This window comes from Argiope bruennichi, chromosome 5 (genome assembly GCF_947563725.1).
Source record: "Argiope bruennichi chromosome 5, qqArgBrue1.1, whole genome shotgun sequence".
NCBI classification, from domain to species: domain Eukaryota; kingdom Metazoa; phylum Arthropoda; class Arachnida; order Araneae; family Araneidae; genus Argiope; species Argiope bruennichi.
The window spans coordinates 28,206,363-28,350,541 of NC_079155.1; positions in this window are offsets into that span (position 1 = coordinate 28,206,363).

Here is a 144,179-nt window from a genome sequence, read left to right on the forward strand (position 1 = left end):
AGCATATATTTGCTTAACAACTATCAGCTAAGTAGAGATCACTGTTGTATAATAACCTCTTAAGAACACAGGGCTATCAATGAGGTTTTTGAGGGTTGGATGGGAATTTTGCTCATTTTTGAAAGAGAATTTTCGGCGAAACAGTATTTTGTGGTACTGAAGTAAAATGATCTTAAGAAGGAAAAAGTTAAATTTGTTTTTTATGAATTTTTATGGCTCTAGCTTTTGTTATATCAATTTCTCGTTTAAAAATTAGATCAGTTGAACTTAATGTTTTTAAGCTTTATTCAAATCATCAGATTTAAGACAGAAATCATTTCCCAAACTTTTACGCCACCAGAATGTGAAGTAATTCGATGAATAAAAGTATATTTGCATGTGCCAGGCATTAATAAAACAGTATATTATCGGACAAATTAGATCTCAAGCCACGATCTAAAAACCAGAAGTTGAACACCGTTGCAAAATCTAATATCAAAACGAGAACTTCACTATCACATATTGCATTCGAATAAAATCGATGAAAATCGTTTTAAACGTTTAATCGTTAAACGTTTAATTAATCGTTTAATTATTAAACATATTCTCCCCTCAGGGATATCATAAAGTATGATTTAACTAGTACTAGCAGTACTTGCACAGTATTGTCAGTGGCATAACATCCAAAAGGAAAAAATTAGCTTTAAATTTAAGTCTAGTATGACATGGGCATATTTAAGTCTAGTATGACTAAATATGACATGGGCATATCACGCAACATCAAACAAACATTAAAGTATATTTAGAAATTATCAAAATTAATGAATTTTGAGTCGCTGTTTAAAATCAGATGTAAGCAAAGAAATGTATCGCATATGCATACCACAGCTCTTGCCATTTCCGCATGCGCAATTTGAGGGTTTCGCACATGCACGGATAAGTGCAAAGCACAGATACTGCTATTTTACGAATGCGCGAATCATAGTAGAAAAATAATTAAAATCGCAATTATAAAACTGTTTTTTTATTTTGATATTACTTTAATATATTAAATCCCCCCCCCCAATAGACGCCCTACAAAATCGTTCAAATATCTCCAATATCAGTTAAGTATTTCTAGAGTTTTTTTTTTCTTTTAAACATACAGACGCTTTCAGGAGACTTCATTTTATACTATGTATAGATGACAAATAACTTCGTTATCAATATCAATGGAAGAACTGAATGACATTCGAATTAAAACAGAGAACAAAGATCAATTATTTTTTTCCAGTTTGAAAAAGAGTATTGCGCTAATTATCTTAATTTGACAAAGGTTGGAATACTGTCCTTTTCCCGCCATTCCGATTGACAGCGTGGAATATATCATCCTCTTTGTCTTTATTCTCAATTAGATTTGCTGCTGAATGCAGGATCGAATCTTAATCAAATGACAGCATTTAGGGGAAACTTTTTTTGGCAACGAATTTTCAGAACAACTTTTCGAACGCACTCGGACCTTTAATTCGATGCTTTTCCTCCAAAAATTCGGGAAAAAAAAGATAGATAAATGGAATAAAGCAATTTGGATGAAGATAGTGGTTTCTTTTATTGTTTTGATCGAAATGGAACATCAAATAAGTAATTATTTGAACCTTTTTTATAAACAGTTTTGTGAATTATTTAGAAGCCGAAAGGCACCGAAAAATTGAGTCCACAAATAAAATTAACTGTTTTGATGCAAAGGCATTAATTATTATCGTAATGACGAATGTTCTGATGCTGTTCATCATATTAGAATTGAATATTGTTGTGGAACATATTTGCAAAAAAAATTGTCTTTTACTTCCTATTGCAACACCATTTTTCTACTTGCTAAATCCAATTTTAACTAATTCAATTATAATATAACTAGCTGTCTTTGGGGACCAGTTTGTTCCCCTAGATTTTTGACATTTTAGGCTGTTAAATGATTTATGAAATGTATATATATTTTAATTAGAAAAAAAAATTTAAACATTTTACCTTTCTATTTGATACGACTAAAAACAAGAATTCAATTGAATCAGTTTACTGCAGATTAAACAGTGTCCTACATTAAGTCATATATTAAGAAATAAAAACAGAAATGAAAATCCCACTACGGAATTAATGATTAGATAAAAAAAAAGCGATTGAATGTTTTGACATATAAGTTTGAATTCTATAATAGTATTTAAAAACATTATTACAGATAGTGTTGCAAATTGAGTATCTTATTCAAAGCAAGAGGAAAATTCAACGGAAATGGAGTTAGTTTGGGCTAGTTTAGTTATATTAACGATTCATTTTTAAAGGCAACATTAAGGCTATTTTGGGACGAACCTCGTAATTTTGAACCACGGTCAGATGACAAGGACGACATCTAAGCTGGCACCCTCCTCTCCAAATTTCCACGCCCCTGTGGAAAAGACGTTTGGCCTCGAAGGATTTAACGTGCACCAGACCCGCTTACATGGCAGTTCTTCGTTGGAATCAGGTCTCTAACCTGAAGTCCTCCGGTTCCGAAGCTGAGACCTTACTACCAGGCCACCGTGGCCCGCTCACCGGAGATGGAATTCACATCATTAAAAAAGTATTCATAACTATTACCCATCTGAATACAGTGAAGTTTATTTTTCCGCTCGATTAAACTGTCTGTTTGGAGTCTATTTCTTGATTTCATTTGTATCTTTCTTCCCCTGATCGAATACACTTTTTGGCGACACAGCGAGCCATTTCCAGAACATTTCTAAAAATATTTTGCAGCTCCATTAATTAGCTATGCGAAACTTTGAATTCACTGCAACTGTAAAAACGTTCAAGGAAGCAGTATGAAATTCGTAACATGGTTTATTTACATTTGACAATTGCCATTCTATAATAAATAAGAAGAGCTATTTCAGTTCAACGTTTATATACATAAACATATTTTAAAAGTGCGTGGTCCAAAAGATGAAATTGTTTCAATTTTAATTTCGATTCATTTCATCATGGGAGTCATCATTTGTTCAGAGAAAAAGCGATAAGAGATACGTCAGCCTACATTGCGACTTAAGAGCAAAACAGACCGAAATTTTCCCTTCTGTGATTTTACTATGAGATTTTGATGGAAATTTTTTTACACGTAGTTTTAGGAAAGAGAATCTTAGGTATCTTTAAAAGAATGTTGTAAGCATTAGGGATTTTATCCCTTCGCTCGGAGCCTGAAAAAAATGCTAAAAGTTATCAGCTTTCTTGAACGCGTGTTAAAAATAATTAAATAAAAATTGAGAATAGGATCAGGAAATAAGAAAATTTTAGAACGAAGTTAACGTGGGTGAATTTAAAATAAAAATTAGGAAATTAATCAGTATTTAAATTAGATTAAGAGATATCATTATGCATATATATGTAAAGAGATTGAAGTATCTCTAAGGGAATTTCTAGAAAAATAAAAAGAAAGATAATATTTTTTTTCAAATAAAATTAGCAATGTGAGCACTAGTTGATCAAATGCTTTAAATTTTTCTGACTGACAAGCTGACATTGTAAATGTTCTAAATTTTTCTATCACGCAATTCATAAAAAGAATGCCAGCCAAAAACATCATTGTATTATTGAAAGAGAAAAAATATTTCTGCTTTGAAATTATACATTTTTCTAACGTTAATATTTAGGAAAAGTATGTGTTGGAATAACTATAAAGTTGATTTAAATTTCATTACAACAACAAAAAGGATTGTTACAAATTGTTCAAAATCAAATAAATAACTGTACGAAAAATATTTTTAAGGTAGTGATTACGCTAAAAAGTCAATTTTTTGCGAAATTATGAATTTTTTTTATCTAATATTCTTAATGTTTAAAAAATTTTCTTTATAAATGCCTTAGAATGTTGTTTTTAAGTCTATGTTTTGGGGGAAATTATGTTGTTTTTAATATTTTAATTTACATGTGCTTTAATGCTATTTTACATCTTACAATGCGATTTTCTGAAATTCTAATCTTTGATAGAATTTTTTTACGGAACACCACATAAATTAAAATCTAATGCATATATTTTTGTAAAAGTTTGGTAAATAATTTTTTTATACATGCTGCTTTTCCTGAAATAAATAATAAGCAATGTATTCATTTAGAAATATTTTATAGTTATTTTGATGCTTCACAATGTGAAAAAATAAAAATAAAAATCCTGTTACTTATCAGTCGAATTCCGATATTTAAACAATGGATATAATAAATGTAGTTGAATTTTTAATTCAGGAAATAGATAATATATTTCTTAAGCTATCTGCAAAATTTTAAACAAATTATTTGATAAAACTAAGATTTTTGTTTTACACCACTTTTTAGCTAAAAAAGAATATTTTTCTCTATTTTTAGAAACTTTTTGTCATTTCACTGGTAAATTTTGGTTTCATATATGAAATAAATTACACTCATGAATCAATAATTTTTATGCAAATATTTAAAAATATAAACAATTTCCAAACATTTTTCAAAAACACACCGAACGTAGTCACAAACCTTAAAAAGAAATGTTTAATTAAAAATAATCATAGTAATATTTATCATAATGACAATAAATTATTTTTTGTGCCATAATATGTTTCGAGGTTATCGATGGAAAGCACTAAAATTTGTGTTAATATTAAGTTAGTTTAAAATTTAGCAAAAGTCTTTGGTTACTCTCATTGTGAGCACAAACTACAACACACAAAGTAAACACGCTCCAAATACGTTAGTTCTAAGCCGAATTGAGATTCCATTTTGCATAATGATTTTAGCAACATGCAGAATCTAGATAGTTCTAGTTTTCTACCAGACAGAAAGTTATATCACAAAAAAATCCTTACTTGCAATACTTCCTTATAATTATTATATCATAACATATTTGTAATGAAGAATACTGGACTTCGTTTGGAGAATTAATTAAATATTTCTCTATCATGATAATACATTAAAACCGCAAGCTATAGACAAATATAGTAATTCTTTTTACAGAAAGAGATAACCATTATTTCGTTAGATATAACATTATTTAAATATTCCTTTCAAAATTGCATTAATTAAATGAATTAGATTTGCATTATTTAAATTAAACAGAATCTTTTTATAAAATTGTTTCATTTGTAAACATGTTTGACAATTTGTAATATTAAAAATCCTAGCATTCTAATTATTTGGAGATGATAACATGATTTTAAATCGAATTAAAGAAGACTCAATTCATTTCTTATAGAAAAACTATCATTTTAATGTAGTATGAAATTAACGTTAATTTTTAATAAATAGTACAAAAGCTATTTGATTGTATTTGGAAACTTCAACAAATATTGACACTAAGAGGCAATTATATCACAACATACTTATTTTTCGAGACATAATTTGAAGTCAACATTTAATAACTAAGTAACATTAGTGTTTGTCGAAATGTAATTAACTTCGCCGTCAAGCATAAGCACTTTAATTGATACTTTAACTTTGTATTCTTTTAAAATGTCTTCAACTGTAATACAGAATCTGCATTATCACTTCATTTTCGAATGTTGAAAAATGTTAGAGTAATTACGCATCTACTGAATTAACTTGAACGTCGTTGAAACTGGTTCCTTTAATCGAGAATTTTTATATCTTCATTTTACTGTTTGCATATAACATAAAGCTGTTTAAAGAGTTCAAATTTTCAAAATTAAAAAATAATTGTATTAAAAATTAGATAATTAAAAAAATAAATACTAAAAGAATTAATACTTGAATAATTTTAAATATAATAAAGTAAGATGTAAACATTTAAAATACAGGTTTGGTGATTTTATTGGCAAAGGAAATAATCTGAACAAATATAAAGAAATATACAAGTATTTCCACTGCATAAATTAAAATACATGTTATGTACATATTTAATCCAATTAAGTAATAACAAAATATTATTAGCCATTATATTATATTCCCATTTTCTATTATTACCAACCGTATTCGACAATAAACCAATTTTTCTCACTTTATAACAGTGATGAAATAAGGTAACGTAAAGGTTGACGAATAAAAAGAAAGAAAGAATAAACGGAAACGTTGATGTTTAATTAAAAAAAATAGTAATAAATTTGTATTCCCAAGTTATTTCTAGCTGTAAATACCAAGTTTAAAAATTTGGAGGATAAATTCTTAAGTATTTACCAAAAATTATTTTCAAAAAAGATGATGAATTCTTAATTGTAATAAAAATAAAAAAAATGGAAAAATGGAAAACATTTTAAAATAAAAACTGGAGAAAAATTTCAATGAAATCTACGATAGCAAATTTCAAGCTATCATGTGAGAACAATATTATTTTTAAGTCATTATTTGCCTTAATTAATTTAAGTCATTAACCAGTTTAAACCTGTTTGAAATACTCACGAGACTTCTGTATCGGTCTCTATCCCCCCCTCTCTATATATATATAATTTTTTTAAACTTTCATTTTCAATTTTTCTAGCTATTAAACAAAGTTTTCGAGCTGAGCTTGACCGATTTAGAGTTAACAGCTATGATGTCATAGTTCTACTTCAACCTTTTCAAAACACATCTGCTGTCAAAGAAGCATACGTAATAGTAAAGCAATACCGGTAAAAGCAGGTCAACCTTTTAAAAACGTATCTGCTTTCAAAGAAGCATACATAATATTAATAATGCAATGCTGGTAAAAGCAGGTAAAAAAATATATGCGATTAAAAGATGATGATGAAAAATTGCCATTTATGCTTTATTCTCTGCCTACGCGATTTTCGAACTTCAAAACCCTCTAACCAAAACAATATGCTCTCACATGATAAAAAATAAACAGACATGAAGTCTTAATTGTAATGTAATTTAAAAATCATGTGATAAATTCTTTATTTTTATGTTTAACATTCTTTTGCAATTAATTGAAATAATCACTAAATGCCATATAGATAAATGACAGGACTTTAATAAAATCTAAAATATTTTAGAATCGAAATTCAAGTTAATAAATAATGGATATTTAGGAAATCACATCGAAATAAATTTGATTAAAGCAGAGATTCAATTATGAAGCTGTGTAACATTTTTTTTATTAAAAAAAATTAATGCGCAGCTTCTTAGTTAATGCCGAAATACTGTCTTATCACTGCCACACAATTTAATGAAAGCTATTACAATATGTAAATTATTATAGCATTTCATTTAAAAAGAAATTCTCGTCACTACAAAACAATCTGACTTACATACAAATATTGTATAAAAATAGGTTAAAAATAACCTGTTATTTCAGGCAGTAAAAAGCCGATCAGCAGCTGCTGAAGTTGACTGACAGAGCAGCTGGCGCAAGTTTAAACACTTTTGTCATGAATATTAATTCATTTTAAATAAACAAATCAATCCGATGTAAAAAGACTGTCACCTCATACAATATACCACCTTTGTCCATTGAATTTCAAATTCAGTTTTTGCACCATGCTGAACAACAGAAAGATAACAATTAATATTAAAGTAAATATTACTTAGTAGAATTTTAACACATCATGCAGAATGAAAACAGTAGCATTTATTAGCAAATATTAGCACCCTCCTTAATAATAATAATGATGGATTTTTTTTATTGTTGGATACCAGATGCAATCCATTTTTCAATTTTGCGTTAAACCTGATTGTTAAACACTAAATTAGACACTGGTTTATGAGCATGATAATAAGACCATATAACAAAAGAATCAATTTAGAGTTCATTAGATAATAATTTAATACAAACAATAAATTAAAATAAACATTTCCACAAATAAAACAGAAATTCCAATGCATTTAAAATATCGACAAAACTGTGACAACATTATTGTCGAATTTAGATTAAATGTTGAATGAAATTAGGAATAGAATGTTGGCTCTTATTTCAAATTTTTATATGAACAAACTTTGAAACATGCAAATCAAAACATTTCTTTGCTCTCGATGATTGTCTTCAATTATTTTCCAGTAATATTTGAACTTGCTCATGCCATTGTGCGCTTTTTGCTTCAGAAAAAATAACCACATTTGTAACTTTACTTTCATAAGTGATTGTTCTTAAGATTGCTGTATTATTTCTATCTGAGAAAAGTAATAATCAACATAAATTTCTTTTGTTAAATTATAATTATAATATCTAGCATTCTATATTTGCGTTTTAAGCTAGAAATCAATATAATGCCCTGGACAACTTTTATAATAAAACACGAATTATATGCAGATTCCAAAGATAGAACAGTATAGATGTGCTTTGTTCAAATTTAACAAAAAGGAAACAAGAAATTAAAAAAAAGTTTTGGAAATAACATTTTTATTGATATACAAGAAAACAAATTTCTTTTTATTTCAATTATTTTTTATTTATTTAGTCTTTAATTTGGGATTCCTCATTATAAACATTATAAAACCTAAAAGCTTTCAAAAATTTACTAACAAATAGCGCCACGCACATGTAATCAAATTTTAATAAAATTAATCAATATTTTTATAATTAATTTCTAAAACTACTACAGTAATGCTTTGTCATCGAGAACAAACGTCTATAAAATTTTTAAACTTTACCAAAACTAAAAATTAGTGAAAAATTCATTGTAAAATTCCATATTTGCAAACATGAAAAGAAACAAGTTAAATAAAGGTAACATTTTTTTTTTTTTGATTTAGATTATAATCTACAATGAAAGATATTAAACCTTCACACTCCTATGTCAAGCCGGACTTACATTTTGATGAATGCATTATTTTCGCATACTTGCTACCTAATGATTACCTAATGATAAAGGCTATATAAGAGCAAAAGAAAAAATATCTGAACAATTATCTTTAGGAATTATAACAAACACATAACTATTTTAGAATTTCCTAAGCGCTAAAAAGATAATGCACACTCCATAGTATCCATAGTATGTATTTTATCACTTTTTTGGCAAAGGTTGAAGAGAAATATATAGCAATATAAATATCCTAATAATGTAGTAAAATATAAAATGAATTATAGCTAGGGATTGCAATACCGGTATACCGAATACCGGTATTTTGAGTCCTTTGCACAATTTTGTAATACCGGTATTCACAAGTTTAAATACCGTTTTCTCGATATTTACTAGAAATTTTTTAAATTCTCTCCACTATATGTTCAGCGTGCATATAATGCATACATTCCATTATATATTGATGCATTATGTTTTTTAGGATCACATTTCAAAAATTTATAATAGTACCACAGACTGATTAGTGATATTTTTTTGTGATTTAAATAAATAAGAAGTTCCTTTATTTTTTCGCGATTCTTTATATACTGTTATAATTTATAAGTTACAAATTATTTTTTTTGTGATATTTTACACTCTCTAATAAAACTGGGAAATAAAACAAAGAAACACCTGTGTTTCCTTTCTTTTTCTAAAATTTCTAATACCAGTATTAAAATCTAAAAACTACCGAATACCGGTATTGAACTTTTGGTCCGATATTGCAATCCCTAATTATAGCGCAGAAATAAAAATGGAGTACAAATATAAGTTTAAAAATAAAAAATAAATTGAATTCAGATTTTGAAACACGTTCATAATTCATAACGAAGTAAAAGAATTGAATAATTTGTATTAAAAAACAAGACATTTTATAATCCAGCTGTTTTACCAAAATGAGAATAATTTTTTTCCTTCTAAACTTTTGTTATATAACTATTACAAAGCAATGAGCTCATTTTAAAATAAAAGATGATATATCAGAAAAATAATTAAGTAAAAATGATGTGAAAAATAAGCATCCGAGAAGAATTAAAAAAGTAATAAGTAAAGTTATATTAACATATAATAAGTGTTTTTCCAATATATATATTAATATAAATTTTCGAGCTATAGCAAATTGCTCCGTTACTTGCAAATATACATTTCAGAGCAATTCTAAATTGTTCAATTATTTATTTATCTTGCTTCCGAAAACTGTGTCGTAGTATTTAAAGTTAAAGAGGGGTGAAGTATTCATATATATATTTTTTCTCACTCTCCACCTTTACATTGTAAATAGATTCTGAAAATATATTTATGAGTTATTGAAAGCAAAAATCGAAAGAAATGCGGTTAAACAATCACTTCAAATATGCCCTTGTTCCAATAGTTGTCATTGCTTTCAATTATAATATGTAAAAATAAGCGTGCGCACGACAGTTTTTCAATATATATGAATTATGGATCTTAATGTTTTATTCATATGTTAAAAACCTTTGAATCTACCAACTTCAGCAACTTATTCATGCTGCATCTAGTTAAATGACGAGAGAGAAGAAATATTTTTCCACTGTTAAAATACGCTGCTGTTCTATTGTAAATGGGTAAGTAAAAACTGCAGTTCAACGTTGATATAATGCATGCTTTCAACGTTTAGGGACAGACATTTTTCTATTTCAGATATATTTTTTCGGTAAACTTGAAAGCATTTCACTTCTTTTTGTCATTTAAAATGGAGTTAAATAAAGTCTTCTTAAATAAATCTTGTGATTCTGAAGCCACAAAAACGAGCTAGTGAGATAAAGATATTTATTTTCTATCTTGCCTATAGTTTGAAATCAATAATTAGTAGTTATGAAATAACAGCATATAAAGGGCCAAAATTATAAAGGACCCACGCAAGATTTGAATTTGCCATAATTCGTGCAATAAAGTGTTAACAACATCGTTAAAAAAAACATTTGACAGCTGATAGTTTAGGATTAGTAAAAATGGAGCATTACACGATAGAACAATGCTCAGATAGAACAACAGATTTGAATGACAAGACAATGATAGAACAACAGATTTAAATTAAATAAAACAGTTTTTTTTTAAATTGTTGTATTTTTTATTGAATTTTAAAGTAGCAGGATTGGCTTATGAATGAAATAACACACAGGAAAAATGGTCTCCACAGCTTTGATGGTACATACGCACTCTTTTGTCGAAAATGACCTTGAATATTTTGCATAAATGCGGCCGAATTTCGTTGATGCAGCGTTGAATTTCCTCTTTCAATACAAGCGTGCTTGTTGGGTTGTTGACATAGACTTTCGACTTCAAATAATCCCATATAAAGAAATCCAATGGTGTTAAATTGCACAATCTAAGGGGCCAATTCTCAAATTTCCAAACTGTGGCCACCAGATTTTCATCATTTTTTAAATATTGTTCAGCAATGAAAACACGCTATTCTATCGTGTAATACCGTATTTCCATTTTTACTAACGCTAAACTATCAGTTGTCAAATGGTTTTCTTAATAGTGTTGCCAATGGAGGCAAATTTAAATCTTAATTTATTAATTTATTTTTAGGACGTTCATTTTGGGACTTCCTTTGTATAGAACTTTAATAAAATCATTGTGGATTTTGAAATAATTTTAGTCTAATACCCTTAGTCTAGGGTAGCTGTTTTCCTAGTGGGAAATAAATATAGTATGCATTCTCTATTTCTCATGATTTGATGCATAATTTCAAATTTTGTCAGAAGACCATATATTAAATTTAATTGATGTAGCATATAATCACAAACACGAATAGATAGAACAATAAACATAGAATGTTTTCGACCAAAATGGCCCAAAAATGCTATGCAGATCTGCAATTAAAAAAGAAGATAAGCCAAATTTAATGAATCTTACTAGTTGTGCTTTTGAATTGTGTTTACATGCAAAAATCCGAACACACTTCGTGTTAAGTTTTGCGGACACACTTCGTGAACTTCGTTCAAAATTCAAATAAACCTTCAAATGTGGGTATAAAGCATGCATACTAATTTCAATAAATTATCGGTTTCACATACAAAAAGACCGACATATATATGTAACAATTTTGCAGATGCACGGTCGTAAAGAAGGCAAATGTGGAATGAACTTAAATTATTTATTATGAAGGCCTGCTTTATATCCGGAGACAACAAATGAAATGAGTCTGTTTACATCGCGACACAAGCGCAAAATGCGGGAAATTTTTCCCTTTCAGCTTTTACTAAAAGATTCTTTTAAGGATTTCTTTGAGGAGCGTCGATTAAGGAAAGGAAATCTTGGGCACTTTTGGCAAGAATGCGTGGATGTTAGAGATTTTTAATCCTTTGTTTGAAGCATGAGAAATGTGAAGGTCATCAATTTTTAGAACGAGTAGCGAGTACAGAAATATAAAGTAGGATTTGGATCAGGAAATAAGAAAAATTCTAGATCGAAATAACATGGGCTAATTTAAGATAAAAATAGGAAATTAATTAAGATATAAAGGAGATTAAGAGATCACACACACATGTAATATAGCAACATGTTTTAGAAAATGCGTGGCAGAATAGAAGAAACTTTTGAAATTTTAGAACTTCAATTTTATTTCACTATGGGTGACATTTTATGTACAAGAAGCAATGATAACACTGACGTCCGTTTACTTTGTGATACAAGTGCAAGAAAGAGCAGAATGTTTCCCCTTCAGTAATTTTACTATGAGATTTAATAAGGATTTCTTTGACACGTGTAGTCTTATAAAAGGGAAATATAGGTATCTTTAAAAGAATTAGAGATTTTTATCTGTTCACTCGGAGTGTGAGAGAATTCTGAGATCAGTTTTCTACAGCGCGTGTAGAATTAATTAAATAAAAAGTGAAAATTGGATTAGGAAATAAGTGAACATTTTAGAACGAAATTAATATTTGATAATTTCAAATAAAAATTAGGAAATTAATTCAGATTTTAAAATATCATATATGGAAATTATATATATTTCCATTCATTCCCTGATTATATAATTAAGAAAGGATTGACAGATCGAATATTGTGAAAACTGTAATATTTTGTCTTTCAAAAAGAAAAAAAAAATGTGAAAGAGGAAAATAAGAGTGACTTCAGAAAACTCCGTAATGAATAGTAACTGGATATGTAGAAAATTACATAGAAGATATACTTATATTTTGACATTTAATTTACTTCAAAAGTTGTCTTTGTAACGAAAGGCAACTTAATTTTTAATTTCAAATCATGAAAAGAACCAAATATGTGTTATATCGAAATTTAGCTATTTGCTGAAACAGAGATTCTCTGAAGTACTGACTGAATGAAATCCCACTTGTATAAAACAACCAGAATCAAAAGACAAGAATTTTAATATTTCATGATAAATTTGATATAGTTTAAACCTCTTCACTTCTATTGCAAAATATTGAGTAAAATATAACATTTCATCAACCATACTTCAATAGAAAGTTACGAATAGTTATTTAGTTCCCAAAGTCGAACTCGGACCTAAAAAGGAATCAATATAAAGTCTAGACGTAGTTACTATTCTAAACTAGACATAACCTAGAAAGAATTATAACACTCTTTATCCAATCAGTTTAAGCTCATGAAAACTTTCAGCAGCTAATATAAAAGCTAAGAAAGCGATCAAACGAAATCTCAAGAATTCTAATTCAAATAATTCAGGTATGTAAAGGTAACAATAAAATCAAAGATTTCAACTATTTACAATATCTCTTATCCCAACTGGTTGATGCTCAAGTTAAAAGTAAAAAATATGAAGATTAAACAGTTCAACTAACAAACAACATTCTTTATTTTACAAACTTATGCATATAAAGTCATTTCAAAGCAGAAGACCAAGAAAGTTTAACATTAAACGTATTATTATTTATTCACATTAAGTAATCTTTATCTCAACTACTTAGTGAAAATAATAAATATGGTTTAGTAAAATATAAATAGGTTTTCATATTTAATAAATATGAAAACCTATGTGTTTATGAGCCTTAATTAAATGAAATTATTTGGATTCTGACAGTATTTATTCAAATGATTTCCGACACATGATGATACAACTTCTAAGTTTTATAAAATAATTCAATGGTATTAATGAAAGTAAAGAAGCTCGCATTAAGACAGAACAATTCTTATACGAAATATTTAGATAAAGAACATGACAAAACAAAATATTATGGAATTCAATCTTATTTTAAATACTTGAAATCATTAGGATGTAATATGAAAGATAAGATTACAAGATCTCTTATCCTAATTATTTCAAGCACATAATGCTATTCAATAATAAAATAAAAGTCAGAGTCCAATTAATAGGATAAGAATGTATCCTACTAATTATTATTAATTCGGCTCTTCTTATCCTGTTAATTTGGACTCTTATACTTTCATTTTATTGTTGAATAGCATTATGCATCTCAAATTGTTAGGATAAGAATAATGAAAGTAATCCTTATTTTAATTATGTATAAAAGATAAAAGATTCAATTAGATTACAAGAACACTTATACTAACTGTTGGTTCACTTATACTAAATGTGTAAAAGATTCAATTAAATTACAAGAACACTTATAGTAACTGTTAATTCTTGTAATCTAATTGAACATTTTATCTTTTATGCATAATTAAAATGAGCATTACTTTCGTTACTCTTATCCTAACAATTTCAGATACATAATGCCATTAAACAATAAAATTAAAATATAAGAGTCCAATTAATAGGATAAGGATTTATCCTATTTATTGGACTATTCTTATCCTACTAATTGGACTCATACTTTTTTTTATTGTTGAACAGAATTATGTATCCGAAATTGTTAGGACAAGAGTAATGTAAGTAATCCTTGAAACCACAAATTGAAAGTATAAGAGCCCAATTAATAGGATAAGAATCGACTCTTAATATAATTTACGCCATTTATTAAAGCCAAGCTTCCAGCCAACCAGATTAAACCAATCCTTATCCTCAATCTGCGACAAACCATTGCATCCAAACGATTGGTAGTAGGTCATAAGATCTTCCCATCCCATCTCAAGGAAGGACTAGCAATACCTTATTCAACAATGCATAATTTCCCACATGTGGGGGAGGGCCTGCACTTGCCCCCCTCCTCCGATCACGTCATACATGCATCATCGCAAGTGAACTCAATTCTGAAGCGAAGACTTCTCTGGAGTTTCCGGTCCAGTTTATAAAGCTGCATGTTAGCAGCAGGAGTGACTAATCACTCATTTGCAGAGGAATAATCCACGCACGCAGTCCAGATCCAAGCATGCGAGAGAGAGTTTAAAATGAGGAGGATATCGCCGCCCAAGGAATTATCCCAACTGCAGTTATTCCGCGGTACTTCAAATAGTAATTGTTGTGCTAGCAGGCCGCGATCATCGGATGGGTTGGGAAAATAAACGGATCGTTGCTCAGACCATGGAGGAGGATGAATGGATCGGCATGGTGTGTGGGTGGAAAGCACAGGTGAAGGGAAATGAGCATTTCCAATGAACCGACCATCTGAGTTTGTTTCTTCAGTGCAAGTTTTAAAAGGTGTAGAATTGTAATTAAACTTTGTTTTAAAGGAATCTAAAGAGTAATTAGAATTGAAGCATATTTATTCAGAGTATTGGAAGAAAGAACTCAATGTTATTATGAACGCCAAATATTGGTGGCATATCAAATTATGGAAAAATAAACGCAAAATAAAAAAAAAATCGACAATAAATGACAAGGGAAGGGTAGGCAAAAAATTTCTAGTAAAAACATAATATAAACAGTACTGGTTAATACTTTTTTTCCAGTAGCAATGCATACCATCAATGAATTTTAAATACCACAAAAATGAAGCAGACTTTGGCATTCGTCATAACAACGATTATTTTATTAATGAATATAAAGTAAGGAGATATAAAGTGAAGAAGTTAATTTTTGTACATTTTTTATTCCTTTCTGATTCTTTTTTTTTTCTTTCCTTTCTCATTTGTGAATTATATAAAGCTCAGTTTGAATATGTGTGATTCATTTAGAAGAAATATGAGGATTATTTAGGGACGACCTCGTGATTTCGAATAGCGGTCAGATGACAAGCAAGCCATTTGAGCCGGCACCCACATATCGAAACTTTCACACTTCATCAAATGGAGGACGTTTGTCCCATGAAATGAAATTTATTGTGCACCAGAAATACAAATAAGATATGCCTTAAATAGAATCAAAATTCAATCCGAGATTCTTCCTGCTCCTACCACTAGCCCGTCTGGAAGCAATGAAGAAACATATTGTAATCGTCGAAATATTGACTACCAGATATTTGATGAATTTTTGCATTTAGACCTTTCTTAATCCTAAAGTAGCATTCTTGGAATCGTGTCTGTCTGCCTATCTGTCACCAAGACACCACGCATACACGAGATAGAGAAAATATCAATATTGTAGATGTATGTATAATATTTTGAACGAAGCCCTTGGAAAGTTGATTTGTCAATCCTTCTGTGTTCCCCTGAACAATATACTCAAAAATAAAATGAACTTTATTCAAAAAATTAGCATATGGTTTATTACCAGAATTGTAGATTTATTTCAAATTTAGGACAAAAACATCTACAGATTTTATTTTTTGTGTATATGAATCAAATCTCGCGGTATCAGATTAAGTTTGGCAAATGAAATATAATAAGTAATCTTCTTACTATAATTATTATTACTTACATTATTGTTTTGTATTAAATAGTGAATTTAATCATTTGTAAGGAATAAGTTCACGATCCTTGTATGATTATAGTCACGGAACACAAGCCATATTGTGTTAGTATAAGTTTTAAGTTTGATATTTATGTTATTTTATTTTATTGGTTATGTTGGTTTGGTTATGTTATTTTATTTTATTTTTATATTCTTCTACATTAACATAAAAAAATTGTAATCATCAAAAAGTTCGAACTGGGGATTTTGATGAATCTGTGGCGGATTGTGATGAGCGAGGATAGAACCTGGGACCTTGTGGTTCGCAGCCGAGTAACATGACCACAATACAAAAGCAATTGCTCGTGTAATGTAGCTGTTAACTGGCTTATAAGCTTTTCACCACAAATCAGTCACATGTTTCGGACCACCCTGAGTACGAAAAACTACATTATATCTGTCCATCTGTCGGTCTGTAAAAGTGATAATTCAAAAACTGTTTGATTAACGGATGAAATTTGGTATGTGCTGGTATTTATAGATTTCTGTCAATGGGACAAAATTCGATCAGAAAAAGTTGTCTTTCTTGCTGTCCGAATATAAATGAACAAATTAACAACAAAACCCGAATAGCTAGATAAATAAAATTTGGTAAACGATTTAAGAGTCATATTATATTATATATAATTTACAAAATTGTAAACGAAAAATATCAGAGAATTGATTATCTGTCAAATTTCGCAGGCATCCAAATGTAATCAATCACAGATACATTTAGGTAAGTGAAATTCGGTATGTAACCGTAGTTCTGTTTATAATTTTGATTTAAATCTAACGAAAAAAAAATCAAAAAGGCACATTTATTTTTCTATATTAAGCTACGGAACGCATATTGAGACACTAAAAATAACCAGCAGGAGTGGTCTTTTCAAAACTTTCTCGTAGAATCCCAACAAAGATCTTATCCACAGCATTATTTGGTAGACCTTGGTAAGACCATGGTACAGACGTCTATCGTTCATCCTTGGAATGGCACTGGTGAACGGTATTTGCAAAATACAGATTTTTGGCTTGAAGATACTTGAATTTTTAATGAATCTATAGCGAGATCATGTATTTTCGAGTTAATTTTTGCATAATATCAAAAAAATAATTGATACCGAAATCTGATATAAACCACGGTTGTAGTCATAAAGAGGTAGATTGAATTTCATTAAGTCATTTCGTTTATGAGTTATTGAATTTACATACATGTGAAAATATAGACCGACAAACTGTTAGCCGTTTGACGACTTTGTTTTAAGATTAAATAATTAGTTATGTTTTAGATGCTAAAACTATGTACTAAATTTTATCTACGTAGGCCTTTGCCTTTTTTGTACTAATCAAGGTCACTTGTACAATTAGACAGACATACTTCCTGTGAATGGAGTTCGTCTAAAGAAAGTCGTTCTTCGAAATGTACAAATTTGGTCAAAATTCCATGTACCAAATGTCGATCTTCTAGTTCAAAGCGTATTTGAGTTATCTTGTTAAGATGCATACATACATAATGCTGAAAAATTTTCTTGGGGGTGGGGGCGGGATTTAGGAATGTCTGAAACATGGAGATTTGGAAATCTCGAGTTCGAATTTGTTAACGATTACAATACTTTTTTTATATACGAGAAATAGGAGAAAGTAAAAATGTGTACTTTCAAGGTATAAAAATCAAATTCAAAAATCTGTACTTTCATATCCAAACTTTATGTTATAGGCTGGTGATAGAGGTTGAAACACTTGTTAGATTTTACATTTTTATTCCCTTAGGCCAGAAATGTGCATCATCGAGATTTGGTATGTTTTTGATTCTATACAGCAAAAGAAAGCAATCCGTAAAGCCATATAAATGAAAATTGCAGAGGAGTTTAAAATTTTCTGGATTTCTTAACACAAAATACTTGGTACTCAATGTTACGTTTGATTAATGGCTTGGACAATATTCCCCTTTAGAAATGAATTCCAGAAACTCCAAACTTAAAAATGTTCTCCTTTTTTCCCCTTTATCTTTATTTCTATTTTTGTCGAAAAGTGCAACAAAATTTCTCAGCCAGATAACTCATTTCAGTTTAACGAGTTTTTAACAGTAATAACCGAGGAGACTTTTCATTAAAACATTAGTCAAGTGATTTTTAGCAATTCCAGATATGAGCGCAATAATACCAATCTTTTAAAAATAATCTCCTCCGACAGAGCGCAACCCCCAAGAAGGCTTTTTAAACATCAATCTTGTCAAGATGAGACAGTTTTTTTACAAATGTAATTAACGCCAATAAAAAAGACATGGCTACAAACAAAGTCCATTAAAGTTGTCTAACAAACTTCATGTTTGGAATGAATTACACATTAGTTTCGGTTTACGCTTCTTAATTAACTGCGTCTCCAGAATGAAGTGAGGAAAAATTGTGATCTCTACTTGGCAGGCGCCGCTGTTGGGTCTTTTCCAAGGGCTGGCCCATTCTTTTTTCCACCCTTCTGCGGATACAAATTACTCAAAAGTTACGAAAAATGATGTCCAGCAAAACTTTTCCCGATATGGAGATTATTTTTCATTTCTCTATGACTTTATCTCCTACGAGCTAATATTTCAGCGAAAACAGACGAGAGGGTTGTTTGCATTCAAAGGGGATGGGGTCTGCCCCTAAAAAATGGTCTAGGACAAGCAGTCACGAGAGGTTGCAACGAAAGAAAAGTGAAGTCGCTTGGCTTTTCTGGGTTTAAGTAGATTCTTTGGAGGTTCCAGATTTCTGAATAGATGATTTTGCATAAAGTGCATAGATGGATGTACGTGGGTTGTGTTGACGTTTTCCACTACGTTTATTTTTGAGGTCTTACATAAACCAGAGAAGCAGTGTCGCTCAATGAAAGTAAAATATTTCTTCGAAAAAATTGTCGCATTTGATATACTTTTTTTGAAAGGATGATGTTTTAGTGGTACGATCTTATACTAGAAATATAAATTTTGCTAGCGACCCAGTATTAAATAATACAAGTTTACAAAGTTTCTGAAAGAAATTATTAAAGAACTATAATGTTAAATATATACACGGTGAATATCCACAATCTTTTTATATCCTATCAACTCAAGTAGGGCGACAACAATTGCCACAAACTTGGAGTCTAGATAAAGTGACCTTGCGCTATATGTTGAGATTGGTTGCAGCGTCACCTGGCGGTAAACATCAAAGTTACCTTTCCTATGTCGAAAAAGGCACAAGATAAGGGGACAAAATAGTTACAAAAGTGCAAATCGTCTTCAGTTTAGAACGAAAAGATCCTTGAGTTTAATAATGCTAAGTACAAAATTAGTAAAATGTACATTTGTACCAAAATAATAACGGTATGAAACGTGTCAAAAAGCCCCTCCCCCCGCAAAAAAACCTCCTTGTTATTACATCTTTATTTTTGGCCTTTAAACTGATGCTCGTCGTTCACAATGTCAATTTGGGCCCTTGCTTGGTTCTAAATCACTCACCTTTTATATCTGTTGGTGCGCTATCTGCGCTTTGTCTAAATTATAATAAAACAGATTAGTTAAATCACAACCACACAAGATTCGAGATCCAATTCCTTTGTTTATTCACACTGCTGCCATTCATATAAAAGCATAAATCTTCTTTTTCGTTACAAAAATACAAAATTGAGTTGTTTCATTCAATATTATAAACTTTTTCGAACTTTTAAATTATTTTAGTTTAAATATATATTAATTACGTCTCGTGGTAATGATATGAATATTTATTAAAGTCGCGACAATCTGTTTTATGTCTGTTGGTCACTAGTATAACAAAAATAATTAAAGGAGGCTATGAAGACCAATACTGCTGACGGAAACTTGATGTTCAAATTATTCCAACAGAGAAAAATATATTGCGTTGCTTTTTATCGTCCGGTAAATAATATTTTCTTCTTTAGCTCATGTCTTGTGATGTCACGTATGAAGGAAATGCAAATAAATAGTGCGAATTTTATGTGTTCTATTCTTAGAATTAATGTGTACAGTGTTGCTCTATAATTTTGTAATCATTTATTTTGAAGCTCTTTTAAAGAATGTTAACAGCATAGTTTTCCCGTCTCCGAACTCATCGTGCAACGCATAGTAGCTTTACTGTATTCAAGCACCAAATTTGGGGAAATAATTATCGCAATCTTCAAGTTAATTTGGAATAGAAGAACTTTAGTGGATACTATTTATATTAAATAAAAACTCTAGAGGTAAAAAATCGTAGATATGAAAAAAACTAAAAAAAAAATGAAATTTAAATATGCTTATAAAAAATGTGCATAATAATTATAATCATACAACTGAGCTCAAAAACATTAGCAAGTGAATAGAGAATCGATTACCAAATTTCATCTCTTCAAATATAAAAAAAATGAAATTCAACAAAGAATTTATTAATTAGAATTAGAAGAATAATTTATTAATTAGATTTATTAATTAGAATTATTAATATGAATGTAATAATTTAAATCAAGATTATTTTTTTAACAATTTTCATATATAATAGTGAATTTCTTTTTTAAAAAATGGAGCTGCGCATACTGAGTAGAATAGTTTCTGCAATTTTGCATCATGTGGTTTTGTTAAGGATTGTGATCTGAAATTCAAGATGGCGTACTTTGGCGTATCTCCAAATACAAATAAATATATGATTGAGTGTACGCGGGTTAAATGTAATATAAAAATAAGTTCCACTTTCTTTTAACCTTTTGAACTAAGAAAAGTAATTCGATGAAAAATTATTTACCTAATGCAAAGAATGCGTGTGATTACTATATAATTGTTTTAAATTGAATTAATACCTAAATTGTACCTTAATAATTAATACCTTAGGTATTAATTAAATAACTAACGCTCGTGTGTAATTTAACAATTAAAATTTAAAAAAGTAAATCAAACATCATAATGATGCACCGTCTTGAAAGGTGTCTGGAGCTATCCGAATGTAAAAGGACAAAATATAATAATTCTTAATAATGTCACTTAAGTACTCTAGTGTGGAACTCAGTGACACACACAAGAAGTAGAGCTAAATCAATTTATTAACTCAACTCTGAACTCAGAACACTTATCTGGTAAACTAAGGAAAGGTCCAGAATCTTCTGGAACATGAATGAAAGGAAAACATAAAATCTAGGAATTAAATATCTACACAGATTGTGAATCGCATTGTCTCTAGCGGGATTCGAACTTTCGATCTCTTGATTATGAGATCAGTGCTATGACCATTCGGTCGTGGTGAGTCGACTGCCTCTTTTCAATGCGGCAATAATATAAAATAAGAATGTTTTAATTTGAAGCATTTAATTCAAGATTTTTCATTAATGTATTTAATTTGATTTATATCAGTTTACCTTTTATTCAGGATTCATTTGGTTATTTTATAATTCATTGGGCACATTTAATTATTAGAGTAGAACTGTATTCATAAACACAATATTTTTTTAAATAAAAAAATAGGGTAGTTTATGTAAAAGCTGGGTAGTTGTTTTACATGAACTATTTCATTATGAGTAGTTATGTAAAACATCTATTGTATGTAGTTAATGCAAAATATTCGTCTTCCGTTCAAAGGGGTTTATATATAAGTCTCCAAAAATTTCCTGTATGTAGTGGAAGTAGTGGAATATTTTGTAGCATAAATGTTTGAATCTCAACTGTATAGTGAAAATTTTTAAATATTTTTAGCGCATCATATGTCATATAAGTTTCTATTTTCACCTCTTTTGTGTTTGGATAATTTTAATTATGAAAACGTTGATACTGTTTATTTTATCTAAATTTGTATAAAAATTAACTTTTCTTGAAAATTAATATCACATACATAAGATTTTATATTTATTTTGAGAAAAATAATATTTTCATTTTTAACCGCTTAACTGTTTTACCCGAGAGTGCCATACGTGCATCGATTTATCGAATTTTGATAATTGTAAGCAAAAAATAAACCATTCACAACGATTATAATACAATATTAAAATTACTTCGAATGCATAGATAAGTCAAGTATTCAATAGATTTTCATTTGAATAAAATATAGAAAATATTCCCAAAATAGAAGGTCTTGTAAGATAGAAAAGAAAATAAAACAGTTAAGTGGTTAATAAATCAACAAAGATAGTTTTCTAATGTATCTATACAGAAAGCCGATTGAATTTCAAAACTTTTAGTCATAAAACGATTTATAATGGTAATTTTTTCTATAATAATTGAAAGAAAAAATTGTCTTTGAAAACCAAGAAAAGATACAAAAGATTTTACACTGACATAAAGATAAATAAGGAATGTTCTTATATTTTGAAATTCACCAATAGAGAAAGTACTTTAATGATAAGTAACAAAAAAAATTAACGGTTTCTTTTAATCCAATTGATATCATGAAAAGCGATTTAATAAATTTAACTTCCATAGACAAATCCAGAAACGGGAAAAAAAGACCCACGTCGGCCACGAAATGAAACATGGATACACACGCACAAAATAAAAGAATCCTTTTGAAAAACCAATTTTTTAATCTCATTTTCCTCGTATCAATTTAGAAAAATCGGAAGAAAGAAAGAAAAAAAAAGTTGGAAAAAATCCATCTTTTCAAAGAGTGTGTTTTCTCCTTCTCCAAAAATCAAAGAAAACGGACTTTGGAAGGCAAGTAAATTTTTTATCGCTTCTTTAAATATTTTATTTCAATATCCATTGGACAAATCGAAACTCGATATCAAAAGTTCAATTTCCTCTGTGCAATCCCAGAAAGCTTATTTTGCACACGCGACGTCGCAGTTATTGTATTTCAAACCAAAATAACAGCAGCGGAGAAAGCTTTTACTCTCTTCTTCGCATTTCGTGATTAAAATCCCCCGGAGGCTGATCATTTTCAAAAACAATTTCGCTCACTCAATATCCAGTTAGATTCCGAGCTCCACTTTGCTGAGCTTTCGGAAATAAAATCAATGCAAGAATTTCTCACAGCATTCGGATTTTTTTGTACTATTTAACTTAGAACAATATAATTTCTTGTACAGGAAACAATAGTGGATTTAGGCTTTTTATGTCCTTTTGCAATTCACTTTTTAAAGCCACTATACTAATGATTGACGATTCCGAGCTTTCGTTTGCGATGTCATAAGATCAATGCAAACATTCTTTTCGACATTCAGTTTCTTTGTATTTTATAAAGCAGAACAATATAATTCCCTGTATAGGAAACAGTGATACATTTAGGTATTTCGTGGCCTTTAGGAATTCACATTTGAATCAAATATATTAATGATAGACGATTCTGAGCTTTACTTTCCGATATTATAAAAATAAGATGGATGCAAGATTACTTCTCAGCTTTCAGATTTTTTTTTTTGTACTTTTTAACGTAGAACAATTTGCTGTTGTTGTAGAAATTTTTACAGAATTCAGATTTTTGTACTTTTCAACGTTGAACAATATAATTTCACGTACAGAAAATAATGGAAAATAATAATTTAGACATTTTATGTACTCTTCGCACCTTTCTGAGCTCTAAAGAACTATTTTTAGGATTATACCTGGTGATATAGCTCTCTATAAACTCGATGACTAAAAAAAAAAAGCTAGATGGGTGAAATTCGGTATATGATTATATTATTAGAAGTGCAAATTTGTAGAAAGTTTGAACATAATCCTTCAATGGAAATTCTGCCGTCTATCTATGAGTATGAATGAATATGAACAAAAAATACAATGCGCTTGATGGGTGAAATTTAGAATATAGTTTGATTACTAAACTCAGAATGGATTACAATATCTTCAACCAAATTCATCGCTAAGTTGAATGCTTGTCTGCGTAAGTCTGCCTGTCTATCGTTATTCGTGTGTACGCAACTCATCACCGAAGTAAGCTAGATAAATGAAATTCGGAATGTGGTCGTAAAATATGCAGACGTGTATTAAATCTTGAATTTAGTAGATTAACTGGAAAAATTCTTAATTTGCATTCTACTTGATACAGCGAATCAACAAATCAATGGATACAACAAATCTAAAAAAATAAATAAAAAATGAATCATATTGTCAAAGCATATGAAAAATTGAAATAGATAACGCTTCCGGTGATTTAATTCGTGACTCTTACTTCTCATTCCTTAACTGAAGAAATAAATAAGAAAATCCAGTATTATTTAATGATAAATGCAACAAAATTTAGTTTAAAACAATATTGTTACCGAAATTTCTGTTATGTGTATACGATGCAAGTCCAACAGAATAACGAATAATGCTTTACTCTACTAAAAAACACGGAACACAAGAAACAAAATGCAGTCGAGCGAAAGCGTACAGAAGTACAATACTTGCAGAAATCTACATCTCATAATTAGCAAATTGTTAATTGAACAAGCTCTCACTACACCTGATTATTGCGGATAACTTACGAACAGGCGTGCGAGCGCTTTTCCCTTTTATAATATCACAATAGCATACGAAACTTTTAGAGTGTGCTCCATATCTTGGCTCCTACTAAAGCCATCTCCATAATTCTCGTAGTTTCCTGCTAAATAGTAAAGTGTTACACACACACAGCTGAATAATAAATTGTTAATAGAACAACAATATAATATAATAACATTGCAATGAGATAACACTGCGAATTCATTGTCGTGACAGCGCTTTGTTTTTTACAGTCTCCTTACAGTATATGAAATTTATAAACGGTACTCCATATCTCGGTTCCTATTACAGGTATCGTAATAATTTTCAGAATTTTCATTTTTATCATCAAATAATTACCTGTTTAATGCCAATGCCAGAGGCTTTTGATCCGGAATATTTTCATCATTTATTGAGAATCCGCTTGCATTTCTCCTTCCAGCGATGACAGTAACGATTGTCATCGCTAGAAGAGAATCCACGATGACATCGCTGGAATGTCATGATGACAAGGAAGTAATAATACAGATTATATGTACAGTAATATTACAATATTACTAACCAGTATTCAACATATTTAATCCAAATGCTGTTTGCCATAATAGGTTTATTGTTATTTCGTTCAAAATTATAAAATAAATAGAAATGATAAAAAAGAAATTGAAAATTTTTCACGAATCCTTGTATTTATTTTCCTTGTATTGCCTTAAAACATTATAAATTTAACAAACATTAATGCATTATGCTATTTCAAAATATTTTTTTTAGAAAATATTAACTGTTTCGCAATTGAAACAAAATATCGTATATTAATCAGACGGAATAATGCTATTACTGACGAAATATGCAAAATATTTATTTCAACATTCACTTAAATATCCATTAAGTTAGTATAATTTATAAAATTTATGTTTTCAGATATAAAATATCATGAATAAAATAATCAATAGAAATATATAATGGAAAAATATATGTTTATGGAATAAACATTCCATTAAAAGGGTTGCTGTTAAATCGTAGGAAAAAAATATATTGCTGATTAGATGAAAATAATTCATAGTTTCGAGAAATTCCATTCAAATAAAACAACATTCTAAAAAGCGGAAATTAATTAAAATCTATTTTAACATCAAAGCATATCTCATGATAAATTTATTCAATGAAAACAGTTTCAGAGGAAGGAGTACAATACATTAAAATAGAACTTTGAATGTACAATGCATTAAAATAGAACTTTCTGTTCCAAGAATTTTTCTAAAATTCAATATGAGTAAACTATTGACAAAAAGATGTTTACTTCGAGTTAGACTGTTTAAGTTTTTAAGCTCTTAAAATGATTATCTTTACAAAAATTATAATTAATTCTTTGAAATATTTCTGAAAATAATGTACACCAGATTCATTTTCGGTATATATTCTCTAGGAACAGAAGACATGCAAATAAAAAAAATATTTTGTTGATACATTCGATTATACTATAATGGATGCAAATAGACTTAACGGATGGTTGACATAGCATGACTGGGATGAGTTGGCGGCTGACTTTTTACCTCAGACAGACGAATGCATTTGCTGAGAAAGGAAAAGTAAGAAACAGGGAAAGGGGTGGGGGAAAGATAATAGGATTGTAAATAATAACATTTTGTTGTAGCATTTTTTCCCTACTTCTCTAGGGAGTATTGTTGGTGGAATTAGTAAATTTGAGTTTGGTTTATTAGTTTAGTTATATTAACGTCCCGTTTTTTAAGCAAAACTAGGGCTATTTCGGAACGGACCTCGTGATTTTGAACCGCTATGAGATGATGAGAACGACACCTGAGCTGGTACTTTCTCTTCAAACTTTCGCACCACCCCAAAGGGAGGATGTTTGGCCCAGACGGATTTAGAGTGCACCAGACCCGCTTACACGATGGTTCTTCTGTGGAATAGAGTCTCGAACCTGAAATGGTTCCAGAGTTGAGACTTTACCACCTGGCCAAATCCAACAAGAAGTTGGCCAGCTGTCGGTCTAGACTATCCAAAACATATAAATTTGTGCCGGCGTCCTGGCATAGGGGTAGCGCGTCTTCCCCGTGATCTGGGCGTCCCGGGTTCGAGTCCCGGTTTGGGCATGGTTGTTCTTCTGTTGTTCTATCTGTGAGATGTGTGAATGTGCCCTCCTGTAAAAAGGGGTTGTGCAAGCGAATGAGTGATGCGTGAGTGGCAAAGTCGTACTCTTGGCCCTAGTTGGCGCTGCTATAAAAAATAAGAGACGTTCCCCCTCAGGCTTAAATCGCTGTCTTCGTAACAGTGGGCTTGTCAGTGGCAAGTGCCATAAGAAACAAACAAACAAACAATAAATTTGTTTACTCAATAACGGAATGATTTAAATATATAAAATATGGAATGTGATTTTGTGACTACAAGTGCAGTTTCGTGTAAAATTTTTGTTTTAAGCGTTAGGAAAAAACGTGTTCTAAAACACAAATTCGATTTTCAGATTAATCGCTCTAACCGCATGCCAGAGATTAATCGCCAAACAGTTCGTCATGGATCACACCACAGATGAAATAAAAATGTTAAAATTATGCAAAAGGTTAGAATTTTGTAACGCAAATTTTTATAAAAATCACTATCTACATAATCTAAGCAATTCACAAAAAATATTAATCGACGACTTTAATGTATAATCATAAAAAAAATGATGTATTTTTTAATGTGAAAGAAATTCAAACTGCCCAAGCTGCATCTCATCATTAAATAAGCACATATCTATCTCATTCATCAGATTTTAAGACAAGAATTAAAGTTATTTGACAGAAAAAAAAAACTGAAGAAAGTCGAGTTTACTCCAATACGAATATAACAGAGATTAAAAATCGGTAAATCACTCGAAACATAATCTGTTAATGACACTTTTCATGTTCTTTTTATGACAGAAATCCTGCCATCATAATTAGGTTTATTACAATAACAGCCGCCCGTTAAAGCTCATCGAAAACATATAAAGCCAAGATATCCGACGTTCGGTTATGGATCATTAAGCAATTTTCGCTCATAATTATCTAAAATTTAAGATGGGGCGGAAGTTGATAGCCTTTTCTGGACATTGCTTTAAGATGCGCATGTTGATTAAGAGACGTTCATTATATTAATAGAATTATATTAAAATTATACACACACGAGAGTCTTTAATCAGAACTTCAATTATCCGAAATTATAGTCTTCTTTGAGTAGGGTATTAGAAGCATTAAAAAAAAATTCCTTGGATATTCTCCAACAAAAGTGCTACCTTCCCCCCATAAAATTGTGAACCTTAGACAAGGCTGAGAATGCCTAAAGTGCTCAGAGTTTTATTTTCAGAGTCGCGCACATGAGAATTTTGTATTTCGCAATGTATTATGGATAGAAGAATTCACATACCTTTTGTCAAATTGATTGTAATCAAAATTCGATGTGGAAATATAATTAGGAAAACAATAAAAAAGCAACTTAAGAAAAACTGGAGAAAAATTAAAATGAAATCTACGATCGCAAATTTCAAGTTATTATATGAGAACATTAATATTTTTATGTCATTATTTGTCTTAATTTAAGTCATTCACTAGTTTAAACCGGTTTGAAACAATCAAGAGACATCTCTATCGGTCTCTATCCCTCCATATTATATAATTTTTTTTAAACTTTCATTTTTAATTTTTCTAGCAGGCAAGCAAAGTTTTGGAGCTTAACCGATTTTGAGTTGAAATAACAGCTATAATGTCATAATTCTACGTCAACCTTTTAAAAACGCATCTGCTGTCAAAGAAGCATACGTAATAATAAAGCAATACTGACAAAAGCAGGTCAACCTTTTAAAAATGCATCTGCTGTCAAAGAAGCATACGTAATAATAATGCAATACTGATAAAAGTAGGTCAACCTTTTAAAAGACGCATCTGCTTTCAAAGAAACATACGTAATAATAATGCAATATTGGTAAAAGTAGGTAAAAAATAGATGCGATTAAAGATGATGAGGAAAATTACCACTTACGCTTTATTCATTGCCTACTACTACCTTCTAAACCCTCTAACCAAAACAACATCATGTTCTCATATGATAATAACAAATTTTGCTGAGTTTTTGCGTTATCGTGTTTGCATGCTTATGAAAGCGCGGACTCTCAACTGCAAACCGTTTGAATGATTTGGTTGAAAATTTGACGCAAATCTGCACTTTTTAGATGATAAAATTATTTACTATATCATTATATTTCGTAGTTATTGCGTTCAACATAATGGATAGGCGAGCAGATAGGTTTCCTATGAATGTATTTCATTCAAAATTTGATAAAAATATGCAAATTTGGCGTAAAATTCATTTACCGCATTTCATCCGTCTAGATTAAATTATTTTTGAATAATTGTGCTCATAGACAATTAAGAGTTTTTCAAAAATGAGTGTGTTGTTTTTCGGACTCATGAAAGTTATGAAACATGAAGATTCGTCAAAATCTAGAGACTGAGGCATTTTTATTTACTGGACTATTTTGATAATATTACAATACTTCCCATTTGCACACTTTTTCGTATAATTTGTTTACGAGAAACTAAAATGAAAAGGAGAAATAAAAAGTCAAAATGCTTTTTCTGGATCTTTATGTAACTCCAACATACAGAATATAGTTGATGACACATTCCTTTTCAATGATTATTACAAACAAAAAAGACAAAGGCATGAAATTTCAATAAAAAAATGGAGCTAAAGATTTCTTAATAGATATTTGAAATACTCTTTGGAAACTTATTTTAATTAGATAGATTTTGTAACAGTTTTCTCTCATTAAAAGTTTATTCAAGTATTAGTTTGGGATATTTTGAAGCACCCAATATACAGCCCGAACTTGGCACCTTCAAATTTTCATTTTTGTTTGGACTCATAAAAAGGTTCCAGGAAAATCAGAATCTGGATAAGGATTACAACATCATTCGAAACCACGGTGTTCCGTGAGATAAAGATTTTCAAATTGATCCAGCGTTCGGACAAATGCTTCAAATGTTATATCAAAAAGTAATAAACTGATAATGCTTTCATTTATGCTTCATATTATCAAGCATTTATTTTTTTATTATTATTGTATACCAAATTATGTGCATTACTTATTGATACCATATATTCATAAAAATGTTTTCTATTTATTTAGTTTTTGAAAGTGCATAATTTTTGATCAAGAATTATAAGTAATATATTGCATTATCTTACTGTTATTAAAAGTAGAAGCTCTATATTCTATTATTTATAATATTGAGTCAAGATACTATCTTGACTTTCATGTAAGAAAGCTGCTGCATCCATTTCTGAGTCACCATGACTTAAAACAGTAAAATGACATAAAATTCAAAGGAAATTTCAACATCAAAATCCAATAGTAGAATATATTACTTGTTTGGAATGTATTTGTATCCAGTTATAGAAATATAAAGGAAAGATAGAAGTCAAGGATATCAAAATCCTTCTTTTTTCTTAGCGTGGATTTGTGAGCAAAATGTTTTCAAGTAAAAGAGTTAAGGATTCGATGAAAAAATTGTATTTTAAAATCCGGAACATAACTTTACTCCCCTTGGCTATTTATTCCGTAGCTATATGATGTCTACTGCAAAGGCCACAGTCAGCAAATCTGTCTTTCAGTTTATGTATCTTTATTATCTCGTTGAATAGAAATTTGTCATTTCAAGACATTTTTTGAAGTTTTCTTGCTGTTTTGGAATATACTGACGAAAATTATTTATTTGGTTTCCTTTCCAGATTTTCTGTGTATAATTTTTTATTTACCATACGATAAATAGATTTCTCATAGCAATTGATCCGACAATTAAAATTTCACTTGATAAAAAAATTAACAAAATTGCGATTTTATATACGTTAAATGAATAATCGAGGAATATAATGGGAAAAGAAGCAGCTGAGCTTAAAGTCTTAAAAAGCTGATTTGATTTCTATTGATATGCTTTCAGTATTAATAACAAAAATTACACCTCAGGATAATTTGTTGCATTTACAAAAAAATTATTTAAGTCAGAATTTGAATTGAAAATGAAATATCTAAATTGCTCACTAAATGGTGCTCACTAAAGTCTTTCTACCCATTATTAATACAAGAACGGCGACAACTATTGCCAGAAACTTGGTGTCTAAGTATAATTAAATGACCATGCGCTACTAAGTGAAATCAATCCCGGCGTCACCTGAAGATAAACAATGATAATGTTATTTCTATCTGAAAAGCGGTATGAAATAAGTAAAAATGTGGATTCCGAAATTGTAGATAGGTCTCTTTATTATGAGATGACATCTTTAGCGAATAATGCCAAGAATGAATAAGCGTATTGTCTGGTCGCGATTTCTGAGTTTTTGTTTGTTTGTTTAGTTATATTAACGTCCCGTTGTAAAGCAACACTAGGGCTATTTTGGGACGGACCTCGTAATTTTGAACCATGGTCAGATGGCGAGGACGACACCTCAGCTGGCACCCCTCCCCCCTCCACAACACACCACACCAGCGGGAAGACGTTTGGCATGACGGATTTAACGTGCAACAGACCCCCTTACATGACTATTCTTCTTGTGAAATCGGGTCTCGAACCTGAAACTGTACGGCTCCAAGCCAAGACCTGACCACCAGGCCAGCCCCGGCCTTCGCGATTTCCGAGATCGTGGCATTATAAAATGTATTAAAGGGATTTAAAAAAAACCGCTAGTCATCACAAGATACTTACTTTTAGCTATTCAAAGTACTCTCTGCCGTCTACAATGCAGTTCTGGTTCCTTATTGGAAATTCACCAATCTCACTTTTCATTATATTAGTTAGTGCGCCTGCACAAAATAATAATCATACGATATACGGAGGTCCAAAACGTTGACGGAAATCTACTGTTTGAGTTATTCCCACAGGCAAAAGAATTTTTTAGGTCATTTTTTCCCCCTTAAAATAATATTTCTCTTTCTGTTCATGTCTTGTGACGTCACCATTTCTTAAAATGTGAACAAACAAATATGCATTTTAAGAATTCCGTTAGTATTATCATGCACATGTTGTCTTCATGTATTAAATCGACAATTTTAAAACTAACTGTTTATTTTACTATGTAACGTTTTGAAGATAGAAATGCTAATTCGTTGTTTTCCGCCAGGGAGGGGGGGGGGGGCTGTAACTGATCAGAGTAAGTAGTGCATTTACTATATGAGTTTGTGGCAATAGTTGTCGCAGTTCACATGTCAATCAGGGTAAGAAGTAATTTAATGGACATTCTATAATTCTCCTACTAAAAAAGCTGAATCAAACATATTAATACATTTATTCAGTAAATGCTGTTTCAAGCAAATTAAAAAAAAAGCTTTCCTAAAGAAATTACTTCTTATTTATTAGAAAGTAATATGAGAAAACTAATTTCAAAAACTTTATATTAATTTTTATTTTATTTATCGTTTGAAAGAATAATACAATTCAAAATTATTTTAAGACAAATTATGTATTATTATGCATGTTATTCAATGAAATTTAATATTATCTCCGCAGGAATTTAAAACTAATTAAGTTTCAATAAAATAGATGCATTCTTTCTAACATTTGATTGCAATAAACTTATTTGATAAATATACCGAAGATTTTATAATTGTATATCGAATGGTTTTATTATTTAATTAATAGATAATAAAATTTATGTAATCATATGCTACAATTATCATCATTTTAAGATAACAAAATAATCTACATTTTTTTTCTTTAAAATTCTGTAAAGGTCATAAAAATTCAATCGTTTAAAAGTTAAAAATTTCAAAAACAGAATTTTTGTAGATTAACGATCATAAATTGAAAAATATCGTCATTTTGAACGGAGGCAAAATAATGAGAAAGGCATCTGAGTCGTTACCATTTATACATTCTTTATAAATTTTAAAGATTCACACCAATTTAAAATATCTATGATATAGATATTTTCATGCAGCCTTAATGGAAGACTTAGTAAATGAATATTTAATTTCTTGTTATTTAAAATATAATGCATATGCTTATATATCATCTTCTAGTTTTCTGCAAATATTACTTTATTTCATGAAAATGGAATATCCAGATTCAAATTTATACGCCCGCATAAAGCAGTTATGTAAATCCTCAATTACGTATATGCGTGCCTATGTTACCATGAAACGCCGAAATCAGAGAATATCAATATCTTCCAGTGATTGTCGGCATATGCGGCATATGAAATAGAATATTTGGATATGTTCTTGTATATTCGAACCGACTTTGTTTTATTAGGTTCCCTTGGCACAAGAGCCATTTTGTTGGTTATTTGCCAGACTAAATGGCAAATTTACATTTGAAACCAGAGGCATTGGTTTTCCCAAAATTTTCTCTCTTATTATCTAATAAATGTCTTATCTGTCTTCTTCAACCTAAAATTGACCTTGGGTAAGGTCACGAATATCTAGCATACCATTGATGAAAGATAGTTATCAAATATAGAACTTTGGCACTAAATATAGCATTTTTACTGAATTTATCGCAAAATATACATTTTGGAAGCCTTTTTTTTAGCCTTTTGACATCAAAACGACATTAACCCTTTAAAGGGCCATTTTTTCTAGTCATATTATGTTAAAATATATTTAGGCTTGAAATTAGAATAAGAAAAGGGATTAATTTAGTTATTAGATAAATTTAATTTGATTTGATTCATTAATTTGGTTAATTAATAATTAAGTAACAAATCAAGACGCATCATTTTGTGTGAGATAAAGAACCGAAGCATCTAAGTTTCTGATTTACAGAAAAGATGTGTCAGAACTGATGCCAACCTACATAATTTCATACAAAGATTGATAAATTTTGGTGGAAAGTATATTTCCCACGGCCTTAGAAAGGGTTAAATACATTTGTAGTCTCAAAGTATCATACCGAATAACAGGGATTTAAGTCATTGCGTTTACATGTGAGCGAAAGTACTAATTGAAAGTACACATATCAACCGTCTAATGGATTTGATTCAAAAATTGATGTGCCTACATTTTAGATGCTAAAACTGCGCTTCAAATTTTATTTTATATATGATATTTAATCTTTAGTTAACGAGTTCATTTTTACTTGAACAGTTAGATAGACAAACTTCTTTTGAATGGATTTCGTTCAAAATTGGAAACAAGTCTAACTTTTTACATAATTCCATGTACCAAATGTTAGCTGTTTAGCCCCAAAGCGTTTTTCAGATAAAGTATTCACTAGCAGACAAATATAATGCCAAGGAGGTATGAAACATGACGAGTCGTCAAAATCACGAGTTTGAATTTTTTTATGATTACAGTATCTTATTTATAGATCGTATATGGGAGAGTAACACCGCCAGTGTATGCCAAAAAACAAATATAAGTTACTATGAGAGGTGAAACGATATGTCGTGAAGAATCAATCAGAAATATGAAGTGAAGAGTTTAAATGGTTGAAATGAATAAAATCGCATAACTTTAATCACGCATTTTACGAATAAGTTTATTATTGGTATTATTTTCTTTTCTCATTTAGTTCGTTTAATTTTTTTGTTTAGTTCGTTCGTTCACTATTCGTTTTATCTTCAAGGGTTTATTTACTTGTTCCATTAGTTGAACTTCTTCCAATTTTGATATATATTATAATATATTTTAATAATAAAATATGATTTAAAGGTTGTTATTTTATCTTAAAGTAACAAAGATGTTATTCGATTTTTACCATTTGTGCGTACTGAATGTCGACATTTGCTGATGTAAATGGGAAATAATAATATTTCGAAAACACTTTAGGCATACACCAATAGATTGCAAGAATGATAACATTTCTAAGAGAATGTCAAAATTAGCCGGATATGGTTTTTCATAATAATACCTATGCGTTATTATATAATTAATAATATTGAATTAATTATCTATTAGTAATATATTTGTAATTTATATAAGTAATAAATAAGTTAGCCATAATTATAAATTAGTTAAATAAGTATGATGATGATGTCGTGTCCGCGTTACCACGGAAAGGGGTTGCAGTAGCTTCTGAGGGTAAAGACCCCTGAGCACTCAAGGGCAGAAGTCTGACTTCTAGCTCATATGAAGGTAAAACTCACACATTCGCTTGCACAACCCTTTTTTACAGAGGGGCACATTCACACACCTCACAGATAGAACACAGAACCCGGGACTCGAACCCGGGAGGCTTCAGATCACGAGGAAGACGCGCAACCCCCCTATGCCAGGACGCCGTTAAACAAGTATAAATGTTAGAAAAAATTAAAAAAAAATTGTTTGAGTGTTGGTAGATAAGATTCGAGTGGATCTTGATGCGGTGATTAGTCTGTTGTAAAGGATGCCTGGGCATGTGTTACGACAAATAATATTTTATAATTTCTATCACACTTAGTGCTGTTTAAGAGGACGCCCAGGCATTGCAGCCATTTATAAAATAGTTAAACTCTAAACACACCATCCTAATTTGATCACAGTACGAAAGGTGATGAATTAGTTTTCAAATAATTTCATTCTCGGAGTTAGAAGCAAAGGAAAGGAAGAAAATTGGGATATATTAGTTTGACATCAGGTTTTAAAGATATTAAGCAATATTTTGTACATTTTCTATCAATCAATCAATCAAAAGTGATTTAAAAATATCGTGTATACTTTTTTGTACTTCCGCAAAGGCCGAAATCTAATTCCCAAACCTTTAAACAAGTATATACTTTCAGTGGAGAAATGTCCTGATTTACGTAAAGAACATAAAACGCACTTCTTTAAGTGAATAATTTTAAATTAAAGGGCTCTCGGGTACTATTATCCCATTTTAGCAAAATATTTTTGATGCATTAAAGTGTTACACAAAAAGTTCTAATTTTCTTTGATGAAACTTGACTGAGTTATGAAATCTTGACTTTCGTCACTTTCAGTCAATCAACGGTCGGACATTACTTGAAATAGCCGTTTAAATGGTCTAAAATAATGATATTTAAATCTTCATAACTTGGTGAATTTTAGTCATTGAAGAAGGGAGCTTATTTCGTCTAACATGTTAATATATTAAAAAGTTTTTTCTGAATATCGAATAAGACAGGCGCGATGTATTGAAATTTCTATTTCGTAATCTGGTCAATATTCTGTTGATTGACTCAACAAAATTATTTTACTTTCGGTCATTCAATGCATTTTTCAAATTGACTGTTTATTCCTAATGCAAACGATTTAAAAATTGAATATTATGCCACGATTAAAGTGCATATCATTATATTCTGCGGGAAAAAATGGATATGAAAAATAAACTAATTGGAACAAAAATAAAAGAACAGAAAAAATAAAAATTAAAAAAAAAAGCAATTTTTTTAAGAAGTTTGGAAGACGTATAATTTTTCTTTAAGTTGTAATTTCAATAATTAGGATTTAAAAAAAACCCTTATAAATAGTAAAAAAATAGTGAAAAACTTTAAAAGTACCCAATAATTTATTATCTTATTATTTACGAATATTGCACTTAATTTTTTCGTTTTTCATTCCAGTTTTCTTTTTGAAAATATGTTTTTCTTTTCTTTATTATTTATAACTTTTTATTTAAAAAAAAAACGTTAAAAATGGTTGTTAGAAATCTCAAATACTGTTTCACAACTGACTGCATGTTCACTCTTATTTGAATGGTTTACGATTCTCATATTTTTTGTAACGAATTTTTTGAGTAAACAAGTTTATCTTCTTAATTCCACGCAATTTTTTTATGCTTTTTATTGTTAAGTGAATTGTTTTGATGTTTGGTTCTGTTATTTTTTTTTCATGTTTTCATTCTTTCAAAGTCAGATTAAACAGAATGGAAATGAATTCGAAACAGAATCGAAAGATTTTTTTGTCCTTTAAGCATGAATAATTCATCAAAACTTAAAAAACTACATGTTCCCTAGATATTTGCTTCAAATTTCGGAATTGCAGATTTCTAACCCTTGTTTTAGTAATTGAAATATCCATTTTTTTCAACCTTACAAGCGATTTTTGAACGTCATCAGTCTTAAAAGAATTCATAAAATATCTATTAAGCTTTTATTATTTTCAGATTTCCTTACATTTGAGAAATATAAAATAAAAGTTTCTGATTTCACAAGCGTAAAAAACATAAAAAAATTGTTGAATAATGTAAAACTTTAAACTAAGTGACATTTTATAAGAACATTGTCAATGTTGCCAAACGATTTTTCAAAATTATAAAATAACATTCGAGTGCGAGTTAAGCAAAAATAAATAAATAAAATGCATAGTACAACTGCAAGAACTGTTTTTAATGCTTTTTAATACAAAACTTTTTTTAGTCTTTTATTGTAACTGCATTTATATAATTTATGTATTTAGATTATTAAAAATTATTAATTAATCATTACAAAATCATATTCTTGAACTTAAGTCTAGTGAATTCTAACAACTTCCAACTAGCGTCCAAACAAACAATTAAAAAAAAGTTGAGGAAATTTATGATTTTATAACTAATTTATGACTGTTTTGATTTGATTTTATAACTGATTTAATATGTCTAATAATACATTAAAATTGTATTAATAATACATTACAATATAAATTAAAATATTTGACACATTTTTTTTCAGGATTAATTATTACACCATTTTTTTTCTTGAGACTTGATTTCGTGCATAAGATTTGGAATTAATTTCATCAGATTTTTTAATTCATAGCTTTAATATTAAAAAAAAGTACAACACAGAGATTATTTTTTTTCTTTTACAAAATCTATAATTTATATACATAGAATTTCCAGAAAAACATAATTGCTGTGATGATTTGTTTTAGATTAATAGCAAATGAAATTACTTTGAGATGACACGTTATGATGCAAGTAATTAATTAGTATACAGGCGTAAAAATTAGGATTAACGCCTCCATAATTCAAGTATGTGTTCTTAAAATATTATAAGCCAAGAATTCATCTACGAAACTTTTTATTTCTGCTATGTACTCCTAGAATTGTATAATCCAAGTACATATCTACGATATTTTATAATCCAAGTACATGTCTACGAAATTTTATAATCCAAGTACATATCTACGTAATTTTGTGATCCAAGTACATATCTACGTAATTTTATGATCCAAGAGCGTATCTACACAATTTTATAATCCAGGTAATTATTTATGAAATTTCAAATTCAATATACGTATAAATATACGTACATACTTTCTCTTAGCCTAGGGTACTTTGAAATTTCCTGTGTATATTTTCATGTGCATCTCTTCTCACTAGATATATTTATAAATAGATAATTTTATTAATATATATCAAATATTTATTATTTATTGTTTTGGGAATTGACGAAGAAGATTTACTTAATGATGTGAATATAATATTAAGTTTCTTTGTATCCATAAAAATACATGACAATTAGGTATCCACGAAATTTTCTAATTTATAAACAGATCCACAAATCTTTGTACTTTATGTAAGTGTGAGAACTATCAATCCAAGCAGATCAAATTACTTTTGTATTTCTATCTTTGACTAAATTATCTTTATTACTTAACAAAATGGTAATCACGTAGCAAATATATATAATTTATGTACGAGAAAGGGAAAACAAAAAATGCTAAGATAAAGACGTGCTAAGATTTTATAATTATAGTAGGTTTCTATAAAATGTCCTCTAATCACATGATAGCCCTGAGATTCGACATGCCTATTTTAAATTTCCATGCACATTTGTTTTGTATATGCACATGCGTAGATATCAGAAATATACATTATCCGCCTATATATTTACATGCTATGCCATATTTCTATGAATAAAATAATTTTTTTACGTTTTTATTGCTCCGTTTTATTACTGCAAGATATAAAGATATAAATATAATAGTAGGTTGATTTGTGTCCATGAAAACTCAGATACTAGTTATATCCACAAGATTTCATTATTGAAGAATGTATCTAGGAGATTTTATAATTCAAATAGACATCTACGGAACTTTATAATTCAAGTATCCATAAAATATCATAATTCATCTCAAAAACGTTTTAATTGAAGAGCGTATTCACAAAACAATTCAAGTATTTATCTACTTATTTGAAATTCGCATCAGTAAATTTTAATTTTCACAATTATTTCTTACCTCTCTCTTCCCAGACAGTAAATAAAATTATATATAAATGCTCCAAGATTAAGTGATTAGTCAAAAGATATAAATACAAAAATAGCATGATCTGCCAGAATTATCTTGAAGTCATGATATATCAAACAAAATTAATTACTATTAATTTGTCATAAACACCAATACATGGAGATAGGATTATTAAAATAGTAATTCAGCCACATGAAAACGAGTGAGCTGTAGAAAAAAGTACTAAAGCACTTTTAATTAAATCATTATAAAAACTAGTATTTTTTTGTAGTGAATCGACGGACATTATAAAAGAAATAAATTGTTATTTATGGAAGATTATTTTAATATAAATATTTTTTAAAAATAAAATTTTCTAAAATATATCACCTCAAATATTTATTCTTTAATATAATTAGCATTATAAAGCTTCAAATCAACCAGTCAGTAACTGATAACAGAGTATTTAAAATCGTTTGTCAATTAAATGTTAACGAAAATATTACAGCTGTTTCTTTTATCCATATATTTTTTTTTATCCATTGAATTTGAATACTTAATATTTAAATTGTCCAAACGATAAATTTCATCCAGATTTTTCGTTTTACAAATAACGCAAACGGAAATTCGAAACTGCATAAATGTAAATACGTTCAGATAACTAAATGTCTTTATATGCGTTCGAAACAAGAAATGTGAGAAAAAGAGGATGACATTTCAACCCTGATATGTCAGAGTAATCTGCAGTGAAATTTCTCAATCGAGTTAAAAACAAAGAAGAATCGCCCTCCAAAGAAATTCCACCCAGTGCCTCCCTTTTCAAAAAGATGAAATTTATTTTTGTCTCTTAGAATGTTCACCGTCTTGACAAATTACTTAGGCATACAGCAAAGCAAGTGTGACTCTCAGCTTCCAGACAGCGACGTCTGGAAACGGAATCAGATGTATGAATCTCCGAAGCTTCAACATTTGTATTTGTCGCTTTGGCAACAGCATGAATCAAATAAAAAAAAGAACTTTTCCTGTTCTATAGAACGCGGGAAAAAAGTTTTATGGGGAGTGAAAATTCTTTCAAAGAAACCTTCGAATCCTGTTCCATTCCTTGTGGATTCGCAATAGAATTTTTAGCACGCATGAAAGAATGCCAACTAGGGTTTTGTATGATATTTAGGTAAATAAATAAATAAAATTTAGTCGGTAAAGAGATAGACGGTAAAAAAAGATGTAAGTGCATGATTAATAAAAACTGCAATCTGAAAAGCTTGGAAATTTGAAACTTTTTATCATTTGTTTGAAACCAGGGCATTACAAAAAAAAAAAAAAAAAAAAAACGAATGCATATGGTTTTACACATAAAATATAATGTTTAAAATATTAATTTGAAAAATAATATCTTTTTTTTAATGCATTAAAGAATACCAGTAACACTTATATGACGTTATATATAGATAAATAAAATTTGCATAAATAGAGCCAAAGAAAGTTTTCCATCTCTAATTTAAAAAAATGGAACTTGCAAAGTTCTAAAGCATTTTTTTATATCTTAAAGTTTTTATTATTATTAAGATACAGATATCACATAAATAAAAAAACGTCTGCACTAGAATTTCGTTCATAAAAATAATTAAAAATGTAAATTCAAAAATAAAAACTTTAAAAATTATGTTTCGTGCTTACATTTTTTTAAATTACATTTATTAAGTACGGTTTTAAAGTATGCTGTATGTTTTAATGCAAATAAAAAATAAATTTTTCTTACACAGAATATAAAAATTACATGTTTATCACTTATAAGAGAAACACTGAAAGATCTTGCAACTTATCTGTGAAAAACGTATGATTAAAATAAGAAACATCTGAAAACTGAATAATATAAGCATGCATTTAAAAATATTAAAATTTTACAGAACTCTAAGAAATTTAAATAGGAATATAATTTTTAATAATTTTGAAAATATATATTGCCGACCCAAAATGAGTCTATTTATGCTCATAAATTTAGGACAAAAATCTTATAAAAAATCTACAAAAAATATCTGATTTTTTAAATTTTATAACGCATTTGATAAAAACATCAAATAACTTTAAAAAATGGTTTTGGAAAATTAAACCATACTTTTCATTCTGAGAATACTGATGTGACACAGAAAATTAATATTGTAAGTTCATTTATTTATTACACATGGAAATAGGTAATTATTACACAGAAGCAAAATTATTTGGAATTTAGTTGAAGAATAAACTAGTTCTATATTAATAGCAGAATCCAAATGATCTAATGATACAATAACTGCACTCAGAGGCATAAGTGATTTATTTCTGTTTTACAAGAATTTTGATATCAGACGGATTAATATTTCATCAAAAAAAACAATCGTCAAGTTGCTGCTTTAAATACAATTTCAAAATAATAAAACAAATAAAAAATAATTGCAAATTTAAAACATTTACAATTTATTCTATTTTTTTTAAATAACTTTTCATCATATAATTATTTTATATCCCTTCAATTATTTAAGATAGCTACAGGACTTTTAAGACTTTTGTAATAGTCAGACTTTTGAGAAAAAAGCTGCTTTTTAAGCTTATATTTTTAATTTATAATATGTATATTGCAACCATTACTTTTTAATTCATATGTCTAAAAAGAAGAAAGTCTAAATTAACAATTACGATAATTTTTTTTATAATATAAACATAATAATTTAAAAAATTCGAGGTAATTGACGATTTGTAACAAAATAAATGCAACATTTCTATTAACTATCCTTAACTTGCTCTATAATTATTCGAAAAATAATATATTTAGCTTGTACAGTAATTTACATTTGAGAAAAATTAATAGAATCAAGAACATCATTTGGAAAAATATATTAAATTATCATTTAGGAAAAATATTATTTTTTCTTGAACCTAAATCATTATTTTAGGACAAAAATTATTATTATTGTTGTTGTTTCTCCATGTTTACCTCGTTAAAAAATAAAATTAAAAGAACCTACAATTAAAGGGTACATTTAAGAAAAATAACGTTTAATTAAAAGTTCTATGAAAAAACATCATCCCAATGAAATCTAGCTAATGATGTTTAAATGATTAAAATTCGCAGTAATTATAAACAGAATATTTGAATCATATTTGAAAAAACTTCAATTAATCAAATGATAAGTATGGTTACTGCTCATTAAAAATATCATTAAAATGGTACGGAAATAATTCTGTAACTATAATTAGAGGTATTAAAATCTATCAAAGTTTCTAATAGTTTCAAGTATAATTTAAACTAACGCTATTAATAGTCGAATTTCATTTTACAAATCGTTGCCAATTAATTACAAAAAAAAAAAAACTGAAAAGAAAACGATTTAAAGATCGGAATTATTTTCAAATCACTAACAGAGTAACGATATCTGTTTCATTGCAAACGATTTTAAATAATGGGATACAAAAAGATAGATACAGAATATGGGAATAAATTAAAAAGTGTCGTCAGGTGTACATGGTAAAAAAAGGAAATAAATATAAAAATTAGTAATTGAACCTTTTTTTCGAAGAAGAATTTTAATAATTTTATTTAGAAAAATTATGATAATTCATACATTATCAAAAATTATTTGAAATAATAAACATTTTTTTGAAATAATAAGCATTTAAAATTAAATTTATAATTATTATTTAATTATTAATTTGTAATGCAAAAACTATGCAATTAAAGTAATTATCTGAATTAAAATAAATTATATATTCTGTACATATATCATACGCCAATCTATTTATGGAAAAAATCGGCATTTCCAATTTAAGAATCTTTAAATCCGAATTTAGGATCTTCACTTAAAATTATTGGAAATGCAGAAAATAGCAAAGGGAGATCTCATCTTGAAGCTTTAAGTAGGTTTTAACAGTGTAATTATAACTAATTACAATTTATTTTACTGAATCGAGAAAATGTATTAAGTTCGCAAAAGTTTGAATTGTTCGTCAAAAATATGTTTTCAAAATAGCATAATTTAGTTCATTCTTATTGTTGCATTGAGTAGTTTTGTAATTAAAAAAATGAAAAAGTATAATAGTTCCTTTAAAAATAAAATGACCAGAACCCAAAAGAAATGAATTTTTTTTCATTGATCTTTATTTATCTCTGTCAGTCATTCTGCTATATAAAGTATTTTTTTTTATCTAGGGCGGTAATTTTTTTTTTCCAGAATTTTACAATCATGGTATAAAATTTTTCTTTGAATTTTATAAATAATATCTGACTTATATCTGAGTAATTCAACTTCAAAATCAAGACAATTTGAAACCTGTCCAATTTTAATTCAAGCAAATTGTACCATACATACTCCCTTTGGATTTTACTTTGACGTATATGAAATATAAAGACAATATTGAAAAGTCAAAAAATTAAAGTTCGAGTTTTGACTGATAACTACTTTTCAGACTTCTATTTTCAGTTCGAAAAACATTTGTGACATTAGATCGGTTTTATCGACATTGAAGAGGTCCCAAATGCCCATGCAACAAAGTTACTGCTGGCGTGCAGGACGCCTGGATATCATCGCGAAAATTCCTATCTTCATTATGTGCTATTGATTTAATACACGATGTGCGTACTTTGTTTGTGAAAGCTGCTCGCGCAAATGATTTTATGGGACCTGGGTTTTCTTAGAACTCTCCAAGAATGGCTAAACATATATTTATTTAATATGCATCAGCTAAGCGGGGTCTTTGTTCCATATATCAGTTCACTAAAAACATGGATTATCATGCGGCTTTTGAATTTTTTTTTTTTTTTTTAAATTTTTGAAAGAGAAACAGATACATTCCAGTAAATTGCATTCGAATGTTTTTTTTTTTTTTGGAATGGGAACTATTATATTAAATGAGCTGTAAGAATCATAGAGGAAGGTTTTATTCAACAGCAGGAAAACGGAAACAAAAAATCCTACGGTTCAATTTCATTAACATTTGAAAATGATTGGAATGTTTTTTAAATGAAGAAGTTATTATGATATTCAAAAAATTAATAACGTAAATATTTAAATAAGATTAGAAAATAATGTCTGTCAAATTAAATCAAAGTTAGTAATTTCAAGGAAACTATAATCAAATTTTCCCAAACTCTTTTATATATTATTGAATTTTGAGATAAGAAATTCCAATTTCCCTGTAACTTTGCAAAATTTGTAGTTTGTTCTCAAAAATGCCAAGAATTATTACGATATCAATTATTAGATTAAAGTATCTCTATACCAGCAAAGTACATTTATTTAGGATTTGTAGGGATTTATGAATTTTATATTATTTATGTATTATTTATTTTCTTCTATATGTAGTACTTGAAACAGAGTTTCGCCTTTTGTTGCTCTTTTGAAATCCGCTTTTTGAATAATATGGGAATGTTTTCTTCAGGTTCGAAAGCAAAAATCTTATATTTTAGGTTTCTAAAATATTTCAAAATAAATCTAATATTTTTCGATGCAAGAATTTCAGCTATATTCAGATCTTTGACATTTTTGTAAAATAAATAATGAAAAGAATGATATACGATTATGATTATTTTTTAATCTGACGATAAAATTTATGACTTTGTTCAATGAGATCCAGGAAAATGCAAAATATATTATTACATTTTTAAATTCTTTGCATTAAAAAAAACTGAAGAAAAAACGTTTATTGCTTATTATTGTATCAATAATTTCTTTAATATTTTTTTGTATTTTAAATGCTACATATTTTATAAAATATTCATAGAAAACCCATTACTATATTTTAAGAAAAGCCTCTTAAACATCTTTAAGCAAGTAAAATACTATACTATTACTATTAATAATATATTATTAATAATTTAATAATATAAATATTATTAATTAAAAAATAAATAGTACTTATATATTTTTAGAATACATAATAAATAGTATTTATATATTTTTAGAAGTAAACTTGTTCTAAAAATATATAAATACTGTTGTAAAAATAAATAGTATTTATATAATTTTAGAAAATGATAGGAAGAATAAAAACTATAAAGATATCAATATGGTCCATTTTTTCCCATCATTTTTGTCAAAAAAAAAAATGTTAATTTTGTATTTGATTATATTTTTCTTTTGGTTCATATTTGAATTATATATTTCTCTTTTCGTTTAATGAAATTTTTTAGAAGTGTTAGATTATCAACATATGTTTCAAAATAATGATTCAAAATTATTTAAAACTTTTAAATTGCATCCTATTTGTACTTACAATTAAGCGCGATTTTAAAAACAACGAAATATATTCAATAACAGATAATAAATCATGAAAATTTATTTTGGGTGCAATCGGAACCAATTCCTATCTTAATTCTATTTATCATTTAATAGAAGAAAACATGTTCTAGTTTGACATACTAGGAAATTCTTTCAAAGTTTACATTTTTATACCACCATTGCAAAATTTTCGGAGAAATAATCGGTTTCTGTAACTATTATTTTTAAGTACATTTGTTATCATTCGCATCCATTTTTGGTATGCTTCTACGCTTTTTGTACTAATAACATATTTTATTACTCTGTAATAAAATACTCATTTTATATTTATTTTTACTGCAAAAGCAAAAGTATGTAGGAAAAAAATTGGCTTCATATAAAAAGACTATTAAACGGAGGAGTTCAGCTTTGATGCGGTAATAAATAACATTTCCGTAACAATCACCAATTCAGATGTTAACAAGATATGTGAATCACAGTGGCAGTTATGAGTGCAAGTAGTTTTTTTTTTCTCCTTCTTTGAAATCTCCAAAGAAGCGGGAAGTGGTTCATTACTAGAGTAGGGGAAATGCATAAGGGTATTTAGTGACTTCAGTGATGGACTCATAATAGGTCTGGTTATTAAATTGTAGACAAAAAAAAAATACTGCGAACACTTAGAATTATCGGTAGCATTAAAATTACTGCATCTAATTATTCATTTATTAAATAAAATACTTTTGTTAAAAAAATTGAATTGTTGCATATTTTATGCTTTGAAACTTCGTATATTTTATGTTGCAAATTTTTAATTTAATTATTTTATTTAACATTATTAACTATTGGAATATTCGATTCTAAAAAGTCTTCATTGATTTTGAAGTTTGTTTAAAGATATACAATCAATGTTTTTAATTATCACATTTAGTTTATATAATAATGATTGTGATTTTTTTATTGTAAATTTATTTGCATTAAAAAAATAATGGGTGACAAAATACGATTTTTTTAAATAAAACTTCATAGGAAAATATTTTAAAAGTTGGACAGCAGAAGAGTTTGGGAAATATATAAAAAACGAAAGGTAAATAGATGAAATACAGTAACAGCATTTATGTTGCGTATATTATTTTCAAAATAAAATTATAGAGCATAACCATAAATTACCGAATTTTAAAATTTTGTTTATTATTTTGTGGTTTTAAAAGCATTTTCTGGTAATTTTTTTCTTCTAAATGACGTTTAGTAATGAAACTGATATTATGTCCCGCTTGATAAGAAAAAAAAAAAAACTTAACTGAATTTTTCAATCAATATAATATTTGTAAAGTAAGATACTTCACAATCCGTATTTGTTCTCGAGCAACAAATATATTTTTTAAATGTTATCATTTTGAAAATATTTTGTAGCGAAAAAAATATGAAAAGGGAATTCATCATGTAATGAGAAAATATATACGAGTTTTAATCTAGTTTTATAATTCTAGAAATATCTTTCTCTAGAACTATAATTCTCTATAACTTTCTCTTTTGAACTTTTGTGATAATAAAATATTCCACAGTTCAGTTGCAATTTTTGCTTTTTGACAGTTTAAAATTGAAAAGAAAACATAATAGAATGTAATGCGTTCGGTTTTAAAACTGAAATCTTAGTAATACTGAATTATGCTATATGCTGAGTAACGAAAAATTTCGTTATTGTCGTAAAATAAAAATTCTTAGCAAATATTTTTTATTCACTTGTTAATTATTCTTAAATAATTTGTTATTATTTAAGAATTTATAAAAATAGAAACAAATAATATTTATTTATAAATATTTAAAATAAGTATTCAAATAGTTGTAAAATTTAATATGATATTAACAATGAGCAAATTCTATTTATATAGATAAAAATAATAAATTTGTTCAAGTTACTTCAAAACTTTAAAATTCTCTAAGGAATATTATCATTTTCATTTACTGATAAGAATTTCATCTATAATATTTAACGGCTGAAAAAAATAAATGTATAATTAATAGCTTTCATGAGGTTGAGAATCAGACAGAAAACATTTAATAGTTTAAATTTAAAAAAAAAATAATTATATCATATATCGATTTTAGTTCTTCAAATTATGATTTATTTTAAATAAATATCTCACATTTTGGATTCGTAATTTTATCTTTATGATTTTATAAGAAATTCCATCTGAAGGATAACAGTCAAACATCATATCTTTAAAAAAATAATTTTACTTAGAAAATCTGATTTGAAAACCATTTGATAATTTACAATCCTTCTCAAAGGCATATATATTTTTTTTCAAAGAAAAATGTTATAAAAACGATTTTTTTTTTCTGAATTTCATACTTAGAATATGGATTGGATTCCGTCTTAATATTGATATTTGTTCTTTAAAAATATGTACTAATTCTGTAAATTATCAGATATATATCCTGCTAATAAAAAAAAAATACTATAATCTCAAAAATATAAAACAAATACTCGTCCATAATTTTTAATATGCGAGTAAGTTCAACATCAATATCCTCTTTTATAAAAATGTATATTAAATAAATGCAAGAGAATACAAAATGAAAATTTTTTACACCTCTTTTTAATGAATTAGTTAGCTGATAAAAAGTTGCAGAGGTACCAAATTATTTAAATCAATTCTATATTGATATACATATAAGGCAATATTTTATTTTTCATAGTGTACACCTCTTAAAAACTCGGCAACTACGAGGGGTACATGTATCCCCAGGAGAAAAAGGAGCATCTCATTTCAGTCACTAGTGTAACAGCAAACTGAATATTAAATTATAATTTACTGGATAAAGTTTGAAACAAAAGGGGCGTGTCCAGCGAGCAGGAAAATTAAAAACTTGTGTTAACTAAACAATTTTTAATGTTTTTATTATTAAGGTTTTCAATTGTTTTAAATAATGACATTGTTTATCAATATATTGTGCAATGCGTTTGAGTGCGCCTTTCTAATTTAACATCAAAACACAACACTACGGACTGAGAGAAAACAAACTCTCACCTGTATAGATGAGGACGATTGCTAGCTGAAGTCCACAGAATTGCAATCTTCGTCGTGAATCCATGCTCGAAAACGGAAACATTATCATCGAATTATTTTTTCCACCTTCTCAACTTCAAGCGAAATAATCAAATAACAAAAAGGCAGATCAGATCAAAGTTAAACGTCGATTTGCGTGTCGTAAATTCTCTCTGATTTTGCAGCGGATGTCTTTTAATAACTTTTTTACGCCAAAAATTCCAGCCAAATATTATAAAAAAAATGTTATTGCGTAGAAAAAAAACAATAATTTAACCAAAAGAATCACACCACACACTACGGAGCTTTGTAGTCCACAACACGAAAGTAGTGCTGGGCAGCGCTCTTCAGTAGCATGTCAGAGGGGGAAAAAAATCTGGATTTTTTTTATCTCTCTTTTTGTGATTTTTTTTTATTTTTCAGCTAGGCGGCAGTCGCACAATGCACATGGTAGAATGATGCACCCGTTCACAGTAGCTGACTAGCGGCGAAGAACTGATAAACAATCGGCGACGATCGCGCGGTCAGTCGGCGTCGGACTTGGCGCGTTTCCGCCAAGTGCCGAAAGAGGTAGCAAAAGTTAGGAAAAGTGGGTAAAATAAAGTTCGCCAAGTGAGTTGTGGATCGATTTTTATACATATCATGAGAGAAGTTTATATTCCATAGGGAAATGAAAAGACGGACTTGTGATCATAAGTAGAATAAAAAAAAGAAAAGAAAAAAAGGGGAATTTGTGGAAATAGAGTGAAAAAAACAGGAATGTGGGATTTAAACTTAAGTCTATGAAGTTAATCTGGCCATTTTAGAGATAAAAAAATCTATCTGAATTCCAGCACTAGATAATAAGTATTGATCAAATCTGATTAATGTAAAAATAAATAATTATTGATTCGATCTAAGAGTATAAGTTTTTTTAATAAGTTAATCTAAGGTATTAGTGTAAGTTTACTGCTCTATTTTTTATTTATTTTATTCAATTAATATTATTTATTAATGCTTTTTCAGCAAATTATATTATATTTTCATAAAAGTCTTATGAAGACATCTAAATCGAAAGACGAAAAATTTGATACTAAATGTCATTAGAAATTTTTTTCATTTAAATAAGTAATATATTAACATTAGAAATTTAATAAAAATTTCTGTGTAAAAAAACTATTTCTTCAAGACAGACCATGAAGGAAAGTTTTTACTTGGTTATTTTTCTTTTTTAAAAAAAAGAAATGTGTATTTAGTAAAATTTGAATTCTAATTTTTTAAAGTTATTAGAGAAAAGGGGAAAAATACTAAAAACTGATACTAAATTTATACTATTTATACTAAAAATATAGTAACAACAATATAGTCAGTAAATCAATAAAACAATAAAAAAAAGTCAGTTTTATCTTTTTGAATGAAAGTTCCATTATATTTCATAAATAGGGAAAAAAATTGTTACAATTTTTAAAATCATATTTCTATGTCAGAAAGATTCATACAATTCATGCAGTCTTTTTTGAAAATTTTTCGATTGAAGCACTTTAAATAATAGCTGAAAATTATTATTTATTTTCAAATTATCAAATACTTAAATTCCTGTAACCTATAAAATAAAATACGAGTAAAATAACTTTTATGGTATGAGATTGGAAAAAAGATAAAATTAATAGATAAAGTTTTACGATAAAATTTCTCAAAATGTGTACAGAGTCTGAAATTATAGCATATTACTTTTTCCTAACCAAAGTAAACAAAGAGGAAATATTGCAATCGAAAGAAAAAACTGAATTCGATATTTTGATGTATCTCCAATTTTCAGATCTACCTGGGTCCGAAAAACACATTTTTGAAACTATATATATTATTTATCTGTCTGTCAGTGAGTGCGTACTCTCAAAAACACTAACTCTAGACGAATGAAATTTGATATATGATATTTAAACTCAACTTGCAACTCTTTTAACAAATTTTGAACTAAATGCATTCAGAGGAAGTATTTCTTTCAGGCTGCCTAAATAAAATGTAATTATCAAACGAAAAAAGCTGGATGGATCAAATTTGATATATAGATTCAGTTACCTAAAGTAAATATGTGTCGAATTCGGATTCCAACCCGACAAGAGGTTGAAAATATGTCGGACTGTGCATCTGGATGCATGTATATGATAACTCAAAAATCATCTAAATGAATGAAGTCTGATATGCGATCTTTTGACTACAATACAAGATGTGTGCAAAAATTTGGCTTCTATAGCTGAAAAAAAAAAAACGTATCCAAAATGCATATTCAGTGTTCTAGTGATTGTGTATGAACCGCATTAATTACCAAAAAACCAGCGATTAATTACCAAAAAAAATTCAAAGCTTGTATGCTAATAGTAATTCTTGTAACTACTTTTCACCAATGACATGTGATTAATAATACCTAAAAGAGTATACTAGAAATTTAGAGTTCCTAAAAATTATTCGAGTACTACGTTGTAAGAGAGTAAGTATACAAGAAATTTAGAGTTACTAAAAATTATTCAAGTACTACGTTATAAGAGAGTAAGTATGCTAGAAATTTAGAGTTCCTAAAAATTATTCGAGTGCTACGTTATAAGAGAGTAAGTATACTAGAAATTTACAAGGAAATCACTCCCGCTGAGTAATCCTAAAAAGTAATTTTTACTTTTTATTTCTACTTATGTCTGTAATTGATAGATTGATAAATTAAATTTTCCCTAAAATTTTTATTTATTTATTTTTCAAGAAATATCTGGATTTATTTAGGAATTTTTTATTCAAAATCATTGTCAAATTACAAATGGATATAGCATATATGGAATATCAACTACAAGAAGTCTTATGATATTCTTCGATGCCCTAAACTTTCAATTTTTAGAGATGATTTAAGTATTCTAAACTTAGTATAGCACGGTGTATTGGTTATGCATAATGCGATCTCAAATTAATTGAAAACATTTAGAAAAAATCATATAATTTTTTGAGCTCGGCTCTTTGATTCAATAATTCGGGGAATTAATGATGGTTCCATGTAAGATCTTGAAATAATGATCATATGTTAAAATTTTCTCATTTGTCTAGGAGAATATTAGTATTATTTGATTTGTTTAGGAGAATATTATGGTTATTTGATTTGTTTAGGAGAATATTATGGTTATTTGATTTGTTTACAGGAGAATATTATGAGTATTTGATTTGATTAGAAGAATATTTTGCTTCATCTACTTCGAAAAATTCTGAATTAATTTAGAAAATCGAATATAATATTACCCTTTGCTTACATTCTCGTCTTTAAAATTTTCTCTTCGTTTACAAAATGTTTTATGACTCTTGATTAGAATGTTAGCAGGTGAGATATATAGCAATAAAGACTGTTGCCCCATGAATATTGAAGTCCAAGTATTCAAAAGTTTGAATAAAATTGATTAGATTATTTTTTGTTGGCAAGGATTTGAGGCAAAATAAAGGAAAATAAAATGCTGCACTGAATAATTAAAAAAAGCAATTTTCTGAGTATTTTGTGCATTTTTACAGAATATAGGAAATATCATTGGCTTCATTGAAAAAAGATATACAAAGATGTTGTCAGAAAGGCTAAATTTATGCCGAAGCCCTAATATTATGATCATTTTATTAATTACAAATTCAAGTCTGTCCTGTATTCTATTTCGAATCTAATTAGCGGTGGTAATAATGTCTGGGAAGTTTTCAATCGAAGTATGATATTTTTTCCCATCGCAATTGTCTGAGTTAAGTTGGGGTGAATCCCTTTCCAAGCTGAAATTCATATCATCCGGGAAAACCCAATTTATTATAGAAGAGAATCCATTTCCAAGAAAATATGCTCTTTTGTTCTATAAGATTTCCAAATGACAGGAACCCAGAAAAATGAAATTTTTTGTTTCAGAGCCTTTTCCTTTATATGGATTTTTGAAGTGAGATTACGCGAATTGAAGGTGCTATTTTTAGATGAAATAAGGGCCAAATAACTGTACGAAAATATTTAATATTCTTATAAAATTTCTTTATTACTGTTAACTAATCTATATCTTGATATTTCAGTATTTTAGTGTATCACGAAGATGATAAAAATAGTATCAAAAGTGGCATTGCACCTGTAAAGAGCTCACAATTAAAATTTAAGAAATTTAGAATTTAAATAGAAATCAAAGGAATATCTAACTAGGACGCGAGTAGGGGTTATCTTCCCCAAACTTTCTGGCATACTATCTAGTAAAAGTGTTATATCGGTAATTACATTGCTTGACATGCCGTACAACAGAAATACGAATCTTAGGCTGGAATTTAGCATTTTTATAGAATCTATCATGTAATCCTTGGAGATTTATCACTGGAATGTGGATAATAGTATCCGAAAATCAAATTTGTGTTTTGGACGCGTGTTTGTTTGTTTGCTTAGTTATATTAACGTCCCGTTTTAAAGCAACACTAGGACTTCGTAATTTTGAATCTGTGATTAGATGACGAGGACGACATCTGAGCTGGCACCCACTCTCCAAACTTAAACACCACACCAACGGAAGGACGTTTGGCCTCGACGGATTTAGCGCGCACCAGACCTGCTTACACGACGGTTCTTGCGTGGAATTGGGTTACGAACCTGAAACCCTCCGGTTCCGAAACCGAGATCTTACCACCGCGGTCTTCTGCTCTTGTAGTGAAAAAATTACATACAGAATTTGGTATGTTAAAGCCATTTCATTTTTATGTTATCGCGTTTAAATGTTTCTGAAAGTTCAGACCAACAGACTGCCAACCCCTTGTTGGATTTGGCTCAAATTTCGATAGGTGTCTAGACTAAAAATGGTAATTCTACGAACCAAAATTTATTTATCTAGCTCTTTCAGTTTTGCAGTTATCATGTTAACTTATAATCAAATATCAGGGCGGAGAGACTTTCTCTCAATAGAAATGAAAGAAATCTACAAACTCGGTGTAAGGACCGCATACTAAATTTTATCTGTCTTGCTCAAAGCCTTTGTGAGATATCTTTATCACAAACAGACTGACAGACATTTTCGAAAAATGTGTTTTTTTTTTTTTTTTTTTTTTTTTTAATAACTCAAGGAGGTCTAAAACGTCTAGATTCGTCAAAATCTCGAGTTTCAATTTTTTGACGATTACAATATTTTCTTTATACCACGTATACCAGATGATATATATATATATATATATATATATATATATATATATATATATATATATATATATATATATATACTTTCGTATTCATATGGGCTGATACGTCAGCTTTGAATACCTGAACACAGAATTTAATGTCTGGATAAGATTTTGGGATGCAAAATAGACCAGTAACTGAAATGAAGCAGCGCAATTTCGAACCACCAATAATGATGATGAAGTCATTTAAAAATGCACTGAAGTTGTATTTAGGGAAATCAGATGCAATGGTAGAAACTGGAGTTTCTTTGATTTTAAATTTGAATTCTTCCTTTTCGAACATTTTGGAATTTGAATTGAGATAAACTCCTAAGTTGCTAAGGAAAACTACTTTGATATGAGAACAGGTAAGATTTTGAAATGTGGTTAAGAATTTCCTCATCTTTTTCAGTCATCTGAATATTTAACTTATTGGTATAATTGCACAACGAAGAAAAGAAATGGTTAGCAATTAGTTTGATGAAAATTTTAACAGCTAATCGTTAAATAGTTTTCTCTAAAAATATTTCATGCCTTGATAGTGTTAGTGACACGGTATTTGAATCCAGATGGGTACTCTAAGGGTTATCCTTATGGTCATTATTTGAATTGTGTATCAGGATTTAAAATGTGTTTCAGAGCACTTGTTAATAAGATGTTATTGTAATAAAACAGTGTCACCTCAAAACTTTCTCGCATTATCTCTATTAAAGATAAAATCGTGTTTTAGATGCATTTTTCTCCAACTGACTGAAACTAAAATTGGACGCAGAACTTCAACTGCGATCATAAAATTGAATCAAGTACCAAATTTGATATATTTAAGTCATCGAGTCTTTGAATTATCGCTATTAAAGGCTTATGAATGCTTATTATGCTTAAGATCGTCAGAAGTTCAAGCCTTTACCGGATTTGGCTCAAAACTTCATAGTACTACATAAGTGAAATATAGGTACCGTATTTCATCCGTCTGTCTATCTTCATTTAAGAGTTATTGAGTTAGCTTATACTCGTATAGCCGGACAGAATTCCTGTAAATAGATTTTTTTTATCTAAATTTTATAGAATAAAATTTTGATCTAATGACCCTATACAAGATTTCATTCGTTCAGCTCAGAAAGTTTTTGAATTATTTTTGTCACAGATAGATACAGAGATGTAGCGGCTTGCTATGAGCGAGGATAGAACCTGGGACCTTGTGGTTCGCAGCCGAGTAACAAGACCACAAGACAAAAGTAATTACTCGAGTCCTGTAGCTGTTATCTGGCTTATAAGTAGGGATTGCAATACCGGGATACCGAATACCGGTATTTTGAGCCATTTGTACAATTTTGTAATACCGGTATTCACAAGTTTAAACACCTGTTTTTCGGTATTTACTAGAAATTTTTAAAATTGTTTCCACTATATGTTCAGGTATCGCGAACATAGTAATATAGTATACGTTTTTGTTTTTATGTCTCCCTAACAGGCGAAATTAATTGCTTAAATATAAATTAGCGAAACATGGATTATCCCCGAAAAAAGATATTGTATCCATAACGACTGATGGAGCTACAATTATGAAAAAGTTGGAAAGTTGATTGCTGCAAATCAGCAATTGTGCTATGCACATGGAATTCAATTAGGAGTAAAGGATGTATTATACCTAAAATATAAAGAACAGAAGAATCCAAATAATGTGGATATAGAAACTTCGGATTCCAACTTTGAAAAGAGTGAGAGTGATATTGACAATGTAATTGTGGAAGAAGATATTGATAAAGAGGATGAAATATTAACCTATCAAGAATTGCTTTTTATAATTTATACAGTTCGAAAAATTGCTAAAATATTTAAACGATCCCCTATAAAAAGGATATTTTACTAAAATATATACTAACTGAAAATAAAACAGAATATATGTTAATATTAGATTCTAAAACACGTTGGAACAGTTTACTCCTAATGATGGAACGATTTTTGAAAATGAGAAATCCAATCCAAAAAGCAATAATCGACTTAAACCTGTAAATTAATTTTTCAGATAGTGAATTCGACTTAATATCCAGAACTATATCAGCTCTACTTCCAATAAAACTGACTACTGAGGCATTATGTCGGAGAGATTCTAATTCATCAAAAGCTAATGCAACAATAAATTTCATGTTGCAGTCACTGAAAGAACAGCACACATTAGTATCTGAAGAATTATATATTACCTTGAAAAATCGCACAGAAGAAAGGCATACTGAAATAGAAAATGTCTTATGGTATTTACATAATTCTAATGATTTTAAAAATGAAAATGAAAAGAAGAAAAGAAAATAACCAATTCAAATCGATAGTGAAAAGGAATTGTCTCTTGAACAAAAATTAGAATTAGCGATAAATAAAAAAAATTCAACGAACCAAAATACAATGCAGAAATCAGCTATATCCAAAAGCATCCGACGAGAAATTGATTTATTTGAAGATGAGGGATTTACAGGTAAGTACTTGGAAAAAGTATATCGCACATTGCTAACAGTACCACCAACTAACATAGATGCCGAAAGAGCGTTTTCGACAGCTGGTAATTTTTACACAAAATTACTTTTCAGGCTTAATGACAGTACAATTGATGCATTATGTTTTTTAAGATCACATTTCAAAAATGTGTAATAGTACCACAGACTGAATAGTGATATTTACACTTTTTTTGTGGTTTAAATAAATAAGTTGTTCCTTTACTTTTTTGTGATACTGTTTATATACTGTTATAAGTTATAAGTTACATATTATTTTTTGTGATATTTACACTCTCTAACAAAAGTGGCAAATAAAAAAAGAAACACCTGTGTTTTCTTTCTTTTTCCAAAATTTCTAATACCGGTATTAAAAGCGGTATCCCGGTATTAAGATTTAAAAAATACCGAATACCGGTATTGAAATTTTGGTCCGGTATTGCAATCCCTACTTATAAGCTTTCACCACACAGACATTTTCCAAAAATGAGTTTTCCGAATTCTGGGAAATTTGAAACGTGGAGAATTTATCAAAATCTAGAGTTCTAGTTCGAATATTCATAAATCTAGAGTTCGAATATGCACGAGAAAGTTAAAAAAACATCCTCAGTCTGGATGCTGTTGTTCGAAATTAGGATGACATTTTTTTCGTTCTGGATTGTCTTTTTTTTAATCCTAAAATTTTAAATCCTAAAAATTAAAATAAAAAATTTAAAAAAAATTTAAATTTTATTCTTTGTTAGGCTTTTTTAATTCTTCCATTTTGGTTCATTTTTGCTAACGGAATTACAAAATTTTTAAATATTCATTTCATGGAAGTGAAATTCCGGAATTTTTAATCATTCTCTTAAGATTTCTGCAGCAATGTTACCAATGTAAGTGTCCCTAATTTTCCGATATAAATTGTATACCGGCGTTTTACGTTTTTTTCCAATTTACACTTCTATTCCTCTGTTATCTTGAGAAGAGGGAAAATTTAATAATACTGTATTAAAAACAAATCAATTCACATTTACATGATACAGACCAGTTGAGTCACGCTAATTTACTTTTAAAATGCATGGGTGAACTTGACGTCACAACAGTAGATATGAAAATTTGCAAGTAGATAACAGAATTTGTCTTGCGACTGTGACATTTATATTTTTTACAGGACTTTGATGTTACAATTTCGCTTATCCTCCTAAATAGATATTTGTACTAATGCTATCTGAAATTCATTTAATTTTCTAATTGAAAGAGCGAAATGAATTCTCATATTTTTACACTCAGTATTACGATTTTTCTAAAATTTGATGTAAAATTTTACTAACAAAAGCAAGTACAGGCCGACAAAATACTTTATATAAAATGTTTTAACTTTCTTTTATACATATAACATAAAGTATTGTAGATGTCAAAGAATTCGAACTCGAGATTTGAACGAATCTTCGCTTTTTAGAACTTCCTGAATTTGTAAAACGCATTTTCGAATTTATGTCTGTCTGCCTTTGAACAAGATAATTAAAAAACATTTTGAGTTATATCGATGGAATTTGTTATATGCTTTTACACCAAATATGGAGATTTCCGTCAAATTTTGAATGAAATCCTTTCAGTGGAGGTCCAAGTGACCACAATAACTAGAAAATATAGAAATCTAAATAAATAAAATTTGGCCAACAAGTTTTAACTTCCAGAGTATAGACGTATCACATTTGGAACCAAATCCATAAATCATTCATCGTCTATCGATTTGTACTTCTGTATATATTTAAACGGGAAAATTAACAAAAGAGACAAGGCAAATGATAGCTTAGGTCACAAATTAAGCGATTCTTACAAAATTTTGAAGCAAATCTGTCAAATGTGGACCTTTCTGTTGTCTGTACTTTCATATGCATATAAATGAGATGATTCAAAAACACAATGATTTAAATAAATGAAATTAAAATGTTATTTTATTTACTAAAATTGTAGTATTTTTTTAAAAAAATTATTTTAAATTGTTCCGAAAACGGCATATTCAACGCGGTTTCTTTTCTTTTGTACGTATGTCCTAACTGCATGTCATCAATTAATCGCGAAACTAAAGTCTCCAATCATCTCAGGTTATTAGGCTCTTTTGTAACTATTTCTTGTCAATTTCTAACGATTAATAATATACAAGTACTTGATGATTCAAAAATCTTTTTACATTTGAAATTTCAATATTTCATGGAATAATGCAGAGAGAGAGGAAAAATTTACACACATGCTGGAAATGATATGGTATTTTATTGGAACACCCCCAAAAAAATTACATAATCGCATCATCCCTAACCTGGATGATAAACACCTGCTGATTTTTATTTAGGACTAGCCGCTTTTGGCGACAGCTGGTTCGCCAATCTTAATGCACGTTAAAATTTTAATAATTAAATATTTTATGGAACTCTTATTTTAATTGCTTCTTCATTAAAATATTTTAAAACTTCAAATTTTAATAGTCATATAATTCACTCATAATATTATAAAGGCCTTCAGCCATAACGCAGTATGCATCTTTCTAATTTTCTGTTAGCTCCCGTAGAATTTATGCTTTAAATTAAAGTGGAAAGGATGAATCTGCAATTAATATTATAATATTTTTTACTGAAACGAAGCATTTTTTTAAAATATGAGTACTGAAAACAAGAGTCGCTGAGTATTTAAACCTTTTGGGCCCTAAAGAATATTTTTCTTAATTTATATAATATCACAAGAAGTTTTCAACAAAATTTTCTCAGATTCATCATGAACAGATAGATTCATTAACAATGTTTAGTTTTAAATGCATAAAACACTAAAAAAGTAAACGGAATCGTTTGAAATAATCTGTGAACACATATTAAACCTTCAAAACCAAGTCCGTATCCGTTGTCAACAATCAGAACACAATGCGCATGCGTGAATTTTGTACTCCAGTTGAGGTAACGTTATGCAGATTAGAATTTTTAATTACCGTTTATTCTGTTTCTGTATTTAAATTCAAAAGTACTTCAGAATGAATCTGAAAGATCGACTCATTAACAATGTTTAATTTTAAATGCATCAAACATTAAGAAAATAAACAGAATCCTTTGAAATAATCTGCCGAAAATTTCTTAAGCCTATCCTCTTCAGCGTGAAAAACAAACAAACCTAAAGCCTTACTGATTTGGCGGTGGGGAAATGAAAAGATTTTTTGGCGGGAAAGTTAGTTTTTAATTAATAATTAAAATTCTAATTAAAAATTCTAAAAAGGGACCCCAGGTGCACATTCCCGACCTCCAAGGTATGCATGTGCCAAATTTGGTAGCTGTAGGTCGAACGGTCTGGCCTGTAGAGAGCCAACACACACACACACACACACACACACACACACACACACACACACACACACACACACACACACACACACACACACACACACACACACACACACACACACACACACACGCGCGCACACACACACACATTGAACTTTATACAAGTATAGATAGATGGCGCTCCACTCTATATTGCTACACGTATGAAAGATTTTTTGTATCATCTTTTGATGAGGTTCGAGCACTGAGCCACTGCTTCCGTCATGCTTGCCCCGTCCCAGTCAACTTGAAGTCGCTAATCTACAGTAATCGTTGGATTTCATTAAGGCTGATGAAAGACAGCATCCAGCGACAATTTCTTTCCACATCTACAGATATGCTATACAGTGTGTTTATAACATTGTCCCTCGACTACAGATATTGCTGGCAAATGACGACTGACATGTTGAGCATTTGTTATAAAGAAAATAGTCTTTACTAAGATTCACTTGTTATACTAATTATTGCTTTTGTCATTATATAAAGCGCCATCTGCTGGGGATTTCTTACACTTTTTGATTTTATACAACCCCATGTTATTTCAAACATGTGAGTAAATTTTTATTTCTGTACCTACATTATTCCGTAAATTATTGAACTTTCAAATGTTAATGAACTTTTGAATCACCCTGCACATTTATCAGAGAATGCCCGAGAAAGTTTCGCAGAAAATCTGGTTTCATTTTAATTATTGTAATATGTTGTTGCTATTATATGTACTTTTTTCCCCATCCCATTTAAACAAAATCTAATTAATTTTTTTCCGTAGGAGGCTACATTTTCGAGGCTTGATGTCATCATGAGTGCTTGATATTAACTAGGCAAACTCTCCCTTATGGAGGGATTTACTGTGGCTTCATTCAGATTGCAGGAAAAAGAATAATTCTGCTTTGACACTCCATGGGAAGGCTTATAAAATTTTAAAGCAATATACTTTGAAAATTAATTTTTAATATTAGATTTACAAGAAAAATAGAACATTCGCTTTTTTAATGCATTTTTAGTGACTCAATTAGTGATAATAAATGACGTTTTTTAGAATATTTTTATACAATAAAATAATTATAAGTGGCTCTAATTAATGCTTTTATTTGTTTTATACTTTTTTCTAATTTCTTTATTGTTTGTCAATTTCGATTTTCGTAATCGAATTTTTATTCGTTTGCTGAAATGTTGCGGTTACGAAATTCTGTACAGCTGTGAGTTCTCAAAGACAATACAATATTCCAATGCTTTGATAGTTTGATTATCATCAACCTATTAATTTTCATTAAATTTTTGTTACATATACATATACATATTTTGTCCCTAAGAATTCTATACTTCTAGTGGATTATTAAATTACTATGGTAGATTACGGAATATTAAAGACAAAAAAATGGAGAATAATTAATAATAAATGATTTAAAAAGTGTTTTATTTCATCAGTTTTATAACATAATAATTTTTAAAGCCAAAATTTGAGAAATTCTTTTAAAAAAAGCTGAAAGCAATAAAAAAAAGATAAGGCGTAATATATCAAAATAAAGGAGATTTCTAATTATTTATAAAAGACTGAAATGTGTTTAAAATTCAAGATGATGACTGATTAGAGCGTTTCTTTCAGCCCGTAGTGGTTTTTATTTTTACGATTCTTTTTTTGTCAATAATCATGATCTGATTTTTTTTTTTTTTTTTTTTTTTGCCTTTTTAATTTTTTAAGGAGTAATTTCCTTGTTTTTTATTAAAAATCATTTAAGGAATATTTATTTTCAAGTTTGTCAATCGGTAGGATTCACTTTTATTGTCCAATCACTTTAGGATAACAAAATGATTACTCCAATCCACCCTTAGGTATACGGAAAAAAAAACTGAGTGACCAGACCACTGCAACAGCAACACTGGCAGGAACTGTAATTGAATCCTAAGGGCCATCACCGGCCACAATACAACCCTGCCCTAGGGAAGTACGTCCTGTAGTCGGAGAGAGGGAACCAACCCCCACCTTTTCCTGTACCAACCATGGTGGGATGAACCACCACTATTCCAGAAGCTTCTCATGTACATTTTTGAGGTGTCCTCCGGTGGGATGTATCACTTTATTATGACAAAACGTTAATAGCATTTGCTTTTTTTTTTCTCAAAGAAAAAATGAAACATGAATTTAGAATAATATATTTGAATTTTTGAAATCAAGTGATACCGACAATTCTGAAAATGTCTCATTTCAAAATACAGATGACATGAAAAAAGATTAGTTATCTCAAGCTACACACGATCAAATCGTGCCAACTTTCCAAAAATTTCTCTGCAAATATGCTATCTTGGATAGACATAATAAATAATAACAAGTAGACTTTTAGGTTTGCAATAAAAAATTTTCATCACTACACTTGGCGAAACTCGCCCCTCGCCAAAAAAATCATCATTGGCGAGCGGACATTATTCTTACATCGAGCTAAACATTTTGATTAGTGGCGAAAAATTCGAAGGCAGAAACAACAATAACAAACCGAAACAAATAATAAACCGATCTCACAATTAAATAAAAAAAGAACTCTGATTTCTTTGAAGAAAAAACTCTTTATTTTGCAACCGTCTGGCTGAAGGATAATAGTCCTTTTTATTTATTTATATGCACTTGCCCTCTACCATCTCATCCTTATGATCATAACGAAAGTATTTTAACCTAAGAAAATTAGTTAAATTACAGAATAAAATCCATTTTCCTCCTAATTCCGAATGTTGTGACAACTCATCTGTGTTGCCATGGTAACAAAATGAAAATCGTTTTCTTTCTACTTTCTATCTGCATTATGATTTCAGTCAACAGACAAACGAGCCAAACAAGTTTTTAAACCTCAAGACCAAAGCCGATATTGCCATTGAAACAACCAATATCGGCAATCATATTCGAAGACTAGAAAAGTCCCACGAGTACAATGAATTTCATTTTGCATATTAGGCTTAAATGATCAGATTATTCCACGATATTGGATAAAATGTGTCCAGCCTGAAACCAAAGACCAGCTGCTTAATCAGCATCACATGCTTAGACGCAGCAGAAATTCCTTTCGCGTATTAGAGACTTTCATTAATTTCTCGAGATGGTTATGGTCATTTGATCATCCAATTATAGAACTCATAATAATTCCAGTGACATTTTCTCTGAGTGGAATTTTCTGGAGTTGTTGCAATTTTCTGTCTTCCGTTAAGCTTCTACTCTTTCATTAGATTTCCTCCGTTGGTTTCCTTTATCGATCGAATAACTTTGGATAATTCTGATGTGATATTGGAATTGTAAGGTCTTCTCTATATAAAACAAAGGAAGTAAAATATTTATTCTTTATGAATTTATTAATTACCTATTTATTAGGAGTAAAATCTGGAGAGTTAATCTTTTTTAATGTGAAATCGTGTTTTTGGAGAAAATATTTTAATATGAATCACATGCCGATTACATATAAATAATTCTTAATCTTACCTACATATGAACTGGTCATTTAAATAAAAAAAATCAGTATAGCACTTAGTTTAACAGGTTATTCGAAACAATATGCTGTATTACAATATTCATTTTACAGTTTATCTATCATTTCTTATACTTTTGAACTTACACTCAGTTCTACCATGGTGAAATCGGGTCCGAGATAGCGCTATATGACATTGTCAGTATAAGAGCAGATAGAAAAAGGCTATAATAGTTAATTATTAAAAAAAATGTTTTTTTAATGTAAAATAGCATTTTTTAGAAAATACACCTATATAGATAAACTTTAAAAAAAATTAAATATAAATATATAATTAAAAAATAAAGCGAAATGCTCTACTCGAACCGAGGACTCGCAACACACGCTTCATTCATGTTGTTCTGACCTTTGTACTGCACATCCCACACTTCGAAGTTGAATATACTTATTCTAATAGTTAGTTTAAAAAATACAGTGGCTCAAAAAATTGAGAGTACACCTCACTTTTACTTGATAAATCTGACTTTCAATGTAAATAACTTATTAAACGGGAAGTGCAAACTTGTTTTCATTTTTACACATAACAAATGGTTTAATTTAGAGTAAAAATCAAAGAATGTGTCAGTATTTAGTTGCATGTCTTTTGTCTTTTATAATGACCTCTAAACATCGTGGCATCGATTCGACCCATTTTGGTGGTATCTGAAGATATTTTATCCCATTCTTCTTGCGCCACTTTTTTTAAATGGGTTTTGTTTCTAATTTTGTGTTTTTGGACCACTGCTTCGAGTGTGGTACTGATACGTTCTTTCTATGCGAGATATTACAAGAACTTTATTGGCGTATTCTCAATTTTTTGAGGCAAAATTCTGAGTATGTTTATTTAAAATGCTTCTAAAACTTTTCAATTTAGAAATTTTTCTTTATTTTTACTCTAAATGAAACCATTTGTTATGTGCAAAAATAAAAACATGTTTGCACCTCCCGGTAATATGTTATTTATATTAAAAGTTAGATTTATCAAGTAAAAGTAAGGTGTACTCTCAATTTTTTGAGCCACTGTATTTCTTTTTTGTGTATGGAAAATTTTTTTATTTCAGGAAAGACACCTATATAGAAAATTTTTAAAAAAACAAAGCCTTATCTAAATATAATATTTGATACAAATCGTTAGGGTTTCTGAGATACACGAGATAAATTTTTAATATATACAAAAAAGTGTTCTTTTAAAGTTATAAGATTTGCTTCGTTTGGAAAATTAGTTGTATTTAACTTACTTTAGCATAATTTGATAATCATGATTCCTTCAACAAATTAATTTTGAGCATGAAATTGGGATTGGCATTTAACCCGAGTTGTTTAAAAAGCCTCAAACCTCCTTTTGTTATTGTGTACCTGAGTCTCCAAAATGGACATCTAATCCCACGATACCATAATGCCATTAAATCTTAATCTTCTAATTTATCGTTGTCTTTGATTTTATCGCAACATCAGTTTTTAATTCTTCCTATAAAAGCTCAAATACTAAATAGAATGCTATTTCTTCCTATCTTCAACATTAAAAGAAAATCAATCATACGATTAAATGTTCTGTGATAACGGAAAAGTTTTTGAATTTCATTGCGAAGAGTAAAATTATCGAAGAATAACTAAAGAATAGTTTTTATTATATGTCAAAATTCAGGAAAAGATAATCAGTAGTGTGATTGATACCACTAAACAGACGATATTTTTTAAATTTTAAAACAATGTAAATATCTTTTTTTTTCTGCAATAATATTTTTTGAAGTTTTTATAAAAGATGACAAAATCTCGCTTAATTTTCGATTAATAAAATTATAATTAATTAAATAACATTCCGAAATATGGACTCCTACGCTTCAAAGCTTATTGGTATTAAATTTAGTATAAAAGGTTTGACTTTTGGAACACGAACACCCACTTGTACAAATGGGAGAGACCAGAATACGTAATCTCATTATTTCCCTAGTGGGCGAAAAAAGAGAAAAAGCGTCACGTATCTTTTAAAATTGTAAAAATACATAACATTTTCTTATAACTTTCCAAGAATTTTGTCTGAGAAAGATATTTTTAAACTAACATCTTTTGAAATACTTAATATATTGTTTTCTAAATTCTTTGTAAGAATTTTTTTTAAAAAAAGAATAGAATAGGAATAGAATAGAATTGTAGTTTTTAAAGCTGAACCTATAAAAGATCCACTACATACTGAGATATGAAGAAAAATTTTATTACACTTATGTTCTAAGTAAAAACTCATAAAAACATTTTAGCTACAAATTACCAGTGTTATTTTTATTGCAGTGCAATAAAAGTACAATGAAGAGAAATTAACTTAAAAAATATATTTTGTTAGTAGTTCCAGCTCTAGTAAGATTTTTGTTTCTTTTTATTTCGTTAATTCACGACTGTTTTATGCGGCGTAATTACAATTTTCCTGGCCAAAATAATTGATGTGTTTTTAAGTGATATTTATTTCGTTATTTTATAACAGCAGTATGTGATATTACTTTTTATGCATTTCTGTGTACATAACCGGGGAGTTCATACATATTTCACGGTATCTCCCCACATTTGATAATGCCGAAATCCACCTCAAAGCATATTATTTTGAAATAGAAAGTTAATAGTAACTTTCGTACCATGCTGTTTCCTTTAAGTTTAGTTAAGTTACTTATATTAACGTCCCATTTTAAAGCAACACTGGGGCTGTTTTGGGATGGACCTCCTAATTTTGAATCGTGGTTGGATGACAAGAGCGACACCTGAGCTGATACTCCCTGTTCAAACTTCCGCACCATACCACGTATCATGCTGGGCATGACTTTAATAGATTATTTTTATATAAATATATGTATTTATTTATTAGCCGTATATTGAATCTTTTTCAGTCATCTCAGAGCTGTTTTAAAATGCATTTCATACCATTCATTGGTGACAAAGTCTCTTTTTAAAACGTTTTCTTAAATATTTGTATGGATAGTCAAAGGAAGCAGTGTAACATTTTATTCTCCATTGATTTAAAAAAATGAGGGAATGGAGTTATTATTATTATGACGGTTTGAATTGGTTCGTGAGATTTAGAGCTGGCAATTTTGAATTGAAAGATGAAGATCGCAGTGGCTGTCCAGCAGCGATGGATACGGCTTTTATCAAAGCCATACTAGCTAAAACTCCAAGAGATTATATGTACAAGATATCGAATTCTATTAACATTCTCAGGACGGCAATTTTCAATTATTTGATCAGTATGGTATAAATCAATTACACCAATTGACAGAGACCCGTGTTAAGAATTCAGTTACCCACATGATCTTCCTAGGCGGAGCTAGATGCTTGTCATGTATCACGTGGTCTCCCTGTTGTTGTTTAGTATATTTTTTTCCAGTAGAAGCGAACTTTACTCCTGTACTAGGGGGAGTGTGATCTCGGCTCTCTCTCTCTCTCCCGAGAAATTTTATGTGTAGTTCTCTAGGCCTACTACACTATGGCGTCATATGCCTTTTGTTGTTGATGTTACCAATAAACCACATAAAAGACAACATGTGCTTTCAAGTCATTTCACTCAGACTACAATCTTCACTATCAAATAAACTATTATGTAATCAAGAAAAGCAACGATAATTAATTTACAACCCGCTCTGATGAACTGTATCTCTACAAGCGATTTGTTTCTCAAACAAAATGAAAGAGATCCATTTTTATAAATGCTTGTCACTGAAGAGGAGACTTGGATTTTGCATTGAAATGCTACAGCAGAAGCGCTTTTGGTCTAAGGACGATTGACCATCAAATACCGTGAAACCTGAATTTAGCTGAGGTGAAATCTTTTATTAATTTTGATGGGATTGAGAAGTGTAAGATCCTTCTACAAGATAAAATAATCAACGCTGGCAAATACTGCAACGAAATTGAAACAGTAAAAGTCACTATAGCATGGGAACGGAAAGTATTAGGAAACGACGAGGCATCATTTCTTATCCTGACAATGCAAAACCGTATATTGCATTAGCTGTAACAAAATAATTATTACAGTTTCATTGGGATATTCTATGACATTTTCTGCATTCCTCAGATCTTCATCCATCCGACTATTACTTGTTATTTAAATTTCACTCCATGATAAATAATTTCAAACTGTAAGCGAAATGTAAAGGCACTTCCAGGAATATTTTGTAACCATAACCACTTATTCAGACACCCCCGAAGGTAAAAATCTGAATGACAGGACCGTCGCGAGAGTAACACGGGAATTATGGTTGAATTCTAAGAGCCATCACCAGCCACGGTACAACCCTACCAATGGGAAGCAAGTTCCGTCATCAATAGGAAATAGTCGACCCCCAACATTTCTGTATCTACCAGGGTGGGCGAGAACCAAACACCATACCGGAAGCTTCTCATCACTAAATTTCAGGTGCCCCCAGGTGGGAGAAGAATATTTTGTCAGCCTCGGCAATTTCTGCAAGAGAAGGAGAGTGAGGTGTTTCGAGAAATAAAAAATAACTGAAACGAAAATTACATATATAACACTACAATTTAACAGAAACACAACAGATATCGTATATTCATTTCCTATTAAAATAGAAATGAATTAATGTAACATTATAATATAATTAAAAACACTATAATCAGCAAATATGAATTTATAATACTGCCGCAAATCGCACATTCTGCATTATATTTATGATTTCCATTCTAACTGCATTATTTCTATTTTACAATGATCTAATTTACCAATCTCTTGTTATAGAAGGGAGAGAGGAACTATTTCCTCTTATAAATTCGTTGTGCCCACAGAAGTAGCCAATTAATGTCCATATCAAATAATTCAGCAGCAATATCTAGGCCAGTATCCTCTGAAGCATGTATATCTGCAACTTATCAATCGCTTCCTGTCATTGTACACATTACCTGCTACATTAGAATAAAATTAGTATGCCCGACTGATGCCCCTGTCATTTAGGAAACTAACTACACACACACACCTTGAATCTCATTTCGGACTCCTTCCCTGCAAACATCTATTAGTTTGCAGACGGCTATGTACTCACATAGCATCATGCACTGTAGATATACATGTAGTTTGAATGTTAAAATACTATTTATGCAATGTTATAAACTAAGGATACAATTCACAGTAAACTTGTATAACTCTCTGATGTGTATCGAATGGCCAAAGATTACGTGATCTGCGTACAGTCATTGTTTATTTATTTTCTCATATACGAAATAAATAAAGAGAAAGTACAATAATCGTCAAAAGTTTATACATAGAGATATTGACAACTCTTCTAATTTCAGACTTCCTTGAGTCTGGAAAAGACATATTTTTAAAATTATATTTGTCTGAAAACAATATAATTCCAAAACGCTTTGAACTAGATACTAGATGAAATCAATTTTGTGAACATTTCGCCAAATATACAGATTTCGATTAAATTTTGAAAGAAATCCATGCGCAGAAAGTATGTCTATTCGAACACGAATGAATATTATAAATAGAAACTTTAAAGAGCTGTATAGATGAAATTTGGTAAATCCAAGAACGAGTGATCAAATTGTATTTTCGCATGTACATAATCCATCAAGGAATGAACAAATCGTTCTTTCGCATGAACATAAATGGAATTACACAAACATATAACACTTTCGATAAAAATAAATTCAGTGCCTAGTTTTAGAATCTAAAATGCCTTATCAAATTTTGAACCAAATCTGTTTAAGGGCTGATAGTTTACCGGTATATACTTTCGCTGCCTGTAAACGAGATTACTCAAAAATATAACATTTTTCTAAAAAAAAAAGTGGTGCGTAGTTTTAGTACCTAAAATGCCTTATCAAATTCTGTGCCAAATCTGTTTAAGGACTGAGAATCTATCTATAATGATTTATGTCAGTGGATGAATTTAATATGCGATATTTTTACTGAATCTGTAGATGAGTGTCAAATCTTGATTTTAATCTGAAGAAATAAGTTGTATCAAATTCATATTTTTTTCTATGCTATCTAAGAGCGACAAACTCTTAAATGTGGATTATGAAAATAAAAATATGGGCATTTGTAGCGCTCACGATCTTGACCACAATCTATAATTTTGTATTGGAAGAGAGAACGAGCGAGCGATAGCAGCTTCGAGAAAATTTCGAGAAAATCACTTCCCCTGGCTTCATAAATAAATTTTTACATACGAATGATATGATTCTTGTATTTGTATAAAGTGCAGTATGAATATATGCATATTTAATCTTGTATTTTTAATATAAAGTGTATTGAATATATGATTCTTGTATTCGTATAAGGTGCAATATGAATATATGTATATTTAATCTTGTATTTGTGTATTGAATATATGATTCTTGTATTTGTATAAGGTGCAGTATGAATATATACATATTTAATCTTGTATTTTTAATATAAGGTGTATTGAATATATATTCTTGTATTCGTATAAGGTGCAATATGAATATATGTATATTTAATCTTGTATTTGTGTATTGAATATATGATTCTTGTATTTGTATAAGGTGCAGTATGAATATATACATATTTAATCTTGTATTTTTAATATAAAGTATATTGAATATATGATTCTTGTATTTGTAAAGGTTTATATATGAATGATATGATTCTTGTATTTGTAAAAGTTTATATATGAATGATATGATTCTTGATTTTGTAAAAGTTTATATATGAAAGATATGATTCTTGATTTTGTAAAAGTTTATATATGAAAGATATGATTCTTGTATTTGTAAAAGTTTATATATGAATGATATGATTCTTGTATTTGTAAAGGTTTATATGTGAAAGATATGATTCTTGTATAACTTACGAGTTAGCATTTATAGATAGCTTTTTAGACCATTTTAAAGTCTTTAGAATCAAGTGATTTATTTCATCGCTCTTAAATTAAATGGGACATAGGGAGTGAAAAGTATAGGTTCAAGATCTAATTCTGTGGACGATCCAATGCAGTTATATATTCGGGTCTAATGGGTGTTTAATTCATTCAAAAATCAACATTTTTTTTTTTTTTTTTTTTTTTTGCTAGTCGGGAGAGATGGTTTAGAGAGACATGTACCGGGCTCATGTATCTTTATTGTCTTCTGATCATAGATCAAAATTGCGAGATTTTTCCCAAAATTGCTCCGGCGTAGTTTTAAATATAACGAGGTATAACTAGATCTGAGACAAACTAAACTTAGATTTGCATATGTTTAGAATTATAATTAAACAGAAAAAACAAAGAAATATTTCTAAAATTTCAACTCAATTAAAACTTTAATTTATTCTTAAAACATCACAGAAAATTTCTATTTCTTAAGAATACCTGCTTATTTTCCGGAATTAAGTTATTTGCACAGAATCCAGTGAAATACGTGGGAAATAATATTTGTATGAATTTCTTCAGAAAAGAACTAAATAAAATCCTTCCACATAAAAACTCCAGAACGTCAAGATATGAAATTAATTGCTTGTTTTCCCCTCTAAGTTCATATCCTGCTTTTGGCAAAAATCGTAAACTGCAGTTTTTCAGAGATAAAAGTCTAAGGCTTATTTTCTTTTCTTTTCTTCTTGTTTTCAGAACTCGAGCTGTCTTCCTGAAGAACAATATTATTTTCTCTTAATTTGATTTTTTTCTTCTTTTAGTCGATTTAACGCCCCTTCACCTCCAGATGATGACGGTTTATATCCCTCATAACGATATGCATTTTATTTTTATTTACTGGCGTGTGTTTGAAATGTGCTGGAAGATGTTCAAGATTTTTCTTTTCCGCATTGTAACTCTGATGTACTTGTCTGCTTAAGAAAATTTTAATCATTTTGTTTGTTTATCCGATAACCGTACTATTCTGAAACTTCATCACCTCTATTTTTAGATAGTTCATGTAACTGATTATAACTTAGACGAAAAGAACTGTAATTTAGCTGACCATTTCTAATAGAAGTCACTCCCACTTTAATAGACAAACACTTTATTAGAAATTTAATAGTATAAATCTCAATAATCTCCAATTCATCAATAGTACTTAGAGCACGCGATATACTATTGAGGAAATGGATCTCGAACAAGGAATCCTCTAGTTTTAAAAAATGAGCCTATGCCCATCAAGGGCATAATTGGACATATCAAGGACAAAGCTAAATCTTTCAGTAATAATACGAAGACATGAGCTGGTTTTAATCGATTTAGCATTTATTAGTCAATACGTCATTCAGTATTACTTAATAGTGTCATAAGTGTGGTCCAGATATTGGATTGGACTATACTGGAAGTCCGATGAAACCCAGACCAAACATTGAAATTGCCCTACAATTGGATAATTTAAAGAATAAAAACTGGGTCTTGAAGAAGCAATCCTTAAGTCCCGCATTTGAGTTTTAGCCTATCAAGGGCATAAAGTCTTATAAAGGTAACTCTTCAAGTAATAATAGGAACACATGTGGCCTCTTAAAAAAATAGAATCAAGTAATCAATATATATAATCCAATATTACTTAATGGTGTTGTTTAGATTGGTCCGAAACATTGGATTGGACTACACTGGCAGCCAAATGGAATCTTCACGAACTATTGAAAGTGCTCCACAAGTGGATACTTTTTAAACATTATTGAGGAACTTAGTCTTCAAAAAGGAATCCTCTAGTCATGAAGTATAGCCTGGGCCTATCAAGGTCATAAGTGCTCACAAAGCTAATTCTTCCATTAATGATGTGAAGATATGAGGTGGCTTCTGTCGAATCCCCATTTATTAATCAACACATAATAAATAATTGGTTAATGGCGTTTTTCAGATTAGTCCAGACACGGGATTACTATACTATGAGCCCAATGGAACTTTCCTCTCTCAACGAAAACTTCCCATAAGAGGATAATTTAGAAACACTATTAAAAGTCCAGGTCCCGAGCAAACGTTTTATAAGGTTATTTCTTCAAGTAACAGTACGAAGATATGCAGTGGCTTAAATCTATTTAGAATTAATTAATTAATATAGAATCCAGTATTGCTTAATGTCTTTGTTTAGATTGGTCCAGACACTGAATTGGACGACACTAGAAGACAAAGGGAATCCTCATGAACCATTAGATTGGACTACACTGAAAGCCCAATGGAACTCTCACCAACAAATGAAATGTTCTATAAGTGGATAATTTAAAAACACTATTAAAAGTCCAGGTCCCGAGCAAACGTTTTATAAGGTTATTTCTTCAAGTAACAGTACGAAGATATGCAGTGGCTTAAATCTATTTAGAATTAATTAATTAATATAGAATCCAGTATTGCTTAATGTCTTTGTTTAGATTGGTCCAGACACTGAATTGGACGACACTAGAAGACAAAGGGAATCCTCATGAACCATTAGATTGGACTACACCCAAAGCCCAATGGAACTCTCACCAACAAATAAAATGTTCTATAAGTGGATAATTTAAAAATACTATTAAAGAATAGGGTCTCGAAGCCCTCAAGCGAGGAGGTCGAGCTTAGGCTTATCAAGGAGACAACGGCTTACAAAGTTAACTCTTCAATTAATAATCCGAACATAAGAGGCGTCCTAAGTCTATCCAGAATTTATTAGCCAACACATGATCCAGTACTGTTTAATGGCGCTGCTCATATTGGCCCAGACATTGAATTGGAATACATTGGAAGCCAAAAAGAACTCTCATATTCCAATGAAAATGTTATACAAGTGGATAATTTAGAAACACAACTGTTGTTTTCGGTACATCAAAGATAAATAAAAGTTTGAGACTTTTACATTTTTAACAATTTATTTTTTAAATCTTTTTAAAAGTATCACAATTTTATTTCTACGATGACTAGAAGTGTTCTAGTTTTAAATTGTAATCGACGTTTTGCAAAGAATGTGACGCTCATTAGGCATGCACATTTTGCGAAATAAATTGGGAAAATAATTGCTCAATTTATAAAAATAATTGTTTATTGTTATGGAATGTTTTGCTTGTATTTGTTTATTGTTATGGAATGTATAAAATCCCATTATATACGTTCATTTAATTCAGGTTAATTGAAAAAATTCCTAATAATAATAACCTATAATCTAGGACATTAATAATAAGCTAAAAATCACATATAATAAGAACACATTTGTACAAGAATGCATCTTTCTTAGAAACATGTAACTCCACATGATCATTTAAAAAAGGCAATGGGGAAAAAAATTGAGAATTTTTAGGTTAACAAGGGGTCAATAGGGAATCAAATTTGCTATGAAATCTATTATAATATTAATATAAAGCTTTAAATAATAAAGTATTAAAACGCAATAGCCAGCCATCCTGTGATAATAGAATAGACTTTTGGAGTTAGTATACCAGTAACTTGTCTACCATCCGCCGAAGCCTAATGGCGAATTTGTCAATCGTTTCGTAAGTAAGAAGTCAGGATCAAGGGTGCGTTTTTTTCCACTTTTAATTTTTTTTAAATTATTCAAAATTTATTTATTAATATTAATTGATTCTTAATAAAAAATAGTTTTAACTTATGTTTTTCATTTTTGTTGCAAAAATATATGATTATTCTTCTAATACATGAATTTATAATTAATTTTTAAAAGAAAAATAATGATAAATATGATATCTTTTTTAACAAAACGTTTCAGATTTACTTAAAATATATCAACAATTTATAGTTAGCTTTAATTAATATGTAGTCATTTACTTTGCAAAAATAAATGTTTATCCTTCTAATACTTGAATTATAATTTAATACTTAAAAGAAAAATAATTGTAAATGTAACTTTAAGGGATATAAATATTTTAAGTAATTATTATCATCTTAATATCATCAAAGGTTTTAAATTACTGTATTTTAATAATAATTAATTATTTGTTTTAACTCAATGAAACTGTATTTACATCTGAAACTAAAAAGAACAGCTGTTAACTTATTAAATATGAAAGCAAACCTTTCTGATTTTAATAATCGAAAAGAAATAGTAAAATAGTGGAGGCGTTAAGGTATTGAATGCGTAGGCAGATAGTTTTAAATTTTAATGATCTTTCAAGTACCAACGAAAGCTACAGCAGTAAAGCTTTTCTAGTATAAGTAAAGGAGTATCGAAGATTTCCCTTTAATTAATAAAACATTATATATATATAAAATATTCTGAAGTCTCCCTGAGAATATGGATACTGCAAATTTATCGGAAGTTGAAGAAGAAATCGCGCTAGAATCCTTATCAGTAAAGTTTAAAAGATGAGATAATATACAGTTGCTTATTGTCAAGGATTGCAAGCTCAGCAGAATTTGAGTGCATCAGAATCATTACCTTCAATTTTTCGCAGGCAATCTAGATGAGCGAAAAGTTTATCAACGTAGAATAAATTTCTAAAACTGACGAATAAAAAGTTTATTATGCGAGTGTATTAACCAGTGCCCTCTCTTTATAAAAGTAGAACTTACAGTTTATAAGAAAATTCACTATTTAGCTCAATTTAAGTTATATTTATAATTATTTTTCTGTTTAAATATAAAATTTTATGTAATGTAAATTTTATGTAAGTATTAAGTGAATAGTTTAGTAATAAATTTTACTCAAAAATGATTAAAATAATAATTAAAATTAAATTGCTAATTAAATTTAAATGATTCTGATTTTTTTTAAAAAATAACTTGCATATTTATAATTTTTTCTTTCAAAAAATCAATTATATTTCCAGTATAAGGTAACTTATCCGCATACGAATCGATTTCTCTGATAGCCTTGTCGTTGGATTTACTCTAATTCAACTTTGATTATAATTCAATTATTAAGGATATATTTATATAAAAGATGAGTAACATATTAATGAAAAACATCTGCAGATTGTTAATTCAATTTAAATAATTATAATTTTTCTATAAAAAATGCATGCAAATTTATAATTTATCTTCAAAAAATTAAATTGTAATTGAAGTATATGATAAATAAACATTCATTTTTGCATAAAAACGTAACACTAATTCATTTGAATTATTATTTTTTTAAGTTAAAGAAAAAGAAGGACAAAGGAAAAAAAAAAAAAAATCCCACCCAGGACAGAATTTTGAACTTCCGCTTACGAAGCAATTTCCTTGACAACCTCGCCGTTTAGCTGCTGAACGCACGAGACAAGTTACCAGTATATAAGCTACAACCAAAAGTTTCAAGGCTTTTTTCCGAAATTATTACGCTATAATATTTTAATGAAACACAATCTTAAAGTCATATTAACATTATACTGAGCTTCATCTCAATTTTCTAACCAGTGCCCTCTCTTTATAAAAGTAAAACTTAATTCTAAGAAAAATGCAAAAAAAAAAAAAAAAAAAAAAATGTAGATAAAAAGACAATATTAATATTAATAATTATATTTGTAATTCACCAATAACAAAATAGATAAGGAAAAAAAAGAGATTTAAAAGGAAGATAACTGATGCTATTTTCTGAAAATGTTTCTCCGTGATATGTCTTTTCTCCGTAAATATTATATATCCATATATATAATATATGTAAATATTATATATGCTAATATAGGCATTTTTTACGTGATATTCATTATGCCTCTTAATTCATAAAAATGATCGTTTTCCTAAAAAAATAAATATTATAATTTTAAAAACAATTTCAGTGATAAAAGTCGAAATTCACTACAATTACTTTTTTAAAGAATATTTCAGAAAATCAAATAATAGAAAGTTATTTAAATATCGATAAAAAGGTGTACTTTATTTAAGTAATCCATTTCCTCATCGTATTTATAGTAAATTTAGAAAAAAGGTGCACCAGAAATGGCTAATTTAACTTGAGCCATTTCTAGTACGGGAACGTGACTCTTCTTAACGTAATGATTCAATATAGAATAAGTTTTATATTTGAAATGACTAAGGCATCTTTCAACCATTCAATCTTAAAACAGGATATAATGGTGTTTCCATGATAATTAGCAATCGAGAATAGGATTCACTTTTGAGGATAGCTTCTTTTACTATTTACAATATGAAGTATGAAGAAAATATTTTTGACGTCAAAAAATTCGAGATCCTGAGAGATCTCCATATTTCAATTTTCCTGAATTCAAAAAAGAAAAAAAAACACATTCGTGGCATTATGTCTGTATGTGTATTTTGAATAAGGCAATTCAGAAAAGATTGAAGCTGTACTGATGAAACTGTACCGGGAACAGGGTCTTAAAATTAAACTAAAAGATTTCGATCAAATTTTGAACAATTCATTCAGAGAAAGTCTGTCTGTCTAGTTGTTCGAGTACAAGTGAATTCGATATATACAAAACATAGACACAGATAGGTATATTTTTATGCATAAATGTGTATAGATAATTTTAGTATAATGTAAAATGTAGATTCTTTGAATCAAACTGTTCTAACTACTGTTCGCCAATGTTATGGAATGCATTTGTTACCTTATCAAAGTTCCGCAATTTTATGGTATGGGACAGCGGTAAAGTCTTTATGGGAGTTTATGTAACTTTACTACATATATGTGATAGGTAAGAAAAGCTAATATGTTAAGAATTAATATGGAAATTAGAAATTCAGTAGTGCCACCCATATAACTATTGGTAATATAGTATAGGTTACTTGTTTGAAACGTTTACATTTCTTCTATATAGTCACCAGAGTTATATAAAGCTTGTCCCTAATGACGTGGAAGCCTTAGAGTACATGAACTCTGTTGATATACCGGATGATGCAATATATCGCTTTACGAATCTCTGGAACATTTCTATGGAGAATGACACCAAATGGATCCTTCATCTTTGGAATCAAATCATTTCGGCATTTCGGTTAACTGGAGTGGCATCCATTGCGATTCACTTTTCCTCATATCCAAGCATTCCTTCAACATGCACCGGTATATTGGTATGGTGCATCATTATTTCACAGCATTAGACCGCTGACTAATGTACGATGTTCCATAACTTATCATAGCACCTGCGCTTGGATTTGGATGGAAGAGCTCATTTATTGGGAGGTAGGTTAGGTTTAGAACTAACATATGGTATAATATGGTAACATATGTTCTATATAAGTCATACTTTCGACTAAGCAGCTGCAATGAATTTTTAAACTTTTATAAACAAATTCTCGAAGAAATCAGGAGAAGATATAAATGCTATAAGTATATTCTCGCATTCAGAATATATTTTTATTCTTATAATAATGAATGACAGTATTTTTTTTTTTTTTTGCTTCTTGTGATATTTATTGTGGTATTAAATTCTTTCCTATTGTTTACTGCATCTAATGTTAGAAATTTTTCTTTTGTTTTGATTTCCAGATTTTTCATAAAATTATTACTTTTCCTTTCAATTAAACTGATAAAAATGTTTTTAAAGACTTTTTCAATATTTTTTTTCTAAGTTTCAATCGTTATTTCTAATAATATACGTTGTGTGGAGAAAAAAAAATAATAAATAAAAACAGCTGTTTATCCAGAAATCGAATCTGGTTGCGCTGACTGAGCTGTATCGCATATAAACTATTTTACCAAAATTGGTTTAAATAACTTAATTTTAATTAGAAATAAATATATTTAAAGTTTCTAACTAAATTCTAATATAAAATTACTTCATGAAGAAAGTTATCGATTGTTATTAATCTAAATTTCTAAAAAAAACATTTTAATTCAATCACAATTTATACATGTAATATTCCTCTACGAATAGTTAAATATTTTGTTCGCTTTAATATATTCGTATTCTAAAAATAATTCACCTTTTTTCATTCTTATCTTTTTGTAATGATTTTAATTTCTAATTTTAATCTTAATTAAAAATATTAATATCAGAAGGAAACCATAAGAGCGTGAGATTCTGATTGAAATTTTCTATGCATAATCAAGAATGTAATCACAATTTTCCATTATATTTTAAATTTTCAGCAAACATTCAAGAGTTTGCATTTTTGGGAATAAATTGTCTTCTAGTTTCATTTAAAATATTTCTTTATTTTCTATAAAGAATATTATTTATTGTTTTTTTACTACGTTGATAAGCATTATTTTCTGTTTCTTCGCCTTTAATACTTTTCATCAATGATAGTTATTTATCTAAAAAGTAATATATATCAAGTAATATTTTAGTAGGCACCAATCTTCAGAAATAAATTTTTAGCTTATTAAAATATTAATTTTTAACTCTAAAACCACGTAAACATTCTAGAAATATCGAAAGCCGATAACTGTACAGAATTTCAGAAATCCAGTAAAATCAGTTAATGAGTAAATTTCAATTAAAATGTTTTATATCTACACTCCCTAAGCATGCAAGTTTGCATAAAAGATTTAGAAACGACTTCAAAAGAATATTTTTTAAATTCTACTTTCTATTTTACTTTTGTAATAATTATTTTCAAGCACATGAGGGATTGTTTCTCATCAAAATTAATAGACTGTAAATGAATTGCATGTGTTATTTTAATGCAAAAATGCAGCAATAATAATCTTGCTATAAGATGATTCCATTTGAATAATCTCGCCTTTAATTGAGCCATTCTGATTTCAGAGAAACAAATCTTAATTGAATGTCATAAGAATTGCGCAGATACTATGTTGCTAACTGTTATTCTTTGCTGAGAATAATGCTATACTACTCTGTTTGTCCGGCAGGCACACTGCAGTTATATTAATCCGCTTTCTTTTCATATAACCTTGCTTCTTGTAATTACAACAGTACGCCATTACAGGCATTCAAAACTTCCCGTCTCAAGGGTGGTGAGGCGATGGGTGCACCATCAAGTTAAGCGGTTCTTCACAGGTCGCTCCTGGTGTCAAAGTACTTTCCAAAACATCATTTGTATCGCTGCAATAACAAGCTAAATACACTGGTTTTATCTCATATAACATTTTTCATAGGAAGAAAAATTTATATAAGAAGCAACGATTCCCAAGTTCGAGAGAAGTGCAGCGGTGAAGGCATTTTAGGCGACGGCGAAAGGGCGGGGTGCAATCGTCTTGCATCATTTTTCAATTTTGCCTTTAGAACGCAGAAAAAATTTCAAATTTATGCAGGTATGATACTTTAAAGTAAAGATCAAATAAACTGATAATGTTTGCATTTTCTTCGTCCATAAAAAAAGAAATTTCTGAATTTTTCTTCTTTATATTATATATTTTATATTATAATTTTAGTTTAGAATCATGGGAAATCCATTAGGACAAAAATTTTGACGATTACATTTGCTTTTTATAGTGTATTGCAAGTGAAAAAATATAAAAAAAAAATCCCTAGTACAAAGAAACTTGTCTGTTGTGCATTGTCGCACATTCTTCACTTTATTTTCTTGCTTTGGAATTTTTTCTACAACTACAAGAGTTCATTTTTATATTTTTAAGTCAAGTAGATCACAAAAGATTGGTTGAGAAAAATCGCTCTCTGAAAGAGCGTTTTTTATGCCCTTGCAGAAAAATTTCTGAAATTAAAAAAAAAAAAAAAAATGAAAAACGAGGAATTGTCGGAATTCTTTTTCGTTTCGACGAGCTTAAAATATTTTTATCATAGCCTTCGAAAAAGAATTAAAATATTTTCCCTTGGTTTTCTGACATATACAAAAGACATAAAATTAGAAAAGATAAATCAAATTTTTCTTTGAATTATAATATATAATGCGAAGTTTAATCAGACCATTTTTTTAGAGATACATGCATTTTCAAAAGCATCAGGGTTCTAATTGTAAGTTAATATGATTTATCTACACTCATGTCCAAAATTAAGGTCACAAACATAAAATCTGCGAAAAAGGAAAAAAAAAAACTATTAACTGTGTTGCCACGAAATTTGGCACAGAGGTACACTACAATGGAAAAAAGTACATAGACACATAACAACATGGAAAAGATTTTAATTGGGAATTAAGAAACAGGGTACATTAAAAAGTGTTATAGTATGAATCAGAGATAAAGCATTTATCTCGGGGAAAGCCTGTCTAATATGACCACCGTGCACTGCTATACAGGCTTCACAACGAGCTTTCAAACTGTTTATGAGGGTGTCAATAAATCCTTGGGGCAACAAGGTCCATTCTTCCAAAAGAGCGGCTTTTAACTCTTGGAGGGTATTAGGAGGGGGGTTACGCTGTGCAATGGCTCTTCCGAGACAATCCCAAACATGTTCAATAGGATTGAGCACCGCAGACCTCGACGGCCAGTCCATACGTCGAATATCCTCTTCCGCAAGAAAATCATCAACGATCTGGGCTCTGTGTGGATGCGGGTTATCGTCCATAAACATGAAGTCTGGGCCAAAAGCACCCCGGAATAACCTCACATAGGCTTCAAGGATCTCCTCCCTATAGCGATGTGCATTAACAGTACCCTTATCGAAGACGTGCAATGGTGTACGACTGCCCAACATTATGCCATTCCCGACAAGGATTCCTCTGCCATCAAATGTGTCGATTTCTTTTTCGTAGAAGGGATGATAGCGAGGTCCTTGCTCTCTCCAGATGAAGATTCGACGAGTGTCAGTCTGTGTGGTAAATCTCGACTCATCACTGAAAAGAACACCCTCCTCCCCATTCTTGCTGTGCCCAAGACTGATGTGTTCGGCATCACAACGACCTGGTTTTTCTGTTGGATGCAGTCAAATGAACACACTCAACTGGTCGCTGGGCATAAAGGGCCCTCTGTGCGAGACGTCTGTATACTGTTTGTCTGGAGATTCTTATTCCAGATTCACCAGTAAGGTCACGAGCAAGTTGAGGAGCCGTTATCAGGCTATGCCTTCGTGCGCTTATGGCCAAATAGCGATCTTGTGCAGGTGTCGTTGCTCTGTGACGGCTTTAGCCAGCCTTCCTGGTTACAGTACCACTTGTTTGGAATTGATTCCACAACCTGGATACTACCTTCGGTGCGACTTGTAACCATCGAGGCACCACCGCTTGAGACTGCCCAGCTTCAAGCCTGCCAACGGCTCTCCATCTCAGGGAATCGTCTAAACAATTATGAGAACTCATTCTCACTGGAAACAGGTTAAAATTTTTGTTTTAATGCAATATTCAGAAAATTGCAGGCAAAAATCTCAGATGATTAAACGGTCTAATTTCAGTAGTTCCTGAAAAACTAATGCTAAACTACAACAAAGATTTTCCCACAACAAAGATGAATATCATGTTACCGGTCCTTCACAATATATAAAATATAATTTGTTTAAATTTTACTGGTAGCCATTTAGAATTACTTTGAAAAACACTTTTGTGACCTTAATTTTGGATATGACTGTAATGAGAGACCATTGTTGAAAGTAAGCATGCCATATAAGCAGACATAGATAAATCAGTTTACACTATCATTACATACTAAGTCCTTAGAGAATACTTATTATTTATTGTGAGATAAGTCCTTTGCTTGATATATAACCTTAACAAGGCGCTCCTACCTGCCTGAAAGCACATGGAAATATCGGACCGCTTTAACAGAAACATTGGTGGTAACGGCGGTTGAGTCCTAAGGACCATGACCGGCCAGTGGAAAACACGTCTCGTCACCGATAGGAGGCAGCTGACCCCCACCATTTTTGTCCTACCAGAGGTCGAGAACCAACCACCGTACAGAAAGTTTCTCATCCTCAGTTCTTCTGATGACTGACCATATATAGTATAATTAGACGCATCTAGCTGAACGATTTGATGTCATTATTTCTTTCTTGACCATATATGTCTGTTTCTAAATTCACTTCAATCATGGATGATTGGCGATGCAATGATCTGGGGCATTATGCTGGATGATTTGATATTATAGATTACTTATTGCTCGATCAGATTCATCTATTTCCAAAGACAAGAGTTGGACGGCATGGATGTCGGCAAATCATTGCAGGCTGATGGTAGATGAAACTTCCACGAAGAAACGCATATCACACTGGAAATGATGATGAATGCGTAGTCGATATAATGAATTATATTTCTGACATTGAACTTCAAAACACATCACACTGGACTAGTGATGCATAGTAGATCTGATGAATCATGCTTCTGTCGATAATTGCAATTACGGGCTACTAAATTACAAGGGATGGGCAGTCCAGCGTCGCCATCTAGTAACGGGTGTGACGTACTACCAAGATGAGCATATCCAGACATTAGAAGTATTAAGTGATATCATTTTGATATTTGAGAGCTGTACTTTGACTACTGGCGGTATGCCAAAGGTCAAATCTTCACTGACTAAAGCAATATTAGGATTTATCACCATCTGAAAGACAGCGTATCTTACGTCAGTCATCATATGGGAATAGTTTATAATCGAGCTTGCCTACCGAAATATCACATTGACTGCTCGTGTTAAATCGGAGGTGCAATTCAACACCGAAATGTAATTTGTTAGCATTTATCCTTATACTAGATGACATAATAACTTAAGTCGACTGTCTGCGTGATGAGAGCTTATTATCAAACGTTTCTATTAAAATGTTAACTTTACTATACTAAGTTGTACTGTACTGTATTTAGGGAGAACGTATATTACAATAATTTGTACAGCACATTTATTGACAATATGTACTTTGGGGTGAACTGCCAATAACAGTCAGTGCCAAAATTAACGATTATATTTATGGCTGAATAGGAGCAAAAGCCCGTAAATGCCATCTTGCATCATGCTAGCAGAATTATGATCAAAACATATGACAATGAAAACAAATATTGCTTCTATAAGATCTACTTTTTTTACGGATTCTTAATTTTAAATATAACCATGCATTTTTAAGAAAATGATGCTAAAATGAGGTGCATATTTATATATATTGTTAACTTTCTTCCCATAATGTTCGTTCTACTCTGTGAAATTCATACTACTTTGGTTCTTTGACTTGTTATTTTTTTAAAGTATGTTTTGTTTTAAGTATTCGTATATGTATCATATCACTAATTTGCATGCATATCTCACTGGTCGGAAGTATGTTCTGTTTTAAGTGTTCATATCTGATATCTTATCACTAATTTGTATGCATATCTCACGGGTACTTTTGCTCTTAATGTGTCTTTAAATTCATGATTTACCTTACTGAATATTTTAACTTAAAAATTTGCTGAAATGTTCATTTTATTTTTCATTGTGTTAAGGCATTATTACCTATGTAATTGATTTTTTTCTATTATAAATACTTATTAGGTTTGGCATGTATTTGCATTCGGTGAGTCATTGTTAGCATACTTTTCTTTTTAAGATTTTAACACTTATCCTACATTAGCATTTGTTGCAAAATTTTATGTGGTTTTTAATAAATGCTGTCCAGATATTTCGTGTTATGATTTTTACGAAGAGGACTTATTTTGACACATTTAAGAATGGATGAATCTCAGGGTGTTGCATGTATTCTTTTTGAAAGACATAAGAAGAAAGCTGAAGTCGCGTGTATTAATACATATATGGTACAAATATATGGTACCTGGTATCAACATCAAAAATTTAGCGTATTTTAAAGAAAATGGTCGAAAGATTTGTGCCTAAAGTTATGAATGTGGTTTTATAATTAATGAAACAAAACAAAATATTGGTATTAATGCAGTTGTACTGCTGTGCTATTGTAATGCAGTTGTACTGTTGTGCTATTGTAATGCATTTATATTGTTGTGCTATTGTAAATCTGTATTTCATTAAGGTTTTGTTGTAAAATTTACAAAGTCGATCATATTCATTTATTTAATTCATTACAAAAAAGCTTTTGCGTTTGCTTTATTGCATTTCTTCTCATTTCTGTGTTCTTTATCTACAAATAAACTTTTGTAAAAACACTTTGAGACATCCTGTTTATGAATTTACTAAATCTAACAGAGCAGAGCAGTTTTTAAGCAGAATTTATGATGCAAATTATATTTCAAAATCAATGGACAAAATTTTTTTTTTTAGATATTAAACTGAATTAAAAAAAAAATTATATGTTATAGATTTTGAAAAAAAAAATTAAAACACGTTTAAAATTTCAAATACCATTCAAATTGCTTAGCTTCCAGTGATGTAATAAATCTTTGATATCATTGTTTACAGTGATAAATCTTTGTCTAACATATTTCGACACATTTAACAGGATTCAATACCGAAAAGATTTAATACAATGCCAGATAATTTAATATCTTTCACAAATTCATACGTACCACTAGCAAATATTAAAGTTGATAAGCTCCAGAATCGAATTAGAGTTTAATAGCATTAGACAATTCTCAGACATTATAAAATGTTGAGGACATTTACCAGACTTAAAAGCTTTAATAACGTCACCGACGCACTCTTTACAGAGAAGGATTTCCCTTAAACAATCTCATTATCCGAACAATTTATGAAAATGAGTTTTAATCTCTTTTAACATTAATGACAGTAGGAAATAGACTGAACATTATGAAGTATTTGGCGGTAAAGGTAGAATGCTGAAAATATTTAATTGAGTTTATAACAAGAGACTCGAAATATAATAATACTGTTTTGGAAATGGGACATAAATATTATACAGGAAATGAGTGGAAATAGTATTGTTACAATTCATAGTCGGATGTTGTAATAGACTTAAGGCAAAAGGGATTAACTCTGTACTGTATGAACTGTTTAGAGAAAACTTTTAACATACTAATATTTAAAACCAGAATATCATGAGTTATTGGTAAATGTTAAAGCAATGTAAGAATCGCTTTCAAAGATTTGCATAAAGCAAATCTCTTTCAAAATGACTACACAGATCAAATTGTAGGAGCTACCGAATTTCGAATATAACATACAAGATTGAATTAGACCGTTATTTCTTGCAAAATCAAAGAGTTCTTTTTTCCGTTCTTGCTACTACGTTTAATTCGGCTTTTATAATAATATTATTCGTCTTTAAAATAATATGTTTAAAAAACAGAATATTTATCGAATGTCACAGAATATTCTGGTAATCGCGGAATAAAAGAGAATTTATTCACACACTTTCTACAGAGCATCACCTCTACGCCTCTTTCAAGAGATTCGTGTTTTTATCAGACAAATTTCAATGATTTTTGCAACTCTTAGTGCAACAATTAGTGATGCAACTATTCAACAATGAGTGATGCAACTATTTAACAATGAGTGATGTAATTATGCAACAATGAGTGATGTAATTATGCAACAATGAGGAATGCAACTATGCAACAATGAGGAATGCAACTATGCAACAATGAGTGATGTAATTATGCAACAATGAGGAATGCAACTATGCAACAATGAGGAATGCAACTATGTAACAATGAGTGATGTAACTATTCAACAATGAGTGATGCAACTGTGAAACAATGAGTGATGCATCTATTCAACAATGAGTGATGCATCTATTCAACAATGAGTGATGCATCTATTCAACAATGAGTGATGCAACTATGCAACAATGAATGAGGCCAATAATTGTAATTAGTTATGCATACAAGAGTGATGCATTGTTGATGTCAAAGAATTAATTGAAAGATGCCTAAGTAATTGATAGATGGCAAATAAGCTATTCGCGAGGCTACACCATCTGATCTAATGTTTTCTGCACATAAAGTAATGAAAGTAAAATGCAAAAAGTTGTGCAGTGACGTGAGCTTCATATGATGCATTTTGCAGAGTGAATTTTGCTTACATTGCCAATATTATATACTGTTTATGAATACTGTGATTATTGTTTGAAATAATTCTTTATAATTACTTGAGTGATGTTTATATTTATTGTTTGTAAGATTAAACGATAAAAGATACTTTTTTTAGTTCATTGTCATCTGGATGATGATTATGTTCTTTTATATCCTTTATAAAACAAAATCCTTCACTTGTAGTAATATCATTTATTTATCAGCGACGCCTGTTTAATCAAAGTTCTTTTTCATTAAATGAATAATTTTAGGAGAATAGCATAGCCTGAATTATAACAAAATGCTTAATCTATTTAAATAATAATGCCATTCATAACAAAACACATAGGATATTTATGAACAAATATAAAACATCAATGACATATTGAGCTAAAGCACCTTCATATATAATCAAAACGTGTTTTTTTTCTGGATCTGATACTAATTATTAGATTTGGTACTAATTTGAAAACATATTCATAATATAATGAATACAACAATTTCAGAACGCCGGCTGTAAAAGTCTTCAATCAAACTAATTGCCAGTTCTTCAAATTTACTTCTAGATGCTCATTTAACTGTTTTTTTATGAAGATATACGTTAAAAAATTTTCATGTCAAATCAAGATAAATAAATCAATATTGAGTGTTCGAAAAATTAATAAATTTGAATAACAATATTTTAAATATTCAAAATATTTACTGGCGCGCATTGTTTCAAAGCAAATTCAAAATCTTCTCTAATTTTGAACTAAATAACGTAATTATTAACAGAAGAACAACAGCAAAAAAGAATTTAAAAAATTAAAATTTCTTGTAACACAATTTCAAAAGTCTTTTTTATTCTTGAACAAAGAATGCTCACGAACATTACGGAAAAAATAATCTGATTATTTTTAGCATCGAAATGAATAAAAACAATATGCAATACCGGGACGGAACTTATTATTTATAAGGCAATAAAAATGTTTCTTCTCCAAGTAAGATGATAAACAGTAAATTTCTAATTAGTGCACACATAAAACTTGTTTTTAATTCGTCGTCATTCGTCTATCTTCATGAACATTACAGGCGGACAAATTAGTCCCAGAAATAATTGAGTATTACCGTCTTCCAGGACTGGTTTCCGTTACAGTTTCAAAGAGAAGTCAATTTAGAACCTTGCATTAAACTGCAAAGATCTCATTTGAATATTAGCTTTCGATTGCTTTCAAATCTTGAAACCTAATTATTTACGTAATGCAAAAGATACATTTGAAATAATTTTTTTAAATGCATTCTGATTCGAAATAATTCTTTTAAATGCAACTTCTTATTTCACTAATGAAATTAAGAACGTGTAGTTTTTAATGAATGCAAATGAAATTTCTGAAGCCTTTTATGGAAACACCTGCTGTTTGAGAAAAAAAAATTATTTGATATTTTCCCATCTTTAAAACGGAAAAATAAAATATGAATATGTATATTTAGGTGGGAGTTGGGTTAGAAAAAGTAGCTTAGTAGATGACTGACTTTCTGGTACAATCGATCTGACTACTGTTAGAATTAGTAGTAAAAGAGACAGGAAACGCATTTGCAGAAGTAGCAATTGGTCAGAAGGAAGAGAAAAACAAAGCGGACAGCAGGAAGAATGTATTTAATAAAAAATTATATTCGGAATTAGAAGTATTATTTTGCAATTTTTAGTTTCGTCTTCAAAATTTTCTTCTAACTTTAAACGAGCAATTCTTGTTTATATATATATATTTCGTGTATCTCGGAAACGGCTCTAACGATTTGGATCAAACTTTATATTCAGATAACGTTTTACTTTTTAAATTTATCTATGCAGGTGTCTTTCCTGAAAAGAAAAATACGATTTTGCACAGAACATACATCTATACATACAGGACCTGCATACGCATATCTGAGATGGAGTAGTGGTTAGGGCTTTTTAATCGCATCCATTTTTCTCATATTCAATCTCGCGTTTGCAATTCAATAAGATTTCGATTGTAAATTTAAATGAGTCATAGGATAGGATTTTCTTTACAACTATACAAAAAAAGTAAAAAAGTACTGCCTAGAGAAGTTTAATTTCCCAGGTATTTAAAAATAATTCGAATCACAGCACTATGGCGAATAGCAATTAAACCTTTTATTATTAGTTAAATCCGAGGTTATTGTGAAAAATTTTAATTTTTAATGAATGTGTTTAAAAACATTGCAATTGACCATACTTTTCAATATTTATTACATAATGAAGTTTTCAAAATTTTTAATGTTTATAAATTTATGAAATTTGTTCTTTATAAAATGGCAACTAAGGATATCATTTTTGATATTCCAATGGACACTTTTAAAATCCTTTTGAACCATTGGTAATCTGGAAATAAGCTGCTAAATTATCAATATTTATATTACCATTGTTTGGCAAAAAAAGCAATAATACTTAGAGTATACGTGTGGTAATAGTGCTAGGACCTGTTCTAAAATAGGAAGCGTAGTGAAGAGTGTCCTTATATTCAACATAGAAACTCGCCTAATTTCGTTATTCTTCAATTTCTTCTCACAGCATGCTCTTGCAGAGAGTGGGACTTGTCTTTTTCTTCAATTTTTGTATTCCTAGTGTGTGGAATGTGATCTTTTGTTTCTAATTTGAATCGATATGAATGAAAAATAAATAACATGATGGTTATGATCTACTAGTTGCCTTCCAACTGTATACTTACTACTGTAACCAAATGCTCTGTTCTTTTTTGTTATTGTTGTTGTAGACATTATTATTTATGTTTTTGTTAAGAGATTTGTTACTCACACTTTCGTGTATTTTATGAAGAAACATGTGTTTCAGTGAAGCTAATTTTTCTAGCTAAACGGAATTAGAACTGTCCGAAAACTACTGTAAGCAGTTTATATTAAGCAATCTCATATGTAGTTTTTCAGCTTTATGAATTTTAGCGAAAAAGATGTAATGAAATCAAAATGAACTTGGGTGATCAACATGAAATACGAATTATGCAAAGATCAGAAGAGAAGATTTATAGTTACAGAAATCCATACTTATCTCAGAAATACTTCCTTATCTCAAAAAAAAAATTGCTTGAGAAAGATTAATCCAATGTATTTCATTGATTTACGACTCCACTATCATTTTTCTTACAACTCAGTGTGGAGTATGATTGTAAAACTTTTATGCAATTAGTTTGGTGCTTGCAAATTACTTTTTTCTGCAGATAATCTTCAAATAGGACTTCACAATCTTTGTTTGATGTATGAGAAAATGGAGAAAAGTATGCTCTGAAATTTAGAAACTCAGTACAAAAGGAATTTAGTCCTGGTTCAAAGTACTGATATTGATAAAGTTGTAGAACGTTCTTAGAGATCTTCTGTAACAGCAAAATTATAAAAAATGTTGAAGACAACATTCACTTCTATGACGAGAATAATTAGAGAGCTTCGTACTGTTCAAATTAGAAACGAAAATACACTACAAACTGTATTAAAGTTTCTGCCTGCTTATGTACTAGGCTGTGCATTTAACGGATCCAAATTATCAGTTAATTAAATGATGAATGACAAACACTGAGAAACTATGTATTATGAGGAAACAACTGTGTGGATCTACAGATTTGAGCCTCGGATTCGAATCTCAGTGATTATCCATTTATATTCCAACCAGCTTTTTATACCCATATATTGGATTTAACCTTATATCTTAGCTGTAACGGTAATATATATAATAACGGTAATAATAATAATATATAATACATTAAAACTTAACAATGGGAAAAACGATTTACTTTTTAATAATAAAAATAATGCTTACAAAGAATTCTGTGTGATTAAATTCTTGGATATTTACTTCGAATATCTAAAATTACCCAAAATCATACATAATAATAATATATTTTTTACTCTATCAGATAAAACAAATGTTTCAATAGCGTTTAGTTACACTTCAACTTTAAAAAAAAATTGTAATTATAATTACTATAGCAAAAATTTAGATAAAATAAATAAAACAGATTGTTACTGTAGCAAAAAAAAAAAAAAAAAACTATAAAGATTTTACAGATGTTGATAAAGGTCATATTATTACAGGTAATTTAAAAATTATTGAATCCAAATCTTTCAGAGATTTGATGGGAAGAGGGACAAAATTTAGATTAAAAGAAAAAAAACCATAACAAAATTTTGATTTCTATTGGTAATGATTTGGATGTTTTTTATTGCTAAATTATCTAGAAAATACCATTGGCCTGCGGAAGGTTTCGGGGAATGGAAAGTGAGAATTTTAAAGGAAATTAAAATAAAAATGAATACTGATTTTGACAGATCTAAAGAACGTGGGATTTATTTCAGTAAAACATTAAAAAACAAAATAAAAAATTTAAACGAAAAATTTGTTATTACAGTGATAGATAAATCAGCAAATAATTTCTGTTTAATTTGTAAATATTATTATAAAGAACTTTTAATTAATGAATATAACTCTAATGCAACTTATATGTTAAAGAACACCGGGAAAAAGGAATTAGATAAAAGAATGATAGCTTTCGCAAAAAAAACCAAAACTAAGACTTGCTCTCTTAACTATCCTTATTTATTCCCAACAGTTAAATTTCATAAAAATCCATTAAAATTCAGATTTGTGACCTGTAGCACTGGCAGTTATAATTACTATACGGGCAAACATTTCTTTATATACTTAAAAATTATCCTGAACAAAATAAAAACTGAAGACAACTTTATTATTTCTAGTAACAAAGAAGTACTGGATTTTATTAAAGATAACAACATTAATAAACTTAATACTTTTGATTTCGAAAATTTATACACTAATCTTCCTCATGAAAAAATAATAAAGGTCTGCACTTTTATATATGACGAATATTTAAATGAAAATATGATTCCTAAAAATAACTAGCTTGAGTTATGTAATTTTAATATTACTGAAAATTACGTTTTTAATGGTATTAAGTTTTATAAACAAGTCAAGGGCATTCCAATAGGAGCAGCTTTCTCAAGTGCTTTAGCTAATATTTTTCTACATTACTATGAGAAAAAAATAATTAAATACAAATTAATAAACGGGTGGAGATATATTGATAACCTACTTTTTATTAACTTCGACAATACTAATATTGCTACTAATTGCTATCCAAAAGATTTAATTCTAACGGAAACAAATAAAAATCAACTTGAGGCTACCTTTCTGGATTTAAAAATCGAAATTGCTAATGATAAAACAATAGTTGGTATATACGATAAAAGGGATGAATTCAACTTTAAAATAACAAAACTATGTAACTACCATTCCAATCTAAACTCGAAAATTTTCAAAAATCTAATTTTCTCACAAGTTAACAGGTTCAAAAGGGTTTGCAATAATAAAAATTCCTATATTGAAGCATCAAACAACCTCATTAAAAATTTAATTAAAAATGAATTTCCTAGAAATTACTGTAATGTCAATTTTTTGATTAAACAAGGTATGGTTTGGGATTAAACTTTTGGCTAGATAAAAATAAAATAAAAATTTAAATAAAAATAGATTTTTCCTTGCATATTAGATCACTCAATAGATGGCGCTGGGAGCCTACAATTTCTTACATAATTTACCATTAGTATTTTTAAAAAAAGCAGGAATCACAATCGATAGCTTAAAATTTCCTTGACTGCTGATGGTAAGTTTCTTACCTTTTCGTTTTCCCGTTAGTGCTATTTTATGATATTTTTTGTTTATATTGTTATTTTTGTTATTGTATTTTTACTTTGTAGTGGTTATTTTCATCTAATTTGTTGTTTTGTATTTTCCTTTCTGTTAAAATGGTATATCTCTTGGGCCTAATTTCAGGGGATTTTCGGGTCACGAGGAATCATTATTAGACCTTTGTCTGGATTTCCTCACAGAAAAATCCCTTTCTTTGAATCCCTGCCTGAGGGTGACCCTTGAAAAAGTCTTCAGGCCGGATTCTTTTTTATTTCGTTTATTTGATTTTCCTATTAACTTGATTTTAATACTTTTGTATATATATATATATATATATATATATCAAGGATAATCAAGGAGATGATGTCAAAGATAATAAAGGAGATGATATCAAAGATAATCAAGGATATAATTATCAAGGAGATGATATCAAGGATAATCTAAGAGATGGCATCAAGGATAATCAAGGAGGTAATTATCAAGGAGATGATACCAAATATAATCAAGGAGATAATTTTCAAGGATATTCATCTTCTTGATACATATCATGGAGATAATAATTATCTCCTTGATGGTATCAAGTATAATTAAGGAGATGATTATCAAGGAAATGATATCAAGGATAATTAAGGAGATGATGTCAAGCATAAACTTATATTTGATATATAAGAAGATGATAATGATCGTAAAACATATGCTCCCAGTTCAACGACCATGATTATCTGAAAGCCCGTATCACAGATGCTACCACAAACATCGATACAGACATTCTGCACAAAGATTGGCATGAGCCAAGTTTCAGAACTGATGTATACCGTAACAGAAAAGGAGCGCTTATGGAATATTTATGAGAAATACATTCAAAATTTGATCATATTACCTCTTCATGTATGCACATTTTTAATGAATACATTTATTACATTTTACATAATACACCTATGAAATTAGGGCATTCGTTTTGACTTACCCTCCATTTAAGTAAAAAAGTTAAATTATTGGTTAATTTAACGGTTATTCAAGGAAAATTAAGGAGATGATTATCAAAGAGATGATATAAATTATAAACTTATCCTTGATATATAAGGAGATTGATAATGATCGTAAAACATATGAGTAAAACATAACGGTAATTAACCAATAATTATTGGTTAACGTTAATTATGTAGTTAAATTATTTAAATAAAGTTTCAAATTTAAGCAAAATCTCATACAAAATTTTTCAAATTTCAACTGTGTTCCTTCATTAGCGACATTTCTTTAATAAAATTTGCATTTTATTAAATAATTAATTTTGGAGAATAGTTGAGCCTGTATTATAGCAAAATACTTTTTATACTTTATCTATTTAAATAAAAAAATGCCATTCATAACAAAACACATAAGAAATGTGTGAACAATTATAAAGCGTAATTGGCATATTACGTTATAGCATTTTCGACTATAATCAAAATTTTTAGTCGAATTATTATTAATAGCGATTTGAGAACATATTCGTAGTATAATGAATATAACAATTATTAATTAATACTATAAAATTAATTAGTTAATTATTTTAAATAAATTTTTGAAATGAGTAAAAACATTTAAACACAGATCTTTACAATGTATCATAATTATTATTTATATTAGGGGACAAAAACTAAAGTTATATTTAATGATAAATGCAAAATCATGAAAAAGTTGTAAATATTCGTAGCATTTCTTAATTTGATGAATAAAACTGCAATTCTTCAAAACTTGTGTAAGCACAATTTTCATTGAAACCAAATGAAAATAACCTCTGATTTTGAATAAAAATATTCAGACAATTTATTTATTAGAGAGAGAAAAAATTATTGTAACATAATTTCATAAGCCATTTTTTAAATTCTCGTCTAAAGGATACTAATGAACATAATGAATAAAAATACATTCTCATATTATGATTATTTTTTTACTTCAAAATGAATAAAAAAAAATGTACTGCCGGAAAGGAACTTATTATTTATAAGGCAATAAAAATATTTCTTCTCCAAGTAAGATGATAAACAGTAAATTGCTAATTAGTGCACACATAAAACTTTTTTTTTTATTTCGTCGTCATTCGTCTTCATGAACATTAAAGGCGGGCGAATTAGTCCCGGAAATAATTGAGTATTACCGTCTTCCAGGATTAGTTTCCGTTACAGTTTCAAAGAGAAGACAATTTAGCACCTTGCACTACAAAGATCTCATTTGAATATTAGCTTTCGATTGCTTTCAAGTTTTGAAACCTAATTATTTATGTGATGAAAAAGATACATTTGAAATAATTTCTTTTAAATACATCTGATTTGAAATAATTCTTTTAAATGCAACTTCTTATTTCGTAAATGAAATTAAGAGCGTGTCGTGCTTAATGTATGGAAATGAAATTTCTGAAAACATCTGCTGATTGAAAAAAAATTATTTTTTACTTTGCATCTTTAAATTGGGAGTAAAAGTGATGAATCTGTATATTTAGGTGAGATTCGATAAAGAAAAAGTAGCTTAGTAGATAGATGGATAACTTTCTAATCCAATCTATCTGACACTGTTAGAATTAGCTTTAAAGGGGACAAACAATTATTATGCATAGGTAACAATCGTTTGGATGGAAGAGAAAAAAGTGGATAACCGGAAGGATACCTTTAATAAAATGTTCTGCTAAGAAATTGAAGTAACATTTCGCATTTTTTCGTTTTCACTTTGAAATTATTAAAACTAATTCAGATTACAGCATTATGGCGAATGGAAATTTAACATTGTACTAATAGTAAATTCTTAAGCTGTATAAAAAAATTTCAGTTGTTAATGAATTTGTTTTAAAACATTGTAATTGTCCAAATTTTCAATTTTTTGTACAAAATGAAGTTTTTAAAATTTTTAACTTTTATACCTTTCTGAAATTATTTTTTTATGAATTGGCAGCTAGGGAATAATATTTTTGATATTCAAATGGTTATTTGCAAAACCTTTTTGATATATTGGCAATTTTTGAACAATTTACTTAATTACCGATATTTTTTGTCTTTGTTTGATAAAAAAGAACAATAATGCTTAAAAGTATTCTTGTGATGATCCTGCGAGGGCTTGTTCTCCTATAGGAAGCGAAGTGAAGAATGTGCTTAAAGCCAACGTGTAAAATCGCCTAACTTCACTAATCCTTAGTTTCTACTGGCAGTTTCCTCTCATGTATTGTTTTTGTATAGATTATTTTTTTCGAATCTATATTTTTCAACATTTTCTGTATTCCAAGGTGTGTTGAAGGTGATCTGCTGTTTCTAATTTCAATAGACACAAATAGTATGACGGCCATCGCCCTTGAACTGTGCTGTCTTGTTGTAACCAAATGTTCTGTTCTTTTCTTGTTGTCTTGACTTTACTGATATTTTTATTAAAGGACTTGCAACTAACCCTTCAAAATATTTCATAAAGATAAAGCATATGCTTCGTTGAAACTAATATTTCTATCTAAACGGAATTACAACTAATGGTAAACTACTGTAAACTTGACCTATAAAAAAACCATTTGTAATTTTTTTATTTTATTTAATTCAAGAGGGAAAGATGAAATAAAATCGCAACGAACATGGATAAACAAAATGAAACACTAATTATACAAAGCTCAGAAGGAGAGATTCGTTATTATTTGTACTTATCGAATTCCATTCTTATGTCTTGAACTTTTCTAATTTCAAATAAAAACAAATTTGCCTATGGATAATTAATCCATTACATTTCATTGATTTATAAAGGCACTATAATTTTTCTCATAACCCAGTGCCTTCTGTTTATCAATCTTTTATGCATTTCGGTTTGATACTTGCAAGTTACTTTTTTCGGCAGATAATCAAAAATAATGCTGACAATAAGACTTTACAATCCTTGTTTGATCTATGAACAAATGTTGAAAGTCCGTTTCACAGCTGCTACCGCAAACATAGATACGGATATGAGGCACGCAGTTTGGCAAAAGTTAAATTTTACATTTGATGTATGTCGGGAAAAAAATAGCCCATGTCGAACATTTGTGAGGCGTACATTCAAAACTTGCTCATATCACCTCTTCATGCATGTACACGTTTAATGAATACATTTATTACATGTTACACCTATGATACATTTATTACACCTATGAAATTGAGGTGTTCATTTTGACATTCCTTTTATAATTTAATTAAAATTTTATGTTTAAGCAAAATTACACCAAATTTTTTAGTTTTAATTGTTTCCCTTTTTTAGCAATACTTATTTAACAAAAGTTGTATTTCATTAAATAATTAATTTTGGGGAATAGTTGAGCCATTATTATTCAAAAACGCTTATACTTGACAACAGTACTTGACAACGAAAAGTTACTCTTAAAGTAATTTATATTAGCTGAATTTAGGAAAAATCTAAAGCCATGCAATAATGATAAATGCTAAATCAAGAAAAATAAATCTACTGTATAAATCTATTAAATATGATGAATAAAATTGTAATTCTTCAAATTTTGTGTGAGCGCACATTTCATCAAAGCGACCTCTGATTTTGAATGAAAATATTCAACAAATTTATTCATTAGAGTGAAAAAAAAATACTGTAAAATAATTTCAAAAGCTATTTTTTAAATTCTTGTTTAAAGAATACTAATGAACATTACGAAAAAAAATTCTCATATCATGAAATGAATTTAAAAAATGTGTTGCCGGAAAGGAACTTATTATTTATAAGGCAATAAAAATGTTTCTTCTCTAAGTAAGATGCTGAACAGTAATTTGTTAATTAGTGCACACATAAAACTTGTTTTTACTTCATCGTCATTCGTCTTCATGAACATTAAAGGCGGACAAATGAGTCCTAAAAATAATTGAATATCACCGTCTTCCAGGATTGGTTTCCGTTACAGCTTCAAAGAGAAGACAATTTAGCACCTAGCATTAAACTATAAAGATCTCATTTGAATATTAGCTTTCGATTGTTTCCAAATCTTGAAACCTAATTATTTTTGTGATGGAAAAGATACATTTGAAATAATTTTTTAAAAGCATCTTATTTGAAATAACTCTTTTAAATGAAAGGAGTTCTTATTTCACTAATAAAATTAAGAACGAACTTTATGTATGCAAATGAAATTTCGGTAGCCTTTTATGGAAACACCTGCTGGTTGAAAAAAATTATTTGTTATTTTGCATCTTTAAAATGTAGAAAAAAAAAGGATAAATATGCATGTTTAGGTAAGAGATGGGTAAAAAAAAGTAGCTTAATAGATGGCTGACATTTTGGTGCAATTCATGTGACGTTGTTCGAACTAACGGCAAATGAATTGGAAAACCTGTTTATATAATTAGAAGTCGTGCTACAGGAAGAAAAAGCAAAGTGGTGAAATAAGAGGATGCATTTAATAAAAAGAAAGTCTATTCAGAAATAAGAGCCGCTGCGCAATTTTAATATCATCTTCGAATTTATTATAATTAATTAAAATTACAACACATATTTTACTATTAATAGGACATATTATTAATTATTTCCCTATTACAATTAATAGGAAATTCGAAGAGACGCTCACTCGGCGTAAATCGTTGGCAGATGATTGTCAGTGGGCTTATAAAGTGCCATAAGTCAAAACACAACGCATTGGAAATTCGAGAGATGTGAGAAAAATCAGAATTATTGATGAATTTCATTAAAAACGATGGAACTAAACAAGTTTTTCTATTTATATTTATTCAATTTTTATTACAAAGTGAAGTTTTCAAAATGTTTAACTTTTAGGAATTCATAAAAAGTAGTTTTCAATGAAATGTCAACTAGGGATATAATGTCTATCTTACATTGAATTCCTTTAAGTATTTTTGATATGCTAATAATTTGTAACTAACTAGTTGTACTAATATTTTTCGTTTGACGAAACAGAGCAATAACACTCAAAAACTATTCGTGTGATTCGTGCGAGGCCACTGTTTCTTATAAAAGAAAATCGTCAAAATTCACAATTCTTCAGTTACTTCCTAGTATTTCTTCTCATAGTTTGTTTTCGTAGAGTTTCCCGGAATTATCTGTTTGTGGAATTCTGTATTTTTAGCTTGTCCAGAACACTCTTCTATTTCTAGTATGAATAGACCAGCCTTTGAGGTGCCATAATTCTAAAGATGTTTACAAATTGTGTTCTCCTGTTCCAACCAAATGTTCTGTTTTCTTTTCTTGTTATTGATTCTATTATAGATGTTTTTAATAAAAATATTGGTACTGTCCCTACCCGAGTTTATCAAGTCGAAGAAACAGGTGTTTCAGTGTATTCTGTATTTCAAGATAAGCAGAATTCTAATTGACAGCAAACTATTCCAAAATTTTCCTGGTGTAAAATTTATTTGTATTTTTCAGTTTTATAAATTTAAGAGAAATAGACGAAATAAAGTCATTAAAAACTGGAATAAACAACATGAAACAACAATTATGTTCAATTCAGAAATTTAATATTCAGATTTATTAATATTTAAAGAATCCCCTTCTTATTTCAGAAATATTTTCTTATTTTAACGAAAAACAAATATGCCTGAGAATGATCAATTCAATATATTTCATTGATTCATGTTTCATTTTTCTAACAAAATAATGCAATATGATCATGAAAATTTTATACATGATATTTACTAATTACTTTTTTTCCTTTTTCATTAAAATAATGTCGAGGGTAGAACTTCGCATGCATTGTTTGACGTATGAGGAAATGTGTATGAAAGCACCTTGAAACTGAGAAAACCAGGATATCAAGAATTCAGTCCTGTCTCAAATATTGGGTGTTCATTAATTATTGTCGGGGTTTCCATACCTCATAACTTTCGAATAAAAAATATTACGCAAAAACCGATTACGTATTCGTAAATTACAACTTAAAGAATTTTATTAATGATATTAAAGTGTAAAGCTTGCACAATTTGCACTTTGTAGGCATTCAGCTGAAGGCAATTCTTTGAGTTGTATTTTACGAATACTAATTCTTTGAGCTGTAATTTACGTATTCATATTTTTTTGAGTTGTAATTAATGTATTTAAAATTCTTTGAGTTGTAATTTACGAATACATAATCGCCTTCAGCTGAATGCCTACAAAGAGCAAATTGTGCAAGCTTTACACTTTAATATCATTAATAAAATTGTTTGAGTTGTAATTTACGAATACGTAATCGGTTTTTTGCGTAATATTTTTTATTCGAAAGTTATGAAATACGTAAAACCCGACAATAATTAATGAATACCCTGTATATTGATAATGATAAAGCTGAAGAACGTTCTTTGAGATCCTCTATTGCAAAATGTGTGTAAACAATTCGTACATACCTCATCCATTTCGACTATAAGAATAAGTAAAGATATTTGTATTTCTCAATCTGGGAAACCCTAAATTTCGAAAAGTACAGAAGTTATGCCTATTTACGTATTAAAAAATGTCTACACCGTACCCGTATTGTTCATAAATTAAAGTTTGAATGTCATGGAGATTGGGGACATATGCTTCATATGGAATCCAGAGTCCATATCAGCTATTTAAAGTCTTTTCTTCAATTTTCAGATTATCACCTATAATTTGTAAATAAACCGCCATAATATTTCTCTTATAAAACATAATTACCATTTGTAATAACACTATGTTGAAAGAAGAGTATAGACCTATTGTGAAGTATTAAGGAATATGTTTAGATTTTAGCATAAATGTACCACACATCCATGCTATATAATGAAGAAATGTACTAAACTTCCTTAAATTTAGATCCATAGACCAAAATGTACTAAACGTCCTTAAATTTAGATCCATAGACTAAAATGTACTAAACTTCCTTAAATTTAGATCCATAGACTACTGCTGTACTTTATCATAGTATGGTATATCTATATATATTATCATAGTATGGTATATCCATATGTTTAAAAGATTAAACTATCTAAAAACAATATATATGTTAACCTCACCAAGAAAAACATAAAGATATATATATATATATATATATATATATATATATATATATATATATATATATATATATATATATATATATATATATATATATATATATATATATATTATAATTTATGATTTACAAAGCAACTACATTATTCGAAATATTATAACAGCAACAGCTGGATGTTTCAGAATTTTCATTTCAGATATTTTGTCACAAAATAAAGAAACAACAAATTTCCTCCTAAGTATTTGGCAATGGCAAGAAACGAAAAACAAACGAAATGTCATTGAAATATTAGCATAATATTCTAACATTTGGAATATAATATTTTGCTATTATATTTTTTGAAATGAAAAAATTTGGTACAATTAAAATATTTTCAAAGATATATTAGACATATAAAAATATAACAACACAATTTCTTATTTTTCTAACGTTCTATTACAAAAGAGTACAATTAAAATAAAGAACAATAGAAAGAATTCTTTTTAATTCATTTAATATTTCTTGTCATTATAAATTGTCTTATGCCAAGTCGAAAAAGTAAATAAATTGATAAATTTGTTAAATAAATTTGAATATTTGTAAATTATTATTATAAAGTCAAAACTTAAACGATGCAAATGTGGATTATTAAGCAATAAATGGCAACAAAATTCTTACATCACTGTTAATATTTACAAATCTCAGTTCCATATTCTAGGACAATTACAAAAAATTGATTATGAAAATCTTTAACATATTCTCAGGAAATGTAACAAATTTACGTAAATCTGCAACAATTATACAATTTTATAAGCACAAATGGAATTAGAAAATTTGCAATCCATATGAGAGCATCTGACGATATTAAAGGCTCTGCAATAATGTCAGTCGCTGCTATGAAAGCCCCCCCCCTTAAATAATTTCATTTTCTGTACAATTTATGAAAATGAAATTTAATCCATTTCCACGTTAATGGATGTAGCAAATGGATTGCTGCCAACAAAATATTTGAATGAGTTGGTTAGTGGGTTTGTAACAAGAGAAACAGATTATTACAGATTCAGATTTTGAAATGGCATATAAAGAATAAGCTGACCAATCTGTAGAAATATTTTGATGACCACTTGGGGGGGGGGGGTGTTGTGACATACATGAGAGAAGATAAATGAAGAATAAAATTTATGCGAACTTCAGTTATTTGAATTAAGCAGAACAAAGTCGATTCGGATATATGAACATTCGGATAGTTAAAAATATTCAGAATTACCGTGGTTAGAAAAGACTTTACTCCATAAAAGTGCGTTTAAAACAGTGGTTCTTAACCTTTTTAAGCAGCTACCCAAATTTGAGAAATATGCTCATGTCGCGACCCAAAAAACAGTTAACATTTTTTTATTGCTTTATTTTAGATCGTATTTTTAAAAAATCTTCAATCCTACGATGAAGATTTTTTTTAACTTACAAATTTTTTATTTATTTTTTTAATAATAAAGATAAACAAAAGTACTTTTCGATCCAAGGAAAATTTAATTAATAATCAAGTGTTTTTAATAATTTTTATTGACCAAATTAAAATATATTTATAACTTTTTGAAAATAATTGACATTTTAACTTATTCCTAAAAAAAAAAAAAAAAAAAAAAAAAAAACGAAATATCAATACATATGTTAAGTCTTTTAAATTTTAAATGCAAGTCATACAGTTTTAATGAGAACCTTGTGCTTGAATACATTTTGAAAGATCTTCAAACCTCGGTTGAATGCTTGTCAAGGAGCACCTTATATCTATTTCAGGATTTAACTTGTTCCGGTAATTGTTTTTGATTACACACAGAGCCGAAAAACCAGCCTCACACATATATGTTGTTGCAAAGGGCAATAATACTTTTAGGGCTTCTTTAACAATTATTGGCTTTTCGGTTTTTAATTTTAACCAGAAAGCACATAAAGATTCAGTGTTTTTGTAGAAATTGTATCGAAGTGCTTGGTCACTTTGTATTTCTATTAATTGCTCTTGAAATTGATTAATATTAACAAATACCTCATGCAAATCACTTACATCAAAATTAAATGGCATTCGAACCCAATTATATTTGAAAACATCGTCTGCAGGGAAATATCGATCCAAGTCTGCTATTAGTTTTTCTAAATGATTAATAATAATTTTCTGTATTTCAAAATCTGTGATATCAATATTATTGTCTTCAACAAGTAAATTAAGAGTCGGGAATGAAGCAAGTTTCTTTATTTCAACCTTATTTCTCCATAATTTGAGTTTATTTTTAAAACATGTAATTTTTTCAGTTAGTTCACATTCATTTTCGATTGTTGATATTTATTCAAGTCGTCATTTCTAAAATGTCTCAAATTTGGTGTATTACTAACCTTTTTGGTTCGACTCAGCACGACCCAAGAAATATGCTTCGCGACCCAATTTTGGGTCGCGACCCATAGGTTAAGAACCGCTGGTTTAAAACATAAGCTACTGAAAGCTGCAATTATTGAAAGATTTGTATCAATAATTAGCATATTAAATTATAAATAAAAATTCCTTACATACATATTTATTAAAATTAAATTTTATTATCTAAAAATAACCTCTTTAATTCAGAAAGATGAGTCAAATTCGCTAATCCGGATCCAAATTATTATTATTCTAATTTTGATGTTTCATTCTTTTTCTAACCCGAAATCACTTGAAACGTGTTCTGAAAATTTGTTTAAGTGGAATCCTACCATAAGTCAATAGTTTATATGACGTCATAGTCGCATGGCAAAATTAAGCGCATATCATCGAATGCGCTTACTTTGGTCATGGGCTTATTTTTTACGAACTAAGTAATATTTAAAATTTAAATAATATCATAAAAGCATATTCTTTCTCCTTGCACAAATTTCCTATTTGATTTCAAAATAAAAATTTCTGTACGTTGGATTTATAATAATATAATATTATTAATATTAATTATAATATTTTCCAGAAATTAGAGTTTAAGATTATTTGAGAAAAGCCAATTTCAATTGAAAATTGTAATTACTGATATTTGGTGGTTGCTTACGATTTAACCACAATAAATAAATGTAGATTAACTTGCTAAAAAGTTACACAAGAAGTTACAAAAATTACACAAGAAATGTATCTTAATGATTATGGTAATTTTGAAGCTAGGCCATTTCCTGAAGACGATAAAAAAATTGATAACTATATCCCAAAATTTTTATAACTCATCAGAATATTAAAGTAGGAAGCACAGTTTAATTAATATCTCGATTAGAATGCTTTCGACAGGTGAGTTTCGAGAGAGATTTATTAATCTTAAACGTATTCTGACAGCTTAGAGTTCTGAATTTTCAATTTTTAGATAAAATCTTCGCTACCTAGATGCGATTCTTTCAGATATGAGGGTTAAATTTCCGAAATTACATGTCGCATCAACCTAAAGACGTTTCAGACATACGAATGTACGTGTCGTCCAGATGTCAGTTAATATTTTATGTTATGGATCTCTAAATTATAAGCAGTATCATTCAAAACTTTGATTTTGAGTCTTATTTTTTATCTTAATAATAATGAAAAGACATGAAAATAATCATTCACTTGCTACAAAAATCATTACTAATTAAAAAAAAATGTAAGTATGCGTGTGTGCATAAGTGTTGTCTCTTTACATGTTAGATTGATTAACTGGCACATATTAATTTTTGAGTGTAGTTATATGCACTTCTAAAGACGATATTTTTGACAATTTAATTAAAAATCAAGCAAAATTCTGTTTTTAATTCCATAACTAAAAATATTACAAAACAAAAATTATTTTTTCACCATCTTAAAAACGCAAAATATTATCTTTTCATTGAGACCAATTTAATATTCGTACGTATTTCTGAATTTTTGCATTTTTTTTAAAGAAAATAGATGAATCTTGTACACTTTTGTCCAAAATTAAGGTCACAAAAATGTTTTTGAAAGTAATTCTAAATTGCTAGCTGTAAAATTAAAACAAATTATATTTTATATATTATGAAGGACCGGTAACACGATATTAACCTTTGTTGTGGGAAAAAATGTTGTTTAGCATTAGTTTTTGAGGAACTACTGAAATTAGACCGTTTAGGCATCTGGGACTTTTGCCTGCAATTTTGTGAATATTGCATTAAAACAAAAAATTTAACCTGTTTCCAGTGAGAATGAGTTCTCATAATTGTTTAGACGATACCTTGAGATGGAGAGCCGTTGGCAGGCTTCAAGCTGGCAGTCTCAAGTGGAGGTGGCTCGATGGTAACAAGTGGCACCGAAAGTGGTATCCAGGTTGTGGAATTAATTCCAAACAAGTGGTACTGCAACCAGGAAGACCGTCCAAGGCTGTCACAGAGCAACGACACCTGCACAGGATCGCTATTTGGCATTAAGCGCATGACGGCATAGGCTGACAACGGCTCCTCAACTTGCTCGTGACTTTGCTGCTGCGTCTGGAATAAGAATTTCCAGACAAACAGTATACAGACGTCTAGCAGAGGGCCCTTTATGCCCGGTGACCAATTGAGCGCGTCCCTTTGACTGTATCCAACAGAAAAACCCGGTTGTTGCGATGCCGAACACATCAGTCATGGGCACAGCAAGAATGGGGAGGAGGGTGTTCTTTTCAGTGATGAGTCGAGACTTACCACACAGAGTGACAATCGTAAAATCTTCATCAGGGGAGAGCGAGGACCTCGCTATCATCCGTCCTACGAAAAAAAAAAATCGACAGATTTGGTGGCAGAGAAATCCTTGTCTGGGGTGGCATAATGTTGCATAGTCGTACACCATTGCACGTCTTCGATGCGGGTACTGTCAATGCACATCGCTATAGGGATGAGACCCTTGAAGCCTATGTGAGGTTGTTCCGGGGTACTTTTGGCCCAGACTTCATGTTTATGGACGATAACGCGCGTCCACACAGAGCCCAGGACGTTGATGATTTTCTTGCGGAAAAGGATATTCGACGTATGGACTGGCCGTCGAGGTCTGCGGTGCTCACTCCTATTGAACATGTTTGGGATTGTCTCGGAAGAGCCATTGCACATCGTAACCCCCTTCCTAATACCCTGCAAGAGTTAAAAGCCGCGCTTTTGGAAGAATGGGCTTTCTTGCTCTAAGCATTTATTGACACCCTCATAAACAGTATGAAAGCTCGTTGTGAAGCCTGTATAGCAGTGCACGGTGGTCACACTCCATATTAGACAGGCTTTTCCTGAGATAAATGCTTTTTCTCTGATTCATAATGTTACACTTTTTGATATACCCTGTTTCTTAATTCCCAATTAAAATCGTTTCCATGTTATTATGTGTCTATTTTCTTTCTTCTATTGTAGTGTAACTCTGTGCCATATTTCGTGGCAACATAGTGAATAGTGTTTCATTTTTCGCAGATTTTATGTTTGTGACCTTAATTTTGGACATGAGTGTAGTTGCGCTATTAAAAGCATTATGACGCTATGGAATGAATTTCCCTTAGAAAGGTTAATGTACATAAAGGACAGAGCATATGAAAGGCAATTTGAAGCATAAATATAGTTTGTGGCGCAATCATAAACATGAATTTATGTGTAAGAAATTTTAATGAAATATGATGCACAGGATCGGAGCAACAAGGTCACCAAAGATGTCTAGTAGAGCATATGAAAGGCAATTTGAAGCATAAATATAATTTGTTGCGCAATCATAAACATGAATTTATGTGTAAGAAATTTTAATTAAATATGATGCACAGGATCGGAGCAACTGGTCGCCAAAAGAGGCTACTTCATAACTTTCTCCTTTAGTTCTACAGCATAGCAATTCTAGATTAATATTCCAAAAATTTTTCTTCAGCTTTATAGAATATTACAAAAAAAAATGTAATGTAAATTAAATTTTTTTATCAGTAGATTGATGGGAACATACATTTAATGAAAATCTGCAATTCGTATTAAAGAATCTCATTCGAAATTTAATGCATCCTACTTGTTGTGTTTTTGTGCTGTTATGTTGGAAAACACTCGAATAAGCAGACTGATAAATAATAATAACTAGATAACAAACTTGAATCAAAACTTTAACTACATGTACGCATTAGATGGTAAAACAATACGGCATGTTTCTTTTATTTAGCTAATCCTGTTTTTAAGCTATTTTTGAAAGAACAAAAATACTGAGACAATGTTTTCAATTTAATGAAAAACAATTTCGTATTTGTTAAGACCGTATACCATTATGCTAATGTATATTATTGTGTATTTGTAAATATCATACTCACAGACAGACGTGATTTGCAGATGTTATCTTTATAGTAACTGGAAAGTAAAATATTGAAAGTATTATAAAATGAGGCAAACATAAAAAAAAAATTAAAATCCGTGTGGGCGCTTTATTGATCAAATCAAATCAACCAGAACCAAGCTTCAGTAGAGCAATAAGAATGTTCTACCAATATATTTAGAACGCCAACGCATGAAAATTACTGCACCTTAAATTTTTCTTTGTTTTAGCACTTGGCACAAGCATCCTTTTATTTTCTTTGAAAAATAATAATGAAATAAAAAAAACTTTTAATTTAATCATTTTTTTAGCTCACAAATAAATGAAAATATATGTAAAGTCGGAGCGTGTCTTATTATTTATAATGAAATAAAAATTATATTTTCCTCGAGTAAGACGAAAGGCAATAAATAATTAATTAGAGCACGCATCAAACTTTTTTTTTTTTTTACTTCGTCGTCATAAGTCTTTTTGAACATTAAAGTCAGACAAATTAGTCCTAGAAATAATTGAGTATTACTGTGTCCTTTAAAGTTCCAGAAAGGGAACAATTTAGTACTTTGTAACAAACTACAATGATATTATTTGAATACCAGCTTTCGAATACTTTTAAGTCGTCTTGAAATCTAATTAACATCCTGATGAAATGAATATAATTCTATATCTGGTTTGACGTAAGTCTTTTAAATGCAGTTGCTTCTTTAAATGTTACTTTTTTATTATCTTTCATTCACGCTGTATTTTTATAATCTTTCATCGTCATTTTCGGTTCGAATTCATCTACTTCGAAACTCACGAGACTGAAATAAAAAAAAATGAATTCGCTAAAAAGTAAAATTAAAAAATAACTTATAACAATGAGAATAATAAGAGAAATTAAATACTTTTCAAATTGAAATTGGATGTAAGATTTATTTAAAATATTTAACAGTTAACAAATAGTAATTAATTAATCAAAAATTTAAAAAAAAATCAAAATATAGTATATTTATATTTATATTTTTGATAATTATAACAGAAAATGTCAGAAAATAAGTAAATAATTTTAATAAGTAAACTGGATTATTGTCATTTGTATGGAATAATTGCATAGTAAAATATTAAAATGATAGTACAATTTACATTAAAAATATTCAAATCTTTTGAAATTGAGTACAGTATTGTTCAAACCTGTAATATTGCTTCCTAGCACGAATAGTGTCATCATAAGAAAGATCGTTTTAGTCATCTGTATTGGATACTGTCGGATGCCAAGCCAGTAGTCCCAGAGCTTGGCGACAAACTTGGTAACCATTTGGTGACTTTGCGGATAAAATGGATAATGCTCGAAACTTCGAGAATTTTGTCGATCCGTCCATTAGTAACCAAGATACGCCTGATTGGTCTAGAAGGTTCCTAGGTCCGCCTCCCGGGAACCATAAAACTCTCTCAAGCTGTGTGTGTATCTATTCCAAGGACGGGTGCCCCGATAAGCCTACCATCGAAGTCGAAACTGTGTGTGTCGTAGTGGGTCGTCGTCGTCGTAAATTGTAGTCGGAGTCTCCGACAAGTAACGAATCTTCTAGAGAGGGTAGCGAAGAAACAGCTCAGTGCCAGCTTTGTGTGAAGCGAATGCTGAACTGCTGTGTGCCGAATTATGTTGTCTACTGTGGAAGCAGCGTCATATCTTTTGTGTAGTAGCCAATTGTGAGAAATAGAGAGTCGGCAGCTAAAGCGAGAAGAGACAGTGAGAAATTCAGTCGTTGGAGAGACCGTAGAGCGAAGCTCCGAGGATCCCCTCTCCTGCTGGATTCTGTCTGGCCGCTTCGTGTGCTGTGGACAATTACTACTTGTGGACCATTGTCTGCTGTAGTGTGCTACTGTGTGCTGTCCCGTGGTCGTCTCGGCTGTGAATATTTGTCGTCTATGTATTCGTCGTCTTTGTATTAGTGTCTTCGTGTAAATAAACATCTTGTTTTCTACTGAAGCCTGCTGATTGTGTTCTCAAACCATACACTACACTATAGAAGCGATCCCGACTGTGAAAATCTGTAACAGTATTGCACTCGAATGAATTAAGAGCTTTAAAAATATTGTCTTGAAAGAAAAAAGTGAGTGAGAGAGAAAGAAACAATTTGAAAATTTGAAATCTTTAAATAAAGACAATACAAAAAAGAAACGCTCTCAATCCTGTTTCCAAGATAAATAATATACAGTTATATTACCAAAAGAACTAAAGTATGCGAAATTTTGGAATTTTATGGAGAAATCTATTTGACATAATTTTGCCAATAAATGTTGCTACATCTTTAATTTTATTTATATAATAAATTCTCTTCAAAGTATTAACTGTTTGCCCTAGTGTATTTAATCACTTTCAAAATAAGAAAGTAAGTATAGAAGTTTTAATATTTTTTAAATGTGGAAATATTATTTATATATAATAAAATGATCTGCAGCAATAAATTCGAGAACGCTAGTTATTTTTATCGTTGCTTTATGAAAGATAAAATTACCAACAATATCGTGTCTCTGACAAATTTTTACTTTTTTGGATATTGTGAGCAATTCGGAATAATGCTGCCAATTGCCTTATTAGATTGCAAAAATCTTATGTAGAGAGTGGATTTTGGCTTTTGACAGTGCGATTGATGGTATCGATGTTTCAAAAGAGCAAAATATCGAAGAATGATGATTTGAAATTCCATGCTTTTCAAATCGCCACTTAACATATCGATGAAAGACAGTTTGAAAATTGCTTGCTGTTAAAGTGAAAGCTTAATATTGAAGAAATACGTACTTTAAATCGCTTAAACCATAATCTAATTTGACTTAAGGTAACAGAAAAGGTAAGCATCAGAAAAAAACCTGTTCATTTCATAAAATGTTGACTAATAATATGCATACGTATTGCACTGTAGCCAAATCTGATTTGCTGCTTATTTGATGCTGACTTTGTGCCTTGAGAATCAAATTTGAACTCTGGATTGATGAGGAAAACATGAATATCGTATCAAATTCATTTGACTACAGAAACTAAATTATCCAAATGCGGAATAAATATATATTATATTATATCGAAACTCTTCGGGTTAAACTGAATGGGTTGTTTGTTTCTTCTCTTTTTATATCAAAACTTGCTTTTTTCACCGAAATGCATCTTAAGAAGCCGAAGACTTGAAACAATAGAAGAGAGAGAAGAAATTCCACTGAAAGGCTAATTAGACATTTGAGAAAGAGATTCCTGGAAGTCAGTAACTGAAGCAGTGAAAAACATGTCAGAAGCAGTATATAAAGAGATGAAGAAGGTATTTTGAATGCAGCAAGTTGATTACAAAACATATTAGATATTAATAATTTATTTTAAAGTTTTGGAATGATTTTAGACAAGCTATGAATTTAACTGAACAAAGCAGTATCCAAGATCTTATATTTCTTAAAAATGTGTTTGGTGCAATTTTCTTTATTATTTCATATTTTTGGTAATAAAATTTAAATATTTTGATTAGTTTCATGCAATATTTGAAGGTGTGATTTCATTTCATTGTTCAAAATTAACGAAAAACTTTTTTTTTAAATTTTCTTTTCACTTAACATACAGAGAGAGGAAAGGATATTCAGATACGAAGGAAATCAATGTGTTAAGATAATTTACAAGCAAGATATATTAGTTTCTCAAAGCACTATGATGTCATGGGAATCGACTCTATTAAGAATGTTCATGCACACAGTAAATAAGACAAGTGGTAATTTATTCAAATAAAACATTCCCAAGGGCTTAAAATATAATATTTGAAAATGTTTTGTTGATGGAATCATGGGCAACGAGTTATGCATTAGAGATTTAACTGAAATTAAGCACAATAATTTTCTTAGTGAATAAGCTGATCATAAGAGGCGAGTAATAAATATAGTATTAAATGCAACTCAATGAATACATATTTTAAAATACAATAAAAATTCGGAAATGCTCAATGATATTAAAAAATAAGAGATGGCTTTAGAAAATATAAACTGGAAAAAATGTAAACAATTTATATAGCTATTATTGAAATTTTAAACATCGTTTCTGGCAATTCATTTTACATTTATTCAAATACGAAAAATGTAAAACAATTTATATAGCTATTATTGAAATTTTAAACATCGTTTCTGGCAATTCATTTTACATTTATTCAAATACGAAAAATGTAAAATTAGTTACTTAAAATTTGAAACACAATAAATTAACAAATAATATATATAATTTCATCGTAAAGATATGATCCATATTTTATAAAAATTGTTATACTTTTAAGTATAATAAAAAACAAGTCACGAGAAATCATATCTATATTTGGGAAAGAGAAACATCCTAAAAAAGCGAACCATTTAAAAAAATGAACTTAATAACATAAATGGATTCAATAAAGATGACTGGATTAATAAATGGATTCAATAAAGATGATACATCCATTTTGATCATCCGGAGTGGTTTAATAGATTTGGTAATACTGTGTTCATGTATTTGACTTGCAATTTCAGTAACTCTGTGTGTCTTGAGGTGATATGGCAATGTGTATTAACTTTTTTGACTTGCAATTTCAATAAATATGTGTGCCTTAAGGTGATATGGCAATGTGTATTAACGTTATGACTTACAATTTCAGTAAATATGTGTGCCTTGAAGTGATATGGCAATGTGTATTAACTTTTTGACTTGCCATTCTTGTTATGCATTTTGAAATCATTGTTACTATAAATGTATTATTAACGAAGTTACTTATTAATTATATTAGTAATAAATAATTTCTTATTACTGTACTTCCATCGGGGGAGAGGCTCATAGGTGAGAATGATAATCTTCCAGTATTGTAACTGTTTTTCGCCACCCGGGTGTTACATAAATCGTGGGGATCGGTTACTTCCTATGAATGACGGGACGAACTTCCCACGGGAAGTGTTGCACCGTGGCCGGTGATGGCCCTTTGGACTCAACCTTAGTTCCATCCAATGCTGTCACGACGGTCCGTTCATTCACATTTAATTTGAATGTCTTTAATTAGACGGCGTAGAGTAGTCTTGTATGGGTATCTTATTACTATTATTATAATTACATTGATTTGTTACTATTGCTGTATTTTTTAAGATTGTATTTTGTATATGATTGGCAAGTTTATTTAGTCGAAGCACCAAATGAGTATTTTTCATACCTCGTGTATCTGTTCTAATCCTCCAGTTGATTTAATTACTGCGATGCAGAGACTTGTTGGGTAAAAAAGTGATTCATAGTGAAAATGTAAGTGGTTTGCAGTTTCGCAAAGTCTGTGCGCCGTGATTTGATGTGGCAGTTTGGACGAATTTCTAAGCTTGCCATTCTGATTATCTAGAGCGCCCCATGAAATCTTTGTTCGTACCAGAATTTTAATGCTGACATGTCTCTGATAGTCTGCGTTTGCATAGATATATAAAAAAATTCCAGGTTTACAAGAACCCATCAATGGATTCTGGATATAAAGACAACAACATCACACGGTGCTATGCCAGGGTATTGTTGTGTTTATCAAGATTGTAAATCTCTATACATATTCTGTTCGGTCATATACTGAGTTAATCTCGAAATGTTTTTGGTGCACAAAAGTAAATAAACCAAAATCAATTATTGGCGAAGTCAAAAAGTGTTTGAGCTATTTTATTGATGAGTTGTTGAGCCTCCAGTATCTACTATTACGCGAGACAGCCAGCATTTTATTTATGTACAAGTGTATTTGTTCAATAAAAACTAGCTAGTACCCGGCATGTTGCTGCTGCAGACGAAATAATTTTGGAAATATCGTTTGAAATTTGAAATAGTTATTTTGTTTAATTAGAAATGATAGAAAGAATGATATTTATTTTCTTGTCGACAATGAATAAATTCATTGAAATTGAATGATATATAAGTGAGAAGTATAAATAATATTTATTGCATTTTTTTGCTCGAATAATAAAGTACTTTAAGTAGACAATATTCTTCGAAGCCAAAATAGTGTGCACGTTGAATTACGTCATCTTGTGTAGATAACTATTCACTAACAAAAGAAAAAAAAAGCTCTTTCACTAAATATTCCGATTTTATTTCACTCACATTGATTGGCATCGATAATAATAATTTCATTTTGTTTTATGTATGTGCGATTAACTCCGTTTGCCGTTTGTCTTTTGTCAAATTTAAAATAATGTTAAATACAAAAACCTATGAAACGATTTGTTTGTAAATTTTATTGTATTCAAAATAAATGCTAATAATTAAGCAACTTAACTTGCACAAGTGCAAGCAATACGTTGACAAAATTTTATCATAATCAGATGAACGGTACGGCGGTGCATAAAATACGAACAAACAAAATCCATTTTTATATATTAGATAGTGGCTTTTTTATAAATCTAAACGTCTACATCTTGTTAATAGAATGTATAAGGAATAAAAATTATTGCTGATTATATGTGTTAGTGTTTTTTCCGTCACTGTTAACGTATACGTAAAAATGGTAAAAGAATAGTTAAACTTTTGTACTTATGTATTGAAGATGAAATACAATAATACTCAAATAAATTATACATAATTAATTTATATACATACATACACTATAAAATACTACTCAAATACAATAATATTCAATATAATTATAAATGCAATAATACTCAATATAATTATAAATACAATAATACTCAATATAATTATAAATGCAATAATACTCAATATAATTATAAATACAATAATACTCAATATAATTATAAATGCAATAATACTCAATATAATTATAAATACAATAATATACTCAATATAATTATAAATGCAATAATACTCAATATAATTATAAATACAATAATACTCAATATAATTATAAATGCAATAATACTCAAATAAATTAAAATACATTTGCAAAAGAGAAATCACAAACAATTATATAAGTAGTATTCATTTATTGAAGAAAAAAATACATAAAAGATTCAAGCATAAATGGCATCAAACAGATTAAAGCACATTTGTAAAAGAGAAATCACAAGCAATTATACAAATTTAAAAAACAAGATTTCGTAATATATTTTTAATATTATAATGCAAGAAAAATATTATTTCATGGAGGCTGATAAAAACATGTATTTCTCTGATCATAGAAATTGTGAATAATTTTACCAAAGCAGTAAAATGTATTTATTAAAGGAATCAATTTTGTTCAAAAATGCGCACTCTTATAGTTCGATAATTACAGGTCTTTTGAAATATAAAATGAACATCCATTTACTTTTATTACCTATTTACTTCTATTTTTATGCTATTTAAGGAAATATTTAAATATTTAATAGTTTTGAAAAAGAAGACAAAAAATATTTTTTATCATTTACTAAGTAAATATTTTCATTTTCTTTTTATTTCTGCATTTTGTATTAAAACTAAATTCTCTTTATTATATGAAAAAAATTATTAATATGGTATGCATTTCGAAACATGAATTATTTTTTAAGATAGAAAGTGGTTTATAAAAGGCTTACTATTCCATTTGAATAAAATTTATTAATAGCTATTCGATGTCTTTGAATTTATAAATATAATTTTTATGTTTAAACATTTGTGAAAGAAAAAATAATTGCTTTTAAATACTCCGCCTCTAGATCAATAAATTATTTTCTTTCATATGCGTTTTATTAACTTTAACTACCTTAAAAAGATTTAAAATGAGTTTTTTAATGCAAATTGATATAAAAAGAAAGACGGTAGAAATAAATAAGATGAATTTTGGTTGAGTATGAAATGCTTCCAGGACAAGAATAAAAAGAGATTTCAAATTAAATTGTAGAAAAGATTACCACTAATGAGATTGACAGAGCATCCTGCAACCGAAATGTTTCAATGTGTACTTAAATTATGTTTTCTGAATTTTCTGTCACTTCGTCTAAGGTATGAACTATAGTGTACTAGTTCAGAATGGAATCTGCAAAAACTTTTTACTTTACCCCGCTAAAGATTCGGATATCTGCACAACCTACACGATGGAATCTATACACAATCCAAAAGATGTATAGTCCACCTCACGATTGTTGGCGTTCGTCTTCTGACAAGTCCACTTCAACACCGGCTGGAAATAAGAGGAGCCAATGTTGCTATAATCATGCGTTGGCGAAAGAAGTTTCCTTCGGGAAGAATCATTGTTTGTTTACTACTTTGCGAGTTTTTGCGTTAATTGTTGCTTTTCCAATTTCTTAAATTTACATTCATTTAAATATCAGTTCCATAATGCCTGGGAATCATATCGTTTCCAAAAAAAGGAAAATAATTATGAATGCTTTGAGATATTTTGAAAATGAATGTTCTCAAAACCAATTAAGTATCCCACTTTCTCAAACGATCAAAAGAGCTGCGGCAGCGACTGGTATTTCGACTCGAACTGTTAATCGTATTTAGCAGGAAATAAAGAATACTGGCAATGTTAAGTCCCCATCGAAACGAAGACGCAGCGGAAAATTAATTTGTTGTTCTACCAGTTCGGATGATTTTGAATTGTGTGTTATAAGACAAACTGGCAGCTAATTTTATGCCAGAAATAAAGTGCCTTCTCTACGAACTGTTCTACCAACTGTTAAGGAAAAGATTGATTTTCCCTGGAAAGTGGAAACACTAAGACGTGCTCTACAGAAAATTGGCTTTAGATGGAAGCGATCTTTAGATAAAAGGAAAATTGCCATGGAAAAACCTGGCATCGTACAGTGGAGGTACAGGTATTTAAGAGATATTAAAAAATACAGGAATAACAAACGAGTTATTATCTATTAAATGAAACGTGGATAGACAGCAACTTGTCATTTGGGAAGTGTTGGCAGCTTAAAAAGATTGGTGCCGTGACCAAACAAACTGCTGAGAAGCGCTTGATCGTTGTTCATGCAGGAAACCAGGATGGTTTTATAGAAGGAGCAAACTTGGTTTTTCAGTCTGGAACAGCCAAGGGAGAATATCATGGCCAAATGAACTGTGATAACTTTTCCAAATGTCAAAACTAAAAAATTCTTCCTAATATTCCTCCACATTTGTGATTTGCATATACAAAGCTTCTTATGACACAAAAGTGTTAAATTCTGTACCTTCAAAGTATTTCACAAAGAAAAAGTTACCAGAATGCTCAGAAGAACATAATACTCCAAATGATGTAAATATGTGGAACCCTGACTTATATGATTTAGTTGCATCTCAAGCCCCTCCATCCAAGATGTTTCGTATGGTTGAAATTTTAAAAGCAAATGGTCATGATGTCTTAAGAATTCCGCCATGTCATTGTGATTTAAATGCCATAGAAATGGCATGGGCATCCACAAAAAAATATGCGCGGAATAAAAGAGTTAATGGCGATCTCAACATAACAACGCTAAAAGATCTGACTATAAATGGTCTTTTAAATGTAACGAAAAATGAATGGAAGAGTTTTTGTGACCATGTTAAAAAGGTTGAAAAGAAATATTGGGAGATTGACAATCTAGTTGAACAAACTATCGACAAGATTAATTTCGTTGTAGGTGATGACTCGGATGATTCTGAAGCAACTTCTCTGCCGAATCTGATTTCGAATTTGACAGCGAGTTCACCTTAAGGAGCACTGAAGTAATATTCTAGACATGCTTTCTTTTAGCGCTTAGTAATCTTGTTGATAAGGAATCCGACTAGTCATGAATTCCATAAATTCTTCAGAGATTTCCATTTTATGTTCAAATCATAACTCCTGCATTAATGTTAGATTTTTATATTAGTATTAGAGTTGCACGTTTTGAATACTTTTGGCAATAAAATTGAGCATCCATCAGCTTTGTGGCTTTTTTTCTGCACAAAGATTGCTGATTTATATCCTGATTTTTCAGAATATGTAACTTTCTCTATTAACGGTTCTTATGATGCTTAAATAATTTTGATGCTTCAATATTATAGATTGTTAATATTCAAATTAGAAATTCTTTGTTTTTGGTAGAATTAAGGCAAAATTATCTCTGAAAAGAAATTGATTTGCTTTGAAAGCCAATGCGTAGTAACATTAAATTTCACCTAGCAACCAAAAACTTGTTAAATAATAATGAATTTTATTATATAAGGATATAAAGATTCTTCTTCTAACTATTGATTTGTGAATTTTAGTATGTGGCCTTAATATTAAATTTGCAGATTTATAAGAATTCTGAATTAATTCCCATTCCCAGGAAGTCGGAAAAATTCAAGATATAGAGGGAAAAAAAAAGCTTTGGAATTTAGCAGAAACTGTATTTCGAATTGCTGAAGATTTGTTCTCGCTAACTGCTTGTAAAGCGTTCTTCGAACTTTTGAGTGAATTTAGCACTTTTTAAAATATGGTGTTAAGATCATTAAGGACTCAGAGATTTGATATATTTAAATAATAAAAACAATTCAGAAGTGAATACAAGTTTTAATTTATGCATCGAAAAACCAAAATATTTGAACTGTAGACGATATTTTGACATGACTTTAAAAGTATAAAGTGAAAAAATAATCAAATTACCAATTAATTTGATTTAATTATCTAAATGTCACTGCAAATTAAATGCTTGGAAAGTTTAAGAAAACTGAAAATACCTGAGTAATTTTTACAATCTGAGGGATATAGCATTGAAATTTTTTTAATGACATGACAATAATATGTATAAAGCATTCTCCATTCCATGACAGGTTTCAAGAACATTATGCGATCTTCCCTCTTAATTTTATGATAAACATTTAATTGTATTCGTAACTTGCATTGAATCAGTGCAGCTAATTATTTGTATTATTATCTAGCCGACGGTTAGTATTTTTCTTATTTTGATGCACCAATTTAAGCTTATACAAATAGAAAATATTATAGTTTAAAGACAATAGAAACGGCATTTATGTACTAAAAATTAGTGAAGCAACAGCCTTTTTCTTTTCAGCAATGATGTGCAACACATATTTCTTAATAATAATAAATAAATAAATAAATGAAAAACTTTAATACTTTTCGACAGGAAGTACTTACGTATTTTATGGACTGTTTTCTTTTAGCAATGTATTCTCATTTATCCAAATGCCATCGATATGCAGAATAAAGTATCACGTTCGAATTCCCTTCAAATATGACCAATTTGAAAACAAATCTAAGGGGAGCCCCCCCCCGGCCCTCTCTAAGTCCCTGGGGATCTGTATAAAGTCTGAAACTGTATATGCAAATACCAGCTACCTTGATTCATAACAGTAATGTTGAATTAATTAAATCATATGATAATTAATTAAATTTAATCAAATCATATGATAATTAATTAAATTTAATCAAATCATATGATAATTAATTAAATTTAATCAAATCATATGATAATTAATTGAATTTAATCAAATCATATGATAAATTATCGATTCAGCCATATAACTATAATATTATTTCATTCGCCACGACTTCTTATTTTTTCAAATATCGTATCCAACAAGCTGAGAAAAAAAATTTCATTGAATGCTCGAGACAAATTCCCCCGCTAATGTGCCTACTATGGAAGTTTTGATTTGCCGCTTGCATGTATTGCCCTCCCCATTTTCTGCTAATTCGATGTTTTCGACTCTTCCGTCGAGCGCCAATCGAGCAATGAGGTGGACTATACAAGCCATCGTTTGAATGCATGAATTTATTTATTTATTTTACTTCAGAGTGTTTGACAACCTTTAACCGGCTACTTCGACCCAGCCGAAGGCTTACGGAAAAATTCTGAATGACTGGACCGCCGCAACAGCAACACCGGCGGGAACTACGGTTGAGTCCTAAAGGTCATCACCCGCCTTGCTACAACACTTCCCTGGGAAAATACATTCCATCATCAATGGAAGGTAGCTGATTTTCAACTTTTTCTGTTCCCACTAGGCCAGCAAAAACAACACCATACCGAAAACGTCTCATTTTCAATTTTGCAATGCTCCCCAGTGTTTGGAAAGTATAACAGCAGGTAATTCATATACTAGGAAAATTCTGCTTTCATATTGACACAAAATTGAGGCATGCCTATACAGTTTGTAGTTGCAAATTAATCAAATTACAACAGTTTTAAAGACACATCATTGTAAGAGCACTTAAAAATAGTAGTTTCAATTATTTACCAATGTTTTAGTCTTTTTATGAAATTATATTTTTATGAAGTATTATAGAATCTTGCAAATTTTTTTGCAATAGTTTTCTTCTGTTGAAAATGTATTAATATTTTGATTTATTTATTTTTAGAATGGCAACGTTATTTAAGAAATGTTTTTAGCTGTCTCCTTTTGCAGATGGCAACTTGTAGTTCAATCCCAAGGTGGAATAAAATCAAGTTGAATATATTTCCGGTAGAATATTGTTTTTCTTTTTTAATTTAGAAAACGAAAGAAAATAGTGTTTTTTCTTAGGCAGCTTTAATAGAATCACACATATGATTTCATAATTCAATCAAACTAATGGATTAACAGTCAATTTTCTGCTGACGCTACGATAAAATATAGTGGTTGCTGTACAAATGTACATAAATGTACAAAATTTCATAATTCTGCCAAATCAGAAAATTTGACATTGTTCTCCATGTGAATTTCTGTTTAGCTCCTTCTTTAAAAAAACATTGATTTAAATTAATAAATTAGAATTAAATTCACAATTTTCAGGCTGTATTTACAAAACACTACACACAATTTCATTCCAAATTTTTATTCAATTAAAAATAAAAGAATGCATAGAGTGCTTCTGCAGAATTAAAAGATATAACTAGAATATTCAAAATCGCAAGGGATAAAAAGTTTACTTAAAAATATCTCGCAGTTCTATAGTCATACAAGTATTGACAGTAGAAGAAAAATGAAAAAGCCAAATGAATTCAAATATATATATATATATATATATATATATATATATATATATATATATATATATATATATATATATATATATATATATATATATATATATATATATATATATATATATATATATATATATATATATAGCTTAAACTAAACAAGACAGAGCATAAAATACATCATTTCTTATGTCGATAAAATATCTTGAAAAGTTATCTACCCTTTATTTTTTGATTACAGAAAGCATTTCCTTGCCCAGTCGGCCATTCCAATCACTTTGTAAATATTTCTCCTAGGTGATACATATTTTACGGCTGTTTTTTTAAAAAGGAAATAAAAAAAAACTATATCAGTCTTTGGTATTGTATGAAAATACACTTTGAAAGTCGTATTTTGTAGAATTTCCTTTTGATAGAAATGTTTTCATATCATTTATATGAAAATTTGTTTTCAGTCACATGTGTTTTTTTCTGTAAAACATTTTTTATACCGGAAAACACTGTAAAGAAATTTCATAATTTGATTTCCTGGCATATATATGTTTCGTATTTTTTTATGTGACACGTTGTGTATAGATGCATTGAAGGGTAAGGAAATTCGATAAATTCCGATATTTTTAACACATTCTTTGGATTTAATATATAATATATTATGAATTCCCGGGATAGATTCACAGTATGAGGCATGTTCTATTTAAGTAGTCGGCTTGACCCCCTTAGGGTGAACCTAGAAATGAGGATGAGATGCTTCCGGTATGGTTGTTAGATCTCGCCACCCTGATGGGTACACAGGTGAGGGATTTGACTCCTCCCATCGATGACGGGACATACTTCCTTCGGGAAGGGTTGTACCGTGGCCGGTGATGGCCCTTAGGACTCAACCACAGTTCCCGCCAGTGTTGCTGTTGCTGCGGTCCGGTCACTCTTTTTTTTTTTTACCCGTGTGCCTTCGGGCGGGTCGGAGAGTCAGTGATATGACTTAAGTAGTCTCCTTTGGCGACCACCTGGTTCTTCGAGGGTATCGTTATATTTAATTTTATTTATATCATTTAGATATAATTTCAAAATGCCAGACAATAAAGTTTTTTTATTTTAAAAATCTTATATATGTTCTAATCACTGGATGTATTAATGATAAGTTTCATGACAACATAGCGCTATTATATCCTATTTCCTTATCATCTAAATTTAGCGGTATTGCAACTTCACTTATTCATTTGTTCTGTAAACTGTAACAGATGTTAAGCAAAATCCTTCTTTAGCTTTCAACAATAGAAGAAAACCAAGGAAGGAAATATTTAATGAAACATGGAAAACGATTTTTGTTTTATTCACAAGAATGGAAATATTATTGTTAAGTATAGTTAAAAAATACGATTAAAAGTTAGTTAAATCTAGACGAAAGAATTTTACAGCAACTATATTGCATCATTGACATTATAGTTTTTTTTAACTCTAAAACTGAGTAAGAATTATTTTCGGGAGTTATTGAAAAAAAAATCTAGCTTATAGTAGAGTGGAAGATACTTTTACAAATATTGGATCAGTAGAAACGGCTGTGACTTGTGCTCTGATATTAGCCGAGCATTAGCATTTGGAATAAGTTACTTTACATATGGAATAAGTTACTGTATATGTTCTGGTAATGCACCTAATATTTTTTAGTATTATAAATCAAAGGCAGGAGTGAAGGTGGGGACGGATTACACCTGGATGGCAGGGGCAGTATGTACTGGGAATTAGGAGATCAGCATAGATTTCATAGTAGAGTGGAAGATACTTTTACTAATTTCTGTTTGACCCAACATTTGATATGCATGTATCAAATATAGGATCAGTAGAAACGGCTATGACGTGTACCCTCTGATATTCGCCGGGCATTAGTACTTTACATATGGAAATAGTTACCGTATATGTTCTGGTAATGCACCTAATATTTTTTAGTATAATAATCAAAGGTATGAGTGACGGTGGGTCTGGACTGCTCCTAGATGACAGGTTGAGCATTAGGACATCAGCTTAGATTTCATAGTAGAGTGGAAGATACTTTTACTAATTTCTGTTTGACCCAATATTTGATATCAAATATTGGATCAGCAGAAACGGTTGTGACGTCAACATTTTTTGTTTTTGAGATATTGAGTAACGTAAATACGCACAGTTATGGATGCTACCCTCAATGTGATACATTTCTCATCAGAACTAATTAGTGGTGAAATTTTATCTTAACATTTTTTGTTGTAGCATTTAAGAAAATAAACAAATGCAATATAAAATTTATTAGAACTATTGCTAATAGCTATTTGAGAACATATTCGTATTATAATGAATTGAAAACTGCTAATGAATATTTCAAAAAGAATATGGGTATCACTTTAAATGAATTTTTATAATAAGTTTTTATCCACGATACGTGTCAACAAATAATTACTCTTCAAATTGATTTTAGAGTATCAATTAGCTAGTTATTATGAAGGAATAAAGCACACTCATGCTAAATCAAGATAATCCATATCGAGAATTCGAAAGATTTCTTAATTTGGTAAACGACATTTTAAACTTCAAAACTTGTGTCATCTCAAATCAAATTAGCTAATTACTTCTGGATTTGAATAAAAATCTCCAGACAGTTTATTATGAAAATAAAAAAAAAATCAATTTTTTGAAAAGCTATTTTTTAAAATTATCACCTTGAGAATATAAATGAATGTTAAGGGAAAAAAATCTTATAATGTGATTATGTTTTAGCTCCGAAATAAATAAAAAAATATTTAAATCTAGGAAGGAATTTATTATTTATAAGGCAATAAAAATTATTTCTTCTTCAAGTAAGACGATAAATAGTAATTAATTAATACAAAGGCAGTCTTCCAGCTTTGGTTTCCATTAAAGTTTTAGCTAGAAGACAAATTAGTACTTTGTAATAAACTATAAAGATCTCATTTGAATATCAGCTTTCGATTGGTTACACGTCTTGAATTCTAATTATTTTCGTGATGGAATGAATACACATCCACATCTGATTTGAAGTGATTCTTTTTTTAAATGCAGAGAGTTCGTATTTTTTTTAAAAATTAAAAAGGATTATTTTATTTATTCAAATGATATTTCGGATATATTTAATGAAATATCCTGTTATTTGAAAAAAATTATTTGATACAGTGTATTTTTAAAATGAAAAAAATCAATATGAATATATTAATAAAAGTTTGGAAAAATGAGATAGTTGAGTAACTGACCCCTTTTGTGGTGCAATCAATTTGACATTATTGGAGCTACAGGTAAATAAGGCGAAACAATTCTTTATGTACATTTATTCTGAAGGAAAAAAATAACAGAATTTAAAACTGAGTGAAGGCCTTTAATTACAAAAAATAAATTTGGAAATAAAATCAGTATTTTGCAGTTTTTAGTTTTGATTTCGAATTTATTAAAATTAATTCGAATTACTGAGGGTATTTAAGCCTTATATTAATAGTAAGTTCAAAACAATTTGCAATATTAATGGATTTGATTAATAAAGTTGGTCTTAATGAAATTCTGTCACATTTTTTAATTCAATTTTTAATAAAATTTCCGTGATTTGTAACATTTATAAATTTATGAAATAAACATTTTATAAAATGACAGGTCGGTATCAATTTTCGGTGTTCAAATAAATAGTTTTTATGTCCTTTTCGCCCATTTCGGTTCTTTGGGAACAACTTGTTTATTTATCAAAATTTTTCGTCAATATTTGGTAAAAATGCAATAATTATATTCAAAAAGTATTCGCATGGCGATTGTGCAAGGACGTTTTGCTCTGTAGAAAGCAATGTGAGCAATCCGTTATTCCATATAACTATATATGTCCTCTTATGGGCATAACTGACATTTCAGCCAAAACAGCTACTATCGAAGGTATGGAAACACTGGAAGTTCTGTTTATAAAATCATTAAAACAGTAAACTTGCAACCACTCTCCTGGAATCGTGAAGAAGTCCTGTTTGTCACAGGACATGATTCAGTTCTTTCTTTTCTTCACCATTTCCACTTATTAGGAGACGACTTTTGCTCTTGTGGAGAAGTCAGCAATCCCATCCACTTTGTGACATAGACGTCCTGTAATTCAACTGTTTCATGGCTTCTCAGAAAACGTTTTTCTTTGCTGGAAAGTCCTTGGTACAAAAAAGTACTTCATAATTCATCGTCCAAAAATTTATAACATGATTAAATTCCTTACAAATATGGAGTTATTCCAATTAGATTAACTCTACCAATTTTTCGGTGCAATATTTTGACTCTCCTCGCATTTTTTTCATAAAAAAATTCTTAAGCCTCCTCTAGTAACTCAATTTTTAATAATTACTTTATTTTTTTCACATACTATACATTATCGTGTTCTTTCATCAAGTTTTCTTAATTTCAGATACTTTTCGTTCTAGTTTTTCCTTTTTTTGTTATTTTATATATATTTGTATTTTGCTATTTGTCAGTTTCTTTTCAATTGATTGCAGCGTAATTTTTTTTAAAAAAATTAATATCCACCTACATGTGTATCAAACCTAAAAGGAGACACATGAGCTCTAGAAATGGAGGTACGTTTTGATAATAAGTGATAAGCATATTTAAACACGTCAAACTTCATTATGCTGCTAGTTTCTACTCATAGTTTGCTTTCGCGGAGAATTATCCTAGAGTTTTTTGTACAATTACACAATTCACATCTTTACCAAAAGACGCTTCTATTTTTAATCTGAGTAGAACCAATAAACGTGATCCAGAAGATGCCCTTGAGCTGTGCTCTCCTATTGGAATTGAAAGTTTAGTTCTTTTTTGTTGTTGACATTACTATTGATGCTTTTGCCGAATGATTTGTTATTGATCCTGCACAGTAATTCATGACAATGCAACAAGTGTTTCACTGATAATTGGTTCTGGAGTCATATATTGCCCAAACCAATCACTCTCGTGCATATATCAATCATCGTTTCTTTAAATGTATTTCATATATATTTTTATAAAGTTAAAACTAAATTGTTTTGTGCATTCAAGCTAAATGGATTTATAACTCATTGCAAACTTTATCTAAAATTTTTTGTATATTTGTATTTTTTTCCGGCTTAAAGATCTAAAAGAAAAAATAAAATTGAATCACACTGGATCAGAGGTAAACAGTATAGAAGAAGGATTATATTGACTGTGATAGTTTTAAATGGGGCATTTATTGTTATTTGAATTTATAAATTCTTTTATTAATTTCAGAAATAATTTCCTATGATCAGGGATTTAAGTTTGATTAATTAATAAATTTCATTGAATCATGTCAGTACTATCATTTTTCTCATAATTTAATGATGATGTCATCACGGAAAGGGGTTGCAGTAGCTTCTGAGGGAAAAGACCCCTGAGCATCCGAGGGCAGAAGTCTGACTTCTAGCTCATGAAACTCACTCACGTTCGCTTGCACAACCCCTTTTTACAGAGGGGCACATTCACACACCTCACAGATAGAACACATATGAAGAACAACCATTCCCGAACCGTGATTCGAACCCGGGACGCCCACATCATGGGAAAGACACGCTAATCATATGCCAGGACGACGGCTCATAACTTAATGTATTTCGATTATGAAACTTTCATACATTTCAGTTTGATATTTGCAAATCACTTTCTTTCGCGGGTAATCGAAACTAATGTTAATAATAAGACCACACATGCCTTATTGGATGTACGAAAAAATTTCGAAAGAATATACGTGCTGATTCTGGAAACATGGACATCAAGAATTTAGAGAAAAATTTCAAGTGTATTGATAATGCTGCAGAACATTCTGAGAGTAATAAATATCCTCCGTAACCACAAACACCTTTACAATATGTAGAGAAAAAAATTATTATTACAAATTTCATATATTTTAGTTAATATTCGCAAATTATTTTCATCCGTGGGCAGTCCAGAATATATTGACAATGTGAACTCGCAAGATTTATTTAACGTACGAACAAATGTGGAAGAATACAGTCTCTGATTCATAAAGCATGGATATCAAGAATTTATTCAATAAATTCAATTATAATGATATTGATGAAGTTGAAGAATATTCTGAGAGTAACCAGCACCTCCTGGAACAGCAGAACTTTATAAATTCTTGAGGAACGCATTACATATAGCTCATCCATTTCTATTAGTAGATTAATTAAAGTACTTCTATTGCACTATCTGAAAAGGTCGGCTATGAGATGAAGAAAGCGTATTTACTACATCTAAATTGTCGGTAAATTAAAGATTATGAAAGTAAGAAAGTTCAGTTTCCTTATCAAATTACATTTATATTCTAGGTACACAAGAAGATTTCTGCAATTTTAAGATCATTACCAACAATTACTATTTAATAGTGTCCTTGTATAGAGGTAGCGCTTCTTCCCCGTGATCTGGGTTCGAGTCCCGGTTAGGGCATGGTCGTTCTTCATCTGTTCTATCTGTGAGATGTGTGAATGTTCTCCCTGTAAAAAGGGGCTGTGCAAGCGAATGTGATGTGTGAGTAGCAAAATCGTACTCTTGGTCTTAGTTGGCGCTACTGAAAACAAGAGACGCTCTCTCCCGGCTTAAAATCTCTGAATTCGAAATCAGCGGGTTTGTCCATGACAAGTGTCATCTGAAACAACAACACTATTTAAGTATTTATGATAAAAAAAAAACCCGAATTATCGTCTTAAATAGGTAAGAAACAGAGCATTTAATATTGTGAAGCAATGTGGTATATTTCTAGACATTTTGTCAAAATGAGCAACGTACTTAGACTCTAAAAGAAGGAAAAATATTAAATTTGTTTTTATAAAATAATATAGCACGTCATGCTGGTTAGATATAATACAATTCTATACATTAAAGATTAAATCATTTAAAAGGCTCATTTATGTGAATCTCATTAAGCCTAACAAAAATTTCTTTCCGATAATTCATAATTTATTAATCAAAGAACTTACTGGACGCATTACAACAGCTCTCAACAGCCTGCCATTTTTAAAATATTACTTCAGATAATTAGCCTCAAAATACTGAAGCAGTAAATACATTTATAATTGTTTTGGAAAAAAAAATATATAAGTGTTATGCAATGTCAAAAAATTTTTAGCAGAATATTTTAATATCTGGTGATAAAAATATTCTAACACTTGCTTCTACAGAATTTTGATGTTATGTTCTTATTTATAATAATAGGGCCCAAATGTCTCTTTATCTCCTACATAATATTTCACAACGAAAAGATTTGGTGCAAATGAGATACATTTATTCACATAAATAAAACACATATAGTATCATAACTCTTTGATGTGGCGGATATTTAAAGTAGGATAAAGTAAAATAATATTTATTAACATCTGTGGCATAATCAAGACTAAAAATGAGATGAAATTCGAAATGGAACCATTTATTTATACAAATTTTGAGATGGCAAAATGTATTTCTTCTGTCCAATGAAATGCAAGCAAAATTTGAGTGCAACCAATAAAATTTCGAGATTAGAATAACTTACACCACAGACTGACAGAATACTTACTGAACTGACTGACTAGACTGACAGAATACTTTTTTACTTTCTGATGATCAAATACAAAACAATACAAATAATTTATGCATAGAAACTTATACACAGAACTTAACATAGAACATATAAACACATAGAAATATACAAAGAACATAATTTGCCCTTAAAAAATGTAATTTTTAAATAAATTTGCTAATTTTGATTATTATAAATATTTCTATTTCAAATCGACAAGGTAAAAAAAAATTTTTTTTGAAAATAAAAAAAATAAATAAATTTGAATGATTGTAACTCAATATCATAAATCCAAAAATTTAACAGATGCGAGTGTACATCCTAAAGCCATATATGGCAGCACATTTCTTACAGCATTATTAATAAATATCACAATCCTTATTCCTAAACAATTATCAGAATTTGATAATCAAAAATGTCAGCACCTTCATTGAAATATAACAAGTTCAACAGATTCTGACGAACCTTCAACAGCTATTCGAATTGATAGATTACAAAACCGAATTGATGTCTAACGACATTAGAAAATTTGCAATCCTTATGAATAGTTGACTTTGTTAAAATTATTGCAATGACGTCATTGATTCACTCGTTATTGCGAGAGAATCTTCCTGAAATAATCTCATTTTCCATACAATTTATGAAAATGAAATTTAATCCATTTCCACAGTGACGGTCGCAGTAAATGAACTGCAGGCCGTGAAATATGTGATTGCGATGGTAGACTTCTGAGAAAATTTTAGTGGATTTGTAATCTAAGAGACAGAATAATATTGATTCAGTTTTCGAAATGCTTATAAAGGATAGACTGGCCAATAGACAAAAATAGCCTAATGAGAATTTAGAAGAATGCTGTGATTTCCATAAGAGCGAACAGTGGAAGGTCAAGATGGTGGAAGGAAGGAGTGGACAAGTGGAGGTGGAAGGAGGAATTCAGTTATTTGAATGAAATAGTATAGACTGGACTGATTTGAATATGTGGACATTCATAAAATTGAAATAATTTCAAAATGTCAGAGATATCTGGATAGAAGAAAATTTAACTTTACATATTAAAAATGTGTTTAAAAAATACGAGGAGGAATTAATAAGTAAAGGGACATTTGAAAAAACTGTATTTATTCTAATGATAGAAAAATGAAATACATTTTTTTTTCTCTACATAACCGCTGTTCCCAAAGTTTCACATTTTTTTTTCATTCCGCCGGATAAAAAAGCTTTTTGGTTGCATTTTGCACCGCGTCACTGACTTCTTCATTGGTTTCAAATATTCTTCTCCTTAGCGCTTTCTTCAATAGACCAAGCATATGGGAATCTCTTGGAACCAGGTCTGGACTGTATGGCGGGTATTCCAGCACTTCGAATCTCAACTCCTTTATTGTTTCGATCGTCCATTGGGCAAAATGTGGCCGAGCTTTATTTTTCTGGAAGATGAAACCTTTTCGCAGTTTTCCAGGACGTTTGGATCTGATTGTTCACATTTCCCTCTTTTCCTTCTTGGTGCATATCGATAATAAAGCTGCCATATTTAGCGTTCTGCTCTCTAACGACTAAAGTGGGAATAAGAGTGCACATTGAATAGAAGTAAGTGTTGGCGACTACACTTATTCAGTGCTGGATGCTAGCAAATGTTACCAACCAGTGGAAAGAAAAATTGTAAAAGTCCCTTTACTTTTTGACTTAACCCCCGGGCTTGAAATGAGGATTAGATGCTTCCGTATGTTGGGTGGATCTTGCCACCCTATAGGGTACACAAAAGGAGGGGTATCTGGCTCCTCCCATCGATGACGGGACATACTTCCTTCGGGAAGGGTTTCACCATAGCCGGTAATGGCCCTTAGGACTCAACCACATTTCCTGTGAGTGTTGCTGTTATGGCGGTCTGGTCATTCACTTTTCTTTATCCGTGTGTCTTCGGGCGGGTCGGAAAGTCACTGATATGACTTACTTTTTTGACCTTCTCTCGTATAAATTTCTAAAAACTGATAGTTTACTATATATATATTTATTGAGATTACATTTTAGTTTCAAAAAATAGCTTCCTTTATTCAGAAGGATTTTTCAGGCCCATTAATCAGACTTTAAATTACTATTTTCCCTATTCTGACATGTTTTTTTTTCCGTTTTTCTCACAAAATCGCTTAATCCATATATTTAAAATTCCACCATAACAGAAGCGACAATATACCGCAAGCCACAGATGCATGGCAAATGTAAACCACACGCCAAAGACACATAACTCACGTCATCGATTACATTATTATATTATGTCCTTTATTATTACATAATTATTATAATATGTCCTTTATTATTGCATTATTATTATTATATTATATGTTTCACATTATGGTTATATTATGTTCTTTTTATTCATGGTACAAGATTTCCGATTGATTTGAAAATTAATTAACTCGGCATGTTAAATGAGTATGATTGCGTCCTAATACTTTTTTGTCAAATTTGAATTTAACAATTTCGAGAAATTCGAGTTTTAATTCAGATATGCCATCACTGATATTTGGAGGTTGCTTACTAACTCACCTACAATAAATACATGTAGATAAACATCTGTTAAGAAGAGTTCGAATATTGTTTCTTAATGAATTTTGTAAATTTGATGCATGTTGCTCTTGATGAGGAAGACCAATAAGTCGGTAACCCAAACGCCGAAGTTCCATAACACAACATATGAAACCTAGTTTAATTAATATAACACTCCTTTTAGAATGGACTCGATGGCTGAATTTGGCTGGAGATTTTTAATTTTGAGCCTTATTCAAATATCGAAGTCTGAGATTTTTATCTTCAGGTAAAATATTAGTTATTTGAAGACGTTTCTTCCAAAGGTGAACATTTAACTCTCCGAGCTTCCTCCGCACACCAACGTAAGGTCAATTGAGGTTCATGTATGTGCAAGTCTGTTCCACCTCTGATTATTTTTAATGCTGTGAATCTCTAAATTAAAAGCTTTGCCAAAGACCAAAATTATTATTTTACATCTCAGCATTGAGTATTTAGAATATTGCGTGTTAGAAATTGAGTGTTTAGAATAATTGATCAGTTTTTATATAAATCTCTATCAAAAATAAAGATAAAAGTACGTGGGTGCCTTGGCGCGCCACAGGTCAAACCTTTTGACAAAAACAATACTCTTATATTCTTTGAGGGGTGGAACGTAGATACTATGGTGTAGAACTCAATGACACACACAAGAGATAGAGCTAAACCGATTTATTAACTGAACTCAGAACTAAGAGAATACAGTAACTGACAAATCTTCTGCTTTTATACAAGCAGAGAAAGTTCCAGAATACTCTTCCGGAGACAGTAAGAAAAGTCCAGAACACTTTTCTGGTAAACTAAAGAAATGTCCAGTATCTTCTGGAACATGAAATAAAGGAAAACATAAAATCAAGGAATTAAGTATTTACATATACTATTAATCGCATTGTCTCCAGCGGGATTCGAACCCAGGTCTCTTGATCATGAGACCATTCGGCCATGGAGATTCTACTGTCTTTTTTCAATGCGGCAATATGCATCTCGAAGGTATTTTTTGAAATTTTAAATAAAGTTGTAATTAGAATTAACCCTTTAAAGGGTCATTTTTTTTCCCAGTCATATTATGTTTAAATATTTTTAGGCTGGAAATTGGAAAATTGGAAAATGGATTCATTTAGCTTATTAGATAAATTTAATTTGATTCATTAATTAATTTGGTTAATTAATAATTAAGAACAAATCAAGACACATCATTTTATGTGAGATAAAGAACTAAAGCATCTAAGTTTCTGTCTTTCTAAAAACATTTGTCAGAACTTATGCCAGCCTACTTAAATTCATACAAAGATTGATAAATTTGGTGGGAAGCATACTTCCCACGGCCCTAGAAAGGGTAAAGATTTAATATTTAAGTAGCAGAAGAATTTTTTACGTCATTTTAAATTTCTTAAAATTATCTTTTCAATTATATGAGTTTTGCAGTCTTGCAAAGTATTTCTGAAAAGTGGCCGGTTTAAAAATTATTATTATTATTTTGCTTAATTTTCAATAATATTTAATACAGTTGCCTGATGATTCAAAACTTTTTAAGTGTTCCATCAAATATTTAATCGCGTGAATTTCTTCCTTTGTTGGAAGCTAAGAAAGAATGATTCCTTTTTAATATTTGCACAGGTATATGGAGAACAGAAAAGGGAAGTTACTGAGATAGAAAATAGATGAACAGCGCACTTACCTTGTTCAAAGCACTGTGATGTCATGGGATTTATTTCTATTAGATCTTTTCATATACATAATGAGTGGAGAATATGTCAGGCAATTTGATGTTTAAAAATAGTTTCAAAAATAAATTCAAAACTTTTTAAGTGTTCCATCAAATATTTAATCGCGTGAATTTCTTCCTTTGTTGGAAGCTAAGAAAGAATGATTCCTTTTTAATATTTGCACAGGTATATGGAGAACAGAAAAGGGAAGTTACTGAGATAGAAAATAGATGAACAGCGCACTTACCTTGTTCAAAGCACTGTGATGTCATGGGATTTATTTCTATTAGAACTTTTCATATACATAATGAGTGGAGAATATGTCAGGCAATTTGATGTTTAAAAATAGTTTCAAAAATAAATTCAAAACTTTTTAAGTGTTCCATCAAATATTTAATCGCGTGAATTTCTTCCTTTGTTGGAAGCTAAGAAAGAATGATTCCTTTTTAATATTTGCACAGGTATATGAAGAACAGAAAAGGGAAGTTACTGAGATAGAAAATAGATGAACAGCGCACTTACCTTGTTCAAAGCACTGTGATGTCATGGGATTTATTTCTATTAGATCTTTTCATATACATAATGAGTGGAGAATATGTCAGGCAATTTGATGTTTAAAAATAGTTTGTTGACAGAATCATGGTCATTAAGTTATGAATAAGAGATTTAATGTAAATTATATTAATTCAATATCTTTGGCCACTTGGTTGCCAAAGATGGAACTATCCAACTTTGGCAAAAAGATGGAATGATAATGAGATATATACTATCTCATTAACAGCTCAATTAAACTTTCTTATACGATTTTATAATATGGCATTTCTGAATCATAATTTTATGAGTATTTTTCAGTTATATCATGTACAAAACACGATGCGGCATAAACATTTGAAAAACATGATTGGGTAAAAAATTCTGTACAAATCTCAATTCTAACATAAGAATCTCATATGAAATTTCATGCGTCCAGCGTCATGCGTATTTTAAAGTGGCAGCTAAGCTGCCACTTTAAAATACTCTCGTATAAGCATACTGCGAAAAAATTAACTAAAATAATCTGAATCAAAGTTTAAGCCACGGATATAATTCTGAGACAAAATAATACACCAAATTTCATTCCTTTAGCTTTCATAAGCACGCAAAACAATTGAGACACTGGCTTCAATTAAATGAATTTCATTTAAAATTTGATACAGAAACCTATTTTGTTTTAAAGATTATATACCATTGTGTTGTTGTAATGATATTATGGAATATTTTAAATGACCCTTTCTAGGACTACTGGAAATATGCATCCCATCCAATTCATCGATATTCGTATTGAGTTAAGTATAATGGTATAAGTTCTGACAAATTTTTCAATAAAAGAAAAACTTTGATGATTCAACTCTTTATCTCATCAAAAATCTCATCTTGATTTGCTACTTAATTTTTACTTAACCAAATGAATTAATTAAGCTAATTAATAAGCTAAATGAATCACTTTTCTTACGTCATTTTCAATTCTAAAAATACTTTAATATACCATGACTAGAAAAAAATAGAGTTTTAAATGATTAAGATACTCACAGGTAAACGTTATTTCCATCCACTTCACGCAGAGTAATAAAAAATAAAATCTTTAAAGTGTTAGAGACACTTTAATGTTAAAGAGACACAAAAAAATCTTCAAAATCATGTGGGCGCGCTGTTTATCAAATAAGATTAAACCAAGCCAATCTTTAGAAGAGTAAAATAAAATGTTCCACAGTTATATCAATACACCTACGCATAAAATTTACCAAACTTCAAATATTCTTTGTGTTTGTATTTTGAACACGCATCTTTCTATATTTTGACTCGAAAAGTATCAACAAATTTAACGAAAAAATATAATTCTAATATAAATATTTTATCAGATCCTAAAGCAAAAATAAAATGTAAATTCTAGAAGTGACTTATTATTTATAAGGTAATAAAAATTATTTATTTTCTGTCTAAGGCGATAAACTGTAAATAATTTATCAGTGCACAGATAAAACTTATTTTTATTTCGTCGTCATTCATCTTCATGAACATTAAAAGAGGACAAATTAGCCACAGAAGTAAGTGAAGATTTCAGTCTTCCAGGATTAGTTTCCATTACAGTTTCAAAGAGAAGACAATTTAGCACCTTATAATAAACAAGAATATTTAACCGAATAATAGCTTTCTATTGCTTTCTTAAACCTTAATTATTGTCGTGATGGAATGCCGAATTCCACATCTGATTTGTAATAATTCTTCTTTTAAATATACCGTATTTTTATTTCATCAGCAATAATATGAGAGAATCATTTTTAATTTACGAAAATGAGAATGAAATTTTGTATGCAATGTTACTCGCTTGTTAGAACTATTCATTTCTTAATTTTTTAAATGTTAAAAAAAAAGCTGAAGAAAGAACATTGCTTATTTAATGAATACTTAAAAAAGTAATAAATTGTATTTTGGACGTAAATAATTACTTTATTTTCAGTTTTTTTTCCAATTTTGTTTAATTTTTTGTATTATTATCATGTGAGACCATGATGATGTTTTGTTTAGGGGTTTTGAAGCTCAAAATCAAGTACGCAATGAATATTGAAGCTCGAAATCGCGTAGGCAATGAATAAAGCATAAATGGCAATTTTCATCATCATCTTTTAATCGCATATATTTTTTTTACCTGCTTTTACCAGTATTGCATTATTATTATGTATGCTTCATTGAAAACAGATGCGTTTTTAAAAAGTTGACCTGCTTTTACCAATATTGCTTTATTATTACGTATGCTTCTTTGACAGCAGATGCGTTTTGAAAAGGTTGACGTAGAACTGTGACATTGCTGTTATTTCATCTCAAAATCGGTCGAGCTCTAAAACTTTATATATATATATATGCAGAGAGAGAAAGAGAGAGTCCCGTGATTGTGTCAAACCGTTTTAAACTGGTAAATGACTTAAATTAATTAAGACAAATAATGACTTAAAAAATAATAATGTTGACACGTTTACTTGAAATTTGCGATTGTAGATTTCATTTTAATTTTTCTCCAGTTTTTATAATTTTATTTTTTTATTTCGATTTTATTTTTAATTCAGTTAAGAATTTATGAAGCCAAAAGAAATTACTTTTAAATATTTCGTTTCTACATCATTAAATTATTTTTCATATGCTTTTTATTGTTTTTGTGACATTAAAAGGATTTTAAAAGGAGAGTTTATGGAAAGTGTATTTGTAAAGGATAATAGAAATAAAAGGTTAAATTTTGATTTAATATAGTGTGCTTCCAGGATGAGGACAAACAAGAGATTTCAAAAGAAATTACAATTAAATATCGTTGTTGCAGTGATTGACAGAGCATCTTGAAATCGGAGTGTCTCAGCAAATGCTTAAATGACGTCTTTTGAATTTTCTATCACTTGGTCTAAAGTAATATCTACAAAGTTCCAATTGTCTAGATAATCCACATGGTATAAAAGACACCGCATGAAGACATAGATAAAATTACTGCTTGAATTAATTGATTTTGGAAATAATAAACTTAGGCAATTGATGTCTATGGTAAAAAGAATGAAAATGGAAAATCCTATGGTCAAACGAAGCAGAAAACTGGCAGAACAGTGAGTTCTCCGTGAACTGACTGTTAGTGTTTGCTATCGTATTACGTGACTTTGGTACATATTTGCTGATTACACATTTTTTAGCCTCTTTATCTTTGAGAGCATTCAAAAGTCTTAAAAGAGATTTTGTCGCGAGTGCCTGTACCAGCGAACTCTTGCTGCCTCAAGTTATTCTTGTCGTTTAAGAGAAATCCCATTCCCCGCTAATTATTGTTTTCACAAATTGGTGCTGTACCTCATAAAAACTTAAAGAAGAAAGAGCCTCCTCAATGCTTAATTAGTAAAGATTTAGTAATGTGGATAAATTTTACCATTTTTCGTTTTCCTGATTTGAATTTCTCTGTGTGTAGTAGCTGAAATGTGCGTGCATACGCATAAAGAAGCATGAGTATTCGACATGAATCAAGAATACTATTTTCCTTCTTCCTAGTAATTTTTCTCTGGCATCATGTACTTTTCTATTCGCACAGCTGGCTAGACGAACTTCTACAAAATGGATTTCGTTTAGAACTGGATAGAAATCAACAAATTTGATGTAAAAGCATGTACAAAATTTTGTATGTTATCGTTTTCACAATTAGACATAAAGAATTTCAAACACATGGTTTTCGAAATCAAGGTTCTCTGAAACGTGGAAATGCGTCAAAATTTTGAGTTAAATCTTTAGATGATTACTGTCTTAGTATACTTCCTTTCTTTCTTCCTTATAGCAGGTTCCTTCTGATAAAAGCCAATATGAGGTATTGCACCAGCTTAGTATGGTTACTCACAGAATGCTTCGTACACGAGTATTGTACCAGCTTAATATGCTTTCTCTAATTGTACATGGGTATTGTATCAGCTTAGTATACTTACTCTTAGTATAATTCGTACACGCATTTTGTACCAGCTTAGTATACTTAGTATAATTCGTACACGCATTTTGTTCCAGCTTAGTATGTTTACTCTTAATAAACTTTGGCCAAGGTATTGTATCAGCTTACTCTTACTCCGTGCATGAGAAAGTAAAAACACTTCTTGCGCCTCGTAGACTAAGCAATTGTAAAAAGCAATATTGTGCAAAGACTTTTGGTGTGGGACGAGAAATTGCGAATTTTACTTATACAATGATTGTTCCCTTTCTGGCGATGCGTGTAATGTTTTTTTCCCTCTATAAATCTATACGTTTAGAAGTGACCGCAGGTCAAGTTTTCTCTTGTATGATTGGAGCAATCCTTGTTAAGTTCCGTTCCTTTAAGGATATGGTTGCAAATCTGCTATCTAACTCATGGTAGTACCACCCCCTGCCTGTATACATCGATCGGGAGCTTCCCTTAAGTTGTCGATAAAACGAATAGACATCAAAAACCACAAGAGAAGGGAAAGAGGGCAAAATGTGCCTGTCTCTAAACGCGAATGGGCTGTCGGAACCCGGCTTTAGGGGATCCAATGCCCTTACTTCACGGTAAGGCACTCGTAGATGAACCGACAGCGTGCTGGCTGGGTCGATTTTATTTCGACGTCAGCCCATTCAAGATTTATTTTTGGAGAATCGGGTCACCTTAGATATTTATCTGAAGACAAGTATTAATAAAAATATAATTATGTCGTTTAATATATTATTAGTAATATAAATAATGTCAAATTTCTAATCTTGTTGTAATCTATCAGTAAGATTAACATTAAAATCAGTGAAAAACACTTTGTAAATCGAATATTAAAATAATTGTTTCTATATAAAAAAAGAAACATGTTTTTCCCTAATACTCAGTTTCTGCTCATTATATATATATATATATATATATATATATATATATATATATATATATATATATATATATATATATATATATATATATATATATATATATATATATATATATATATATATATATATATATATATATATATAATGTATTAAAATCAAGTCAATAGGAAAATCAAATAAACCAAATAAAAAAAGAATCCGGCCTGAAGACTTTTTTAAGGGTCACCCTGAGGCAGGGATTCAAAAAAAAGGGATTTTTCGTGTGAGGGAATGCAGACAAGACAGTCTAATAATGATTCCTCTTGACCCAAAAATCCCCTGAAATTAGGCCTAAGAGATATAGCATTTTAACAGAAAGGACAATACAAAACAACAAATTAATAGAAAATAACCACTAATAAGTAAAAATGCAATAACAAAATAACAATAAACACTTAAAACACTTAAACCACTAAAGAAAACAAAAAGGAAAGCACATACCAGCAGCAAGCAAGGAAATTTAAAGCTATCGATTGTGATTTCTGCTTTTCAAAACAAGAAGCTAACGTATTAAAGGTAAATAATAATTGTAGTCTCCCAGCGCATTTTTGGTTTTAGTTTGAATAAGAAATAATTTTTACTTGCGATTCCGAAATTATTTCGTTTCGTTTTCAAAATATTTCTTACTTTAGATTAGTGATATATATATATATATATATATATATATATATATATAGTTATTACTTCTGGTTTAAATGATACATAATATTTTGTATAGTGCTTTAACATTTTCTTCCGGTGTGACTGTACTTTTAGCAGTTACAAATAAAACAAATTACAACAGTCACATTAAAAAAGACATATTTGTTAGTATACTTGAAAGTAGTAATTTTAATATGTATATTTTTTTTTGTCTCCATAATTTATTATTGTTAAATATTGATATGAATTTTTCTCTAATTCTCCACCAGATAGTGCAACAGGTATAGCTCCATGATTTAATCTAATCAATGAATTAATTGAGGATTAATTTACTGAAAATATTAAAATAGAATATTTTCATAATATTCTATTTTTTCATAATATATAAATGCACAAGATTTGAAAACTCTCCCAATACAATTTATACTTACTCCTTGCGCTGATATCTTTTTTGTGTATTCTTATCTACATCTCTTTTTTGTGTATTTTTTTAAAAATTGCTAGCTTAATTCTATAGGTGGAAATTACATTTAAAACGTTCATGCAGTAATTACAAAAGACTATTAAATTTTTTTTAGCGAATTCTTTTTTTATTTTCAAATAAAATAAATACGAGAGTAAACTATAATATTCTTTCAAAACTGCCAGATTTAGCTAAACATTTGAAAACAGTTATAGATTAAATGTTTATTTTATAAAAAAAATATCTCGCAATGCTAGAAGTATGTTTAGGCATATCAGAATTGAAATCTAAATAAAAATATAAAAATAATAAGTTCAAATATATTCATGAATAAAATCCATAGTTTCGACTGAAGAGGAAAGAACGGGGAATACATCTTCTCTTATTTTGAGGGAATAGTTTGAAAAGTTATCTTCTTTTTATTTATTTATTTTTGATCACAGAAAACATTTCCTTATCCAATACATCTTTCCAATCTCTTTGTAAATATTTCTCCAAAGGTGATACATATTTTACAGCTGTTTTAAAAATAAATTTGGAAATAAAAACCATATAAGTCTTTGGTGTTGTGGGAAAATATGTTTTGAGAGCTATGAAAATGTGTTACAGAGTTCCATTTTGATACAAATATATTCATATCTGTTGTTTAAAAATTTGATTTGAATCACATATGACATTTTTTGCAAGATACTTTTATAATGACAAACACTGCAATGAAATTTCACGATTTGATTTTCTGACATATCTATATGATATTTGTACTTTATGCAAAGACTTATGTATGGGTGTGTCAAAATGTAACGGAATTTGTTGGAATCAAGATATTTTTAACATATTCTTTTGATGAGAATATAGGCTTTCATTTGAATCTCCGTTACATCTATGTAATGTTTATTGTTATTGTAATGTGGAAAAACATCCTTTAGATATTTCATTTCTGTTTGAACGACGGAACCCAATATTTGATACAGGTGTATAGTAGTCAAGTTAAGACTGGAATTCTAAGTAAAGTAACTCAGATGCATACAAATCTATACGTCTATATATGTCTATAGATAGATAGATAGACCATTATGAAAAACCTAAATAAGAGAATTTGAATTCTTCGGGGATGCCAACACATACGAAATACTTCGACAAAAATTGAATATTTGGTTAGATTCATACATATTTCAGCCGTCCTCGGTATATATCTGTGAAATGTGAAAGAAAAAGTCAAGAAGACCTGACCTGACATACATGCATAACAGTTTCAGTTGTTGTATTAAATAAGATTGTGTAGTTGGTTGAATGAGTTCGGTATACATTTATTTTTAGCAATGTATATATTTATATATTGCTAAAAATAAATGTGTAGAGAATATTTTTGGCTTGAAGTGAAAAATCGTTTTTATTCAGTATTCACCTTAGTGTATGCTGGCATTGTTATATCTATGTTAGGAATAACTACATTAAACAACACACCAAGCTTATGAAATAGACTAAGCTTGGCAATGTTGACCTTCATTAAAGAATAACGAATTATAAAGTATTGTGGTGGAATGTAGATAATTATGATTTATGTAGGAAGCAACAGGACGTATGTTTTCGGAAACATTTCTTTAATAATCACATTCACACTAAACAAACACAAAGTCTTGACAAGACATTCACTTTTGCAGCTGAACAGAACAGCATGTTGTGGCGGATTGAGATGAGCGAGGATAGAACCTGGGACCTTGTGGTTAGCAGACAAGTAGCATGACCACGATACAAAAGCAACTGCTCGGGTAGCGTAGCTGTTAACTGGCTTATAAGCTATTCACTACAGACTCTCCCTCCAGTGAGTCAGAGGTGACTGTTGAGTGGTGATGTTATTAGCCGTTGATTCTAATGCGCCTGTACCCATTTGAGTAACGCCAAGCGTATGGCGAGCGTGTGTGGGTGAGTGTTTGACGTTGCTGCGTCAAGTGAATCTGACGACTTTGTGTGGCTGCTTCAAGTGAGTCTGACGACTTTGGTTTGCTGTGGGTAGATGGCGCCACAACAGCTGTACGAAAGTTGAAGGATCATCGTCCGAGGTCACAAACGTGACGGATTGAGATGGGCGAGGATAGAACCTGGGACCTTGTGGTTCGCAGTCCAGTAACATGACCACAATACAAAAGCAATTGCTCGGATAGCGTAACTGTTAATTGGCTTATAAGCTTTCACCACAATATTATCTCATTCTCATTGCAATCGCAATGCACTATGGGATGGCCTACTGAGGCATCGCCATCTAGTAGACGGAAGAGAAGATAAGACTAATGCAACTGCTACAGTTATATTTAAAAAATGTAATTATTGTTTTGAATTTAAACTAAATAGTTTCTATTCAATATTCATCTATTCAACATAGTACATTCATGCTGGCTTTCTTCTATGTATGTGAGGAATAATGATAACCAGAAAATATTTCAAACAAACACCAATATATTATGAGAATGCCGGTATTCATTAGAAAATGTCGAATAACAAAGCATGTTTTTAAAACCAAGATTTTTGATTACAAACAAGAAACAACTATTCAACATTCACCGCCTGTGTGTGCTGAATGTTGGCTTTCTCCTGTGTATGTTAGGAATAATGACATTTAGCAAATATTTAGGAAAAACACCACGCTACTAGAAGAAAGTTAATATTCATTAGAAAGTAGTAAGAGTAATAAAGTAATATTTAAAAAAACTTTAATTACTGTGTTGAATTAAAAAACGCCTGCCATCCTGGCTTAGGGGTAGCGTGTCTTTCTCGTAACTTGGGCGTCCCGGTTTGGAGTCATGGTTCGGGCATAGCCGTTCTTCTGCCTGTGTTCTATTTGGGAGGTGTGTGAAAGAGCCTTCCTGTAAAGAGGGGTGTGTGCAAGCGAATGTGTGAGTGTCATCCTCATATGATCTAGAAGCCAGACTTTTGCCCTCAGGTTTTCAGATGTCTTTATTCTCAGAAGTTACTGCACTAGCTTTCCGTTGTAACGCGAACGCGACATCATCAATTAAAAAATTGTTTTTATTCAATATTCACCATAAGTACATTCTGCATGCTGCCATTATAATAAGTATGTTAGGAATAATGACATTCAGCAAATATTTCGGACATACATCAAGCTACTATGAGAATGATGACATTCATTAACAAAAATGTCGAATAATAAATTATGAATTTAAAAACTGGATTTTTTTATTAGAAGTAAAAAAAAACTTTTTTATTCAGCATTCATCGTTTGTGCATGCTGTATGCTGGCATTCTCCTGTGTATGTGAGGAATAATCATACCCAGCAAATGTTTCGAGCATACACTATACTGACATTCATTATGGAATGCTGACATTCATTAAGGAAAATCAAATAATAAAGAATGACTTAAAAAACTAAATGTTTGTTTTAAGGTTTAAAAAATATTCAGCATTCACCGTCAGTGCCAATTGTATGCTGGGATTCTCCTCTGTATGCGAAGAATAATGATAACCAACTAATATTTCGGAGACACACCAAGCTTCTAAGAGAATGCTGACATTCGTTACAGAATGCCGAAATTTGGTAGTTAACAGGTAGTTTACAGTTGCATATATATAGTCTAGTTGAATTATATTTTGGCATGAAAAAAACTAATTGTAGAAATTTTATTGACTTAAATTGGCTTGAATTAGTTACTTAAAATAGGTATCTGAACACGGATGTATCACCGAATACTGGCATGGAGAGTGGGAAGAAATATAAATATTAGTTTTCTAATTTCTAAGCACTTATGTTGTCCTGTAATAGTAAATTTAAAATTCATTAAACTCATGTTGCTACAGGTGGTAAGTAAAATATAACTGTAAAACTTTGGAGGACCCTTAAATTAAGTGTTCGAAGGAATTGTAGTCCAAAGCTATACTGGCCTTTTTGCTCATATGAAGATATACATTAATTCGTATTAATGCATCTGTGATGTGGTAAATGTGCGTGCTGTAACAGCATTGTACACAATTTCCTTTTCTTATAGACTTAATATATTTTTATATTGCATTTCCAAACAATTTCCTGTAGTTTTCGCTTTTTTTTGCTTGTCACCTCATGTTCTGATATAAATTTTTTTCATGTCTATGCGCTCCTTCTGCTATAAAACGTTTGTAAAAACTCTTTTGGCAGATCCTATATGCGATTTTCAGTTTAGATTCTTCAGACTCTTTCAGCCATAATTAATGTTTCTAAATAAATGACCTTCTGTCTTTATAATTATTAAACTTTTAATGAAAATGCATTATACATTACTGTTGCCGCATTGAAACGAGGCAATCGACTCTCCATGGCCGAATGGTCATTGCACTGGTCTCATAATCAAGAGATCGTAAGTTCGAATCTCGCTGGAGACGATGCGATTCACAGTTTGTGTAAATATATAGTTCCGTAATTTTATGTTTTCCTTTATTTCATGCTCCAGCAGATTCTGGAGCTTTCTTTAGTTTACCAGACAAGGGTTCTGGACTTTTCTTACTGTCTCCAGAAAAGTATTCTGGAACTTTCCCTGCTTGTATAAAAGCAGAAATTTGTCAGTCACTGGGTTCTCAGTTCAGAGCTGAGTTAATAAATCGGTTTAACTCTACTTCTTGTGTGTCTCATTGAGTTCCACACTAAAGTATCTACATGACATTCTTTGAAAAAGAAATGGTTTAAAAATTCAATTTAAATGCCCATATTCCAGCGATACCATAAATGTTTAGCATCGATAACTGATAAATTTAACATACTGATACATTTCAATCAAGCATGCTTCGTCATATTTAACAGGATCAAATAATTGAAAATTTTACATTGTCTGACAACTTCATGCCTTCTTCAAATTCATTTGTATCTTCAGCTAATATTAGGGTTTGAATAAGCTCCAGAATCGAGTTAGCGAAACGGTATTAGACAACTCCCAGACGTTATAAAATATTAAGAACGTTTACTAGACTTAAAGGCTGTAATTAAATCACTGATACACTCTTTAGAGTGGAAGGATTTCCTTTGAATAATCTCATTATCGTGCAAATTATGAAAATGAATTTTAATCCTTTTCAGCGGTAATGATTGTGAAAATAGTCTAAATGTTATGAATTATTCGATTTTAAATATAGAATACAGAAAATATTTAATTGGGTTGGTAGCAAGACAGGAGAAATTACAGTAATGGAGTTTTACGAAGAAAGTATATATACTATACTGGAATGAAGCGTGGATAGTATAGTTTCAATGTTTAAGGGGACTTGTAAAGGATATAGTAAATGTATAATGTAAAACAAAACGGAACAACTCAGTATAATAAGAATAGTTAAAACTTTTTTTTAATATGATAGTTTTTACAGGTTGAATTGTATATGTTAATTTTAAATCAATATGGATTATATAATATGTGTAACACAAAAATTATTGGAAAGGCTCTATAGAACATATTGTTACGAATAATATTGCATCTCAGCACAGTTAGCTTAATCGTAGAAAAGACCTTTTTACTATCAGCTGTATTGGATGCTGATCAGATACCGGATTAGTAGTCCCCGGGCTTGCAGACAAACTTGTTGACTTTGACGACAAAATGGATGATAATGGAATCTTCAAGAATTTTGGCGATAGGACCATTAGGAGGTGAATTATGCTATTTGTTCTAAAACTTTCTGTTGCGGAAGCTATCACCTTTTGGCAGTCCAAGCCGAAGTCTGTCGTAGAGTAAGTCAACGATGACGTTGTTAGATCAGCCCAGAGAATCGTGAGCAATTAACGATTCCCAGCACCGATGGTACCATGCACCGAATTTTGGTGACAAGTATAGAAGCAGCATCGAAACGTGTGAGGAGTAGCTAGTCGTATAGTAGTAAGTCGGCAGTTGTGTGCAACTAAAGCGAGGAGACAATGGAGAATAGCAAGGATTTGGATATACCTTAGTGAGTAACTACATAGACTAACTCCTCCTGATGAATTCTGTCTGACATCTTTGTGTACTGTGCTTGTTGTGTACTGCCGATTACTATTTGAAGTCCGCTGTTGTGTATTGCTTTTGTACGTCTCTGCTGTGTTTTGTCTTCTCTGTATTCTTGTTAATAAACGTCGTTATTTCTTATTGAGGTCTGTTGAATGTGTCACACCATACACCTACTACAAGAGAACCCTTTCGAATTTAAAGAAATAATTGTATTCGCAACAATTATATTGCAACTAGAGCTTTCGATTTTGGCATATATATTCTTGAATAAAAACATTCACTAATATTGAATTAGTTTTCCACTTATGTCCCGCAATTAATTATAATGGTCTTCAAGAGCATATTTGCCGGCCTCCTGGCTTAGGGGTAGCGCGTCTTCCCCGTGATCTAGGCGTCCCGCTCTCGAGTCCTGGTTCGGGCATGGTTGTTCTCTACCCTGTGTCCTGTCTGTGAGGTGCATGAATGCCCCTCCCCCCCCCTGCAAAAAAGGGTTGTGCAGGTGAATGTGTCTGTGTGTGCTATCTTCATATGAGCTAGAAGTCATATTTCTACCCTCGGGTGCTCAGAGATCTTTACCCTCCCAAGCTACTGCGCAAAAATTTGGCTTAAAATAGCCACACGGCAACAGCATCAGTAGATTTCTATGTTTATATCAATATATAAAATTCGGCATTCGCTATAAAATTATTTAATTTTACATATGAATTTGTTTGATAGCAATTCTATGTTGCAGAGCTTTCTGGAAATCACGAAGCCCAGAAACGATATCATATCCATGCGCTTTCCAGAATGCTTAATCTCTCCACTTCATTCAAGAACTTTTAAATTTCACAGGGACATTTCTACTCGCCAATTCATGATGCTGAACATTGTATCTTGCTGTGCATACAGAAGTTATTGAAGGGTAAAGAGTTACTGTAGATGTAAAAGTACTGATAGTTGGATGTTGAACTAATTGATAAAAGAAGAAACAATCCTTCTTGAGGTTAAATAATCTGGAAAATGGTTACCATCATGATAACAAATAGGATATAGCAAACAGACAAGTGATGCGAAACCTCCGATGATGTTATCTACAGCATGCTATCACAAACAATATTCATGTGATTATTAAATATTTTCTGCGAACATTGTAGTTATTTTCATGAGATTAAATAGTGAAAGAAAAATGTTATTATCTCTTGCATGAAGTATAGAGAAAGTGTTTTAATAGTAAAAAAATCTGAGCTCTTAACTTTTAAGAATCTTCCTGTTTTTAGACTTTCTCGAGTTCGAAAACAATATTTTTTGCATTAACTGTCTGCCTGTCCGTCTGCCTATATGCTATAAAAATAATTCAAAGCCGTTTTGAGGCTATATTAATGAAATTTGGATTACAGGCTTTACATTAATTTTGTAAATTCTTATTAAATTTTATGCGAAATCCATTCAGAAGTTTGAATGTCCGGTTGTCCGAATATAATTTAACAAATAAAATGAAGATGGATAAAATGGAGCACACAGAACTGACATTTAAAGTGTTAGTACTCATGAAATTTGGAACCAAATCTTTAAAGGAGTTGACTGTCTGTCGGTCTGTAATTTCACAAGTATGTAAATGCGATAACACAAAGATATAATGACTTAAATATTTGAAATTGGTATTGATTTTATGAATATAATTGTAGTTCTTTGTGAAATTATAGTTTCAATCTATTGTCAAGGATTAATTGAAAAAAAAAAAACCATCCGCCGAGTATCACACGACTGATTCAGTAAGAATGCTAAATTCATAATAAAGTTCAATATTTCTATCCATTATTAGAAATTTCCACATAAGACATTTGCGGTCTTAATCAGGGTGAACAATTTTATATGGGGGGGGGGTAATTGTTGTATTAAAGAATAAGTGC